Below are 143,802 nucleotides of genomic sequence, written 5' to 3'. Positions count from 1 at the left end.
GGGGTCTTCAGGATTTTGCTGCATCTTGTAAATTATCAGTTTTCATTGTAAAGTCTTCATTTTCTCTAATGCCAAGAGATAGCTATCGCAGTGGGACCAGACATGCTGCCAACATGTTACACATGGCGCTAATCCTGCTCTGGGACTATATGGGCCAAGGGTTCTCAATGCAGGATTAGGGCCTTAGTCATACAGGAGAATGTGTCCAGTCAAATAATGACCTAATCCAAGAGTTCCAATGAGTTAACCTTGAAGTCAATGGGGCTACGCACATGAACAAGACTTATCCAAGTGACTATGGATTTCAGGATCAAGCCCAGTAGAGCCACAGTTTCCTTGTCCTTATCGACTTTGATGCAGTGCTCTGAGATCTGCAGACAAAACTTTTCATATATGCTAAGTATCATGGTGATGGTATTATCATTCCAGGGTTTTTTTCCAGGCTGCGCAGTTCCCTGCCTACCCCATGTTATTACCAGCATGTCAGATTCAGGGCCGCCCAGGGGGGCGGTGGGCGCAAGTGGGGCAATTTGCCCCAGGCCCCGGGCCCCACAGGGGCCCCCATGAGAGTTTTTCGGGGGCCCTGGAGCGGGGTCCTTCACTCGCTGCGGGGGCCCTAGAAAACTCTCGCAGGGCCTGAGAGTCCGGAGCTTCTTCCTCTCCGGGTCTTTGGCGGCAGTTCAGCGGTGGGGGGTCCTTCCGCTCCGGGACCCGCCACCGAAGTGCCGGGTCTTCGGCGGCAATTCGGCAGCAGGGGCCCCCCCACCACGAAAGACCCCAGGCCCCCTGAATCCTCCAGGCGGCCCTGGTCAGATTGCTTAGGCAGGCCACCGTCTGAGCTTTGCTTAGTCTTAGAAGTCTATGAACAGTCTAATTGCCCATGGTGCTAAGTTACCACTCAGCTCTTTCTAAACAAGCATGTTTATTCCTAAGCATTAGAGAAAACATATTAAAAACACTAAAAGAACCTACAGGCATGCTAATAAACTGACCAGGATTCAGCTTATTCCTTGATACAGCTTGGGCCTTTGATCTCCGGAGCCTTCCGGAACACATAATGAGTAGACAATGGTTCTCTCCTCAGGGCTTAGCTTCAAACGGTAAGGTTTTTGCATAACTACAGGGGGGTAACTTTTCATTTACCTCCTCGGAGAGATTCCCACTTTACTCTTTGTCCCAGAAGTTCATTCTTGTCTGGCCCATTGTTAAAGAGTGTTCTTTGACTCTCCTAACATTTCCCAAGGTTTACACTGTCTACGTGTCCCCCCCACCCTCCTGAGAAGTTACATACAATCCCACAATAATATCTGAACGTTGTGTTTTTAATACAATGGACTCCAAAGGGACTTCTACTCGATTCAATAAAGCTTTCCAAGGATACTGTGGGAAATTGCCACATCTGTCTCACTGACACTAAGGGAGACCATCAGTGCAAATTTCACACTTCTGTCCTCATGTTTTAAAATGACCATCATTCCAAATGATGCCCCAGATTGCTGTAACAGACAGAAATGTGCTTTCCTCTTTCCCTTTTTTCAGTTTACAATGTGTAGCTGACAGCACTGTGTATTAAGATTTACTGTTTCCTCTGATCTGGCAAATACTGGTAAGTTGTGCTCTGCTGAATAGGGATGGATTTCAGCAAAGCATTTAAGCGCGTGATTTTAAATCCATTCAACAAAGCATCTGTTTGCATGCTGAAGTCCCACTGAAGTCAACAGGACTTAACCAAATCTTAACCAAACCTGAAGCAAATACTCACCAGCAACTACACACCACACCACAGAAACACCAACCCAGGAACCTATCCCTGTAGCAAACCTCGTTGCCTACTCTGTCCCCATATCTACTCTGGCGACACCATCAGAGGACCCAACCACATCAGCCACATCATCAAAGGCGCATTCACCTGCACATCCACTAATGTCATATATGCCATCATGTGCCAGCAATGCCCCTCTGCCATGTACATTGGCCAAACCGGACAGTCCCTCCGCAAAAGAATAAATGGACACAAATCGGACATCAGGAATGGTAACATACATAAGCCAGTAAGTGAACACTTCAATCTGCCTGATCATTCTATTACAGATTTAAAAGTCACTATCATTGAACAAAAAAACTTCAGAAACAGACTTCAAAGAGAAACAGCAGAACTAAAATTCATTTGCAAATTTAACACCATTAATCTGGGCTTGAATAGGGACTGGGAGTGGCTGGCTCATTGCAGAAGCAGCTTTTCCTCTCCTGGAATTGACACCTCCTCATCTATTATTGGGAGTGGACTACATCCACCCTGATTGAATTGGCCCTGTCAGCACTGGTTCTCCACTTGTGAAGTAACTCCCTGCTCTCCATGTGTCAGTATATAATGCCTGCATCTGTAACTTTCACTCTATGCATCTGAAGAAGTGAGGTTTTTACCCGCGAAAGCTTATGCCCAAATAAATCTGTTAGTCTTTAAGGTGCCACCAGACTCCTTGAGGACTTAACCTTGTGCCTAAAGTTAGGCGCATGTTTAGGGGCTATGCTGAATAAATATGGACGGCTGAACTGAGGCATGACTAATCCTTGTGCCTGTGCAAGTGTCTGCAGCAGGGGGCCCTTTAGTCCATTTCCTTTGTTGTGTGAGTCTTTGACAACGCTTTAGGCCAGAAAAAAAACAGCTGGAAAGACCGGAAAAAGCAGTTGTAAGCCCACAAACTGGCACAGGGGTCCAGGGTGGGGGGTAGCACCGGCAAGGAATTGCATTTCATGTTATAAACAGCAGCCTGTAGATCAGCTTGGGCGAGTCCTTTTGAACACAAATAAATGTCTCTCTTCTTCCTTTCCAAAAAAAAAAAAAAAGAAAAGAAAAGTGTAAAAATCTCAGTGCAACGTTAAAGGCTATATGGTGGTTTGCACTGCACACTCAGATGGGTACTTAAGAGCATCTGCAGAAACAGAGAGCTGGACCCACCCTGGGTTCTTCTCCCTCAGCTCTGCAGTGGGTGGAGAGGTGATCTCTGCTCCACCCCACAATGAAGGCACCAGACAGCATAGCCGAGACAGCATAGTAGAAGGCCGTAATTTGCTGTAGGTATGGCTCAGTGTTAAGGATGGAGCTAGGGTGACCAGATGTCCCGATTTTATACGGACAGTCCCGATTTGTGGGTCTTTTACTTATATAGGCTCCCATTACCCTCCTCCCCCGTCCCAATTTTTCACATTTGCTGTCTGGTCACTCTAGATGGAGCAAAGCACCTAAGCAGATGCCCTCTGGCAATGCATACAAGCATACAATTCTGCTCATGCTTTGCTGACTCGGAGCCTAAATTACTATCCAAAGTGGGGAGGCTCGTGGGTCGGTAGCTGTGTGCAATCCTTTGTCCTCGTGGAACTATCTAGCCCTAAGACTGCACAGTTAAAGGTTGCACACAGCCATGAAAGTCTACAGTAGAGGTATAACGTATGGGAATTGGGTAGCATCCCTTATATAGCTTGTGAGCCCGCCAGTGGCCCTCACTGTCGGCCGCTTCAGAAATCAGCAGAACGGCAGCGAGTATATGTAACAACTAGGCCTTGCATATTGTATGTGGTTAAGTTATTTGGACCCCCACCCTGGCCACATGGTAGCTACATATGCCATATGTTGCGTACGGTTCCAAAAGCTGCACTGCATTCCTACAGCGCTCATTTTCTACTCCCACTTTACATAACCAGTGTGTGTCTTAATAAAAAGGCTGGTGTGAAATGTGTACCATAAAACATATACACTGTGCAACACAGCCCAGCTCATCTTTGTACTTTCCAGCTTTTGAAACAAGCATCCTTATTGTAATGTTTTGCATTTATGTTATGGCGGTGCTAGCACACATGCTTATAACAATCTGGGGAATATTGAGCATGTGTTAAGAGTGATTCCAAGATGTTCTATAGCTAAGCTTGCAGCCAAGTTGATTTTAAATCTCACGTTGGAGTCCGCTCAATAATCCACAAGAAAAGTATCAGCTCAGCCTGAAAATTGATCATTTGAGTCAGAAGCTGGGGGAGGCTTTGGGCAAAATTTGAGGTCAGCCGACCAAGCAGTTCTTGAGACACAGTACCCTTCAAAATGAGCTGTATTCAAAGTTCCAGTCTATCTAAGAGTTGTCAAGCAGGCAGATGGCTGCGTTAGGATAATTGCATACTAGGGTCACTCACAAGGTGCAAGGCCAAATGGTTTCAGTGCCCAGTAAGTGCAGTTAAGTACTGCCCAACGGTGATTCTTGCATAGGAAGAAGTGTATCGCTTCTCCGGGTAGTTTTGCCTTTAGTGACCTTTCCTGGAAGCTCATGGCTAAAATTTGGTAACCCTTTCTGGTTTCTCCCATTAACCAGGAATAGAACCCAGAAGTCCTGAGTCCCCGTCCAATGCACTAGATTCTAGGCTAGTTTGCCTCCCTAATACACTGATCCTTGCTTATGCTAAAGCTCTTCATTGCTGAATGATGTGCCTGAGTCCTTGGGCACATGTTAATTCATCTTACAAAATAGTTCACATGCAGGGAGAAATTGGATTTGCTGAAAAAAAGTCCTCCTGGTGCAGGTATCTCTGCATATGGAGAATGAAAGAGATTGTAGGAGAGGTAGAGATAAAGTAAAACAGCATTCAAGTACCCTTGATGATGAGAGGTCAGAGAAGCAGACAGCCGGGCCTCTCCGTGATAGGAGGGGTGAATTATTAACATGGAGATAATACACACACACACACACACAAATTACATGCATTCTTTTCCTGGGTGTCTTCATAAAGAAGGATGAGAGAGAGAGACCAGAAACAGACATTTCACAGAGGAGGAGAAAATATGGAGCTTCATGCCAGAACAGGTCATCAAGGAGTTGAAATGTTTGAAGGCTGAAAATCTTTAGGGCTGAATAAATGGAATTTGTTTAAAAAAAATAAGCTTAGCTCATTGTGGTAATGCATCATTGTAGCTATATGTAAGCGGGGGAATGGTCCCGCTATTGTGGGGAACTTTCCTGGCTTCTGCACTACCCCGGTGAAGTGGGCTAGCGAAAGGATCCGAGTCCTCGCTCCCACTTCCTTTACCCAGAGGCCTCCCTGCCCTTGAGGACTCCCCTTCCACTCTCCTGTCTGGCAGTGTCCTCGTAAACCCCGACAAGGCTGGGCCCAGGATTCCTGGGGGGCTCGACCCCCAACCCTGCTGTGGTCACCCAGGACAGGGGCTAGGGTGTCCCCACTCCGGGGTACTCTCTCTGCACTGGGCACCTCCCTGACCCACTGATCATTTCATACAATTTAAAGCAAATACAAGTTGTTTAATTAACAATTAATTTTAAAAAAGAATAAGGAAAAATGGGAAAGGTTAAAGGAAAACACATCACCCTGCTCTGTGGCAGGGAACATCACAACCAGTGTCTCTGGAACGTCAGGGCAGGTCACAGGCTGTTCCTTGTAGGTCCCAGGCCTGCTTCTCAGGCCCTGGCTGTGCTGCAGGGATGCTGTGAGTTGGACACTTGCTCTGGTGGTGGCCACACGCTCTCAGGCTCTAGGTGGCAGGACCCTTCTTCCCAGTGTCACCCCGCCCGGTCGGGGTTATGATCCCCCTGCAAGTCTGGCCTGCAAGGCCTCTTGGCTGAGGTGTCTCCCTGTGCTGGGCCCACTGCCCAGGGTCCCCCTCCTCTCCCCAGCTGCTCACCGCACTCGGACTGCACACGGCTCCGGACTGCTCCAGCCCCGGCTCCAGCTCCACTCGGCCTCAGCACGGCTGCTGCTGCTGCTCTGCCTTCAGCTCCCTGGGCTGCTTCTCTGGCCTCTCTGGCTCTGGTTACTGCAGCTCTGCCCCCAGCACAGGTCAGCTCTGCAGGCTGCTTCTGTGACTCTGCTCCCAGCTCTGACCTGCTTCCTGGCTGCTTGTCTGGCCCCTCTGGCTCTGGTTACTGCAGCTCTGCTCCCAGGGCAGCTCTGCTCTCTCTGGGCTGTGCTCTGGCTTTGGGGCTGCAGCTCTGCTTCCAGCAGCTTAGCTCGGGCCCCTGCTCTCTCCTTAGCTCGGCCCCCCTCTGTCTGACCCAGGCCATTCCAGTTCACACGGAGGACGGGACCCCCCTGGCCTCCTGACTCCCTGATTAGCCTGCCCGCCCTGTCAATCAGGCTGATCTGGAGCATTGACCTCTCCCCTTTTAGTGCTGGGAGCTAGTCACCAAAACACCCCCACTGAATGTTAGTAAGGGGGCAACAGTCCCCTTACGTATGCATGAAGGAGTCTTCTCCCTCCACTGCAAGCATCCTATTCCTACAGCCTATCCCAGTGTACCAGCTCCTTCAACATTTTGTGTGGTGTTTTTTTTTAAAGCCTCAGCTTCTGGAATCATGTCATTACATGAAAATCTCAGCTTTCCTTTGAAAAAAGGGAAATTTCTAGCCCTCCTGGTTGCAGAGAGAGCCTTGAAAATGTGACCCCTGAAGGCTCAACTAGTAAAAGGCAAATCAAAGCATAAAATGTATGCCAATCTCACACCTTTTGGGGCCAACTCATGGATGGTGAGTGGTTGGGGCTAGCAGCATGGCAAATCCAAGCAGCAATGTTTAACATGGCACTAGTAGGTAGAAATATCTCCATTTCCATTATTGCATGCAACCTGTATTAACATAGCAGCATTTGCCTGGGGTGCAACTTTGCTGTTTTCACAGAGAGCTGTTTTTGGTGGTGAAATTTGTTTTCTTCCTACCAAAATTGCTTTTTGTTTACATGACTATTTGGAGATGCAGATGAAAACTGTCTTGGCTTAGCAAGATCCTGAGCTTTGAGACATGTGGTGACCTTTAAAAACACCCCCATTCTTCAACACTGCTGTTAGGGATCGCATGTAGTGAGCTCCCATCACTAATCACTTACTATGTGGCTCTGAGTCTTGTCTGCCGCTCACACCATTCTTGTATTTCATGTGCCGATTTTGATTCATATTGCTGTAATGTGGACCAAAAGTCATGCATGCCTGGTGTCGCTTGTTTCTCAAACAGGTGAGACTCACTGAAGTTATAAGACAAACTTCCCCGGTTAAATACATACAGTAGATCTGAGCGGGAAACAGAGGTGGATCCTGGTTGGGAGGGATTTGGGAATGCTGGAATCCGGGAATGCTGTGTGAGAATATCTGGAACAAGCCCTAGGGTATTGGCAAGCAAGACAGCATAGGAAGTAACCGCAGAGAAAAGTGAACTAATGTGGAAGTTTTGTTAGATAGAAACTCATGGTTGAAAGCTGTGGTGGAGGGAAGGCTTGAGTGCCCCTATGCATCCTATGTACCTCTTGAAGGGGCAAAGCTGATGCCCCATGACTAAGGGGCAAAGGATTGCTGTAAGCTCCTGTTTGAAGGAGAGCAGACTGATCCTATGGGGAGAGTGGCTAGGAAAGGCAGAGAGTCCCCTGTAGTGAGGGGAGATGACCCATGCTTTCCTTTACTGTGGAAGAGAAGAACTTTGTCTTAAATCCAAATCCCTCCACCAACCCTGGGGAATCTTTTTTTTTTTAAGGCTGAAAACAGACATAGACACATGCAGCTGATGACAAAGTAAGCTGCACCTTGCAGTGCCGATAACCTCTTTGTATTTTGTCATTTAACCGTCTTCTGCTTCTCCTCTTGCCTTTGTACTTCCCTTTGTTCAGAAGTTTGTCTGCGTATCTCCTGCCGCTGCTATGCTTCATTGGATTAGTTCCCTTTCTGAGTAGAAAGAGCTTAGCTTCCTCATAACTAATGTAAGGTTTTTAGAAACTTCCCCCTTTTAGAAATTCCCCTAAGTTAGTAATTCCATAATTTTTTTTAGTAAACTCTTTGGGGCAGAGGCTGTCTATTACCCTGGGCTTGTGCAGCACCTGGCACAATGGGGAACCAATCTGTGATTGGTCCCTCGGCACGACCGTAACAAACAGGGTTAATAAATGACAGAAATGTAGGTCTGGAAGGGACCTTGAGAGGTTGTCTAGTCCAGCCTCCTGTGCTGAGGCAGGACTGAGTAAACCTAGATCATCTCTGACCATCCAACCGGTTCTTAAAAACCTCCAGTGATGTGGTATCCAAAACCTCCCTTGGAAGCCTATTCCAGACCTTAACTCTCCTTATATTTAGAAACTTTTTCCTAATATCTAACCTAAATCTCCTTTGCTGCAAATTATGCTGATTACTTCTAGTCCTACCTTCGGTGAACATGGAGAACAATTGATCACTGTCCTCTTTGTAAAAGCCCTTAACATATTTGAAGACTGGTACCAGGTTCCCCTTTTCTCTAGAATAATCACGCCCAATTTTTAACCTTCCTTTATAGCTCAGATTCTCTAAACCTTTTATCACTTTTCTCTGCCCATCTCCAGTCCTCTGGGACCTTACCTATGCTTCATGAGTTCTCAAATATAGTTGCTAACATTTCCAAGATTGCTTCAGCTAATTCCTTAAGTACCCTAGGGTGAATTTCATCTGGCCCTCCTGACTTGAATCCATCTAACTTATGTCAATATTCTTTAACCTGTTCTTTCCGTGTTTTGGCTTGTGTTCTTTCCCCCTTGTTGTTAATATTAGTTGTGTTAAGTTCTGGTCACAATTTACCTTTTTAGTGAAGCCTGAAGCGAAATAGCCATTAAACACCTCAGCCTTCTTGATATCACACATCATTAGCTCGCCTTCCCTGCTAAGTTGAGGGCCTACACTTTTCTTCATCTTTCTCTTGCTTCTAATGTGTTCACAGAACCTCTTTGACTTTTATGTCTCTTTCTAGGAGTAACGCATTTTGTGCCTGAGCATTTCTGATTTTGTCCCTACATTTTTGTAATTGAGGGATGTTGGGGGTGGGGAGGGAGCAGTAACTGGAATTGATGGGGTGTGGGGGGAGGACTAACTTGAATTGATGGGGCATGCTGAGGGTGGGGACACTAACTGGCAGAAAGGGGGTGCTGGAGTTGGGGGACCACTAAATGGCTGTAGTGGGGAGAGGCAGTGAGGGAAGACGAGTTCTGTGTGTGTGGGGAGAGGCAATAATGGGGTGTCACTCCATGGAGCGGGGAAATCAGGGCACAGCGGGGTGGAGGGGATGGAGACAGGATCCACCCTAGGTGGCAGCAGCGGTACCTTCCTCTCCATCAGCCAGTTCTCTCCATCAGCAGCAGCAGCTAAGTAGCTGCTGCTTTTCCTGCCCTCTCGGTGGGGAGGTTGATCGCGATTACTCCAGTAACCGGACTTTTAGTGTCCAGTCAGCAGTGCTGAGTGGACACTGCCAGGTCCCCTTTATGACCGGACACCTGGCAACCCTAAAATACAAAAGCTGCTGTCCCTGCAATGAGTTCCCTGAAAGGTAGCAGGATGGAGGACTGGACAACCTGGGTGAGAGGGGGTTGGATTCAGGGCCTGCTAAATTCAAATGGGACTGAACAGAATCCAAGACAGTAGGTGGGAGTCTCCCCTAGCATGGAGCTGCAGCAGTGCTGAGTTGCTCCAGTCCGTGCGTCCGTGGTGCCGGGTCTGCAAGGTGGACGCGTGCCAGCTTTTCAAGCTTGAGTCACAGAAAGGCCAGTGCTACCAACGTGTTTGCTGTATGAGGATTATTTTCAACCAGATACTGGCATGGCAAGGCTGGAGAGCTGAAACCCCGGAGCAGCTCCGAGCAGCAGCCACATATCCCTGTGTGGACTCTCAGCAGGGCCCGAGGCAGAGAAATACAGACAGACTGAGCCTGAATGAAAAGTTGATCGTCTTATCCTCTCATGTTTCCTCTTCGTCTGATACCCCTTTTTAGAGACCTCAGGGTGAGAACCTCACCTCCACAGGGGTTCCTTCATGCAAGGTAAAAGGGCCAGCGTTGCACAAAGCCCCATAGGTTACTGGGGGAGGATTCCCCCAGTGCAGACACTAAAGAGAAAGCCATAAAACTTTTCCAAGGACCCCCTTGAAAGCCCAGGCCTAGGGGGCATGCCAGGGGCAGGGGCTGAGGGGTTGGACCATACCATGCTGCAGAGGTTCCAGAAGATGCGTGGCCCAAAGGGAGGCTGCCATAACTTAGAGGGTTCCCTGGGGCTGGGTCAATTATTCTGGTGGCCATAGAGTAACCCAAGATGGGGAGAGTGCAAGCCTCAGCATTGCCCTCGATGCCCATGCACCTAGGGTTACCATTCGTCCGGATTCCCCCGGACATGTCTGGCTTTTTGAGCTAAAAATAGCGTCCGGGGGGAATTTGTAAATGTCCGGACTTCCCCGCCGCCCATGCAGAGCGCGCGCGGCTAACAGGGCAGCCGGCCGGATGGTGCCACTTACATGGGGCTCCGACAGCCAGAGAGAGCCCCTCCTCCCCCCTGCAGCAGAGATCACTCCCTCCCTCCCTGCATGCGCAGATCGCCTCCGGCAGTCGGGAGCTCCTTCCCCGCTCCTCTTCCACTGCTGCCCAGCGTGCTGGGACGAACGGCTCAGACCGTTCCTGAGCAAGTTCACAGAGACATTAGGCAGAGGCCAACAACAAGGGGGCCAGGGGGTCGGAGAAGGGGCAGGGAGGTTTTGGAGGGGGCAGTCAAGAGACGGGGGGGGGTCGGGAGTTCGGGGGGGGCTTTTTGGGGGGGGGTGGATAAGGTTTTGGGCAGTCAGGGTACAGGTAGGGGGTAGGGTCCTGGGGGGCAGTTAGGATGGGGGGAGGATCTCGGGAGGGGGCAGTCAGGGGACAAGAGGCAGGGAGGCTTAGGTAGGGGGTGGGGTTCTGGAGGGCAGTTAGGGGCAGGGGTCCCAGGAGGGGGAAGTCAGGGGACAAGGAGCTGGGGGAGGGTTGGAGGTTCTGAGGGGGGCGGGGTTAGGGCAGGACAGGGGCAGGGCTCCTCCCGTCCTCTTTTTTGCTTGATGAAATATGGTAACCCTACATCCACCTGAATTCTGTGCTACACTTCTTAGGGGCACAGCAGAGAATCTCAACCTTGAAAGGCTGCCAATTGTCACAGGAGCAGCAAAACCACATCCCTGCTCTGCAGCCCCCTCCAACATGGCTGCCTGGGGCAGCTTCCTCCCACAGTTACTGACAAGTGTGTCACAGGCCTGTCAGCATGGACTTCCTTCGTTCTCCATGTTCCCTGCAAGGGTGTTTGGTTTCCTTGCTGTTCTCACTATGCTGAGCTCACGCCTAAGCTGGGAGCGAAAAGCCTGAACCAGCAAGCTGAGATCTCAGGGTTGCCATCTTACTGTATTTGGAGAGTTTCCAAAAGTGCCAGGAGCTGGAAGTAAGTGGCTAGGCAAGGATCTCCGCTTTCAGTTTGAAAAAATACATGTCTAGTCCTCATGGTTGGAGAGAAGTGCTTTAAAACAACCTCAGTGCATGCTGGGAGCTCAGAACCCAGTAAATCTCATGATTTTGGGGGGCAGAGTAATAAATAAATAATTATAATACCTAGCTGTTATGTAGCATTTTTCATCAGCAGATCTCACAGCGCTTCACAATCTTCAATGCAGTTATTCTCACAACGCCCTTGTGAGAAAGATATTATGCCCATTTTACAGATGGGGAAATTGAGGTACAGGCAAACTAAGTAACTTCCTCAAGATCACACAGAAGTGACTCACCTGTGTGACTTGCTCATTATTTTTAAACCCTTGGGGTTTGCAATCCAGAACTGGATCCGAAAGGGAACATCCACCAAGACGGGGCTTGCATTTGTTGTTCCACCTTTTTAGAGAGGCAAGACTGAGGTGCAGATTTCTGCTTTGGGAACTGAAACCTGGCAGAAATAAGAATCCCCAGGTTTCTTTTGGATGGGGCTTAAAACAGAGGTTCCAACCAAATGTGGTCAGTGAAAACCCCATGGCACTCTAGTATAGGGACGTTAATGCTGGGTTCTGGCCAAATTCCTACATAAGTGAGTAGACTGTCTACATTCCTCCCTGCCCCTAGTAGTTTAAACTGGAGCTGGTGCTTAAGAGGAGGTGTAGAGGTGCCAGCTGGTGTCTGATAAATCAAGGGTTAGATTGGTTCCCTAAGCAAGAAGTTCCCAGACATCTGCCGGCTGAGCGGGAAGGCTGTCTCCAGCTGGAGATGGCTCCACAAAAGGATGTGAGTAGTTGGGTGTTCCCCGTGTGCTGGAGCAGTCAGATCAGGCAGAGTACGGCGAGTGCTGTGAAGGCTGACGGACTGGCTGGCTGCTTGCCCATCAGGGTGTGGCTACGCTGCAGCTAGGAGGGAGCCTCCCAGCCCAGCTAAACAGACTCATGCTAACAGGGCTCAAGCTAGCTGCTGAGAAGAGTGCGGAGGCTCAACCTAGCCAGCACAGCTCAGACCCAGGGGCCGGGGGGGCGCCCACGTTCAGCTGCAGCGTTGACATACTCTCAGAGACCTGGAGGGCTTGGGCCAGGTTTTCCATTGCCCTGAACCTCAGGGATGCATTTGTAGCAGTTCAAATGCAGCATAAAAGGTTACTGGGGCACTTTGTGGAGCAATAGAATCCGGCCCCTTATGCTTCCCTTGCTCAAAGGGCCTTTCTGCATCCCTGGCGCACAGGAAGTGGACGGATAGTGTTTGGTGAAGCAAAGTTGCCCTTCCTATGTAACAGGTGAGACCAGCAAGCCCCTGAAATCCAGATGCAGTGATAATCCCCCCTTAGGGAGTATTCTGACATTCCTGTTCTACAATCAGATGGGCAAGGGTGCCGGGGCTCATTTAAACGCTGTCTAGTTCTACATCTACCTGAGCCTCACAGCTGAGTTACAGCTCAGCCAGCTGATGCCTGCAAAGCCCTTCAGTGCCTGCAGTGAAAGGCACTACAGCAGTGAAGTGGATAGCACCCAAATACTCCCTCATGGACTAACGCGTCGCACTAGAGCTCCATTACCCAGAAACGGGATAGCCAAGCTTCTAGAATGCGTGTGGAAGATATACCGAGACATCTTCCAATTTAGCACAGCACTGGTTTCAACAGAGGGAAAAGGTGCCCCCTCACTTCGCCTGGTATGGCTGTTGTACTGGGAATCCCAGTCCAAATTTCCACCGGGATAACCTAGGTAGGCACAAGCACATGTAGCCAATCCAGTCACTGGAGGAGAGAGACTGCTAATCAGTTAAATCTGCAGCCTGCTCTGGGTAAGAGCTGGTAGAAAACAGTATGCTCACCAGCACTGTATACGTCCATGGGCGTCTAACCCCCACCCAGGGCCGGCTTTAGGCCAATTCCACCAATTCCCCCGAATCGGGCCCCGCGCTTAAGAGGGCCCCGTGCCCAGTGGCAGGGCTGCCCAGAGTGTGGGGGGGGGGCAAGTGGCAGAGAATCCCTTCCCTGGATAGAGGCACCTTTTTAATTTTTACTCACCCGGCGGCGCTCCAGGTCTTTGGCAGCAGGTCCTTCACTTGCTCCAGATCTTTGGGGGCACTTTGGCGGCGGGTCCTTCAGTGCCGCCAAAGACCTGCAGTGAGTGAAGGACCCGCCACCAAAGACTAGGAGCGCGGCCTGGTGAGTACAAGCCCCACGTGGTTTTTTTAAGTGGTTTTTTTTTTTTTTTTTAGTCATCCCTGTCGGGGCCCCGTCGAAACTGTTCGAATCGGGCCCCGCACTTCCTAAAGCCGGCCCCTGCCCCCACCCCCCATGTTTAGAGCTGCATAGTACCTTTCATCCCCAAAGGAATGTGACCTACCAACTTTGGGCCACATCCTCAGTTGGCATCAAGCAGCATGGTTCTGTTGACCCCAATACACCTAAGCTGATGATCTAGACTACATCTACACTGCAAAAAAACCCCACAGCAGTGAGTCTCAGAGCCTGGGTCAACTGACTCGGGCTCATGCTACAGGGCTAAAAATAACAGTGTAGATGTTCCCACTCAGAGCCTGGGCTCCAGCCTGAGCAGAAACATCTATCTTACTATCTTTAGCCCTATAGAACGTGCCTGAGTCAGTTAACTCAGGCTTCTTGACCGTGTAGACTTACCCCTAGCCTATAGACAGGAACACTCTAGCCAAGAATGAAGATAGCTGGGTAGGGAAGATTACCCATTAGTGTTTCTGGATTGTGTGTTGTAAGCTAGGCACCCCATAGAGACCCTTCTGTATGTATAAATGAAGGGGGACCAATGTGGAAATGACTCGTGATAAAATAAGAAACACAAGGGAAACAGATAAAAGACTTAAGACTGATATTTTCAACCCTGCCTAAGGGAATAGGATGCTCAATTCATAGCCATTACAATGCTCTAGTCTCAGCCCAAATCGTTTAATATTTGTCAAGGACTTTGCAGATGTAAAGCTCTTACATGGTAATGACTGATTTAATCATAGGAATGTGGGGCTAGAAGGGACCTCAAATGTCATCAGTCTAGTCTATCCCTCTGTGCTGAGGCAGGATTAAGTATACATATGTTACCAAGTTTCTTGGGACTTTATGTAGGACCTACAATAAGACACCATAAAGAGCAGCTATTAAGTTTTTCTAGCCCAGGCTGTATTGCTCTTCAGCCATCATGGGCCATAAGGATCAAGTCTGTATTTTAGATATGCTAGCATGAAAGGCCCCAAATGAAGCTAAGTACACCAAAACCACAGCTGAGGATGACTGGTTACCCCGGCATTCATCAACAGCACTATCAGCTGCTACATTTTCGCCATCTATATGCTTTTTGTCTTTCTGATTGCCAGCCGCCTACATGCTCCAAAAGATGTACTGTATAATAATGGCAGTCTCTAAAGGGTTAACCATGGCAGGAGCAGAGGCAGGAAAGAAACAGCAAGCAGACGTGCTCTCTCCCTTCTCCCATCTCTGCAATGTCTGGTTTGGGCCTTTAACAGCAACAGACAGCTCCATCGAGTCATGCTAATTTACACCAGCTGAGGGTCTGGCCCATAGCATTAAAAGAGACCCAGGATAGTTAGCAATTCCGTAGCAGCGCTGGGCACAGAATCCACAAGTCCTGATTCAGTCCCTTGCTCTAAACCACTGGACCACACAGATCATGAGAATTTCCCCCCAGACGTCTGAGCTGCAAGGCTAGATTTTAACCGATCCCCAGGGTTCATACTTTTAGGGATGGGTCAAATCCAAAGAGTTTGCATCTAGAGGAGAATTCCCTGAAGTTCAGGTTTTTGGATTTGGGCCCATCTATAATCATTATAGCCGCCAATGGCCATGTGTCTACATCACAAAATCCACCAAATAGTTTGAGCTGAAGGTCCATATTCCCAGTGGGGATAACAGTGAAAGTTTTCTGCACCATTTCAGATTTAAATGGGCTAAGTGCCAGCAATCTAAAGGGTCATTGGTGAGAAGGACATTTGCTTGGTTCCCAGTTCTGAAAGGACAAACCTAGGAAGAGAAGTGCAGGAGACCTAATGGATGAAACAAAGAAGACAGGGAGCTTTAGTTACTAACGAAACAACACCAGACTTTGTAGGGATGAGTCAATGGCATTTAAGAACCAAGCAAGCGATGCCCAAGAATGAGCTACATTTGGTTAAGAAGAAAAGATGCATGTTTCCAGTGAAGAGCACTCAGGCAAAGGTGCAGACAAGCAGAGCTGAGTAACACCTCATCTGCAACAGAAGCAGGAGGGCCCAGGAGCAGGGGAACTCAGCTACAATTCAGTAAATCCCAGTGACATTTGCACAGGCTTGGACTGCCATAAATGTGTGCAGTACACAATGAAACAGCTGCCAGAGTCGAGAGATGCATGTGAAAGCGACAGACTGGGAGGCACATGGACAGTTACAATCCAAGGCAGTGGTGTTGAACAGCAGTTCTTCAGCCAATGCCACGCTGGGTTTGGATGGAGGATTATACAGGGAGTGTTCATCGTGTGTTCAGCCAATGCATTTGACTAGGCAGCTTTCAGGCTCAATACTGGGTTCTGGGTAAATGAAGTTCACATGTTCATGATGCTGTGGGAATTTAGCAACAATTAGCAGAAAAAGTATTGGCTTGAAGCCTGCTGAATTTTTCTTCCTTTAAAGCTTTCATTGTCCTTAGAGAGCTCTGACAACTCCCCTTCTGACCTTGGACACCATCTCACATGATCTCCCCCCACCCGTGCCATTAATCATTTCCCTATTCCCTCTGGTTTGGGGATTTCTGTTATCTACTTGGCTACAGTCTGCATTTACACTGATAACCAGCCAGAGGTCAAAGGCTGCATTTCACCATTGTTCATCAGCGCTCTGTGAAGCCACACTGATCACCAAGCGGAGTCATAATGGGGGACGTCGTTCAGTTTCAAAGTGAAATATTTTGCTTATCAGGGGGATGCTGTAATAATACTGAGGCGTAGACTCTAGGAGGGCAGATTAGATGGCGGAGGAGTGCTATGCTGAAAAAGATGCCCTGGAAACTCATGAAATAATTTGGAAGGGAGATGAGGATGCCAAAGACCAGCGGGGTTGTACTACCAGCCTCTAGATCAGGAGGATGGCGTTGAGAGCCCAACGCTGAACGGGGGCAGTTTGTCAGCCTAGGACCAGGAGAATTCCCAAAAGCTACACAATACCTTTTGCATGTTCTTTTTTATTTCAATTGATAAATGTGTACGGATTTAAGGACAAATGGTGATTTGATTTACATGTCACAACTCACTCGAGCAGCAAAATGCAATACCAGGGGAATTTCAAGGATGGAACCCTTGCTTGATACTCAAATCTTGGCATAGCTAATAGTGCATTAAGGAGCTACCTTTCCAATTTACCACACCCAGCAGTCACTTTATAAGGGTGTTGCTATGGTAATCACTGCTTGGTAAGGCCAGGGCAGGATTGGAGCAATTAAGCATTGGCTGCAGAGGTTTGCAGGGGGTGAGGATGGGGCCTGTGCCCTGTACCTCCCTGGCCCCCTCTCCCACAGGGCAGGACCTATGGGATGGGCCCAGCTAGCAACCGCGATAGAGATGGCTCCAGCTCCCAGGTCCACCTGCATCTTCACTATAAATAAAGTAAGCTTTTAATAGCTATTAAATTATATATTGGGCAGAAGTAGAAATAATTATGCTGGGATTTATCATAGAATCATAGAATATCAGGGTTGGAAGAGAGGTCATCAAGTCCAACCCCCTGCTCAAAGCCGGACCAATTCCCAACTAAATCATCCCAGCCAAGGCTTTGTCAAGCCGGGCCTTAAAAACCTCTAAGGAAGGAGACTCCACCACCTCCCTAGGTAACCTATTCCAGTGCTTCACCACCCTCCTAGTGAAATAGTTTTTCCTAATATCCAACCTTGACCTCCCCCCCTGCAACTTGAGACCATTACTCCTTGTTCTGTCATCTGGTATCAGTGAGAACAGCTGAGCTCCATCCTCTTTGGAACCCCCCTTCAGATAGTTGAAGGCTGCTATCAAATCCTCCCTCACTCTTCTCTTCTGCAGACTAAATAACCCCAGTTCCCTCAGCCTCTCCTCATAAGTCATGTTCCCCAGACCCCTAATCATTTGTGCCTCATCGGTCAAAAAAGTCACAAGCCACCACCTATGCTGAGTTCAGAGAGAGACAGTCTTAGAAAGCAGTACTCTAGGGAGACATAGGCCTAGCCAGGTTCAGCTACACCTGTATAGCTATACCAGCAAACCTACCTCCTGGAGACCCAGCATATTGTGACACGCTTTTGACAGTATCGCCTACACCACTTCCCCAAATGAGATAAGCTATACTCGCAAAAGCAGCTTTTTGCCAGTGTAACTGCATCCACACTAGGGCTTTTTCCGGTATAAAAGTGTTGTAAAGAAAATCACTCCCCTAACTGACATTATTATAGCAGCAAAAATGTTAAGTGCAGCCCCACCCTTCAACTCCCCCCACCCTATAATTTGGTCAAGTGTCAGATTGGGACAAGATGTCGAGAAACAACCTTAAATGATGGCTCGGGAGCTAGCAGGCAAGAGAAGCTGCTGGAACTGACCCAGGTACTGTAACTACAGCGAGCTTTGCCAGCTCTGGTGATTTCGTAGTCTTTGGTGTTCTCCTTAAAGTTCCATCTCCTGGAACCACGTGATCACATGGGAACCTCAGGTCTCATTTACAAAGGAGTAAGTTTCCAGCCCTCAGAACTGCAGATAAGAGCTTGAAAATATGAACCCTAAAACCTCAAAGCTCAGAAGGAAAAAAAAGCCCAAATGTATTATTCCTTACAATTTCATGGGTTTTTTTAGGAGAAGGGGCAATTCATGATATTTGAATGCGTAGGGTTAACAATACTGGGGAGCCACTCACAAAATAGTTAAGCTTAACATTGTCAGGGGAAGGATGGTGCTGTTATTAAGCCAAATTATGACTTAACTGGCATCACAGCGACTTGGTGGGATCCATCTCCTGACTGAAGTATTGGTATAGAGGAGTATAGCTTGTTGAGGAAGGGTGGGCAGGGTAAAGAGGCATTATACATCAGGAATATATACATTTGTTCTGAAGTCCAGAAGGAGGTGAGGGGCAGACCAGTTTAAAGTCTCTGGGTGAAGATCAAAGGGGGAAAAACAGGGGTGATGTCATGGAACAGGTCTACCATAGACCACCAAATCATGAAGAGGTGGTGGATAGGGTTGCCACCTTTAAAATGCAAAAAACCCAGCACCCCTCATCCGCACAAGGCAAGCCCACCGTAACCCCAAACCCCAACCACAAGGCAACTCCGTACCCACCCCTTCAACGGCACTGATAGTCTCTAGAGAGATAACACATATAGATATGATCTATAACATCTCAAGTCTCCTCACTCTCGTGTGACTCAAACCCTCTCCCTCACACACCCACGTGGTGCACATGTGTGTTGGTGGGCAGACACAGCTGCGGTATTGTCAACGCTTTTGATCTGTTATCACTGAAACTGCAGAAGTGGGGAACACTGCAGCATCTTTAGCGGGACACAGAAACTTTTAACATTGGATATCCCAGTGTATTGTGATAATAATGTACATTTTTAGACCCACATAAAAAAAAAACCCCTGGCAGATTAAATTATTTTTCTGGCAACTGGCAAATCCATTAAAAAAGCAGCCAGGCCAGTCAAAAACCAACTAGGTGGTAACCCTAGTGCTGGATGAGACATTTGTAGAACAATTAAATACCCAAAACACAAGATCTGGTAGTAACGGGGACTAACTATCTAACTAAGTACATGCAACGTTCCCCCTCAATGCCAGTTAGTGCCCCTACACTCCCTGCCCGCCTCAATGCCAGTTACTGTCCTTCCCCCACATCTTTGGGAAGTAGGGCAAGGCAACTTTTTTTGTGAACTATCAAGAGTGCAGATTAATACATTTCTATTTAAACAATATTCTCAGATGCTTATTCTAGTGACAATTTTTAAAATAGGCTTGATTTAAAATACAATACTTTCTTAACCAGCCAAAAATCACTTGCCAGCTGTTCAAAGAATTGTTTAGACACCTAAAAAGATGTAATTTCTACAAAATAAATCTTACTGTGCACAATGTGCCAGAAGCCATAAAATTTGTACCAAATTTAGAGATTCTAAAACAGACACAAGATGATTAGGACTATGGAAAATGGGGCGGGTAGCTGGCTGCAGCCTGGCAAATGGGTTGCTGCATTTTATATGCTGCCCGGTTTGTTTGGCATTATCTCGGGCTATTATGTTTTAGCAAGGCATTCTTGTTTGGATAGCTGAAACGTTCTTTTTCTAAGTTTGTGGAACTTCCCATTCGCCCTCACCCCAAGAAAAACTCACATTCCTGTACCCTTTTGTATCTAATAACACATAGAAAAGAGGTGGGCTTTTAACCAAGTTACAGGAAGATTTTTAAGCTTTGTTTTTGGATATTAGTGGTGGTGGTACGTCTCACTGAATGTAGATGCACTTAAACCTGTTTAATCCTCAGTTAAATCAGTTTAGTTTAATTTAGTAATTTACTAGTCCATGTTAAACAAGGATTAAATGGGTTTAAGTGCATCTACATTTGGGGGTATCACCTATTTAACTACACAGACTTCAAATTAATTTAGTTAAGACTGTACAACTTTTCTAATATAGATAAGCCCTAAGTATTAGGACACAATTGCAAATAGATGCACATTGGTTAAATGTCAACATGCATTTGTACAATACCGCACTGAATCTGCTCATTAGGTTTGCTTCATTTGAGTGTGCAATCAGTTTTCTCTTTTAAAAATAAAAAAGTCCTTGAGAAGGTGTGTGGGGAATGTCTACCTACAGAACAAGTGAGACATTTCACAAATGCTCCTAAAGCTAGAGGTGTTTTATACATGATTTTTCTATGGAGAATTTTGTTGTAGAAAGGAATCAAGTATGAGAAAAGTTTTCCAAAAGGCAAAGAACAAACATTCTTTTAAATCTCTCATGCTTTCTAAGTCTCATGAATCAGCACCATCTTGCTCAATCATACCAGCTTCCTAGGATGGGGGAGTGACTGGGGGGGCAGGGCCTCAGGGGAAGAGCTGGGTTGGGGGCGGGGCCTTAGGGATGAGGCAGGGGCAGGAGTGTCCGGTTTTCAGCAATTAGAAAGTTGGCAACCCTAATCAGGGCTTAAATTCAGCAGAGCTCCGGTAAATATTTTCAACCCCCCTGGAATTTTTATGTTGAGGGCGGGAGGGGAGTGTGGAGGGCTGCGGGAAATTCTCTATATGAATTTAAGCCATGTTTAGTATCATTTTTATAAGACCTCCCCCATCCACTGGCACTCTGTACAGGGGTGAATGGGGGAGCTCTGTACAGACAATAGGAAAGCTACGCTGGCCTGAAGAGACAGTCAGTGGTGAAGCTTGTGAGAACCAGACCCTGTGGGTTCATATGCCCTGACAATCAAGAGAGCTTGGTTTGGAGCCAATCAGCCTTTTCCCAGAATCCAATCCAATGAAGAGCTGAGAGGCAGTGGTTGGGTTTGGCAAGGCTCATGCATATTCATGGGGGTTTGAGCAAAGTTCTTGCAGCATGAGGCCATCCTGCTTTCCCCAGCAGAATGTGGCTTGAGCGTGAAGACTTGGATTTTCTGGAGGTGGGGTTAGATAATGTATCCTCTCTTAGGATACATCTACACCCCCTTGCTGGAGTGCAGAGCCCCAGTGCCAGCCTATGTGGTAACCTCTACACTGCTATTTTTAGCCCAGTAGGGTGAGACTCGTTGCTGCAGGGTTTTTCTTTCTTTCATAGAATATCAGGGTTGGAAGGGACCTCAGGAGGTCATCTAGTCCAACCCCCTGCTCAGAGCAGGACCAATCCCCAGACAGATTTTTGCCCTAGATCCCTAAATGGCCCCCTCGAGGATTGAACTCACAACCCTGGGCAGAGCCGGCTTTAGGCACCACGGGGCCCTATTCGAAGGAGCTGCCGCTGAAGTCCCACCGCTGTCTTCGGCGGCAGCTCAATCGCTGCCGTGGAGGAATGACCCTCTGCGGAAATGCCGCCGAAGACAGCAGCAATGATTGAGCTGCTGCCGCCAACAGTGCCGGGACTTCTGCGGCAGCTCAATCGGCTGCCGGTGCCTTCGGCGGCACTACAGCGGAGGGACCTTCCTCCCCGGCAGAGACTGAGCTGCCGCCGAAGACAGCGCCGGGACTTCAGCAGCAGCTCCTTTGGGATGGCGCAGGGCCCCCCGATTCCGGGGAATTGGTGGAATCACCCTAGGGCCGGCCCTGACCCTGGGTTTAGCAGGCCAATGCTCAAACCACTGAGCTATCCCTCCCCTCTTTCTTTCTTTGCTGTGTACATGTACCCTTAGTGTCCTTCGCAGTGCATTTCAGCTGGGCTTGTCAAACAGCCTAGCAACTGCTGATGAAGGCTGGAATTGATGACTGCTATATTTCAGCTAGGGGTTGTACTGCTACACCAGGGAACTTTGCTAAAGCCAAGACTTACAGTTATCTGACCCCTGACCTCTGGAAGGAGACTGTATCCACGAAGTCGCCGTATCAGGAATTCACTGATCATCTGCTAAGACCCACACCAGAGTCTCAGTGCAGAGAACCCAGGCAGCTGCTGTGGCAACTACTTAAATGTTTTTGTACGAAATAAAGTGATAAGTGAAAAAAAATGGCGGCACCAGCAAAGACATGCAAATGCTCCTCCCAGCCAGCCGTTGCTGCACTCACCAAGGTGTTCCGGGCACAACGCTGCACTGCTTGTGCTCCTCGAATGCCCACCTGCCTGTGTTGCCATGGCTATGGAGCCCAAGAGGGGATTAACGGCTACAGTCAACTAAACAAACTGAAGGCAGGAGCCAGGCATTCTCAGCCAAGACAGCGTCAAGAGGGAAAAGCAGGGCTGAGCCCAAAATTAGCATGCAGTGAAGAGTAGGGCAATCAGAGATTTTCACCAGACGCTGACTCTCTGAGGGGTGAGCTCTCAGCACAGCGCTCAATGTGCAAATCCTCGTTAACCCTAAATATTGGTGCAGAGGGTCTGATTCTTGGATCAAGCATCTCGTAACCACGCTAGGGAACTTCGGGAGTCCGTTAAACCTCAGCGCGGGAGAGCCGAGCTCCCCGTACCTGGGGGAGGTGGGTCAACCAGTCTGCACAGGTAACCCAGGTAAAAAGGCGCGAATCTATTGTCTGCCGTTGCTGTGACGGGGGGGAGGGGCCTGACGACATGTACCCAGAACCGCCCGTGACACTGTTTTGCATCATCCGGGCATTGGGATCTCAACCCAGAATTCCAAGGGGCGGCGGAGACTGCGGGAACTGTGGGATAGCTGTGGGATAGCTACCCATAGTGCAATGCTCCGGAAGTCGACGCTAGCCTCGTACTGTGGACGCGGTCCGCCGACTAGAGCACCTAGAGCATTTTATGTGTGGACACACACAATCAGCTGTATACAACTGATTTCAATAAAACCGGCTTCTATAAATTCGACCTAATTTCGTAGTGTAGACATACCCTCAGTGTGGGGCAGAATCCTGCAAACTAAACTAAACAGATGTGCACACAGAGAGAGAGAGTTCGTGGGGCCTCCAGCTTCCCTAGACCCGTTGTACTGAGAACACCATTTAACAGTGTCTGATCTGTTCTATCTTGAAAAGAAATGTAACCAACTGGCCATGAATGTTACATGATTCTGAGCCACAAAAATGTGTCTTACAGGCTAGTCTAGATGGACTAGATGGACCTAAAGAGTCAAAGGTGCCCACCAGGAAACAAGGTTCAGGGTTTAGGAAACAGAGACCTCAGCCTGCTGAGTGCCAGGGCAAACCTAGCATTAAAAATCCTTTTAGCCTTTTATTAAAGATACAGAACAGCAGGAGAAAAAGTTAAAGCATCGAAGTATAAAGTGTTAAGTAAGGCTTTCATTTTAACAACATGCCTTGTTCCTATTCGCTGGAGAGAGTTTTTAGAAGGACTCCCACTGGCCCTTGGTTGATAGTCTTTTAGATGACATTAAAGATGGTAATAACTGTCCTATTGGGGGTCAAACTTGGACCAGCCTCAGGCTGTTCAGGGCATTGCTTTAGTTGCCTCTTTCTGGTCACAGGCTCACAGCGGTGTGGCAAAATCTGCAGTCTTGTCTGGCTAAGCCAGACTCCTATTAGATAGAGGGCAAAATGAGAAGCATAGAACAGAAAATAGGGTAGAGAAGGAAAAGGACACACTGGGGCTTGGGGGGAGGGCAGATGACAAAGTCTCACACCCCAAGTGGTGGCTGGGACTCGGCTAGAGCCAGTGGAGATGGTGATATCATCTGGGTCCCTCTGTCTGGCCCGGTCTGGTCAGGACGTCTCTCAGGATCAAGATGAAGAAGGTCTTGGATCCCAGAAGACGGTGGCAGCCGTGATGACGAAGCTCACTCTGGTCGCCAGTCTTTCTCCCCAAAGTTTTTCTTTGAGGACTCCAACAGAGAGTGATGGTGGAATAGCCTTCCCCTCATTATCTTGTCCTGATAGCCAACACCAATTTGGATTCATTGATTTCCAGTTCCGTAGTCTGATATTTTCCTCAGCCATGATTTGAACACAGTCCTCGAGGAAGCCTTTTTGTTTGGACTCATCCAGTCCTGTCTCGCTTTTTCACCTTTTCCCATCACCGTTGCTTGATCTAGGTTATTCAGACATTTGTATGGACTTTCACTCACTTTTTACCATTGAGCTCACAGGGGAAATGTGTAGGGCCAACTATCACAACAGGTCCACAGCTGTGCGGGGGGGGGGGCGGGCTTTTTAGCTCAAGCTTTAGCAGTTCAGGCAAGACCCTAGTTCAAAGCCTAATGTTCTCGCCAGGCTAGCGGCCTTCTCAGAAAAATCAGCTGGCCTCGAGCACTTTGTAATGATGCATTTCACAGGCAGGATCCTTCAGGAGCTCGCGCTGCGTTCTCTTTCATCTTATTTTTCTGCTCACATGCATTTTCCACGGGCACAATAGACCATATTGTTTGGGGTGGTTGGTTTTTTTTTTTAAAGACTGGATGAGTTTGCTTCTTTCCACACAACTGAAACTCTGGATCCAAAGGGATTTGGGAGTTTTCCAAACAAAGCTGGGATAATGCAGTTAGTGACGGTCCCTGCCCAAAAATGCCCTGCGGCTCTTTACCAGACCTGGAAGTTCAAAGGAAAAAATCCTGAACATATTCCCTCCTTCAGCACAGCCCTGTTATTAGGAATCTGTCATACAATATCCTACATGGCCCTTCGGGCAGAAATAGCCGGTGGGAGCCCTATGGCTACACTTGCCAATTTTCCTCCTTCTCATAATAAGAGAGAGCCACTACCCTGTGATGTGCAGGCATATAATTAGCACTTGCAACCCTCAGAAAATCACTACTCTTCTCCTGCAGCTTTTTGCCAGGAATAGCCATTCAAAATCTACATTATACCCTCCTATTGTGGTCTAATGTAGGACACACAACCAACTTAAGCTCCTTAGAAACCCAAACACGGTAGCCAAATCCCAACTCTCTAGTGTGCTTGATGGACTGTCACAGGGCTTGGGTTAAAAACACCTTTAGTTTGATCTGTGCAAGTGTGTATAGACAACTTAGAGCTGTGTTAATAACAATACCTAGCTCTTATGCAGTGCTTTTCATCAGCAGATTGTAAAGCGCTTGACCAAGGAGATCAGTGGCATTATCCTCATTTTACAGATGGGGAAACTGAGGTACAGAGCAGGGCTGTGACTTGTCCAAGGTCACCCAGTAGGCCAGTGGCAGAGTTAAGAGTAACACCTAGGTCTCCTGAATCCCAAACAGTACTCTATCCACTAAGCCACGCTGCCTGTCCTAATAAAGGCCTTAATTCAGGAAAGCATTTAAGCATATGCTTACTGTCCCATTGAATTCAACAGGACTTAAACATATGCTTCAGTGCCTTCTTGTGCAGGAAGAATTGCATACTATACTAAAAAGAAACAATCCAAAGTACCACACAGAACATAAAATCCCTGCAAGCCGCAGGGAAACTTTTTAAAGACACCATAATAGAGGCTCAACTTATACCCCAAATTAGTAAAAGAACCAAAAAAGAGTCACCCTGGCTAAACAACAAAGTAAAAGAAGCAGTGAGAGGAAAAAAGGCATTCTTTAAAATGTGGAAGTTTAAATCCTAATGCGGAGAATAGAAAGGAGCAGACACTCTAGCAAATGAAGTGTAAAAATATAATGAGGAAGGCCAAAAAAGAATTTGAAAAACAGCTGCCCAAAGACTCAAAAAGTAATAGCAATTTTTTTTTTTAACATACATCAGAAGCTTGCTAAACAACCAGTAGGGCCACTGGATGATCGAGATGCTAAAGGAGCACTTAAGGACAATAAGGCCATTGCAAAGAAACTAAATGAATTCTTTGCATCAGTCTTCACGGCTAAGAATATGAGGGAGATTCCCAAACCTGAGCCATTCTTTTTAGGTGACAAATCTGAGGAACTGTCCCAAATTGAGGTGTCATTAGAGGAGGTTTTGGAACAAATTGATAAACTAAACAGTAATAAGTCACCAGGACCAGATGGGATTCACCCAAGAGTTCTGAAGGAACTCAAATGTGAAATTGCAGGACTACTAACTGTAGTCTGTAATCTATCATTTAAATCAGCTTCTGTACCAAATGACTGGAGGACAGCTAATGTGATGCCAATTTTTAAAAAAGGGCTCCAGAGGTGACCCTGGCAATTACAGGCCAATAAACCTGACTTCAGTACCAGGCAAACTGGTTGAAACTATAGTAAAGAACAAAATTGTAAGACACATAGATTAACATAATTTGATGGGGAATAGTCAACATGGTTTTTGTAAAGGGAAATCATGTCTCACCAATCTACTAGAATTCTTTGAGCGGGTCAACAAACATGTGGACAAGGGGGATCCAGTGGATATAAGAAGTGGAAGATTGGACAAATGACCAGGGAGGAGTATAAAAATATTGCTCAGGCGTGCAGGAGTGAAATCAGGAAGGCCAAATCACACTTGGAGTTGCAGTTAGCAAGAGATGTTAAGAGTAACAAGAAGGGTTTCTTCAGGTATGTTAGCAACAAGAAGAAAATCAAGGAAAGTGTGGGCCCCTTACTGAATGAGGGAGGCAACCTAGTGACCGAGGATGTGGAAAAAGCTAATGTACTCAATGATTTTTTTTGCCTCTGTCTTCACGCACAAGGTCAGCTCCCAGATTGCTGCACTGGGCAGTACAGCATGGGGAGAAGGTGACCAGCCCTCTGTGGAGAAAGAAGTGGTTCGGGACTATTTAGAAAAACTGGACGTGCACAAGTCCATGGGGCCGGATGCGCTGCATCCGAGGGTGCTAAAGGAGTTGGCGGGTGAGATTGCAGAGCCATTAGCCATTATTTTTGAAAACTCATGGCGATCGGGGGAGGTCCCAGATGACTGGAAAAAGGCTAATGTAGTGCCCATCTTTAAAAAAGGGAAGAAGGAGGATCCGGGGAACTACAGGCCAGTCAGCCTCACTTCAGTCCCTGGAAAAATTATGGAGCAGGTCCTCAAGGAATCAATTATGAAACATTTAGAGGAAAGGAAAGTGATCAGGAACAGTCAGCATGGATTCACGAAGGGGAAGTCGTGCCTGACTAACCTAATTGCCTTCTATGATGAGATAACTGGCTCTGTGGATGAGGGGAAAGCAGTGGATGTGTTATTTCTTGACTTTAGCAAAGCTTTTGATACTGTCTCCCACAGTATTCTTGCCACCAAGTTAAAGAAGTATGGGCTGGATGAATGGACTGTAAGGTGGATAGAAAGCTGGCTAGATCGTCGGGCTCAACGGGTAGTGATCAATGGCTCCATGTCTAGTTGGCAGCCGGTTTCAAGTGGAGTGCCCCAAGGGTCGGTCCTGGGGCCGGTTTTGTTTAATATCTTTATTAATGATCTGGAGGATGGTGTGGACTGCACTCTCAGCAAGTTTGCAGATGACACTAAACTAGGAGGCGTGGTAGATACACTAGAGGGTAGGGATCGGATACAGAGGGACCTAGACAAATTAGAGGATTGGGCAGAAAAAAACCTGATGAGGTTCAACAAGGACAAGTGCAGAGTCCTGCACTTAGGACGGAAGAATCCCATGCACTGCTACAGACTAGGGACCGAATGGCTAGGTAGCAGTTCTGCTGAAAAGGACCTAGGGGTCACAGTGGACGAGAAGCTGGATATGAGTCAACAGTGTGCTCTTGTTGCCAAGAAGGCTAACGGCATTTTGGGCTGTATAAGTAGGGGCATTGCCAGCAGATCAAGGAACGTGATCGTTCCCCTTTATTCGACATTGGTGAGGCCTCATCTGGAATACTGTGTCCAGTTTTGGGCCCCACACTACAAGAAGGATGTGGAAAAATTGGAAAGAGTCCAGCGGAGGGCAACAAAAATGATTAGGGGTCTGGAGCACATGACTTATGAGGAGAGGCTGAGAGAACTGGGATTGTTTAGTCTCCAGAAGAGAAGAATGAGGGGGGATTTGATAGCAGCCTTCAACTACCTGAAGGGGGGTTCCAAAGAGGATGGAGCTCGGCTGTTCTCAGTGGTGGCAGATGACAGAACAAGGAGCAATGGTCTCAAGTTGCGGTGGGGGAAGTCCAGGTTGGATATCAGGAAAAACTATTTCACTAGGAGGGTGGTGAAACACTGGAATGTGTTACCTAGGGAGGTGGTGGAGTCTCCTTCCTTGGAGGTTTTTAAGGTCCGGCTTGACAAAGCCCTGGCTGGGATGATTTAGCTGGGAATTGGTCCTGCTTTGAGCAGGGGGTTGGACTAGATGACCTCTTGAGGTCCCTTCCAACTCTGATATTCTATGATTCTATGATATAGTGTATTTAGATTTTCAGAAAGCCTTTGACAAGTTCCTTCACAAAAGGCTCTTAAACAAAGTAAGCAGTCATTTGATAAGAGGGAAGGTTCTCTCATGGATTGGTAACTGATTAAAAGATAGGAAACAAAGGGTAGGAATAAATGGTCAATTTTCAGAATGGAAAGAGGTAAATAGTCGTGTCCCCCAGGGGTCTGTACTGGGCCCAGTGCTGTTCAACATATTCATAAATGATCTGGAAAAAGTGGTAAACAGTGAGGTGGCAAAATTTGCAGATGATACAAAACTACTCAAGTTAAATCCCAGACAGACTGCGAAGAGCTACAAAAGGACCTCTCAAAACTGGGTAACTGGGCAACAAAATGGCAGATGAAATTCAATGTTGATAAATGCAAAGTAATGCACAGTGGAAAACATAATCCCAACTATACATATAAAATGATGGGGTCTAGATTAGCTGTTACCACTCAAGAAAGAGATCTTGGAGTGATTGTGGATAGTTCTCTGAAACATCCACTCAACCTGCAGCAGCAGTCAAAAAAGCGAACAGAATGTTGGGAATGATTAAGAAAGGGATAGATAATAAGACAGGAAAATATCATATTGCCTCTATATAAATCCATGGTGCGCCCACATCTTGAATACAATGTGCAGATGTGGTTACCCCATCTCAAAAAGGATATATTGGACTTGGAAAAGATTCAGAAAAGGGCAACAAAAATGATGAGTATCAGAGGGGTAGCCTTGTTAGTCTGAATCTGTAAAAAGCAACAGAGGGTCCTGTGGCACCTTTAAGACTAACAGAAGTATTGGGAGCATAAGCTTCAGAAGATCTGAAGAAGTGAGGTTCTTACCCACGAAAGCTTATTCTCCCAAAAATGATTAGGGGTATGGAACGGCTGCTGTATGAGGAGAGATTGATAAGACTGGGACTTTTCAGCTTGGAAAAGAGACAGCTAAGGGGAGATATGATTGAGGTCTATAAAATCATGACTGGTGTGGAAAAAGTAAATAAGGAAGTCTTATTTACTCCTTCACATAACACAAGAACTAGGGGCCAGCAAATGAAATTAATAGGCAGTAGATTTAAAACAAATAAAAGGAAGTATTTTTTTCACACAGCACACAGTCAACTCCTTGCTATTGGATGTTGTGAATGCCAAGACAATAACAGGGTTCAAAAAAGAACTAGATAAGTCCATGGAGGATAGGTCCATCAATGGCTATTAGCCAGGATGGGCAGGAATGGTGTCCCTAGCTTCTGTTTGCCAGAAGCTGGGAATGAGCAACACGGGATAGATCACTTGATGATTATCTGTTCTGTTCATTCCCTCTGGGACATCTGGCACTGGCCACCGTTGGAAAACAGGATACTGGGCTAGATGGACCTTTGGTCTGACCCAGCATGGCCATTCTTACGTTTTTACAATCTGAGTTTATCCAATTTTAATCTCTTTGTCAAGTAAATGTTTAGTAAAGGTGTTTGCTGTACTAGGTAGCCTTTTATAGTTTGATGTCTCTTTGCTGGATATATGCTGAGACCTGAAATCAATACAGTAATATTAGCAGATATCTATCTTTTTAAAAATAGCATTTGGTTTACAAAGCAGAATTCCTTACATTCCAACCCTCTTTCATGGTAAAAATGCAATGCCCTTGGCTTACTAAAACCCTGGCAATCTCACCTTTGGGCTGTCCACCCCTGGAGTCTGCTGCATTATGGTTGTGTGAGCTGTCAGGGTATAGCTGCGGCCTCTGGAGTGCTGTCGTCTGCAGTGGAAGTCACCCAGGAAATGTCTTATCATGCAAATACCCTGAGTTGCTAAGACAATGACTCTCTTTTCTGGAGATTAAGAGAAGATTAAAAAAACCCTGAATGGCTGAAGCCTCATTGTGGGGTGCCCTGGATTTACAACTGGTTCAGGTAATGAGAGTTCACTTCAAATCCTAATCAGTGTCTTCAAATAGCTGGTCGTGTCATTGGGCTAAATGGCGAATCCCACAGCTAACTTCACAAGGGGATCCTCAGCGAAGGAAGCTCTGGGACAATTCACAAACACCTCGGAAGCGTTATGACCTGTGAGTGGGTAGAAAGGGACAGAAATGATTGGAAATCCACTTGGAGCGGTGAATTAGGATGGGGTGAAGAAAGTTAACAGGAATTCCTGAAGGAGTTTTATTGGTGAGTGGTGACTTAATTGGTACCCATTCAGTTAGGGTGTGTCTTCACTGCAGAGTTAGCCCAGGTGCAAGCAGGCATGCTTCAAAGCCCTGCCCAAGTTACTGTGCCTCACTGGTGCTGCATGCTCCATGTGTGTTGTAGGATTTCGGGGGGACGGGACATGTCTCATGGTTCTTTGTGCTGCCGTAAGTTGAGCCATTCTTGGATTCTTTCCCAGTGAATAGGGAGAGAACTTGTCTGTCTTTCTGGGAACATAGGGAGGAATTGTGGGACTTTGGAGGACCATCTGCACCTTGAGTGACTTAGTTTGATTCCTTGCTGCAAAGTGGGTGAGTTACCAGCACTCATGAAAGCAGCAGCTGTACCTCCAGCCGGGCCAACTTGCTCAAGTGGATGAGAGGGTTTTGCGTGTGGACAGGAGCAGAGGAGGGTTAACGGCAATGCCAGAGTTACTTCTATGGTGAAGCCTTTGGCAGGTTTAAAGAAGCTCTTTTCTAAGAGCTGAGACTTCAGGCCTTGTCTACAATTGCTGGCTATTGCAGTAGCGCTGTACCCCTGTGTAAGGAGGGTGAAACACTATAGACTGATTTGAACCATGCAAACAAGGGTAAGTTCTACCAGTGCCCGCTGAGGCTTTGTCTGTCCGCTATAGCGGTTTGCACTTGTGTAGATGCAGTTGGGCAAAGTCTCATTGTAGACAGGGCTTTGATGTTGCAGGAGTAAGCTAGACTCCTACCTATGCACTTTTCTCTTCCCATTACAGCTGGTCTGAGTGTAAATTGCTAATGGGCCTGGTGCTTATCTGGATGCTTCATAATGCACCCACCAATGCCGTGGGCTCTCTTCATTTCTCAGCAAATTAGCCAGTAGTAGTAGCAGAGCTACCGTGTGTTACTGAGACTTCCCAAAATACACTGGTTTGCACTGACTGAATTATAATGTCTCATCATGTACTAGATCTCGTTGCTCTAATGACCTGCCAATGCTACAAATACAGCTGTCTCAAGCAATCTTGTTTCAACTTGTGGTGTATCTGGGACCTTGGGCATGTTTTCTAACTAAGCTAAAGCCCTAGATAATGAGGTATCAATACCTTGAGTTTATTCCACAATGCTCAGCAATGGAACACCTTGCTGATCCCCCATCTTCGGAGGACATCTGAGGACATCTCTCAGACAAAAAATCACAAGGCACCAGGCCCAGCTGAGGTTTTTAAAGCTGGTAGAACAATGCTCTAGCACAAACTTTGCCATCTCCTCGATGGAATCTGGACCTGTGAAGAAATTCCACCTGACTTTAAGAATGTTAACATTGTTACAATATTCAAAAAAGGGGGACAAATCTTTGTGCGGGAACTACAGAGGTATTGCTCTCCTCTCCATCGCAGGGAAGATTCTTGCCTGGATCCTACTATACCGCCTCCTCCCTCTTGCCGAGGAACTCCTCCCCGAATCATGGTATGGCTTCAGGCCATCCCAAGGCACAATCGACATGATCTTCGTGGCACGACAGATTTAGGAGAAGTGCAGAGAGCAACACCAGGAACTGTTCGTGGCATTCATTGACCTAAGCAAGGCCTTTGACTCTATCAACCATAATGCCCTATGGAAGGTGCTGTGTAGATTTGGCTGTCCACAGAAATTCATTTCCGTCATCAGACTACTCCATGATGGGATGACTGCCATGGTGTTGGCAAGCAATCTGAGGAAGGGACAGTCTTGGTTCTGTTTGTACAGCGCCTAGCATAACAGAATCCTGGTGTATGACTGGCTCTTAGGTGTTATTGCAATATAAGTAATTAATGTTAACAACAGATGGGGTCTCTTCAGAAAGAATCTTAGTGCATGAAAGGCTGTAATGGGCACAAAATGTTCTTAAATATCCTTCCTAGCAAAGCTATTATGTCGCTTCCAAATCTGGTTATAACTGGATGTTATAACTGGTTATAACAATAACTTTCCACCCCACACAGGACAGGAAGGGGTTAAGGTGGCCAGATAGGCCTTTTAACTCCACAAACTGCATATGAAGGGGGAGCCAGGGAGCAGGGAAGTGATTGGAAGTGGGCTCAGCTGAGCAGGAAAAGGCAGGGCCTATAAAGCCAGGTATCTGGCAACAGAAGTAGGCTGCAGGGAAGTAGGGCTACGTCCTCACTACGGGGGCGGGGGAATCGATTTAAGATACGCAAATTCAGCTACGCGAATAGCGTAGCTGAATTCGACGTATCGGAGCTGACTTACCCCACTGTGAGGACGGCGGCAAATCGACCTCCGCAGCTCCCCCATCGACGGCACTTACTCCTACCTGCCCTGGTGGAGTACAAGCGCCGATTCGGGGATCGAATGTCGCGTTCCGACAAGACGCAATAATTCGATCCCCGAGAGATCGATTTCTACCCGCCGATTCAGGCGGGTAGTGTAGAGGTAGCCTCAGCTGCAATCACTCCCTGAGAAGAGGGAGTTGATTGGTGAGCCCTGAGACGGGGGAAGCCAGGAAAGTAGAAGGCTCAGGGAAAAGCAGCAAGGTAGGACAGTGCAGGCCTTGGCTACTTACCGGAGGCCCTCTGAGCTGAAACCCAGAGTAGAGGATGGGACTGTATTCCCCTACCAGCCACGGGGGACATGGTACAGGCCAGGCAGAGAACAGCAGACTCCCTGGGAGTCCCGGAAAGACTTTGTTACTCCTACCCTAGCCAGAGGGCTGGGTCACGAAGAGGAGACTGCAGTTTCTAGAGCGAGAAAGGTCCACAGGGAGAAAGGATGACGGGAGGGACACCAGTAGAGGAGGATGCAATGCCTGGTCAGAGCTAATCCCCAGAGCGACCAGGAGGAGGCACCGTCAGCAGTGAGTGAACCTGATGACATTGGGTTTTAAGTAGAGCTAGTCAAGATTTTTTCCTTGGTGTGTTTCAGAGAAAACAGGAATATTTCTTAAAAAATTTCCTTTGAAACTTTTTAGGTTTTCATAGAAAAAACAAATATTTTGGTTTTAAGCTGAAAATGCAAATTTTGGAGGAAAACCTCACCCCAAAAAGCCCATTTGTCAAAATTTTCATGGGGAATCATTTCCTGACATGATCTAGTTGTAAGACATTTGAGCATAATGCAAATGGGCTTGTATAGTACAGGGGACACAGAAGCCTTTGTCCATGACCAGGGTAGAGTTGCCAACTCTGACTGAAGCTATTCCGGGAGATATTCCCCCCTCCCCCCCAACATGACATAATGTCATTTTCTTAAAATATCCTATTAAAATCTCCTGGATTGCTTTTAATAGTCACCAGGAGTTTGATGCCGATTCCAGGAGACTCCAGGCCAATCCTGGAGGGTTGGCAACCCTAGACCAGGGTTCCTAGGTGCTGCCATAATACAACTAACAAACTGTCTGAAAAAGGCTTCAAACCTGGTTCGAAGTACTAGTGTGGACATGGGTTGAAGGTGTAGGTAAGAGATGACAAGGGCCCAATTCTGCCCTCAGGAGTGCAAATCCCACTGACTGTAGATGTGTCTGCAGGCAGAGTTGAGCTCTGGGACTTCCAATCGTGATGAGTAGAGATTGGGTAAACTGACCATTTTAACGAATTGAAACAGAAGTGCAGACAGCTACGTAGCAGTTCAGAGGCAGATGTGCCAGTCCTCTTGGTTAGCAGTTGCGTCGCAGTGTTGAGACCCTGGTTGATCTACTGAAACTGGAGATCCCAGTGAGCACAGAGCAACATTCATGGCAAAATCACTGAAGCCTGCTTCCAAAACCACAGCTGTCAGCTGCTGGAGATCAACTAAATCAATCCCCACCAACTTGTGGATCACTGTCTGATGTGGATGAAAAATTTCAGATTACCTCTAGGCTGTTGGCTCAAAGCCAATGCAGTAATGGAAAGCTGCTCTATCTGATGTCTTCCAGACACACATTTTCAACGAACAAGAGCACTGTTTGCCTTCTTGCAGGCATAGTTTGGGCCTACAAAACTTGCTCCCGTATTTTGCCCCCACAGCAGTGAGCTGTGTGTAGATAGGCATACTTGCACCGCCAGTTGCCTAAGTGGTACCCATACTCGGGTAGCTAGAGGCGCAAAACATGTAGATTTCCTTCCATTCTTCAATGACATGCAAGCCGTGTTGAATCATGCAAAATGGAAGCTGCCTTTAAAAAAGAAAATTGACCTTGATTGTCTTGTACTGAAATCAGGTGGTGGCCTCACTTCAGTTCCTGGTGGACAATTGTGAAGGCCACAAAAATACTTTTGTGACTGGAAGTTATTTTAGAATTACCTTCTCACACCCTAGCTCTGTGAGGCATCTTAGTTGGTAAGAATGGTCTTGTGGTTGGCCTGGTACTTGGGACATCTGGGTGCAATTCCTGGCTGTGCTACAAACTTCCTGTGTGAAGTCTCTTACACCGTGTGTCCCATTTTCTGCTTGTATGTTATACCTCCTCTCTCTACCTCTTTCATGTCTGTCTAGTAAGAGACAGTCCCTTTCCCAATGAGTTTACAATCTACGTACAGCTCCTAGCACAATAGGGCCCTGTAATACAAATTAGTAACAGAAAAGTCTGCACTGCGACAATTTAGGCTGGGGTTTTGTGGAGACAAGAGAACTGTGCTTTCCATTACTTTCAATCTGTACCTATCATGATCTCAATAGAAAAATCCATGTGTAGATTGATAAAACATAATTGCATGAAGCACAAGAACGATCACAACAACAAATCTCATGATTTCACCAGAATTTTACTTAATGGGTCAAAATGGGATCACCACATCATTTCATGGTAAATCCCATGTGACAATCATAGTTTTCTGTAAATCTATAAGACCAGCCTTCAGCTGGACACTGGAGTCACTTATGTAGCTTACAACAAGCCCAGGTGGTGCAAAATAGTCTAGAGAAGACTATATGTTACTTAAAAGTCACTGTCTCCAATATGTTGACTTTAGCACCTTTCTGTCTGCCACAGTTTGCTGCTGCAAGCAAGGCAGGATGAGTACGAAAGCGCTGAGTGATCCCAGCAGAGTGACCTGCACTGACCCCTTTTTGGTTTATGGCGGAGGTGATAGCGTTTTGTCAGTGTCTTGGAAGAGCAATCCATTAGCAGGAATGCAGGAGAGCTTGAACTCTGCTGTCAGGATGAGAGGCTTTCATTCCTGAAATACTTAACCCTTCTGACCTCCACTCCCTCCTCCCTAGGCCATTTCAGTTCCACAGATTGAGAGGCAAAAAGCAGGGCATAAAGGGCTGTGTGTGTGTGTGTGTGTGTGTGTGTGAAATAGCCACTCATATTAACCTAGTCAGTGATGGAAGGTAACCTGCTGCCACTGTGCCATTTTTATGCTAGAAAAATAAGTACTGTAGGTACTTATATATATATAAACATAGTGATTCAGATAAGTTCTCCACACCACTGGTTCTCAACTGGGAGTCCACGGCCCCTGGGGGTCTGCGAGCAGGTTTCAGGGGGTCCACCAAGGACTGGGCTTCAGCCCCAGGCGGTGTGGCTTGGGCTCAGGGAGGGAATGCCACCTCCACCCCCTGACTCACCTCAGCAGGCCACCCAGCCTGTTTGGGTTGGGGTAAGGGTGGGGTGCGCATCCAAAAATTGCAGGGTCACTGCAGAAGAGAGGTCTCCCCCTACCATCAGAAGGTGCTGTCTCATAGCCATTGTCTCCTTGGCTGGCTGCTGCCTGCTCCTGGTACATCAGCACTTCAGGGAGCAGGGCCAAATGGAAGACAGAAATCTGGAGGGAAGCAGATGACCCTGCGTGCCCCCCACCCCCATGCATTGCCTCTGGTTGGGAGTCCACAGGTTGGTCTATTTAAGTTTAGGGGTCCTGTTTTACATGCCGGGTATTAGAAGCATATTTACAGACATTTTTCAAAGGAAGTCTCAAACTGGAGACTCCCAAACCTTGCACGCAAGTCCTCTAGTCTAGTCAAAATTGGAACTTTCTTGTCACTCTAATTCAAAGCTGATCACTGCAGAGCTAGTGACCCAACTTGCATATTCCAAATGCGGAATATGAGTGTGATGGGTTGGACCCCCGTTCTGGGATGCGACCTGATGTACTGGGATTTCACTGAGCCCCTCCTGCTCCACCAGCCTGGGTTCCCTCTCCCTGCTTTGCTGAATTAGGCTCTCCGGCCTTTTGCAGCACACACACAGGTAGGCCACACCCCGCTGTGGACACAGACTGAAGTCAGCTCTGTGTGAGAGGGCTCCCTCAGCACTCACGTGCACACCCCTTTTGGGAGATAAACCCAAACAAATGCTGTCTTGCGCCGCATAGAGAAATCTGCACAGCGCAAGCTCATAAAAATCCACCCTCTTCCTCAATGTGAAGAGACATGTGCACACTTCTTCCCTCCCCCCAGTTAGAAATTGCATAAACTGGGTTTTATTATAAACAAGAAATAAGTTTATTAACTAGCAAAGGTGGATTTGAAGTGAATATAAGAGATAACAGACAGAACAAAGCAGCTTACTAAGCAAATGAAACCAAACACACAATCTAAGCTAGTTTCACTAAAGAAATTGGTTACAAACAGTATTTCTCACCCTAGGTATTGTTGCAGGCAGATTACCGAAAGTCTTGAAAGGCAGCTGCACTGGTCTCCCTCTTGAGACCTCAGTTATTATTACTCACGAGCTAGACGCCCTCCCAGCTTGGGTTCAAACCTCTGCTTCCAGGTGTTTTTTTCAGTGTCTCTTTGGGTGGGAGGCAGAGGAGAACCCCTGTGATGTCACTCCCCTGCCTTATATAGCTCTTGTGTAAGACAGGAACCCTTTGTCTTCTAGTGGAAAACCACTGACATTCCAAAGGGGGAGGAGAGGTGTCCCATACCAGGTGATTCGGACCCATGTCTCTGCAGGGCTGTGGCAGCCATTGCTCGTAAGCGGTCTCCAGCGTCCACAGGAAGACTAAGCTCTTGCACAGTCCATTGTCTCTGCTAATGGCCCATTAGCCCTGTCTGGCTTTTCCATTGTTGTACCTGAAGCTCTGGTTGGGGGTGACACCCAAAGTAACACAGATACTTTGAAATACAGAAACATAGTTAATATTCCTAACTTCCGATGCAGAAATGATACAGGCATACAAATTGGCTAATCACATTCGGTAAATCATAACCTTTCCAATGGTATCTCACATGAGCCATCTTGCATAAAGTATATCTCAGTTATGTCAGATTCATATCGTAAGTATATTTTCATAAAGAATATGGAGTGAAACGTCACAGTAAGTACACATGTTGCGCTCCCAGATGCGAGCTTTGCACATGCAAAATATGTTGGCAAATCTCAGAAGAACTGGTAGTTTTTATTTAGGATAAGTACCCCAACGTTTTACATGCTTATGGATACTTTGAACTATGTAACCACTGTGAACTTGTAAAAATAGTCTGGAAATCTTGTGAGCAGTCACTTAGCATTATTGTTCATCCTTTGTATTGCTGTAATGCCCTAGGGACTCAGTTGGGATTGGGGCCCTGTGGTCATCTTTGCCAACATGTTTATGTTCATGGTCTATCAGCATTTCTCCTCTGTAGTCAAGGCATGTAAAAATAAATAGGGGGAAGCACAAATTATTTGTAGAGGCTGTTAAAAAAAAGTCAAGTTTCAATGACATTTCTTCTCATTGAAATGCCAGCTGAAAAATCATCCCATTTTGGTGAAAATGTCATTCTTCACTGTTTAATCAGATACACAGCTGTTTCATTTCCTTGATATTTTGATGAAATTCAAAATAAAGTTGTTTTTGGTGAAACTGTCACTTAGGGAAAGATTTTAACGGTACTCAGGTATTTAACTCATGGGAGGTAGGCACCAAAACACTTTAAAAATCTGTTCCTTAGAGTTTTGACCAGTTCTTCTAGTTATCCAAACTAGACGAGCCAGATCCAGTTACTTGTCACTATGAATTTTAGGCAGTGGTTTGGGTTCGTTCTTATTTGATTCACACAAGTTCAGCCATACATAGTCCTGATAAGTACTTGGCACAAATGCATAATTCCACGTGCATTCTGGGTAACTGCATGACACATTCATTTACTTTCAGTTTATAAAGCTAAATGTATATGCATAAATAAGAAACAAACAGATCTTTAATATTAACAAAATTAACTCTCTTCCCAAAATAACTGCATATCCCCCCGGCATTAATCTTTTATACACACACCACTGCTCCCACCCATCAGCTCTTTGGACTATGATCTAGTCTGACCTCACGCATAGCGAAAGCTGTGGGATTTCATCCAGTAACTCTCGTATCTCGCTCACAAGCTACGGCTGAGCTAGATCGTATAGCTTTTTGAAAGGCCTCTAGTCATGATTTAAAGACTCCCAAGTGATGAAGAATTCACCACATCCCTTAGTAAGCTGCTGTAACGTTGAATTACAGTCACTGGTTGCAAAATTCTAACTGGAAACAAATGCAAATTATTTCTACTTGAATTCCCAGCCATCAAATCTTTCTAATTTGCCAGCTAAATTAAAGATCCCTCTGTGGTATGATATCTTCTCTCTGGGCAGGTACTTCTAGACTAATAAAATCACCTCTTAACCTTACATATTCCAGTTTTGTTTGCTGCTATTTAAAAAAAGTCTCCACCCCTCGAAAAGTGAAAAGGATATAGGACGGGGAATAAGCTATACTGGTATCAGGCACCTTTGTACCTGTATAATTGTGGTCACACTAGGAGATGTACCAGTATAACTATCCATAAACAAACTAAAAAAAACCCTCTCACAGCTAACTAACAGAGGGTATGTCTACCCAGCCTGGCGCTGAAGGTGTAATCTCCAGCTCCAGTAGACCTCCCCTGTAGCTGGTCTGCTAAAAATAGCAGCGTAGCCATGGAGACTCGGGAGGTGGGATGGGCTAGCCGCTCTTGTACTGGAGTCTTGGATGGGATCATAGTCAGGGCAGCTAGTTCTGCCACTCGTAGGACAGGCCCAAAGAGTCTTGGGTTTTCTTTCTTTTCTCCCCTTCCTTTTTGCCCCTGGAAAAGAAGAGAGGGGGGTGGGGCAGAGGAGAAATGACAAACAGAGAAGGGAAAAGTCTAAACTCTTTGTTTTCTGGTTTCATTGAAAGAGCGGATTTGGGAGAACAACTTTTTGGTGACTATTTTCAATTTTGCAAAAAACCATTGGCTGGTGGAAAGAAAAAAATCATTTGCAAAATATCCCCTGGCACCAGTTCCATCCCATATAGAGGCCCCCAAGTATTTATATTTAACTGCACCCCAAATTTGCCAAGTTGTCACCCCAAAGGCTTGTCTACATGGAGAAAATCACTACCCTAGCTATAGCAGAATGATTACACTGGCATAGCTACTTTAGGATAACACCCTGTGTGGAATAAAAGTGTCTTTAGTGGTATAATTATTCCACTATAGCTGTGCTGGTCAGTTCCCCCATGTAGACAAGTTTAACTCATGGATCGCTTTGGGTAAACATCATTTGAGCCCAGCCTCTCTTTTCTTGGGAAGGGGTGAAGAAAAGCAGCGCTCTGGTGTGTTAAGGAGCTGTGCATGTGTTTGTCACTCCTGTGCACAGCTTTTAACATACACCCCGAAATGGCAACCATTCTACTCCTTGGGACTTCCGAAATCTGGCACGGTGCACACAGCCTGCCCCAACCCAGCCAACATGAGGTTCCCCAGTGCTCATTCCAAAATCCAACACTGACCTGGGAGTGTGCATATACTAGGGTTACCATACGTCCGGATTTTCCCGGACATGTCCGGCTTTTGGGGGCTCAAATCCCCGTCCGGGGGGAAATCCCCCAAAGCCGGGCATGTCCGGGAAAATCGGGAGGCTCGGCGGGGGCCTCTTTGTCCGGGGTCGGGGGCATGGTGCCGGGCCGGGAGCGCGGGGCCGGTCCGGGCCCGCGGGGCCGGCAGCCGGGGCCGGGGTCGGTGCGCCGGGCCCGCGGGGCCGGCAGCCGGGGCCGGGGTCGGTGCGCCGGGCCCGGGTCGGGGCCGGCAGCCGGGGCCGGGGTCGGTGCGCCGGGCCCGGGTCGGGGCCGGTGCGCCGGGCCCGGGTCGGGGCCGGCAGCCAGGGCCGGGGTCGGTGCGCCGGGCCCGGGTCGGGGCCGGCAGCCGGGGCCGGGGTCGGTGCGCCGGGCCCGGGTCGGGGCCGGCAGCCGGGGCCGGGGTCGGTGCGCCGGGCCCGGGTCGGGGGGCCGGGAGCCGGGCCGGGGTCGGGAGCCGGGCCCGGGCCGGGGGGCCGGGAGCCGGGCCGGGGGGCCGGGAGCCGGGTCGGGGGGCCGGGAGCCGGGCCGGGGTCGGGGGGCCGGGAGCCGGGGTCGGTGCGCCGGGCCCGCGGGGCCGGGAGCCGGGGTCGGGGTCGGTGCGCCGGGCCCGCGGGGCCGGGAGCTGGGGTCGGGGTCGGTGCGCCGGGGTCGGTGCGCCGGGCCCGCGGGGCCGGGAGCCGGGGTCGGGGTCGGTGCGCCGGGCCCGCGGGGCCGGGAGCCGGGGTCGGGGTCGGTGCGCCGGGCCCGCGGAGCCGGGGTCGGGGTCGGTGCGCCGGGCCAGCGGGGCCGGGAGCCGGGGTCGGTGCGCCGGGCCCGGGTCGGGGCCGGCAGCCAGGGCCGGGGTCGGTGCGCCGGGCCCGGGTCGGGGCCGGCAGCCGGGGCCGGGGTCGGTGCGCCGGGCCCGGGTCGGGGCCGGCAGCCGGGGCCGGGGTCGGTGCGCCGGGCCCGGGTCGGGGCCGGCAGCCGGGCCGGGGTCGGGAGCCGGGCCCGGGTCGGGGGGCCGGGAGCCGGGTCGGGGGGCCGGGAGCCGGGCCGGGGTCGGGGGGCCGGGAGCCGGGCCGGGGGGCCGGGAGCCGGGTTGGGGGGCCGGGAGCCGGGCCGGGGGGCCGGGAGCCGGGCCGGGGTCGGGGTCGGTGCGCCGGGCCCGCGGGGCCGGGAGCCGGGGTCGGGGTCGGTGCGCCGGGCCCGCGGGGCCGGGAGCCGGGGTCGGGGTCGGTGCGCCGGGCCCGCGGGGCCGGGAGCCGGGGTCGGGGTCGGTGCGCCGGGCCCGCGGAGCCGGGGTCGGGGTCGGTGCGCCGGGCCAGCGGGGCCGGGAGCCGGGGTCGGTGCGCCGGGCCAGCGGGGCCGGGAGCCGGGGCCGGGGTCGGTGCGCCGGGCCAGCGGGGCCGGGGGCCGGGGTCGGTGCGCCGGGCCCGCGGGGCCGGGGGCCGGGGTCGGGGTCGGTGCGCCGGGCCCGCGGGGCCGGGGCTGGGAGCCGGGGGGTCACTAGCATATACGAGTGACTTTCTTTAGTACAACAATAGGTTTATTACGGGGGAGGGGGGAAAATATTGGCTTTCAAATAATCTGCTCTGCATTGGAAGGAGAAGTATAATGGCAGGACTTCAGCATTTTCCCCTAGAGTCCCCCTCCCGCCCACCTGCAATGAGGTATGTGTCGCTGGCAAGTGAAGGAGCCGGTTAAGCCCATTGACATATTTATGAGGGCCTGTTTACTAGAATCCTGATGGGCAAGCACTTGCTAATGGCTCTGTAAAACAAGATCTCCCCAATTAAACTAGCCCAGCTTTGGCCAGGAAGCTATGAAAGGAATTCTAGTTTCCACCACAGCACAGAGAGATGATGATCTATTCTTCCTTTCTATCCCACAGTGTCTCCTCGACACGCAGGCAGCCCATACTTTATTCAGTGCAAACACTGTAGCATAAATCTCTTCTTCAATCGGGGTTGTTAACCCAATCAAATATTCATTTGCAGCAAGCTTCAGCACACAAAAGAGCTGACAGAAAGTAATTCCACCCCAGTGTGTTCCATTCAACAGGATTATTCCTTGTAGTAATCACCAGGCTGCTCCCAAATTGCGTTTCCCATGGAGTTTTCTATGCAGACTCATGCACACCTATAGCTGCTATTGCTTTACCGTGGGAATTTGTAAAGTGGGGAACACAGGAGGCTGGATCCTGAGCTGGTGTACAACAGTAGAGCTCCAGCGAAGCCAGTGGAGTTGTGCAGATTACACCATCTGAGGATCTGGTCGAGGAAATGTATCCTTTTATTAGATTTATGCTACAGTTACTCATTAAGAAGGAGACCGATTTAAGCTACTTCACGTCATTCAGCCACACCATATAAGGAGCCATCTTCCTCGACGGAACCTCTGCGGCCTCTATTTTATATTCCTTTAGTACATAGATTCATAGATTCTAGGACTGGAAGGGACCTTGAGAGGTCATTGAGTCCAGTCCCCTGCCCTCATGGCAGGACCAAATACTGTCTAGACCGTCCCTGATAGACATTTATCTAACCTACTCTTAAATATCTCCAGAGATGGAGATTCCACAACCTCCCTAGGCAATTTATTCCAGTGTTTAACCACCATGACAGTTAGGAACTTTTTCCTAATGTCCAACCTAAACCTCCCTTGCTGCAGTTTAAGCCTGTTGCTTCTTGTTCTGTCCTTAGAGGCTAAGGTGAACAAGTTTTCTCCCTCCTCCTTATGACACCCTTTTAGATACCTGAAAACTGCTATCATGTCCCCTCTCAGTCTTCTCTTTTCCAAACTAAACAAACCCAATTCTTTCAGCCTTCCTTCATAGGTCATGTTCTCAAGACCTTTAATCATCCTTGTTGCTCTTCTCTGGACCCTCTCCAATTTCTCCACATCTTTCTTGAAATGCGGTGCCCAGAACTGGACACAGTACTCCAGTTGAGGCCTAACCAGCGCAGAGTAGAGCGGAAGAATGACTTCTCGTGTCTTGCTCACAACACACCTGTTAATACATCCCAGAATCATGTTTGCTTTTTTTGTAACAGCATCACATTGTTGATTCATATTTAGCTTGTGGTCCACTATAACCCCTAGATCCCAGAAAGGACCCAATTGAGGCTGGGACCCATTGTGTTAGCAACTCTTTTTCTCACTACTGTATGTGTTTGTACAGCGCCTGCCCTGAAGTCTAGGGGGATGGCTACATGAGAAACTCTACAGTGGCACAACTGTAAAGAAGACACTCGTCTGTTGCTGTGGTATATCCACCACTCCAAGAGGTGGTAGTTAGGTCAACAGAAGAATTCTTCCGTCGACCTAATGTTGTCTACACCAGGGCGTAGAGCAGGTTAACACGTCTCTTGGGGTATTCATTTTTCACAGCCCTGACCGGCGTAGCTAGGTCAGCCTAAGTTTTAGGTGTAGACCAGGCCTCAATAGACAAGACAGACACAGGGGTAGTGAAATTAAAGATTATGAATCACATTTTCTAATAGGAGACTTGCTACACAGACAGGAGTCAGGCCTTGTCCCCACACAAAGTTGTACCGCATTAACTAGACCCGGATAGCTAACACAGTACAAGAACCCACCCAGTATGAACTCAGTAATACTGGCATAAAGGTGTTTGTTTCTGCAGGAATTTATTCCTGTGTGGGACAGCGAATAAACTGTACGAGTATAAGGCACCTTGGTAATGGTAGAACTGTGTTTGGAGTAGGGGTTGTACTGCATAGCAGCAGAAAAGCATACCTCTAATCAAACTAGTTGCACCAGTAAAAAAAACCTGAGGGCATGGCTTCACTTGCAGATGTAGAGCGCTTTGAGTTAAACCAGCCTTCGTAGAGCGCAGTAGGGGAAGCGCTGCAGTCTGTGCACAATGCCAGCTGCAAGGGCAATGGCATGGCCACATTAGCAACTCTTGCAATGGCCACAGAGAGCAGTGCATTGCGGTAGCTATCCCAGCATGCAAGTGACTGCAGCGTGCTTTTCAAATGGGGGGGATGGGTGGAGTGTGACAGGGAGTGTGTTGTGTGTATGTGGGGGGAGAGAGAGTGGGTTTTTGGGGGGCTGAGAGCATGTCAGCATGCCGTCTTGTAAGTTCAGACAGCAACAGATCCCCCTCCCCCCCACCTCTCTCTCTCACACACAGCATTCCACAGTAATGGTTGCTTTGTCTCGGAGCAGATAAGCAGCTGGCTGTCAGAAACGGAGCTTTCAAAGGGCACATCGGCATGCCTGCAGTGATTCCAAAACAATGACAAGAGTGGCCACTTGAGTTAAGGGGATTTTGTTAGTCTCTAAGGTGCCACAAGTATCAGAGGGGTAGCCGTGTTAGTCTGAATCTGTAAAAAGCAACAGAGGGTCCTGTGGCACCTTTGAGACTAACTTTCTGTTAGTCTCAAAGGTGCCACAGGACCCTAAGGTGCCACAAGTACTCCTGTTCTTCTTTTTGCGGATACAGACTAACACGGCTGTTACTCTGAAAGGGGATTATGGGACGTTTCCGGAGGCTGATCAGAGTGCAGTAATGCAACACCTCGTTCACACTGACGCCCGGGTGTTTCAGCCAATGCGTACCAAGTGTTAATCTTGTCGCCGAGGTGGAGTACCAGGAGCCCTCTAGCCCTGGAGTCAGAGCGCTCTACGTGCCTTGCCAGTGTGGACGGGGCGTGAGCTACTGCACCCGGGACTGCTTTAATGCGCTCTAACTCGCAAATGTAGCCAGGCCCCCAGTACACTAGGCTTCAGGGACTTGCCTATGGCCCTACAGGAAGTCTGTGGCACAACTGAGAATTGGATCCAGACCTTCTGTTTCCTAATCTAATGCCTTATTCATGAAACCATCCTTCTAACCCTGATGACTAGCGACCCCCGTTATTTAAGGCTAGGGTGACCAGATGAGATGAAGAAAATATCGGGACACCCGGGGGGTAAAAAAAAAGAAAAAAAGCGGAGTGCTGCTGGCCAAGCAAAATATCTGGACAAATTGCGTCTCGACCAGAGATCGGTCGGGACGCGGGACAAACAGCTAAAAATCGGGACGGTCCCGATTTTATCAGGACGTCTGGTCACCCTATTTAAGGCACGCCATAGTAAGCCCCTCTCTTCAATCATTCTTATAAGTTATCTCTGTCATTGTCCTTGGCAGCTGAAAGTTGGGCTTGGGTGGTTGGTTTTTAACTCTTTGAATGTGTGAACAAGTCCTGCTGGGGTTATTTTTCTAGTTCAGTCGGAGAGAAGAAGTATACGTTTCCCCGCTGTACAATAAAGCAGCCTCCCTTTTATGTGCCAGCAGCTGACTCAAAATCTGCTCACCCAGCAATAGGTCAAAGCGGACATCCTTGCAGCTTCCAGGACACCGGGCATGCTGGCAGTGCTAGGAGAATGCCTAGGCTGGATGGAAACATGCAGTATGTTTGAATGTTATTTAACAGGGCAGAAGTGTGAATTTTTAAACCAATTGTTCGTATCCTGCAAAAATACCTCCTGTGGAGGCAGAGTATGTAATGAACATCAGTACCAGTAGGAGTACTGTGACCCACAGAAGGATTACTGGGCTAGGAGAACTCCTATCTGCCCCCCACTCCCTGACACCATCCCTTCTAGCCCCCTGGAGAGAGGTGGGGTCAGTTACCCTCCAAACCTGAATCTCCAAGGGAAAAATAAATCACCTCGCCCAGTATATTCTTCTGTACAACTCCACCCGCCCTGAGCTGTCCCTCTTCCTACAGCTTCCTACAGCTTCTCTTCAGACCTCAGCTTCTGGGGCTGCAGAAATCTGATGTCTGTAGTTAGAAGGACTGCTCTGCCCTGGGACCAGATGACTGCTCTCCTATCTTGCAGAGTCGGGGGATCCTCTGGGGTGAAAGATGCCACGTAATGAAAGTGATAAAAAGTTTACATTCTATACGGGGAAGATACTCAACACTGGAATGTCCTTCCCTCCTCTTCCCCTGATAATAGGAACTCAAAGATTGCAGAGAGGCAATACTGAGATCCATGGAATGTAATTAATGTTAACCAGGGGACAATCAACTGAAAGGCAGGAAATACAAAATTAACAAATACTTGCTCACAGTTGGCCTGTGGAATTCATTGCCACCAGATGTCATTGAGGCTAAGGACTCAATTCAGACCCAGATTCAAAAAGAGAATGGACACTTATTTGGTTAACAAGAACACCCAGAGTTGATTCTGCTTGTTCCTTACTGCTTTAAGAGTTTTGGACCGGATATCAACCCTCTGCTTCCGAGCAGGAGCCAATTTCTAACTCATATTGGTTAGGAATAAACTTCCTTGTATCTTCCTTTGAAGCAGATGGGACAGGCCTCTGTCAGAGACATGATACTAGACTTGATGGACCATTGATCTGATCCAGTCTGGAGATTCCATTATTCCTCTATATATCTGTGCTATCAGGAAGTAAAGGGAACATAGTTCATTTTGGGTTGGCCCAGGGAGTGCATGGTGTGGGACCTGGGCAGAGTTGCTAATTCTCATGATTTTATCAAGGTTCTCGCAAGAGCTGATGCTTTTCTTAAAGTTCCAGCTCCTGGAGTCATGTGATTAGAGGAGCCTCTCAACCAACATTTAAAAAAAAAATAATAATAACAGTTTCTAGCCCTCAAGCATGTGGAAGAAAGCTTGGAAGTGTGACCTGATTGCAACCCTAATGGCTCAGAAGCTAGGAGATCATCAAAAAGAACCCAAAGTTGATTGGCTTAAAACTCATGAGATTTTTGAAAAATGCTCTCATGCTTTGGGGGCCCTGACTCAGAACTTTTGAACGCTTGGGGCTGGCAGCACTGCAAACTAGTGCCATCGCATTCCTGTGCTGTCTAGAGGAGTCGGTGTTTCTTGGCTCGGCCCCTAAATGGCGGCGTGATTCCACATGGATGATGCGTAGGCTCCTGTGTCAGGAAGCAAGTCCTGGTGAGGGGGTACTACTTTCTGGCAGAGGAGAGAAGAAAACAGAAGCACTGTGTAAAGCAACACCAGGAGGAGAAGGGGAGTTGCCTTTCTGAGGCCTGCTGCTTTTTGAGCTCATGCCAATGTGATTATCTGGGGCTCTGGGCCTGGCTGTGCCAGCCCATCAAGAAGATGACCGTTATTCATAGGCACCAATTTTCTCCGGCACCGGTGGGTGCCCACACCCCCCCGCCCCTTTCCCTGCCCCTGGCCCTCCCCAACTCCACCCCATCCCTGCCTCTGGCCCCACTCCCATTCCAACCCCATCCCTAAAGTCCCCGCCCTAACTCCTCCCCCTCCCTGCCCCTATTGGATCCCTTCCCCAAATCCCCGCCTCGGCCCCGTCTCTTCCCCCAGTGCGCCGCGTCCCCTTTCCCATCCTGCCACGCGAATCAGCTGTTTCGCGGCGCAAAAACTGGGAGGGAGGGGGAGAAGCAGGACGCTGCGGTGTGCTCACAGAGGAGGCGGAAGCGAGCTGGAGCAGAGGAGCGGGGCGGGGCCACGGGGAGCTGCCGGTGAGTGCTCAGCACCCATTAATTTTTTTCCGTGGGTGCTCCAGCCCCGGAGCATTACATAACAATAGAGCTGATTACATAACAATAGAGCTGATTTCTTTTCAAGATCATTCCTACTCTTCTTTTTTATTGTGCAGCTTCATGTTGCCCTTCTCTAAACCATCAGGGCTCTCAGAGCACCTTTGCCAACATGCATTAGTCTCACCATGCCCTAAGGAAGGTATTATGCCCATGGAGAAATTTGGAACAAAGCATCTTGCCTAAGGTCAGACAGAGTCTGTGGCAGAGCTGGGATTAGAAACCAGACATTTGACACCCATGCATGAGCATTAGCTGCTAGCTAGACCATGCTTCCTCTTCAGCATGGTGACTAATGAATTACCAAGGACTGCATTACATTTCTAGCTCCAAGTCACAATCCTCCATGTGCCATCAAAACACGGGAGGGAGCAATACCTCTTGACTTTTCAGGAACTGGTAATGGGCTTCAGAGCCTTTTGTGTCTTCCCATTGTGACTGCAGATCAGGGCGGGAATTCTATAACATTGTTCTCACAGCTGCTTGGGGACCCATGTGATAGAAGCTCCTGTTTCCTTTATCCTGCTATTTTATTGCTAGTTGTTTGATTCCACCACCACAGAAATCATCATCACAGGCGATGTTTATTGGCAGGCTTAGTAACAGGACCCCAAGGATTTAATCCTCAGCTTTGGCTGCTCAGCGCAGGACCCAGGGGTGGAGTACAAGGAAAAATGGCTGTATGTCACCTTTATGTTGCCCTGTTTCCTGGGGCTGCTGGAGGCTGGTTTGGCTCCCAGGGTGAGTTAAATCAGCTTCAGGATGCTGAGTTCCTGAGCTTGCAGGCAGCTTCTGTGCCTCTGTTGCTGCTTACGGCTCTTTCACACAGAAATTAATAAGGGGAGGATGGAGGAGGGACTAGGTAATGAAATCCCACCAGGAGGCTCTGGTTAGGGGAGAAGATAAGTTTCTTATCACAGCTAGCAGCTAGAAGGGTGAAGCTTGAACTGTAAAGCCCAGTACTCAGGTAACAATCCCTGTCCTCCCTTGTTTTCTCAGCATCTGTGATGGAAAAGTCATGTTCCCTGTCTGCCACCAAAGTCTCTGCATGATAGATTTCCCTTCCTAGACCGCTCTTAGGGGAATTCTCTGTAAGCCATGCCTGCTCTGTGTGGCACTGTAGACATCCCAGGGAGGGGCTGGTCCCTCACAGGGGCGGCTGGGAGCCAGGCCGCCTCACTACACGAGGCGGGGAGCAGCTCAGTCTTGCGTGCCCAGGCCTAAGTCGGGTGGGCAGCCAACCGTAGTACAGGGCTCAGGCCCTCAGGCAGGGACTGAGCAAACAAACAGTAAGTTCAGGGGCTCAGGCCCTCAGGCAGGGACTGAGCAAACAAACAGTAAGTTCAGGGGCTCAGGCCCTCGGGCAGGGAGGAGGAGAGACTGCCACCTGGCGTGGGGTGGCAGGGGGGAACACAGGCCCACCCACTCCACTGTGTTCCAGCCCGCGCCCTATCCGCAGCAGTCTGTCTGCCGCGCAGTCAGTGGGGATCCTGACCGCAACATACCGACATAGGTTCGGGGTCGACTATGCCCGGGCCACTTCCCATCTCCTCCTCCATGGGTACCTGTACGTCCTGAGCTTCGTCTGCCGTGTCCCAGATCATGGGCTCCTCAGGGCAGCGAGCGCTGGGTAGGTCGGGCGGCTCCTCCGGACCCTCGGTGAGGGGAAGTTCAGTCCGCTCCTCAGGATACCGGGCTCGGGGCAGGCTCAGCCAGTCCTCCTCAGGATACCGGGCGCGGGATACCTTTGGCCAGGGCACTGCTGGGGAAAGACCTAGGCTGAAGCTCTTCAGCGAAGGAGAAAGGCAGAGTCGCTTTCGGGATAATATTGCTCTAGTAGAATTCCTTGGTGAGTGTAAGAACAGAGTGAATGTGATTCTTTACCATTGTCACACCCATTAATTTTTTTCCGTGGGTGCTCCAGCCCCGGAGCACCCACGGAGTCGGCACCGATGCCATGAGGTTACATAACAATAGAGCTGATTTCTTTTCAAGATCATTCCTACTCTTCTTTTTTATTGTGCAGCTTCATGTTGCCCTTCTCTAAACCATCAGGGCTCTCAGAGCACCTTTGCCAACATGCATTAGTCTCACCATGCCCTAAGGAAGGTATTATGCCCATGGAGAAATTTGGAACAAAGCATCTTGCCTAAGGTCAGACAGAGTCTGTGGCAGAGCTGGGATTAGAAACCAGACATTTGACACTCATGCGTGAGCATTAGCTGCTAGCTAGACCATGCTTCCTCTTCAGCATGGTGACTAATGAATTACCAAGGACTGCATTACATTTCTAGCTCCAAGTCACAATCCTCCATGTGCCGTCAAAACACGGAAGGGAGCAATACCTCTTGACTTTTCAGGAACTGGTAATGGGCTTCAGAGCCTTTTGTGTCTTCCCATTGTGACTGCAGATCAGGGCGGGAATTCTATAACATTGTTCTCACAGCTGCTTGGGGACCCATGTGATAGAAGCTCCTGTTTCCTTTATCCTGCTATTTTATTGCTAGTTGTTTGATTCCACCACCACAGAAATCATCATCACAGGCGATGTTTATTGGCAGGCTTAGTAACAGGACCCCAAGGGTTTAATCCTCAGCTTTGGCTGCTCAGCGCAGGACCCAGGGGTGGAGTACAAGGAAAAATGGCTGTATGTCACCTTTATGTTGCCCTGTTTCCTGGGGCTGCTGGAGGCTGGTTTGGCTCCCAGGGTGAGTTAAATCAGCTTCAGGATGCTGAGTTCCTGAGCTTGCAGGCAGCTTCTGTGCCTCTGTTGCTGCTTACAGCTCTTTCACACAGAAATTAATAAGGAGAGGATGGAGGAGGGACTAGGTAATGAAATCCCACCAGGAGGCTCTGGTTAGGGGAGAAGATAAGTTTCTTATCACAGCTAGCAGCTAGAAGGGTGAAGCTTGAACTGTAAAGCCCAGTACTCAGGTAACAATCCCTGTCCTCCCTTGTTTTCTCAGCATCTGTGATGGAAAAGTCATGCTCCCTGTCTGCCACCAAAGTCTCTGCATGATAGATTTCCCTTCCTAGACCGCTCTTAGGGGAATTCTCTGTAAGCCATGCCTGCTCTGTGTGGCACTGTAGACATCCCAGGGAGGGGCTGGTCCCTCACAGGGGCGGCTGGGAGCCAGGCCGCCTCACTACACGAGGCGGGGAGCAGCTCAGTCTTGCGTGCCCAGGCCTAGGTCGGGTGGGCAGCCAACCGTAGTACAGGGCTCAGGCCCTCAGGCAGGGACTGAGCAAACAAACAGTAAGTTCAGGGGCTCAGGCCCTCAGGCAGGGGCTGAGCAAACAAACAGTAAGTTCAGGGGCTCAGGCCCTCGGGCAGGGAGGAGGAGAGACTGCCACCTGGCGTGGGGTGGCAGGGGGGAACACAGGCCCACCCACTCCACTGTGTTCCAGCCCGCACCCTATCCGCAGCAGTCTGTCTGCCGCGCAGTCAGTGGGGATCCTGACCGCAACATACCGACATAGGTTCGGGGTCGACTATCCCCAGGCCACTTCCCATCTCCTCCTCCATGGGTACCTGTACGTCCTGAGCTTCGTCTGCCGTGTCCCAGATCATGGGCTCCTCAGGGCAGCGAGCGCTGGGTAGGTCGGGCGGCTCCTCCGGACCCTCGGTGAGGGGAAGTTCAGTCCGCTCCTCAGGATACCGGGCTCGGGGCAGGCTCAGCCAGTCCTCCTCAGGATACCGGGCGCGGGATACCTTTGGCCAGGGCACTGCTGGGGAAAGACCTAGGCTGAAGCTCTTCAGCGAAGGAGAAAGGCAGAGTCGCTTTCGGGATAATATTGCTCTAGTAGAATTCCTTGGTGAGTGTAAGAACAGAGTGAATGTGATTCTTTACCATTGTCACACCACGGTAGGTTGTCATGGAGATGCCAGAGAATGTGCTTACATCATGCACAAACAGAGTTAGTGATAGGAAAGGAGTGGAGGAGAGGGTGCTAGTGATTCATCCTCCTCATCATCATGGCAATGCCACCCAGAGCCATCGCTAGCTAGCTTAAGATGGTCTGGCTGGATATTTGGTTTATGTCCATCATTGGCAATCAGATCACGCCACCGAAGCTTTTGGTGACCATGTGCTCACCGGCTATGTTGTGGCGTTCCTTGGTAAACATGCGTTGGAATTTGTTGCTCTTCCATCCTGAGCCAGCCCCTGAAACTGAACCAATGAATGCTGATTCCTACAGCCTTCTTGAAAAGCCAGTTTTCTAAGCGAGCACCCCTCTTTCTCTCCTCTCCCCATCCAGGCTTTCACTCAGCTAAGCTGTGCTTGTCTCGGTTGAGTTCTTCCTTGCTAGGCTGATGCTGACAAAAGGTCCTAGATGACATGGTGTATTTAATGTGTTGTCAGCCAGGATGCTTGGTGACATCGTCTGCGCAGATGAAGAGCGCTCCCTCCCTTTCTCGCTCCCAGCAATCCATGTATAATGGTGACTTAATTGGCAGAAGACAGCAGTAACAAGTTCCTCCTCCAGGTGCTACAAGCTTTCTTTTGTTACAGTCACGGATGTGTCCCTATTAGTTCTTGCTAGCAGCAGGAGGCACTTTTCCTAGCAGGAGAGAAGCTGCTGTGAGCAAAAGGTCTCTGGAAAATATCTGTTAGCAGAGTGAGTTCAACAGGGAAAGGCAGAGGGTGCACTCTGAGAAGGGGAAGGGGGTGACTATCTCTAACCTACTGATTGGCTTCCCTGACACTACTATAAAGTCACTTTCTTGAACACTGAACAAGGAACTCCTTTTGGAACAGCAGTATTATCCCTAGTACAGAGTGTTGCCTGTCTGCAAATGTTACTTCAGCATGATAGATCCATCTCTAAAATCCCTAGAAAATGCTGTTTTGATGTAGATGTAATATAAGGGCCAAAACCCAGTTACTGTCTGACATTCAACAGCATTAAAAGGTCTGAGGTTTGATGCACAGAGATCCCAGCCTGCCTAATACCATGGCAAAAACACTATTAGACATACTTGTTAACCTTTTATTAAAGATACTAAAGCAAAGGAAGAACAGTTAAAGCATTTGAAATGTAAAGTATTAAGTAAGGCTTGTTAACGATAGCCCAGGTTCCCATTCCCTTTAGCTGGAGAGAGTCCAAAAATGTCCACAAAAACAAACAAAAAAAGTTCATGTAAAACAAAACGTTATATGTCCATTTCCAGCATTTTTAATTTTCTAAACATAACATTAAAAGAAATTTTGAAACCAAGTTGTTTTGAATCAAAACATTTTGTTTTTCAAAAATGTCAAAATGAAACTGATTTTTTTTCTTCCTTTTTCCAGCTGAAACAACTTTTGGTGACTTTGTATTGAGGGGCCTGGATCAGCGTTCACGTCGCACTCCACGTCGGTACCCAGGTTGGGCTGGGGAAACTAATGATCCAACCAGTGGACCAAATTTGGTGATGAATCCTGGCCATGTAGCATCTGAGGCACATTGTACATATGCTAAGAAGACGACTTTGTTGTGCTGAGTCCACCAATGTTTTGTCATCGGCTAATCTGAATTTGTCAGTCCTCCCCCAAAAGTCTAGGTTGAAAAGCTTTGCTCAACTTTAGTTGCAGCATTGAGCGAAATGAGTTAAGAAATAAATTGCTAGTCTCCAATACATTACTGTCCCAAATAAAAATAACCCAACTGAAATTTGCTATTGAAGTCTTCAAAATAGAAAACTTTCATCACCAGCATGAATTAGGGTTTCTTTCTCCTACTGAAGTTTACTTCCATGGTATCTTCTAGCAGTGAGTTTCACAGGCAAATTATGCATTGTATAAAGTATCTCCTCTTAATGGTTTTAGATTTAAATTTTAAGTTTAATTACGGTGGTTGCCTTCTTGCATTTGCATTATGAGAAAGTAAACAGGAGCAACTAACTGACCACTATTGTCTGTATCAGAGTAGTGCCTAGAGGCCCCACCCAATATTGTGGAGCCTAATTGTCCTTATATATATACACACACACCTTCTGAGGCATGGTCCCCATCTCAAAGAGCTTACAAATCAAAATAGACAAGATAGGCTTAGGGTGGGAAGGGCTACAGAGACCTACCCACAGTCATACTGCAAGTCAGCAGCAGAGCTGGAATAGAACCCAGGTGTCCTGATTCACAGTCCAGTGCCTTAGCTATTGGGCCATGTTGTTTCCCTGTCCCCTTTAATGTATACAGCTCTACCATGTTACTATTTGTGGTCTCATCTCTAAATGAAATGGTGCTCATATTTTTATTCTCTCCTCATAGGCAAGATTTTTCCAAACCTCCTCTTTTTTTTGTTGCCCTTCTCTGGTGCTTTTCTACCACTTCCAGGTCTCTTTAATAGGGAGCTACACAATTCAACATGGTACCATTGATTTATGCAATGCCATGAGAATGTTTTTTGTATTAGTCTGCCACCCCTTTTGACCTGAGCGACTAGCCAAAGTTCAGGATCCTGTGGATTGTTTCTGTTACAAAGAAGAATTGATGGTGGAATCAAGTATCTTTGGTGTATTCCTGTTTATTTAGAAAGAATGTCCACCCAGTCCGGTTTCCCTTATCGCAGCAGGACTCAAACAGTGGGAGATGGTTTCTTTGCTTTGGAGAGAGTTCCAAGCCTCTCTCCAGCCAGCACTCAGCCCAAAAAGTGATTGTTCGGGCTGTGTCTGAAAATTCCTTCTTGCCATTCTCTGTTCTCCTGTGTTTCCTCCTGCTCTCTCTCTCTCTCTCTCTCACACACACACACACACACACACACACACACACACCTCTCCACCAAACAATACCCAGCAAAAACCCTTTCTCCAAGTCGTTCTAGTTCCTGTACACACTTGCATGCACCGTCTGTTTCAGGCAGTGACATATACCTGGGTTTTGGTGCTCCGATACTACAACAATGAGTGTGGCTGTCCCCGATTGCTTTATATTTACCCCCAAAGGAGGGCGGCTGTCACCCCTACCTGTTTCAATGACATTTTGTCCTATTCGCAACAAGATTATCTCTTTCCTGATCCAGCCTAATGGGCTGTTTGTCCATTGCTGCTGCTATTCACTGGACAGAGGTTTTCATTGACCTCCTGCACTGAGTTCCGAGTCTCTTTCTGGAGCCGTGACAGTTCATTTAGAACTCAGCAATGTATCCGAGCAGTACAAATTGGTCCTTCCCATATTCATTATCGGGCTTTCTCTCTGATGAATTTCATCTGCCATAAGGGCCCACCGTGGCAATACTGCCAGTGGGCTTTGGAAAGTGCATCGTATCGGCCCCCAGAAACTCCTCCTGTTGCAATGGGGGGGATCCAGACACAGGGAAAATTCCACCAGGATCTTCCCATGGAGTTTCCCAAATCCAAGTGAATGGCAGCCACGTCATTTGTCCTGTAGTCCACAGAACAACAGGGAATTGCAGTCAAAACAGAACACTTACCCATAGGGTGACCCGACAGCAAATGTGAAAAATCGGGACAGGGGGTGGAGGGTAATAGGAGCCTATATAAAAAAAAGACCCAAAAATCGGGACTGTCCCCATAAAATCGGGACATCTGGTCACCCTACTTACCCAGTGTGTCCTTTCCCTTCCCTCTTCATTTCTTCTCTTTCCTGGCTCTGTCCTTTTGCCTTCTGTCTAATAAGAGTCTGGCTTAGCCAGAACACCGCTGTGAGCCTGTGACCAGAAAGGCAGGTAAAAGCAAAGCCCTAAACGGCCTGATGCTGGTCCAAGTTTGCCAGGCCCTGGCACTAAGCAGGCTGAGGGCTCTGGATATCAAACTCCGAACTTTGGTTAATATTGGACAGGCTCAGGGTCACGTTAACCCCTTTGACTCTTTGAGCCCTTCATTCCCTCTAAGGGGATGCGACAGTAGGGTGCTGCAGCGGCACCGTAGTGCTTGCGTGTCGGAAAGGGGTTTTCCATTGATGTAGGTAATGCACTCCCCTGAGCAGTGGTACCTAAGTCAACAGAACAGGCTTAGATCAGCTTACCTCACTTTTGTCACACCCCTGAGCGACGCAGATGTGTCAATGGAGCGACGTCGGCCTAAATCACTACAGCAGGGCTCTGCCCACTGGCACGGGTTAGCAAGGGGGATTCTTCATCACTAGGATCTTTACATCAAGGTGAGATGTCTTTCGAAAAGAGCTGCTTTAGCTCAGCTAGGCGGGCCTGAGTGGAAGTCTCTGGCCTGGGATGCTGGTTTTGATGTTCAGCCAAGTCTCTCCTGGCCTTCAAGTCTACGCATTTCGTTCTCGAACTGGGGCAGCATGAGTCCTCCTAGCTCTTCCTCCAGGCTGCCACCGGCTTCCCCAGAAAGCCTGCAGTTTGACCCTTGCTGTAAATTAGTTCTGTGCCCGTCACTGGTCTAATGTGTCGTATGCACCAGGCCCTTTGGCTCTCCTATCGCGCTGTAGATTGATGCGTGGCACACTGTCAGCATTTGTGGTTTCCCAGCACTGAAGAGGACTTCCCCCAGCACCTGCTTTTTGAGAAAGGTTCATCCAGCCAAACAAGAGGCGAGATAGTAAATGACACAATGTTCCTGCGAACTAACCGCTGCGGTCACTGAACAGGGTGGAAACCAACAGGGGCCAGGTCTGTGCTGGGAAAAGGTAGCCCATGAGAAAGGATGTTAACGAGCCCTGTGTTTAACACAGCTTTGCACCTGGTGGAGACGGGGAAATCCTGTCCACAAGTGAGCTCACTGGTTGGGGTTACTCCTAGGGTCCCTGCCACTGAAGGCAGTGGGGATACGCCCCGCAGAGCAGTGCATGAAGCAATGATGTGAAGGTGCTTTGGGTTCCCACTTCTAGGCAGGCTGTGGAAGTATCCTTGATGGAGACCTTTAAATCTCCAGCTACAGCTTGACTCTCCTAGCCCCCATCCTTCCACCAGAGGCCAGAAGTCCCTCTGGAACTCAGTAATGCGGCTCCCCCCCGGCAAACTCGGGGAACCCCAACACCGAGTCTCCCACACGCAGGCTTGGAGGCTTTCCACCTCCCTCCCTCCTTCTTCATTGTTATCTTTCTCCATATGCAGTCTCAGTGGCAAAGGAGCCAACGTCAGTAACTTCTCGTTTTTGGAAATCACCGGGTAGCGAAGCTAAGAAATGCGGCTTCACGGTGCCGCAAAAGTGCTGCTTTCTGAACCACCAGAGACAAATTACAGACAAGCTAAGCTTGCTCTAAAAGCTACAGTGGAAAGCTGAATGTTACTAGAACCTGCCTGATGCCACCAGAAAGCCCGTTACCCACATCCTGTGCTGTGTGTGTTCGTCACATCCCTTTGAAAGATGCTAACTGGAACTTTTCAGCTGTTGAAGGATTGTCTCTGAGCCGCTGAAGAAGCTCGGCAGAGAGAGAGAGAGCGGGGCCACCGTGGCTTTTTCGCTATTCATTCATTTTACTACAGGAAAAGCAAAGTGAGTCATCTCCCTCTCTGCCGCTCAGTCCCTCTGCCAGGATTCTTATTGCTGATCATTGACCGAATGCTCTTGTTGATCCACAATCATGTTATTGGAGAATTGAGTCTGCCTTTTTAAATAGCCCACCGTTATCTATTTTTGGCTTTGCTCGAGGCAATGGAAAGGAATTGAGATGAGGAGGCAGACTCTCTCGCGCGTGTGTGTGCTAGTCCTGTAGCCCAGGACCTCTTTATCCCCTTTTGCATAAGAAAATCATCAGTGGCAAAATTGTGTGAAATGTGCACCAGAGGCACTTACAGTCGTCCTGCAGGCTGTGACAGGCAGCGTGTGGATGGCTGGAGGGGGTTGGGTAATTTCTACTGAAATGAGGGTACAGGATTCTTGGGACTCCACTGATGGTGCAGTCCATGGCCACCAATCACCGGGTGGAATCCACCCAGGCCAGGGGAGTGAACACAAGCAAGCAGCAGCGTCCTTCTGGACGGGGTCAGTGATAGAGGGTGGCAGAGGTCAGACACTGACTGCACCTTCCAGTACCCGTGGTTCGGAGGCTGTGCTGGCTACCAGGGCCAGGTGCCTCCAGGTAACTCCAAACACACTGGAGAGGGTGAGAATGAACTGGCCACTTGCACCAGCGTCTGCACACAGCACAGGAACTTGCTCCCGCAGAGAGTACGCGCCGACAGCAATGGCCAGGGTGTCTGGTGCTGGAGAAAGCAGGCCCGGACCCAGTACAAGCTGGTAATAAATAAGGCACCCATCAGCTGGCGTGTGAAAAACAGTATTAAGTGCAGGTATTAGGTATCTCATGTCTACTAGGGGGCAGGTAGCATGGCTTGGGGGATAGAGCACTGAACTAATACTCAGGTGACCTGGCTCTAGTCCCACCTCTGCCAGTGACTTTTGCTGGGTGACCTTGGGCAAGTTACATCCCCTCCCCGTGCCTCAGTTTCCCCCGTTGTGATAGTGATACTGACCACCTTATTACTATGCTCTACAACAGGATCCAATGATTTTCATCCATAGATCTCAAAGCACTTTACCGAGGTCTACAGCTAGCACAAGTGAAAAATAGGGGAAGTCCAGGCTCTGTCAACTCCATACAGCCCCGTCCTTCCCAAACCTCCCTTCCTCCTCCTAAACCCTGGCTCTGCCTCCTCAGACAAGTGCCACCCACCCACCCACAAAACCACAGTCCTGCCTTCATTGCAGTGCTTCACTCTGCCCACTGGCTCTTCCCCACACCCCGCACAGCCAAAAGCCCTGCTGCCACCCTCCCCTGCTGCGTTCCTATCAAGAACAGTGCCCCCGGATGACTTGTGTATTTGAAAGCCAGCAGGACTGTGGTGCAGCAGAGGTCAGCATGCAGGCTGTGGAGGGCAAAGCAGTTGGCACCAGGGTGTAGGATAAAGCACCCCCCTTTTCTTATTGTACGTCTTCTTACTCCAGTAGCAGCTTCTCCTTTCTGCCCACTGTGCCAGGGCCCCAGCTTCCACAGGCTGTGATGGGAGCAGCATCTGCGCTTTCATTTTTAAAAAGAGACGGTTCTGGTTATGTTTGCAGCAGAAGCTCACAAATGTGAAGCGAGTACAAGCCCACATGATGCCATCTGCCTGAGTCTGCAGGCAGCCACCAGTGGGGGAGGAGCAGCAGCCGGATAAGGAGCCACCAACCAAACAGTAGAGTGAAACTGCTCTTGCCTCCCCTGACTTGCAGCAGGTTGTCCTGTCGATGGGCGCCTCCACTTGCAGGTGGTCCTAGGTTGCCCAGCCCATCCAAATCTTGCCCTGTGCATTGTGTATATGTTACACCCCTCACTGCCAGTGGGAGGGAGTATAGTTTAGTGGAATGGGCACTGGGCTGGGAGTCAGGAGATGTGGGTGCTCATCCCAGCTCTGCCCTGGCCTGCTTGGGTGACCTTGGGCAAGTCTCTTCACCTCCCTGTGCCTCAGTTTCCTGCCTGCCAGCTGTGCAAAACAGCTGTGAAATGCTGCCTTTCAGACTTGGGAGCACTGGATGATCTATGGGTGTAAAGTGCTCGATAAGAGCTACAGCTGGTGGTGTTCACTGCCCTGCATCTTGTGTCATCATTCACCCCCCGCAACCTGGCTATAAAGTGCCCCCTGAATTTTCTCTGCCACGGGCCCATTTTACTCCACTTTTACATTACGCTCATTGCCTCTACTAGGGCAATGTCAGGTTTCCTCTGCTCTGATCCATCCTGGGCTGTTTCCCCAAGCCCTGTTCTGTGTGTAAGTGGACAAAACTCTCCATCCCATTTCATGGGATCATACAAGAGGAGGACCCATTGTTAATGGCTGTTGAATGGGGCTGATCCTAACCCCCATCTTCTGTTTTAAAACACCCCGGCCTCTAATTTAGTGCAGACCCCACACTGCTCCCCTCTCCTTCTGAAACACCACTTGGCTTCCAGGTTCCTTCCAGGGTGGGGCACCAGAGGAACGTCCTGGGTTTAGTTCTGGAGGGCTGGCGTTCATAACCAGACCCCTGGAAAGGTCACAGTTCCCCGCCCCCATATAATGTAGGCGTCTCCTGCTGCTGTTGCTCTGCTCCTGCGTTAAGCTGTTGGGTTCCTGAGTTACAGCTGGAGGTTGGTGCAAGTATATATGGCAAAGTCATGGTAATAAATACGGCTAAAGTCACAGCCTTTTTTACAGCCAGCATGCTCCTTTGGTGAACCCAGCCTGGCTGGTGGTGGAGAGGAGGACAGCCCTCTCAGGGCAATTAAAGCTCTCTCCTGTGCTGAGCCCTACTCTCTGTTGGCCTCCTGCGCTCTCCCGTCTGTGACTGATGTTTGTCCAGCTGTAATCAGTACAACCCCTGCCCTGATGACTCACCCCTATTCCCCACCCACAGCCCCTTTCCTCCCTCCCCAGCTGACTCACCTGAGCTCGGCCCCAAGGGGCAGTCATGCAGATGGCCGAGTCTGGCCTAGCCTCTGGTGTCTTGTGTCAGCGCCGCTGCACAAGAGAGAATTGCTGGGTGTGTTTATGCTTTTAACATTCCACGGCGCTGATCTGCCGTCATTCAATAAAACCAGCACCCGTCTGCTCAGCCTGTGACGCACTCTGGCTAAACAGCTGCCTCAGTCATTCTGGGACCTGCAAGGCGCAAGGTTCCCGACCCCAGGCTCCAGTCCGAGCCAGAACATCTACACAGCGAGATGTAGCCCCACAGCCAGAGCCCTGAGAACCTCCGTTAGCTGACCCGGGCCAGTCGTGGCCATACTACGGGTCTTTGTTCCCTGTGTAGACGTACTGCAAGATGTTCGCACTCAACTAATGGAAAACGACAAACCAGAGCCACCTGCCACCAGTTTTCAATACGGCAGCAGTAAATAAATGACCTCTGTCATAAACCGAATTGATGTTCCTCATTAGAATCACTTTGAAATTCTACCTGCTTGTGCTCCAGAAATGTCTTTGTTTTTACTGAGAATTTCTCCTTCCTTGCCCTTTGCTATTCCCCCGGGATGTCGGATCCTGTCAGGTCTCAGACTGCACGGTTTACCCTGGGGATAGTACCGGAAGGGAAGTTATCTAGCTAAGACACTTGTATGGGCTGCCCATATCCATCCTATCTGAGTATCTCATGAGCTGTACCGTATTTACCTTCCCAGGGCACTGCTATTATCCCTATTGTACAGGTGGAGAACTGAGACACAGAGAGACTAAGTGACTTGCCCGGGCTCCCGCTTCAAATCACAGCAGAGCAGGGATTCAAGCGTGGCTCTCGAGTCCTGGCTCATGTCCTATCCATTGAACCATTCTTCATTCAGCTGCTTGTCTCTCTTAAAGTGCATGAGGAACATGTGCCAAATTTAGCTGGGTCAGCACAGTAAGTGCTGAATTGTGTCCCCTTTCCTCTCCCCGTTGGTGGGATACTGCTGGTTTCACTGGGTTCCCTAGGTGGTGGAGAGGCTGCAAGGACACCATCCTGCCCCCTAGCAGCCCTTAGTGTGGGAAGGGGTAGCTACGTCCGCCATGCTGTGGCTATTTTTGACATCTGGCCCTTACAAACCAGCATTGTTCCATGTTGAGCTAGGGGCTGAGCAGGGACCGGAAGAGGCGGTACACAAGGGTGGATTAAAGCCCCCTGTGCCAAGCAGAGGAATGGCACAATGAAGAATCTGGCCCATGGGAGATTCAGAGACATCATAGAATCATAGAATATCAGGGTTGGAAGAGAGCTCAGGAGGTCATCTAGTCCCACCCCCTGCTCAAAGCAGGACCAATCCCCAACTACATCCCTTATGTACCGTGTGTTACATTAAGGACATCGTCTAGAGGCCTACACTGGTCAGAGACTGTTAATGAGGAATCAACGGGGACATTCTGAATGCAGGACAGTTGGGAACTTTATGAGCAATAAAGCATCCTATAGGATCGTGTGACAGCCAGTCCAAAGCAAACATGACCGTGTGGCTCAAGTTCGGCTCTGTCCCTTTAAGCCCTAAATTCTTCTGACGAGAGCTGATGAAAGCCACAGAGAGACCAGTGCCAGCAGCAGCTGTTGCAGAGAAGCAAGCCCCAGGCGAAGAGGCATGAGGCTGAGACAATGGTGCATTTCGAGTGGTATTTTTAGAAGTTCTCTGATCTGCTGACAAGTCTGGGACCAGAGGGCTGGAAAGTGGCAAATGTAACACCATTATCATTGGCAGCAGAGCTGCTCAGTGCGCTGGCCAAATCTAAAGCACGTTAAGAGGGGATCTGAATGAAAAACAGTTGGATTTCACTCAGTTCTGCCACTGATTAACCAATGACAGGAGGACAGTGCAATACAGAGAGCAGTACAACATGCAGCTGTGGGAAAGAACTTAGGGATTCAGAGAGAGAACTACATGGAAAGGACTGACTGAGCCAGGAGCAGCTGATTGGATTGGGGTGACGGTATCGCCTATGGTGTAGTAGCACCGAGAGGCTCTAATGGTGCCGGGCAATGCACAGACACTGTCTGCCCAGAAGACCTTAATCTACATGGACAGCGGGTGGGAGGAGAAAGCGACTCACCCAAGGGTCGTACCGCAGCAGAGCTGGGCCTGGAACACAGGTCTCCTGACTTCCATGCTAGGACCCTGCCTACCTGACGATGCTGCCTCTTAGGGGACAATGGGGATTTGCTTGATTAACTTCTCAGGGTGCCTTAGGCCTTGTCTCCATGGCAGATCACAGCCATTCAGCAGATATGTGTAAATAGGGGCAGTGCCCTTGACAGTGTGGAGGGCTTGGGAGAAGCAGCTCCACCGATGAGTTCCCAGAAGCAGAGCATGGAACTGGTGCAGCGGCTGCCTGCTTGAGACACACCCAGCCTGCGGAGCCTGGCACAGGAGCCTGATAGACATGCAGGGCAAGGAACAGCAGGCTAAGGGGAGCACGCTTGGACAGACCCCATGTTTGGGTGGCAGAGGAGGAGGTATCAGAGTTGGAGCTGGCCCCAGGGAGCCTGCACATGGCAGGAAATCCCAGGGAGGAGGGACAGCGCTGGTGGAGAGCGACCGGGCTGCAGGGAGTTGGGTTAAAGGGGGCTGCAGCTCCCGCATTGCTCCCAGACTTTATTTTCTCTCTCTTGGCCTCAGTGGACTAGCTCCCTTTCCCATGCTGGAAGCTGCAGTGCAAATAGGGTGGTACTCCCCAGTACGCAGTACCAGCAAGAGATTTTTACCAGGTATGGGGTACCGGAAAGCCTTTGGGCTAGCCCCCACACCCCTCCAGAGGGGGGCTGGGGCTACGCTCTTCTCCTTAAAGGAGCAGAACACGGCTAGGGAGGGCATTCATTCTTTATATGGCTTTAACAGCACAATGCAGATGCTAACAAACAAACAAAGGCTTTGTTTAAGTTTGTTAGCATATGTATTGTGCTGTTAAATTGGTCAGGAGTCCTCGGAGGGGAGGGGGGACGGAAGGTGTTTAAACAGTGTTTTTGATTCGGTTTCTCCCCATTGGTCTGAATTATCCATGACATTCATACTGCATCACATCGAGTCCAAATCAGTAGAGGAATGCCTTTGCTTGCACTGACCAGAGGATGTTTGGATTCTGATGTCAGCCCAGTTCTGCAGCCTGACAGGAATTAGGTGTTGTCCCCAGTGTACACAGAATTTTTCTTTGCAGTCAAACTAGTCTAACATGCATTTTGCTAACTGGAACTGGAGCAGCAAAACAAAGAAAACAAATGCCTCATTTTCCAGCTTTGTGGGTGAGAGAACTATAAATTAAGATTATAATGCCAGACACTGACGACCTGAAGACAGATGGCTCAGGAATCTGCCAAGAACTTTGCTTAAAATATGTTCCTCATCTTAGCAATGGAGCTAAGACTTATCACACATCTGCCAGCCTTTATTCGAATGATGCTCCTTCTGATCTGACAGCTCAGGCATTGCCAGTTTCATCCAGAACAATTTACAAACTTGAAACCTAATCCTGTAAACCCTTAATCGTTAGATCAATCCCATTGAAGACAATGGGACTATTTGCATGTCTATGGATCCCTTTTGTGGTAAGAGTTTCAGGAGTCTGTTCTGTTCCTAGAAAGGAAGTTGAATGTCCCATTGAAATGCAATGTTTGGGTACAATACCACAATGCAGTTTAGGATACAGTTCAACTTAAAATTTGTCTTTTAATAAGTCATACATATGCTGAAATGGCTCCTCACCCAACTCCCATATTCCATATAAACAGATTGAATACTATATATTTTGGGGGAAAGTGAGTAGTTAAGCATGTTGATGTTTGTATATACAAACACCTTTTTCATCACTGTACTGGAAAATATAGCAGAACTTAATTTTCTATAAAAAGAACAGGAGTACTTATGGCACCTTAGAGACTAACAAATGTATTTGAGCATAAGCTTAATTTTCTATGGAATTTGAAGAAAGTTTAACAGCCCCAATTGTTTTCTGTGTTAATCAGTGTGAACCTGAAAAAATTACATGCCTTCTAAGAGAAAAGAATCAGTCCACACTTACTGAAAAAAAAATCCTTCCAACTGGTGTTCAGAAGAGTGCTACAAGGCACATACATAATTTCATGAGCAGATGATGGAGAGGAGACCCTCCCATATTATGACCAGCAAATAATAATAATAATAATAATTAATAATAAAATCTCAAAGAAGCTCAAGATTTGCAAACCTAAAAACCGGTATTATGCTTTAAACGACCTCAGCACATACCAGGTTTATGAACATTAAAAAGTTAACTGCAAATGAACACTGAAGCCCGTTAACCTGAATGTGTGCCAGCCAGTACGCCCTCACTGACTAAAGGTGCAGTTACACCTGAACAGCAAAAAATTAACCTGGCCCTTTTAGGCTAAACAGGGTCATGTCACTGGCTCCATCTCTGTTGTTACATAACTGATGATAAAACTCCAGAGGGGCATGGTGCTGGCACAGAAGATCTCAGGTACGTGCTGTGATTTTTCAGAATCTCTTTTGGGAATAGTCATGTAGGTGAACTAGCTGGTACTTATGATTATGCTATTTCTATGCATGTATATTCATCTTGGTATCTGAAGTTATGAATATTCGATGTGTTAACTACACATTTGCTCCTGTGGTAACGCCCACAAGGTATTTAGCGAGCACATGAAGGGATAAGTCAAGTTGAATGGCCCATTAAGGAACACTTAGCTCACAGTGGACCCTGGAAAATGCCTGTCTACACTTAATGGACTTAGAATATGGGCGGGGGTGATGGACATGTAACTTGTCCATGTGACTCCAAACACCATCTTCACAGTGAGAACAGATTTCCCGGTAGCTGGCAGAAGCTAAAAGGCCCTGGCCTGGCAACATCTCCATTTTGCCTCTTTCCTGCTCCAGCCTCTGGGCTATGAACATCTACTAATGGGAGCATTCTAACCACAGGACTGAGGACTTTAAGGTAATCTGGAGCCTTCATATTTCCTTGATCCTTTGCAGATGGACTTATGAGTTGGATCTGGTACAGAGACAGTTCTAGCCTCATTGATTGCTGATTTCTCCCTTGCAATGGACAAAGATCAGATGTCTGCTGACTTTCTCACATGAGTCAGCAGCCTTTGATACCTGTGGTATAAGCAACACAGTCCTTGCTTGAGTGGTTTTGTTCTTTCCTCTCCAAATGTCAAAGCCTGTTCCCATTGAACTCAATAGCAAAACTCCTTTTGATCTCAATGGGAACGGGATTTGGCCCCAAGAGATCAGAGAATGTGATTTTGATCAATTGCTTATCTGCCCAGAGACAGTTCTCAGGCATGTTCTGCCAGGCTGGTTTTGATTGCCCCTTCTGTATGTCATGCTGAGGAAAATAAGAAAACAACGTGGGCTGTAGTTCTATCAAGATGTACAGGGCACACACAGTTCTATGCCTCTTTTCCATCAAACCAAGATGGTGCAGCATCTTTGCTTTCCTAGTGCCTGGCGGAGAGCAATACGTAGATAAAGGCAAGCTGGCAGAAGCTTAGTTTGGACATAAGGGAGGCACTGATAGTGTGATAAGGGAAAGTGGGGTGATTGTCCTTCCTAGCCTCCGTTCATTTAAGAAGTTTTCAATTTGGGGTGCTGCTGGATCCTCAATGACACCTGGAAGTACAGGTGGCACCAGGGACCCAAAGCATCATTTTACAACTGCATTTGCTTAACAGATGCAGTTGTAAAATTTTAGACAGGTAAGGGGGGTGGCAGAGGGGACGGGGAGAGCGTGGGGGCCCCGGGCTGGGGGCGGGGTGGGGAGGAGTCACATGCAGGGTCATGTGGGGAGGTCACATGCCCTCTCTTGTGTCCCTCCCATGAGAGCAGTACTGGCAAGAAATTATTTCTGCTTGCACCACTGGCTGAAAGCATGCTGCTCCACAAGGAGACCCTGAGAGATGGCCCAGGCTCGAGGCTGGCAGGAAGGAGAGCTCCCCACTTCCCAGTGAGGGACGCCAGCCCTTCACATTGACCTCCACCTCCACCAGCCAGGGAGGCTTTGGGGCGTTCTTGTTGTTACGGCTGAGTTGTGGGCTTTTGAGTAATTCAGGGTGGCAATGTGTAATTGTGGCTATGGGATCAGTTACCCCTTTAATTCATTACCACCGATTCTCTTGCTCCCTCAATTCTCTTTTGTCCCGGGTTTCTGCCTTTTTCCCTCTGTTGTTTGTTTATCCTTATCTGTTGGACCTTGATTTCCTGTACTTATCCAATGTAGTGGCGGAGAGGTCCTAGTGTTTGTGTGTTTGTGCTCCCAGCCACTAGGTGGAAACACTGAGCACTAAGAACCCAGGACCCATTGGTCGTAAGGTGGCGTGGGAAGTGCGGCTGTTCTGCAGTGCCCCCTTTGGGGCCACCTGTAGTACTGCAGGTGCTCTCCACCTTAGTCTACAAGGTTTGGCACCTGCAGGTCTGGATTAACCATTAGGCTAATAAGGCTATAGGCTTAGGCCCTCCTATTTTTTAGGTCAGGCAGGGGGCACGGCTGGGGCTGGCTGAGGTTTTCTTTAATAAAAGCTGGCTGCCTCCCAGGCTGCAGTCAGAGAGAGATGGGGTATGTGGTGTAGAGTCCATAGCTTGGGGAAAACACCTGCATGGCTTGGCTTTGCACTGTGCATGTGGAGAACTGACGGTAGAAGCACCAGGTTGAAAGAGTGAGCAGGATGGGGAATGTTGCAGTGTTCACCCTCATACAGATCAGCACTCCACTACCTAGGAGGAAGGCGGCCTACGAGAAGGACAGCGTAGCATCCCTTGTGCTGCCTCTTACTCAGAAGTATCTGTTTGAAGAACTGAGTGTCGTGAGAGTAGAAAAAGCTTGTTAATTTTACATAAATAAATAATACGTAAATATGTGTGTAGCGAAATGGTCGATGACTTCGTAATTTCTTTTGCAATATGTCATTCATACTTATGCCCTTCCCTCCCATTAGCCTGGCCCCTCATAACCTTAACCCTGCCCTGAGCACCTGCATGGCGCAGGGCTGTCTGTGCCACCAGTTTGGTTTCAGCGTCTGACTATCAAGTCCTATGGCCTCACCGTTTTGTTTGTATAAGTGTTTGCATTGAGAAACGCAACGGAAGTCCACTGATGATTAATTCTCGGTTCCCCGCAATTTGGGAATCTCACACTCATTTTTCAGTCCCAGCAGGTCTCCCCTGTTCATCTTTATGCTGTCTCGTGAGCTTTCCTTGCTCTCTTTTCGTTACAAGTCCCTGGGCTGCTCAGCGGGTTTTGCTAGTTAGACAGAGACCTGTGTCAGGGCCAGAGCAGATCTTCACAGGGTCAGCCAGGAACCCTGTTTAAAGATGTCCCGGTGGGCTGCTTCTGGCTGCACAAGCATTGCCGTGCTGCCAGGGGGTGTGCATGTGTATGGGGGGTGCATAGGGGTGCCAGGGACTCAGTCCTCTCCCTCACTTTATGGTGCAAAGATTGTATCCTCCTTTAGCTGCATGCCCTGAGCCCCAGTACGTGGGGTGATGAGTGCCCGTGCTCCCACGGGGATTGTGATAGGCCAGGTGTGGCGGGCTCCTTGCCCATCCCCCTGGGCAGTCCTGTAAAAGCCAGCCCCAGCCTGACCCTTCCTGCATGCTTTGCTCTCAGAACAGGGCCCAAGGCAGGCGCCTGGGGACCGTGATTAGTTGCGAGAAGCAGCAGTGGCAGGTTAGTTTGTTACTCACGGGTCATCCTGCGCCATGGGTGTGTATTGATATTTGCCCTTCTCATCCACCTACCTGAGCAGTGCCATCCGTTAGCTCTCCGGGGAAGGAAGGGACCGGTATTTACCATTGCCTCCCCTCTGACATGCGGAGGCTTCATTAGGGAATACCAGGCAGGCCCCCTGCTGCCTTTCGCACCATGTGAACCAGGAAAGCTCCATTAACCTCTCTGTGGGAAAGAGCCTTTCTAGTGCTGTTACATAGACGTGCCGGCTTCCCAGGCACAGATCAAGGGGCAGAATAAGCCATTAGTGCCCCAGAGTTGCTCAGGTGGGGGCTGCCCTGTGAAGGGAACCGTACAGTGGATAGACCATCTGTGTAAAGAAGACACCTCAGACGCCCCAACGCTTCAAACCCAGTGGGACGCTCCCTGTTAAAAGAACACCGACTTTTATTGCTGCTCGCCTGTGCGTTTCTCCAGCAATTGGCTCCTAGACAAAGGCAACGATCAACGAATGAGAGGAGCCTTGACGGTGCGGGCTCATCGGCCTGCCCCTGGTCGCCTACAAGTGTGTTTTCAGACCGGTCTAGTCCAATGAGGGGCAGGCCAACCTGTGGCCATATCTGTTCACACAGAGTCCCTATCGATTTACCAGAAACTGTCAGAAGCTGGTTGGACTCCAATATCAAACCAGGCCGACATACAGCGCCTGTGCTGGCGAAACGATGTCAGTTAGGGGTGTGATTCCCCCCCCATATCGTTAATCCAGCACAGCCCCTGAGGTTAGCCTGGACTCAGTGATACTGGTTTAAAGGATTGGTATAGCTGATTCCCTTTCCCCTACAGAATGAATGGGGCTGTGGAGCAGCTATGAATCGCAGCCCCTGGCTCCATGCTGCTCCTAGGCCAGACGTGGGCAAACTATGGCCCACGGGCCACATCCAGCCCGTGGGACCATCCTGTCCGGCCCCTGAGCTCCCAGCCCCTCCCCCGCAGTGCCCCCTCCCCCACAGCCACGCCACCACTCCCACTGGGCAGCGTGGGGAGCGCAGCTGCGAGCTTCTGCTGCTGGTAAGGGGGCGGGGAGGTTGCGTAAGGGAGCGGGGGGTTCTGAGGGGCAGTCAGGGAGGAGGGGGTGGTTGGAGGGGGCAGAAGTTCGGGGGGGGGGCGGTCAGGGGATGGAGAACAGGGAGGGTTGGGAGTGGGAGTCCCGGGTGGCCTGTCAGGGGGCGGGGATGTGGATAGGGGTTGAGAGGGCAGTCAGGGGACAGGAAACAGGGGGGTTGGATAAGGGGGTGGGACCCCCGGGGGTAGTTAGGGGCGGGGCTCCTGGGAAGGGGTGGTCAGGGGACGAGGAGCAGAGGGCCGTTGGATAGGGGGTGGGAGTCCCGGGGGGGCCGTCAGGGAGCGGGGGTGTGGATAGGGGTTGGGGCAGTCAGAGGCCAGGGAGCAGGGGGGTTGGATAGGGGGTAGGGGTCCCGGGAGGGGGAGGTCAGGGGACAAGGAGCAGGGAGGGTTGGATAGGGAGTGGTCAGGGGTTAAGGAGCAGGGGGGCGTTGGATGGGTCTGGAGTTCTGAGGGGGGCAGTCAGGGGGCGGGAAGTGGGAGGGGATTGATGGGGGGGCAGGCTGTTTGGGGAGGCACAGCCTTCCCTACCCAGCCCTCCATACAGTTGCGCAACCCCGATGTGGCCCTCGGGCCAAAAAGTTTCCCCACCCCGTCCTAGACCCTTATGCTCTTTCCTAAGCACTCTGCCTCGGGCCCAGGCTCCCGCTCTTGTCTAAATATTTGGAAAGGGGAGTGGTGCTGGTGGGAGCGAAGGGGGCTGCGCTGTAACTAATAATCCTCCCTCCAGCCGTGCCAGGGGCGATTCAAGCCGGCACTTGCTGCAAGGCCTGGAGGTGTGGGGGAAAGTCTGGCAAGATTATCGGATTCCTCTGCAGCTGACTCATCCCTGTGAGAAATTCCACCTTGCCTGGCAGCTAGGCAGGGGTAAGGTGGCTTAACTGGGCTCGGCTGCCCAGGCCAAGGAGGAGCTGCGATGCAGTGTGGAGGGGGACGGGCACAGCACCCTTTGTCACCAGGTGCTCGAGCCTGGGCAAGGAACAGGGGTGTCCTTTGGTTGAATCACCCATCCAGGGCCCTTCACGTGGGCCCCAGCAGGGAAACGAATAATGAGGCTCTGGGCCCTTTGGGCTCTGCTGCCCTTTCATTCAAAGGGCTAAATGCCCATCAGCCTCAAGAGGCGCAGGGCTGATCTCGGGGCTCCTACCTTCAAAGCCTGGGCGAGTTTCTCCCCAGTCCTGATCTAGGGCGATGTGAAACTGTCTCGTCAGTCGCTGCAGTTTATAATGACTATGGTGGGATAAAACTCAGGCACACCCATGACCCAGGAGCCCCATTCATTCTTGCACGGGAATTAAGCCAGGGGTGCCAGAGTGGGGGGGGGGGCAGGGGGCTACGGGCTCATCATTGGCGATAAGGGTGAGCGACGGGGGGTGGGAGGGAGCGGAGAGGAGAGAGCAGGGGCGGGGTCTCAGGGAAGAGGCAGTGCAGGGGCGGAGCCTCGGGGAGAATGGGCAGTGCAGGGGGCGGGGTCATGGTTCAGGCACCGATGGCCCCCCCGACTTTTAGGGAGCTTTCGCTGCTCCTGAAGTGAGCTCAGCATGGCTTGAGGGGAGGGGGGAAGGCGGCTTTAGACCACATTTGCCTCTCTCTCATCCTGGGCTGCCCAGGGTCTGCCTCAGTTAGAGCAGCACTGAGCTCTGTGGAGCTTTGCTAATTTACACCAGCTGAGGACCTGGCCCGTTCTCAATAGCTCTCCCAGCTGGCTGGCAGGCGTGGAGGAAAAGGTCACACACCGAGTCCTGGGCACAGGGGAGCGGGGCCTATTTAGTTTGAGTTCAGGAAGCTGTTGGAAAGCCAAGCGAGCCACATCACAACTACACACTGCTCAGAAGTCAGAGCCGCTCCCGGGACATCAGCTGAGGAGCCGGCAGTGGCAGCAGCAGCTTTCAGTGACGGGCGGTAGTTATGTGGTGCTGGACTATAGTTAGCACCTGGCAAGGTTTGGATTGAGAGATGTGGCCACGGGCAGCAACCTTCAGTTACATGGGAAGTTGATCCCAGCCCAGCTGCCCTGCTCCCCTCTCAGCACCATAGGGCAATGTGATCTAGTGGATAAGGCACTGGACTGGGACTCAGGAGACCTGGGGTCTCTTTCCAGTTCTGCTCATGCCAAGCTGGATGACCTTGGGCAAGTTGCTTGTGGAGCCATCGCTCCCCAGCTCAGCATCAGGGCTGGGAGAGCTGTCCCTGCCCTCAGCGCTCTGGCTAGCCAGGAGAAGCTGCCCTCTCCACTCTACAGTGCCTGAGATGGCAGGAAATCCCGCCCTTGCTCCCTGCTGCCAGCTCTCCTCTCTGATTGGAGGGACCTGCCTTTGGAGAAGGGATTGCATGGGCTGCTGCACGGCTCTGGCAGGTTGAGTCTGAGCTTGGGGGCCAGTTAGGGTGACCAGATGTCCTGATTTTATAGGGACAGTCCCAATTTTTGGGTCTTTTTCTTATATAGGCTCCTATTACCCCGCACCCCTGTCCCGATTTTTCACACTTGCTGTCTGGTCACCCTAGGGCCAGTGGCCAGAGACCCCTGGAGTGCATGGTCCGAGTATGCCTGCATTGCACCTATAAAGGGAAGTTGGTGCAGACATTGAAAAAAGTCCCTATTGTCGTTCCGTTTGATGATGCCGTTTCACTGGGGCTGTCACAGTGTCTGGAGTGGCTCATGCCCGAGAGTGCCCGCCTCAGGGCAGACTGGCAAAGAACTGGGAAGAAACCCCAAACTGGTGGGACGATCTCTAAGAAGATTTCAGCAGCCCAGTAACAAATGTGAATCTCCAAAGTACTACAGCTGTCTCCTAATGGCGTCACAGAGTCTCCTTGGGCACTCCCGTCTGTCCTGCCACCCAGGCAAGCTGGACTATGTGATAAATGGTCACTTACCCCCCAAAAATCACGAAAGATTCAGGTTGCTTCCAGTCCCAAGAGACCAGTCACTTACCCCAGGTAAATTTGTACCTTAGATCTCACGCCCAAGACAACCCTGGTAGCCAATCCTGCAATAAACTACCGTAGCTAAAGGTTTATTAACTAGGAAAAAACAATGAAGAGTTATAAAGCAGGCAGCAGATCCACATGTGCGTGGTTTCAAAAGGTGACCACGTTAAAGCAATGTCAGCACTGAATGTCTTTTCGGGGCTAACCCTGAAAGCAGGGGGATCTCTTGCTTATGTTTAGGAATCCTTGCCCCCTAGAGTCCAGACAGCACACAAGAGACTCAGTTTCTCCTTGGCATGGATTTGTATCCCCTCCCCTCCAGAGTCCAAACTGACGGGGTGAGTTCATGTGTAGGTCTCTCCTGGCCAGAGGGAGTTAGGAATGCAATCAACAGGGCCTCTGTCCTTTGATGCGTCCCAATATTTCATTTGCCTTCAGTGGGCCATGGACAAGCACTTTACCTTAATCAGTGCTTCTTTCCTGTTTGGTGAGTTACACAATACAGAGGTTTATGATGCAAACACTCAGTATGACTTTATACCACGGGCTATAGAGGTTGTAATCGCATTCCTATCAACTTAACATCTAATATTTGTTTTGATGATGCTAACCCGCAGGTGAGCAAGACTGGTTTCCACCTGTGCATTTGTAAGTGTTCAGTGAGGCCTGGGCATGAGCTGCCCAGTCTGCCAGCGTCACAGGAACAGCTGTTGCGAACAGCAAATGTTTCTCTCTGCTGTAATTTCTCTGAGTAGAATCGATTCTTGGGCTAATTGCTCCCTAGGGACTTGGGCTGAGGTTTCAGAAAGAGGGGTGACAGATATGAACGCAGACAGATCCTGAGATTGTCGTAGCCACTATATACATGTTCTGTATATCTCTGGTAGGGTTACCATACGTCCGGATTTTCCCGGACATGTCCGGCTTTTTGGGCTCCAAACATGCGGGGCCGGCGGTCGGCGGTGCCGAGCCGGGGGCCGGCGGTGCCGAGCCGGGGGCCGGGGGCTGGGGGCCGGCGGGGCCGGGCCGGCGGTGCCGAGCCGGTGGCCGGGCCGGGGGCTGGGCCGGCGGTGCGGTGCCAAGCCGGGGGCTGGGCCGGCGATGCCGGGCCGGGGACTGGGGGCCGGGGGCCGGGGACCGGCCGTGCTGGGCGGGCGGGGGTGCTCGGCCGGGCCCGGGGCCAGCACCCCAGGGCCCAAGCCGACCCAGGCTGGAGACGCCGGGGGGGCCAGACTGGGCCACGCCTCCTCCCCCCACACCCTGCTTACCTGCTTCAGGCTTCCCGCGAATCAAATGTTCGCGGGAAGCAGGGGAGGGGGCGGAGTTGGGGCGGGGACTTTGGGGAAGGGGCGGAGTTGGGGCGTGGGGGCGTGGGCGAGGCTGGGGGCGGGGCCGGGGCCCCGTGGAGTGTCCTCCTTTTGGAGGCTCAAAATATGGTAACCCTATCTCTGGGAGCCAGGGGTTGTCTGCTGGCTGGGTGGGGAGGGTCACTGAGCTCCAGCCAGCAACTAAAATCAGTGGAGGAAATGACTGCAGACCCTGGGGCAGGAAGACAACTCCAGAGAAATACCATGCCTGGAGGGAATTGCATAGACTGGTTCAGACCAGGTTCAAGAGACAAAAGAAGGCCTTTTGTTACAAAGCAGTGGTCCCCAAACTGTGGGGCGAGGAACGTCCGGGGTGGGGGTGTAGAGGAGGCACAGACACATTCCATTATTGATGGGGGGTTGTGAAAGGAAAAGTTTAGGCACTCTGGTATAAAGGATGAGGTTAACATGACTTGAGGCCCAAGGTCTGGAGCCCACAAACGGATATGAACTTTCTCCAAGAGGACAAACCCTGCTGAAAGGTTTGAGGGACCTGCCAAGGGCTCCATAGGAACAATGAGGGAGCGCTGGTAAGCTTAAGTATGTGTGTGTGATGGGGTGCCCCTCCCCATTCGCCAGTAGAGTTAATAAGGGCCAAGAAGGACGCTAATTAATCCAACTGGCCACAGCCGAGGAGAATCAGACGGGCAAGTAATCCTCTGAGTGGATAAGGGAGTCTAGCTCTGGAGGAATGAGCTGGGCAGGACATAGAAAGACAGGAAATTGGAAGCAGTGAAGGTTGCTGGGAACAGGTGGACACTCCGAGGGGAAGTGGAGCATTCCCTGCAAAGAGGGAGGAGGCTTTGGGAACTGGTGCACCTAGCGAGAGACGGGGAACCAGTGGTAGCAAGCAGCCTGGGAAGAAGCAGAGAGGGCAGAGAGAGAAATCCTGGACTGCTGAGCTGAGGTTCCCTGGACTGGAAGCCAGACTAGAGGGCAGGCCTGAGTTCTCCTACCAGCCACTGGGCAAGTGGCACGGAGGCAGTGAGTGGGAGCAACTGTACCCTGGAAGGAAGAACTTTGAGTGACCTGGCTGGAGGGCTGAGTCACAAGGAGGATGCCGCGGTTCCTGAGACAGAGAGAGGGGCTGAAGGCTGGACAGAGAGTTGGAGAGATGGTGCCAAACTGCGGACGAGGGTGTTGACTGAATGAGCTAATCCCCAGAGTGACCAGTAGGAGGTGCCGCGAGTGGTGTGTCCTGTGACACCGGGTAGACCTTTTATTTGATTGTTTTTTCTGTCATGCTTTTGTTCTCAAATTGATGTATTGTGTGCTGTGGAAGGCTGTCTGGTCTCTGGTGAACCACGCTCTAAGCCGCTAGCTCAGACCTGCTGGGATAAACACAGTGAATTGCAGGGGGTTGCAGCCTAAATCTGGAGGCAGAGGAACATGGATTCCTACTCAATGAGAGGTGCTAGCTAGTGGCCTGTGACCTAAAGGGCATGTTTGAGCAGATCATGGAGGGGGCCAGAGGCTCAGTTACCCTAAAACTGTGACAGAGGGGTTTGCCTCCATGCCATTTGTGACCACCTCTGTTCAAGGACTAGTGTAAATTGGGTGAAAAACCAAGTCACACTAAGAAAACACTCAGAGGCCGTTTCACTGATTTCTCCTCCTCTGCTACCCCTTGGCAACATGAATGTACAGCCCAGCCCTTAGGACAATGGGGCTCTGATCTCAATAGAGGCTTCTAAGTGCTCCTGTAATACAAAAAACTGTGAAAATCAGAGATGGGTTCCTTCAATGTTCATGTTTCCCTTAATAAAGATAAATGAGACTTTATCTATATTCCTAAACATTAGTCTAGAGCAGGATCCAGTCCTGGTTGTGTCAAATTAATTTGTGAGCTCTTTGGAGCAGAGACAATCTTCTTGTGCATTTGTCCTGGGCCTAGCGCAAAGGGAATTGAATTCTAACTGGCCTTTGGCCACAACGGCCGTACTGAATAATAACAAGATAATGATTCTAGTCACTTCATCTGCTCTTTGTAGCAACTTGGGATGGGGAGCAGATAAAACAACATGCTTTTGCAGACTTGGTCGTGGTGGGTAGACATGCTGGGCCACCTCCCCAGCTGGTGCAAACTCAGAGTTCCTCAGGAGCCCGGGGCACTCTGACCATTCACATCTGCTGAGGGTCTGGCCTGAGATGTGGCTGATCTCTTGACTTCTCCTATCGTTTTACCAACCAAATACAGTTCTTAAGGTTCGGTTTTCAAAACAAATGCTCCAGCATCATTGTGCCCCAGATCTCCCATCACCTCAGAAATAAATAAAGCCAGCAGACATGCTCAGGGCACGTGAATACCTCCTTCTCAGATGGAACCACAGAACCTTCAGATGGAAATTCCAGCTGTTTTTTGTCAGTCCGAGGCCTAACAGAGAATGTCTGGGAGGTGCTCATCACGGCAGGCCACCAGAGTTCAGGTCCCTGGCAAACACTGTCTCTGTGAGGAGACAGTTGAGTCTCGGAGGGGGAGTGGATTAAAGATATAACCTGAAATGGACTTTTTTGTGGGATTTCCGCTCTTTCGCTTTTGGAGAGAATTAGGAAGTGCAGAGGCATAGGACAGTGACACTATATGAGCTAACTGGAGATTCGTTTTTGAAGCTTTCAAAAAAAAAGCGGGGCAGGGGGGTTGATTTAGGTTTTGGGCTAAGCTTTCAGTTGAATCTGATTCTATTTCAACTGCTTACCCATTGGGTCAACTCCTGACCCTATTGAAGTCACTGGGAAGTTTTGCTATTGACGTCAGTGGGGCCAACGTCTCACCCATTCTGTGGCTACTAGCGCTAAGCTCCGGGTAACTGGATCCAAACAGCATTAGCGAATGACGGTTAGATACAATGTGATTTTTGTCACCGGGGCCTTGCACAGACATGGAGTGACTGGGCCTTAGGGTTGCCAACCCTCTAGGATTGGCCTGGAGTCTCCAGGCATTAATGATTAACCTTTAATTAAAGGTGAGGAAACCTCCAAGAATATGTTCAAGCAAAATTGGCAACCCTACTGGGCCTGATCCTCCAGTCCTCGCTCAGAGAGATCCTTAGTGAGCGGCTCTCCCCTCTCCTGGGTGGAATGAGGCAGCCTGCTTCAGGACAGTGTCCCTGTCTTCCTGCAGCCCCACAGAAGGCTCTCCCTGGTGTGCAAGTTAGATAGGCCCTCACAGGAGGCCCAACAGCTGCAGGCATCTCCATGTTAAGAAACACTCCTTTGAGGGGAGTCCTGGGGCAGCTGCAGTCCAGACCCCTGTAACACAGCTCCATTGGAGCTAGTGAGCAATAGGGGACCACCTGCACCCCAGGGCCTGCGCTGATGGATCCATCCAGTGCAGATGCCAATCTACAGCTTGTTCTATGGGGGGGGGAGAGCCCTGATACCCCCTGGTGGAGAAGTTCAGGAGGATTGCACAAGGGAATCCTGAATTCTCCTCCCAAGTCCCTGCCTCTGGGAAAGCTGAGGCTCTCCCGGACGTTGTCTGAGTGAGGACCTGGGGATTTGGCCTGTTGCCCATTCTGTGGGGCGGTGTGCTCAGGAAGTGAGGTCGGAGCAGCTTTTCTGTCACGATTACACTGAGCTCACCGAGTAGCCCAGAGTGATCCCCAAATACGTCCTGTCGATTCCCCAGTTTGGAAGGTGGGAGTGCTCTCCCCTTCCACATTGCACGCATGGGCCCGCTGCTGCTCACAAAGCATGGGCAAGCTTCCGTGTGACGTTCATTCAGCCACCTGGCCCGTTCCTCTCGCCGCTGACTCCCCACCGTGTGGAAGACACGTCCCCATCAGGATCTGATACTACTTTGGCCTTTTCCCCACCCTACAAGGAATTTACGGTGTGTTTCAAGCAGAAGGGAGAAAGCCCCTGGTTTTTAAATGAGCAGCCAGAATTGTAGCTGTTTGCCCTCTATGCACTCTGTTGAGACGCTGCCCTAGACTGCTGCTGCCCTGGCACTGTGGGGGGGACCCTAAGAGGGGAGCACCTCCTCTCTTCCCCAGGCAATGTCCCAGCTGCTGAAGGGAGCATCCAGGCTGGAACTGCACCAATGGCCCTGGTTGGAAGGGGGATGGCTGGTCTGCAGTGGGCACCAAGGAAGCAGCCTCAAAGGGGCAGACCCACCCTGCAATGTCCTGGCTGATGGCAAGAGGCGGGCAGCTGGACAGCAGCCACTCGTGCAACTTCAGAACCCAGCGCAACCAGCCACGTCCCCTACCCTAAGGCTGGCTCTGTCTAGACTGCGTGGCAATTTGGATTCCATGGGCCCATATGTGTGACATGGGAACCTATAATGAAGTGGGCTCTACAGTTCCATCACGCATTCAGCACTGGTTGGAGATGGAGGATGCCTGTCATAAGGCACTTTTCCAGTCCTATGATTTGGGGGAGTTTGCAACACACACACACACACTCTCTCTCTCTCTCTCTCTCTCTCAATCTCTCTCTCTCTCTCTCTCTCTCTCTCTCTCACACACACACACACACACACACACACACACAGGTCTCCAATGAGGGATGGAACTGAAGGCTCCTACCCACTCCAGATCTATCGAAAGTGTAACAGACTCCTGCTGCTGCAGCCTGCTCAGAAAATGTGACTGTCGCTCGGCAGTTCTACACAGCTCTAATTAAATTATGGGATTAGAGCCAGCTCTCGCCCCCCTCATCTGATGCCGGATGCATGTTCCCAGGGAGTGTCCCGGGTTGCACTTTGCCCCACTATCATGTGCTCTGTGTGCCACAAACTCATTCCTTTACTGTACTGCATTGCCGACCGCTCATGTTGGAGGGAGTGATGTCACAAAACTTCACTCCAGGTTAAGTCAACTAGGCTTCTGGGCTTTTAATTGCTTCCTTGTTTATGCAATGCAATATTTTGACCTCTCATTGTTCTTTCAAATGCAATTCCCTTTGCCTCTGGCAGGAAGGCAGTTGCTAGCAATAAGTAAATTGCTCCATATCTTCCCACAGCCGATTCTCAGTGCAATTCCCATCCACTCCCCATCTGTACCCTTTAGCAAGCCCTTGGGAGGCAGGCTTGCTGAGAGATGGTTCTTTATTAGCTGCACCATCATTCAGTTCAGGATGAGTCAGCTCAGGACTTTGGAAATACCCAGTTCTCACTAGCCATGCTCAGAGACTTAGTGCAGGCATTAGCAAAGTTACTGCATAGTGTGTTATTATGAATTCCTGCTACTCTGGTAGCACTCAACCAAGATCAGTGTTAGTTGCTGTGTAAACTACAGTGAAAGACAGTGCTTGCCCTAAAGAGTTTACAATCTAGATAGATAAAGGGACGGGAGGGGAAACAGAGGCACAGAGAAGGAAAAGGATTTGCCCAAGGTCAGAGGTGGAGCTGGGAATAAAACCTCAGGCGCCCGGCTCCTAGGCCAGTGCCTTATCAACCAGACCACACTGTCATCTTATTTGCATAGTACCGCCCATGTGTGTAATGTGATACCTGTCCTTGTGCCATCAGGTTACATTGTGCTGCACTCAAGAGATATGGGGCATCTGGGAGGCCAGCCCCTTGTGTGGCGCAATCTGCACCTCACAGCCCCTGGGGGTGGAATACAAATAGTGGGATCAGAGATGCTAGGGAGGGAAGGAAGAAAGGAAAGCATCCTCTATAGAAGAGCCTTATTCTTTGGTAGGTAACTGGATCAAAACAAAAGGTGTTGTATAAATTATACAATCAAGCAAGAAGGGGAAACTTTAGAAGTGGATATGGTAGCAGGTTCCCCTTGACAGCTGATTTGTAGGGAGGGGACGCCCGTTGTGTCAAACTGCGTAGTATGGAATTGAAATCAATTGACGCTGGCAACAGAGCAAGTGGTGAGAAACGAAGTACAGTTCACTGCCCTTTTACTTTAATTTGGTTCTGTTCTTATTAGCAGCTTCAGTTCCCTCTTCCAGGCAGAGCAATGGCAGTGGCACTCTCTCCGGGCCCAGGCTGCTGGCGGACAGAGATCTGGGTGACTGCTTGTTTGACAATTCCAGAGCCTCCTCCCGTTGCATTACAGCAAAGGCTCTGGAGCAATATACTGAAAACACAGTTTTAAAAAGAGCCAGCAATACAACAGAGCAGAGCTGACAAACAACCGCGCTCAGGAGCTGAACCCAGACTTGGGAGCTCATTGTCAGCTGAAACCAGAATGAGCAGCAGCGTTGCCCTCGTCCGAACAAAACACAAAACCCATCTCATGCACTCGGCCTGCCTGTGATAACCTCGCACGCTTCCTCTGTGCTTTAAAAATAATCCCAACAATAGATCTTTAAGTTTAGTATGGTCAGATTGACTCATGGAAAGCTCTACATCAGAGCAAAGTGGGGTCATAATTATTCCTGCCAGCATAGCCAGAAAAAAAGAGAGGTTTGTATTTACATTTCGTGGAAGCCATTCAGGTAAGAACGGCCATACTGGGTCAGTCCAATGGTCCATCTAGCCCAGTAGCTTGACTTCCAACAGTGCCCAGTGCCAGATGATTGAGAGGGAATGAACAGGGCATTTATTGAGTGATCCATCCCCTGTCATCCAGTCTCAGCTTCTGGCAGTCAGAGGCTGATGAGCGGACGTACAGGAATATAGCGGGGCGTGTATGGGGAGGGATGGAGGGATAGATAGCAAGGTGTGTATGGGGAGGGATAGATAGTACCGGTTTGGGAACTTTCTGCTGGAAACATTTCAATGTTGTTGGAATTTTTTCAATTCTTGTTGCTACTGTTGGGGAAAATTGAAATAAAATATTTTGCTTTAAGTCAGATTGACCTGAATTAAAATATTTTGGTTTGTCAAATGAAATCGAAATGTTTCATTTTGGGTTAGTTCAGAGTTAATTTGTGCATGCCTGAACTGCCACATAGCCTCAGATGAGTTGTAGTTCTGGTGTCCCAAGCCCCCTTTCTCCTCTATGCATCGGGCTCCCCAGCCGAACAACATCTCTCATGATGCATCATGGTCAAGTGACCCTCATGACTGGCTCAACAAAAGGGGAGGCCATGGTGCATCATGGGAAATGTAGTCCAGCTGGAGAATGGGGGCATGAGACATCATGAGAGTCAGGGGGACACAGATTAATGTCACACCAACTCAAAAAGAAATATTCGAACATTACCAAATTAAAAATGTTTGACTGTCCATTGTGGCAAAAAGATTTTCCTTACAAAAACAAAATTCAGACTACTGGAATTTCCTATGGGCTGGATGTTCTGATTTTTTTGACCAGCTCTAATAGAAAGGGGGTGGGGTAGCGTGGAGATGGATAGATAATGGTTTGTGTGTGTGAGAGAGAGAAATGGTGCAAAATCTGATCCTACAGAGGCCCCAGACTGAGGATAAAGGAAAGTATGATTGTCCTAAGAATGAGAAGCTTCTGTTCTATACACCATGGTGTTCCTGGTGAGGAATATGTCTCTTCAAATGTTATGTTACGGTCACTAATTCCTACTCCCTCGGGCTGCTCATTCCAGCTACCAGCCTGCCATGGGGGGTGGGCTGGGGGCACTGCTTCTGCTGCTTTGCACACACAACACAGCTGGAGGAAGGGCAGCCAGTGACTGAAGGCTCTTCCCCACTTTTAGCAATCGGCTCTCTAGCTGCAAAGCAGAGGACGAGTTAATTTACTGCTGGACGCACATCTTGAGCCTGCCCTGTGTCGGTGTCATTTTCTCCAGCCACACTGACGGAACTGCACGAGTTGGCCCTTCCGTCTGGATCTTGGAGTAGACTGAACCCATACCCACTTCTCCTAACCACTCAGCTTGGCCTCCAGCAAATCTGAATTGCAGCCCAGTCCCTAGTGGGTCCCCTGGATTTAACCTGAAGGCAAGTCAAGGAGTTCTACAGGGGAGAGAGGCAGACGAGCTCTGAGTCCAGTGGAGAGGGCAGGAGTCAGGAGCCCTGTGTTCCTGGTCAGGCCATTGGCCTGCTGCTTAGCATTGGGCAAGGCACTGCACCTCTGTTTCCTCACCTAGCCTTTGTCTCTCTTTGGGGGTAGTGGCTTTGAAATTGGTGCAACTTGCTTGTGTGGACAAGGCCTTAGTTGCTGGGTTTTAAAAATAGGAGTAAGCTCCATTGAAATAAAGCTCTCTGATACTCAAATGAGTGCGTCTACACACAAAAAGGCTCCACTTGAATTAAATAAGTTTTAACGGGTGCAACTTGTAACATAGACAAGCCCTGTGTCTCCAACGGTCCGGGCATCTGGAAGGTAGGAGAAAGGGGACACTGACCACAGGGCACTCCCAGTTTGAACGCTCAGATCCTTCATGGCTCCCCTTTCTCTCGGACACTCCAACCAAGTGGCAGGGCCAGGCTTTCCTGAGGGGTTAAGTTCACCTCTTGGTGCCAGCTGCAGAGGGAATGAAGTCCCTTGATTGGATTCAAGACCTTTCCGCTCCTGCTGGGAGTTAATCAATGCCCCTTGGCTGTTTGCCTTGCTAGGCTATTTCACACTGTGGTGTCTTGCTGTGCTAGGATTCCTTGGGCTAGTTCGCTCTTTCTACATGGAGCGTCTCTCACAAACCGGGACAGGGCCTGGCCTGTAGTAGAAATGCTGAGGCAGTGTCACAACAACAGTTTTACAGTGGAATCAATCCAGTTTTAAGGCAGTTGTGGAAAGCGGTTTGGGGGGCTGGGGGGAAGTAGGGCCCAGAATTCAGGAGGTGAAAAGGAGGCTGAGATACAGCTCAGCATTTGGCCTGTAACTCTGGCCTCCTTCCCTATTCTCCTCTTGGTTCCCCTGCTTCTTCTTGTCCCACTCTTGGCTTTACACTGTCTTCCGCGCCCCATCTGCCCAGAAATTGCCCATGCTCCTATCAGCTGTGTCCTCCCTTTCCTCTTTCACACCCAATTTAAAATCTATTCCCCTCCATGTAGCCTGCCAGTGCTGGAGCTAAATTTGGCCTGCCCTTGTACAGGAGCCGGGGCCAGGGCCGGCCTTCAGGGAGGGTGATCTGGGTTTCCTGCCCAGGGCACTGTAGTCAGGGGGCATTGTGATGCAGAGGCAAGGGGGCTCGGGTTCCCCCTCGCTGCCTGTGGGGTGCAGCCCTGCGTGGCAGGAGCAACTGCTTCCCTGCTCCAGAGTGAAACCCCCCTGCTTGCCGCCCCACCTGCTTTCCCAGCCTGGCTCCTAGTCCCGCCTCCACACTCTGGGAGCCGATGTGCCTCTCCGCCCTCTCTGGGACTGTCCCAGCCTGGGCAGTTCCTCCTTCCATGGGTGGCATCACTTTCAATGGAAGGCAAGAGTGGAATCCCAGCCAGCTAATGGGAGCTGGAAGTTGTCAGCCTCTTCCAGATTGGGAGGAGACAGGAGCTAAAACTGTAGGGCAAAGAGTAAGTCTGGAGGGGGGGGGCTCCATGTGCCCCCAGATCCCAGCCCCCCTCCATGCCCACTCAGCTCCCAGGGGGCCCCTCCCTCTGTCCCCCAGGTCCCAGTCTCCCAGTGCTCAGGGTGTCCCCCAGGTCGTCAAGGTCCCCCTCCCGCATGCACACTCTGAACCCACCCCCCCAGTTCTTCATCCTCCCCAGCTCTTAGGGCTCCCTCTTTTCCCTGTTCATCCCAAAGGAAGGTGTCAGTGCAGGGGGTTGGGGATATTTTGGGAGTGAACCTTCCACCATCACCACCAACCCTAGTTACCTTCAATGCGCTGGAGCATTTGCATTTTAACGTTCCCCCCGCCCCAATAATTAACCTTCCCTGGGACTGGGGAGGGGCACTGAAATATTGGGGATGCTCAGTATTGGGGTTTGGGGAAATCGGGCCTGCTGGAGCCCCCATGTCACTGCTCCCTACCCACATCCCCACACCAGTATCTGTATCTGTACCCCTCCGATTCCCTCCCCCACTTTCTGAGGCTCTCAGGTCACCCTGCTCCCCTGCTACCACCACCCTCTGGTCCCCTGGGGCTGCTGACCCTCTGGGGCTTTGGCAGAGGAGATAGATGCCGTGCAGAGAGGGAAAGGCAAGACTCTGTCCCAGTGCCTGCTCACCCGGTCAGAGTGCAGCCGACTGCCTGCTACATAGTCTTAGCTGCCCTGCTCAAGGACCAGCTGAGGGGGTCCCTGTAGCACCGGCTGGGGGAGTGAAAGTGACTGCTGTGGCGTTTCCCCTGATGCCCATCACTGTGGCATCCAGATGTGAATTACTGCAGGACAGGGCCAGCCCTATGGGTGGGTGATGTGGTTGGGGGTGGGGGCGTGCTGTGGTCAAGAGGCAAGGAGTGAGGGGGGGCTGGACTGTGAGGCCGCGGAAGGGAGCTTGGGGCAATGGGGGAGGGGGGGCAGCAGGGACCAGGATTATTGGAGATGAGTGGGGAGCCCAGGGAGGCTGTGGGGACAAGGGGTGCCAAACTACAAGTTCACCCAGGGTGCTCTTTTCCCTAAGGTTGGCCCTGGCAGGGAATAGGGGCTGACCTGCTTTCACCAATGCCTCATGTTGGAGCAGAACACAATGGTGATCCTTGCCACCAGCAGAGAGCAAATTGGTGCAAGCCTATTGAAGCTGGCCACCCCAAAGGGGGAGGAGCTAGAGGGATGGCCCCACCTCTCCCCCTGCACTGGCTGATGGAACTGTCTGGCCATGTTTCCCCCTGCACTCCAGAAGGATGTGTTGCTGTGCCTGCTGGTCTAAGGGACAATCCAGTGCTGGTTTCTGGAAGGGTATGACTTCCCTGCTGAGCTAACCTGGGTGACTGGCAAATGAGTTTGAGCTCCTGAGTTAGCCTAGTCTGGGGATGAGCAGCCATACTGCAAATCTCTATCTATCTGACCATGTTCTCGCTGTTTCTGCACTCAACTGGGTATATCTGGGGGCATGGCCCATAGTTCTTTGTGCTGAAACACTTTAGGGTTTGTGATGCAAAAATCTTAGTGTCAGCAGGCAAGGGAGGTACATAGGGGCTACAGGGATCTTCTGGGTCTGGTATGTACACTCTAATTCAGAGGTGGGCAAACTATGGCCCGAGGGCCACATCTGGCCCGCGGGACTGTCCTGCCCGGCCCCTGAGCTCCCGGCCGGGGAGGCTAGCCCCTGGCCCCTCTCCTGCTGTCCTCCCTCCCTCGCCGCCTCAGCGTGCTGCGCCGCCAGCACTTTGGCCTGTCGCTCCTGACGGACAGCGAGGGCGGCGTGGCTGGCTCCGGCCGGGCGGCAGGGCTGCAAGCTCCTGCTGCTCTAAGCAGCGTGGTAAGAGAGCAGGGAGTAGGAGGGGTTGGATAAAGGGCAGAGAGTCCCGGGAGGCAGTCAGGGGACAGGGAGCGGTTGGATGGGGTGGAGGTTCGGGGGGAGGGGGTGTACAAGGGACAGGGAACAAGGAGGGTTGGATAGGCGTGGGAGTCCCGGGGGGGGCAGTCGGGGTGGGGGTGTGGCTAGGGGTCGGGGCAGTCAGGGGACAGGGAGCAGGGGGAGGTTGGATGGGGGTGGGGTCCTGGGGGGCGGTTAGGGGTAGGGGGTCCCGGGAGGGGACAGTCGGGGGACAGGGAGCAGGGGGGGTTGAATGGATTGGGGGATCTGAGGGGGGCAGTCAGGAGCCGGGAAGTGGGAGGGGGTGGATAGGGGGCGGGGGCCAGGCTGTTTGGGGAGGCACAGCCTTCCCTACCCAGCCTTCCATACAGTTTCGCAACCCCGGTGTGGCCCTCAGGCCAATAAGTTTGCCCACCCCTGCTCTAGTTCACCAAAGAGTGTCATGTGAGATCTCAACTAAAAGCTAATGTCACACTGGTGATCAGTATCATTACAAAACTCACATATAGCTCTTGTGTAAGGAGATATGTATATCCATTGAAAATTGTTTTTCAAGTCTCTCTAGGGACTGGCCAGCAGCAAAAACAGGTTTTCTGTCAGACAAGAAGTGTCTGTCTGGCTGTTTGCATGCAAGTTCAAGTATTTACTCTTGGCGGAATTCTGCACCACTGTGCACATGTGCATAATTCATGTGCTGCGAATATTTTTTTTCCCTGCAGAACATAACTTCTGCTGGAAAGTTGCTGCAAAGCTGTGGCTCTAGAACAGAGCAGCTGCTCCTGCATGAGCCCCAGCTGCGATAGGTAGAGCCCTACCAAATTCAGGGTCCATTTTGGTCATTTCATGGTCATAGGATTTTAAAAATCCTTTAAAAAAGTTCTGAATTTATAGGCCCAGTAAGGAATCTATTTGACAAAAACAATTCCCTGAATCTTTTTCATTGTTTATATTGTTCCAGACATATTCGCTGACAGGTATTTTGAAATAGATCACCAAAATAATTGAAACGGATATGATTCTATTGTGTTATTTTGACAAATAAAATATGCAGAATGTTAAAATACTGTGTGCAGAATTTTTAATTTTTTGGTACAGAATTCCCCCAGGAGAAGTATTGTATGGTTCACCAGTCTGAACTAAATGCTAATGAAGGACCCTGAGAACTTCAAAGAGAAAAGTAACAGGAAGAAGTAAACAGCCAGGGGGCAGGGAGAGAAAAAGAAGACACCCTGTCTTTATCTAAGAAGTAAATGGGCAGCGAGTTTGTTTCATGAAAGAGGGGTCTCACCTAGGCTTGGTTGAAAGCCCCAGAGAAACCCTCCTGTTAAAGAAGCTTCTCACCCAAAGTTAACTTAAGTTTAGTCTCTAGAAAGTGTAATGATTTTGTATGTGACCATTTTTTCCCCTGGTATTCTTACTCACTGTTCTTTGATAAACGTATTCTTGTTTTCACTATAAATGCATCTAAGTGCTGTGATGTTAATCAAAATGGTGGTGTACCTTACAGCTGGTTTTACTGTTCCCGTGGCAACAGCATATTTAGTAATTCTGTGAGTGTACAGTGGAGAAGGGGCTGGACACTGGAGGAGATGTTCCAAGGACTCGGGGGCTATTACTACCTGTCCAGTCAGAGTGAGGCCTGGCAGGCAGTGCTTGTGTTGTCAGAGGCTGGTGGTTTCAGGGAGCTGATCCACTGCAAGCTCAGGCAAGACTTCCTTACACTAAGGGCAGGCGGTGGAGAGGTGCCTCACATGCTCGGTACCCCTGGCAGTGTCACGGGATTATTTCCCAGTCACTTGTGGGAGAATTTGCGTGGCCTGCAGAGGGAATTGTGGAAGGGGCATTAGAAGACTTGTGGGAGAACTTGCGTGGCCTGCAGAGGGAATTGTGGAAGGGGCATTAGAAGACTTGTGGGAGAACTTGCGTGGCCTGCAGAGGGAATTGTGGAAGGGGCATTAGAAGACTTGTGGGAGAACTTGCGTGGCCTGCAGAGGGAATTGTGGAAGGGGCATTAGAAGACTTGTGGGAGAACTTGCGTGGCCTGCAGAGGGAATTGTGGAAGGGGCATTAGAAGACTCAGTACTCCAGTGATTTGCCTGTGTCTTCATTGCAAAGTGGGCAGGTTCCAGCCCAAGTTAAAGCAGAGCCTGGACTCTAACCCTTCCCACCCACTGCTGGGTCAGCTAGCCTGGACTTACAGCACCTCCAAACCTGGGTCAGAGGTTCTGCCGTGTGGATACTGGGGGGCCAAGTTGGGCTAAAACCCAGGTAAGAGCCCAGATTAATGGTGCAGCGAACACATACCCTAAACTGGTGTTGTCTCCTCGGCATCTGTTTGCATGTCCATCCCATGTATTGTATTAGTCTGAATGAACAGGATCCTTGGTGCCTTGATCAGGGGCTGTTTCTTTGTGTGTGTTGTGAGGTGTCATGTCTTACTACGCTGCATCAATATGAAACACCACTGTTCCTACAAGAGCCCCTGCTTCTAATTCTCAGAGAGGCTGGTTACAGACTCTGGGCAGAGTCACGCCTCCTGTTCTGTCAAATGCACAAACCGACAACTGCGCACAGGGCGGGCGAGGGCAGCACTGAAGGATGTAATGTCGGTAACCAAATATTTATCCTGCGCTCTGCACGTCCAAGGCAATTAATGTAGCTCAGCCAAAAGTGGAGTGATGATAGAAGCTGTTGGCTTTCAAAACTGGTCGAGCAAGTGCATATTAAATTACCTGCGTGGACAATAATGTTTATCCATAAATCTTATTAACAGTGCACTGCAGTAATCCAGATGTGAGGGAATAAGAAGCCAAGGAGGCGGCAATCTCTGGATAATAAAGGAGGAAATCAGCAAATGCTATCCGAGAGCTCGGCTGGTAAAAAGGAGGTAACAATCAAAGAGTTTACATGTAAGGGCTTGTCTGTTTGGGGAAATTGACCAGAACAGTTATTGCAAAATAAACTATTCAGGAATAGCTATTGGGGGAATAACTCTTCATGTGGAAACTCTATTCCCGAATAAGTGATTTCATTCCAGAATAATTACTCAGCCTTAGAAGCACACAAATTAATCCATAATAAAGCAATTTCTATTATGGAATAGAGTCCACATGAGGAGTTGATCTGCAGTAGCTATTCCCGAAGCGTTTATTCTGCAATAGCTATTCTGGTCAATTTCCCCATGTCAACAAGCCTTGATTCAAAAGAGATTCTTTGAATTTGAGCACGCCACCCACGTCTGACAGGCACACCATCAAGGATTTGTAGCCTAAAATTTGATTCCAATTGAAGTTGTTGTGAATCATGTGTCAGATACTTTGGGGTCTAAGCAGCTAGCGTTTGACTTTATGGTTTGGGGTCAGCTCTCTGGCAGGTATAAGTGGGCATAGCTCTGTTGAAGGCAATGAGATAACAGCATAGCACTACTCAGAGTGGTTGTGAGGATAAATACCCAAATGCATGTGACGTGCTCAGATACCACACGGATGGGGGGGTCGGGGAGGGGGTAGATAAGTGCCTAGATGGGAAAGAAGGATCTAGCCCTTTATTTTCACACAGCCCCTGGTTTATAGACCGTGCGTGTGGCTAATGCAGTTCCACCAGGGACAGATTTGCTCCAATGCCTTGTACTCCTTCTGCTGGCTCTGTAACCCCCGGAGCAGTTAACGAGTCAATACAACGAGAACTGCAAGCCAGACCGGATCCAAGCTTCGCGGATGGACAGCCCCACCTGCCCAGGCATGCTGACGCCTTTGCATTTCCGGCCAGTGTTCTTCTTTGTGAGCTGGTACAGCATGCCGGGGCTGGCAGCCGCGTGACGTGGACACACGTACAAACCAAAGCAAAGCCAGCAGCTCTAGTTATGATGTCTGTGCGTGGCTTTAGGGGCTTTGCTTTTTACAGCTTGCCCATGCAGTGGCGGATTTAGAGTTAGTGGGGCCCTGTGAGCAGCTTCATTTTCAGGTTCCCCCCCGTGGGACCCAGCCAAGAAAAAGAACATTCTTATCTCCACCCCGTTTTTCATGCTTTTTTCTTCATCCTCCACCTATATTATAAGTAAAGGGAAGTAAATGAAAATAAAGTGAGGTACCTTGATTGGGGTGTAGGGGTCTGGCTCTGGGAGGGAGTTTGGGTGCTGGGTGCAGGCTCTGGGCTGGGGCAGACAGTTGGGAGGTGCAGGGGTTGGGGTTTGGGTGCTGAGTGCGGGCTTTGGGCTGGGGCAGGGGGTTGGGGTGTGGGAGGGAGTTTGGGTGCTGGGTGCAGGCTCTGGGCTGGAGCAGGGGGTTGGGGTGTAGGAGGGAGTTTGGGTGCTGGGTGCAGGCTCTGGGCTGAAGCAGGGGGTTGGGGTATGGGAGGGAGTTTGGGTATTGAGTGCAGGCTCTGGGCTGAGGCAGGGGGTTGGGATGTGGGAGGGAGTTTGGGTGCTTGGTGCAGGCTCTGGGCAGGGGGTTGGGGTGTGGGAGGGGATGAGGAGTGCGGGCTCTGGGAGGAAGTTTGGGTGCAGGTTCTGGGCAGGGGGTTGGGGTGTGGGAGGGGATGAGGAGTGTGGGCTCTGGGAGGAAGTTTGGATGCGGGCTCTGGGCTGGGGCAAGGGGTTGGGGTGTGGGAGGAAGTTTGGGTGTGGGTTCTGGGCTGGGGCAGGGGGTTGAGGTGTGGGAGGGGAAGAGGAGTGCGGGCTCTGGGAGGAAGTTTGGGTGCAGGCTCTGGGCTGGGGCAGGGGGATGGTGTGTGGGAAGGAGTTTGGGTGCTCGGTGAGGGTTCTGGGCTGGGACAGGGGGTTGGGGTGTGGGAGGGGAGCAGGGGGTGGCACTTACCTCGGGCGGCACGGCTCCCAAAGCGACCGGCACCCGCCTCCCCCCCTCCCCCGGCAGTGGCTCCTAGGTGGTGGGGGCCAGGGGGTCTATGCGCGCTGCTGCCCTCAGGTGCTGCCTCCGCAGCTCCCACAGATACACCTCACCCCTCAGGGGTTGCAGAGACATCCCGTCTGCTTCCGGGAACGGCGCGGCACGGAGGGAGGCAGAGCAGGCAGGGAGCCACCTTAGCATTGCTGGCACATCTCTGTGCGCCCCTTGAGGGGGTGGGTGGCAGTGGGTTGCTATGCACTGCCCAGGGCAGGGGCAGCGCATGAAGCTGCCCCCCCCGCCCCTGCCAGGGGCACACAGAGACATGCCAGCATCCGGCCACTTCCGGGAGCGGCGTGGGGCCACCGGCCATGGCATGCTGGCAGCCTGCCTGCCTGAGCCTGCTGTGCCGCCAGCCAGGACTCGGGGGCGGGTTGTCAGATGAGATTTGTCCTGCATTTTGGGGCCCCCCCTGTCGTTGGGAGCCCCGTGCCACCGCACGGTTTGTTTCATGGTAAATCGGCTCCTGTGCCCATGGGCCGTGGCTGAATCTGGATGGGAACCTCATTCCCCGTCACTGAGAGGGATCCATCTACAAAGGTTTTTCTGCTTGGAGACTGGCACCATTCCACAGATTCAACAGACTCTGTGCCAAGAGCAGCAAGTCCTAGCTCAGCGCTGGCATGAGGCCGTGCACAGAGCAAGCCACTGTCTTCCCCTCCTCAGGAGAAAGGCACCTACACAGCAACATTCCGCAGTCCCTCCTCACTAGGTCAGGCTTCTTATCATCTGTCATTCGCTTGCTGCCAGCGGCCTGGTGGAGTGAGAAATCAGGCCTCAGGCCCTCTATTTCCATGGGAGAGGATTTTACAGAGAGCAACCAAAGCAACACCCCGTGACATGTTTCCAGCTACCACCAGTTCATTTAACCAGATCCAAGAGAGGATCCGGAGACTAAAGAGGTGCTGTAGGTTGTCTCCTTCACCTCTCTGCCTGTCCAGCATTGTTCCCTGTTGCATCTTCTAGTCTATGATCTTCACTTGTGTCTCATCAGGCTGGGGTTGAAATATCCCCAGCAATGAGCCATCCTGGATCCACCACTCCCCTCACAAGTTTCTTCTTCAGATCAGTAACGCTCACTACCAAGGAATTTTCCTCTCCATTCACTTTAAATTTTCCTTTTATTAGGGCAACCCATTGCTCCTAGTTAGCCGCTTGCACTCTCCGAAATAATTTCTCTGCTCCTTGGGCACAACATGCTCTCCTGAAAGTCATTGTCTACCTTCCGCCCCTCAACTTCACAGGCCAGATCCAGGGTCTGGCTGAGCCAAACTTGGATGTGGAAAGGAACTAAGCTACCTCTCTGCTTCCCTGATCCTGGGACTGGCTCAGCCCACTAGTATAATTTAGAGCAGCCTAAGGGCTGCTCTAGGTTCTGCCAGAAGGAACAGTGACCTGGCCTGTGCTATTGGCCAGGCATTGCTGTAGCACAGCACACTCCAACCAGGCCCCCCAGCAATGGCCCTATACCAGGAGGAGCCAGGAGTGGGTGGTGTAGAGTTAGCACAAGGCAGCTTTCTAGCCCTGAGCAGTGCAAAGGCACTGGGACCTGGCCCTACATATTTCCTCCCTTTGGTATGTTCTCCCTACTCTGTCCCCTTCTGTAGGGATAGACTGGGAATCGGTCCTGTGCAGCCATGCTGAGGAGGAAGTGAGAGGTACTTCCCCTTGCCCCACCTCCCTGCACAGCCCTGTGGACTTAGCCAGATTGTAAGTTTGGGCCCCAGAGGGTGGGAGGAAGTAAGGGGAGCACACCCAGGTCCCACTCCTCCCCTGGAGATTAAGTGGCTGGAGAGGGAGAGAGGGGAAATGAGTCTGAATCATGGCTCCACCCCCTTGGCACACCAGCCAGCTGAGTCTGCTAGACACAAGGTGGGGAATGCATTGGGTCTGGTAATGGGCTGACGCAGCAGCATCTTCCTCCTTCCTCCTGGTTAAAACAGGCGCTCTTGAGATACTATATCTCAGAAGGGTCTTTAAATCACCATTCCAGGGCTGCTCTTAGGGAGGTGGAACTACGTGCCAGCAGAGGTATGCATCATCACAAACCTAGATAGAAAATGTCTCCATCTAGCCTTACTCTGCAAAGCACCTTGGGTAAAGTAATGTTGATTAAGTACTGATTATAGTAAAGTGTATGCAGAATGGGAAAGATCAAATGGTCCCTTTCCTCCGACTCCCTGCCAGAGAGTTTCTTAAGAGTGAAATATACACAGAGCCACACAGGCTAGTATGTGTCTTATCCTTGCCTTGCAGGAGGTAGAACTGTGCCTGGAAGGATAGCTAAGGAATTGCAAAGGCACCTACAGGTCCTGCTTAAGGTTACCTTTGCCCAGTTTTAAATAACAGATAAAAAGGAACTGATCACAAACAAAAAATTCGTGGTAACTTAGCTACACCTGAATGTGCCTTGATCACATTTCTGATATGCAACAGAATAAAATCCACATACTTGTGAAACTGGCCCTATTAAAGCACCAAACCTCAAATTGTGAGCCAAACCAGCTGTGAAGAAGAATTTAATCAGAAAAATATGAATGATGATTGGGAATCCTTTAAGAACACCTTACTAGATGCCCTCTCTCCTCCCCCCTCCAAAAAAAATCACAGTTCCACAACTAAGGAAGAAGGCTATGCTGGTTACAAAAAGATCTAATTTAAAAGTGCAGTGAAGGACGCTATAAATTTAAAAGATATATAACAAATGGAAGAAAGAGGCACTTGATAGTAATGAATATAAATCAGAAAGTTAGGAATTGTAGAAAATGGATAAGAGAAGCAAAGGCATACAAGGAGAAATCTATGGCCAGCAGAGTTAAGGACAATAAAAGAGAGTTTTAAGCATATTAGGAACAAAAAGAATCCTGACAATGGTATTGGTCCATTATTAGATAGAATTGGTAGAAATAATAATAATGCAGAAAAGACAGAAGTGTTTAGCAAATTTTTCTGTTCTGCACTGGCAGGGGAAAAAAGAGATGACATAGTTTCATCATGCGCTGAATAAAACTCTTTCCATTCCACTAATATCTCTGGAGGATATAAAACAGAAGCTACTAAAGTCAGACATTTTAAAATCATTCGGTCCAGATAACTTGCACTCAAGATTTTTAAAAGAACTAAAGAACTGGCAAGTAACTTGCTAGACTGTTGGGGTGTTTTTCTTTTCTTTTCTCTAATTGATGATTGAGCCTTGGGGAAGTTTCAGAAGACTGGAAGAAAGCTAATGTTGTGCCGTTTTTAAAAAGGGGAAATGGGATGCCTGTTACTCTGACATCAATCCCGGGCAGGATAAAGGAGCGGCTGATAAGGGACTCTTTTAGTAAAGTATTAAAAGAGCATAATGCAATTAGTGGAAATCAATATGGGTTTATGGAAAATAGTTAGTAACTTGATACTGTTTTTTGCTGAGATTACAAGTTTGGTTGATAAAGGTAACAGTGTTGACATACTTTACTTAGACATCTGTAAGGTGTTTGACTTGGTACTGCATGATATTTTGATTAAAAAGTTAGAAGGGTATAAAATTAATGTGGAACACATTAAATGGATTAAAAACTGGCTAAATGATAGATCTCAAAATGTGATGACAATTTCTCGTTTACAATCGGGTGTGTTTCCAGTGGTAGCCTACAAGGACCAGTTCTTGGCACTATGCCATTTAAGATTTTTATCACTGACCTGGAAGAAAAAATGAAATCATCCACTGATAAAGTGTGCCGATGACACACAAATTGGGGGAGTGGTAAATGATGAAGAGGACAGGTCGGTGATTCAGAGCATTATGGATCACTTGATGAACTGGATGCAGATAAACAGATGCGTTTTAATGCAGCTAAATGTAAATTTATATATCTAGGAACAAAGAACAAAGGCCATACTTAGACGATAGGAGCCTCTATCCTGGGAAACAGTGACTCTGAAAAAGATTTGGGGATCAAGGTGGATAATTAGCTGAACATGAGCTCCCATTGTGAGGCTGTGGCCAAGACAGCTAATGTGATCCTGGGCTGTATAAACTGCGGAACCTCGAGTAGTAGAGGGTATTTTACCTCTGTATTTGGCCCTGGTCTGACTGCTGGAATTTTGTGTCCAGTTCTGGTGCCCACAATTCAAGAAAGATGTTGATAAATTGGAGAGAGTTCATAGAAGATGCACAAGAACGATTAAAGGATTAGAAAAGCTGTCTTATAGCGATAGACTCAAAGAGCTTAACCTAGTCATCTTAACAAAGAGAAAGTTAAGGGGGGCGATTTGATTTACAGTCTGTAAGTACCGGCGTGTGGAACAAATATTAATAATGGGCTCTTCAATCAACCAGAGAAATGTATAACATAATCGAATGGCTGGAAGTTGAAGCTAGACAAAGTCAGACTGGAAAGCAGGTGTACATTTTTGACAGGCAGGGTAATTGATCATTCTCCATCGCTGACCAAGGTTGGAGGTTTTTCTAAACGATAGTCTCTAGGAATTATTTTGGAAGTTCTGTGGCCTGTGCTATACAGGGGCTCAGACAATGATTCCATCTGGCCGTGGAATCTATGAGATGGGGAGAGAACCCAGTTAACATCCTGCTGCACCCCTTAGTCTCTAACCTGCTCCTTGTATTTTGAAGCTACCCTCGTGGCTGGAGGTGCAGCTTGTGCAGAATTCGCTCCGCTGGGATTCTGCCCCTCAGATTTATCCCCCAGAGCGGATCTTTCCTAAGGACAGACTTGAGTCAGGGCTCAGAGGATCTGGGCTCAATGCTTCAACTTTAAAGCTAGACGGGACCATTATGCTCTAGTCTGATCTCCTGCATATCACAAACCAGAGACTCTCACCCTTTCAGCTGCATTTCAGACTTTCATCCCTTGCAGGGGTGCTGTGAGGATCAACTCCTTAATGCATGGAATAGAAAAGCCTTGAAATAAGCCTTTATTATTTTTGCCCCAGTCACAGGCCGGGATCCCATTGTGCTAGGCACACTGCTCAACACTCCACCTATTTACCTCCCAGGGTGGCTCACTGGGCAGAGACTCTGATACATCTCCACATTTCAGAACCTTGACTCCAAATCTTCCCTGTTGTGGTGCAAGGCAGGAGAGGGGGTTGGGTTTGAAGGCTGGGCTCTGAACCCAGCTCTGCTGCATTTGTTTCAGGTCAAGTACGAATTGGAAAGGGCTTGTTTTCTTATACTGGTAGAGAGGGGGCCAAAATCTGATCTGGGAAAGCTGGGGAGTGTGGAGATCACAAATATCCCTCCCAAGGAGAACTGAACAAAACAAAAAAGAGAAACTTTTCCTGTCCCGTCCCCCAACTATGGCAATGTCACTGAAATTTCCACCAGTCCTATTAGTTAGTAAGTGTGGGGAAAGGCTCTGAAAATCCTTTAACGAACATTAATGACTTCCAGGGCATTGCACCAGGTATGACTGACACCCAACAGCTACAATGACATTAATCAGAAGTGAGAGATACGTGTCCAGCCGGCCAGCACCAAACAGCTGCTCTGCTGAAATCAGCTGCCAATCCAGGAGGGGTGTCGTGTCTGGCATGGAAGCCAGCACCCTGAGAGCTGATGGACAGCTGTCATTCCAAACTGATCCCCTTTCCCTGCTAATGCATTTCAACCTGGGGCCGTCGCCGTCCAATGTCACTTGCATCACAGATTCCACAGCCTGATTCCACTGACATGCAAGTGTGAAATATTGGCAAGATAGTAAAATGCTATTGTAACACCAACAGACCCTGGTCATCAGCAGGGGGGACTGAACCTGGGACCTTTGGAGCTTAGTGCATGAGCCTCTACCACATGAGCTAAAAGCCAAGTGCCTGTTAGCTAAAGAGCAGATTCATTTTATCTTTCTCTTTAGAATATCAGGGTTGGAAGAGGCCTTAGGAGGTCATCTAGTCCAACCCCCCCCACTCAAAGCAGGACCAATCCCCAGACAAATTTTTGCCCCTATCCCTAAATGGCCCCCTCAAGGATTGAACTCACAACCCTGGGTTTAACAGGCCAATACTCAAACCACTGAGCTATCCCTTCTGAGTGGTCTCACTGACACTAGATGGGACAAAACAACACATCCAGAAGGTGTGTGGGTTACACTATGTGGTCTTGTATCAACATAGAATATTCCATGCCTCCACAGTGAATATGGCTGTTCCATTTGCTAGGCCTAAACTACTGTTGCAATCAGCCATTGATTGAATATTTTCCAATAACCATGACATTAACCCACTTTTCTTGTTGCTGTGTCTCTTTGATGTGCTGTGTTTTCTTTCCCAAATTTAATAGCTGCTGGTGAAACAGAGGTGAAGGTGGAAGGAAAAAGAGGTATGTATGCATCACACTTTCATTTTCACGGTGTGCTGTTCACAGTATGGAGGTCTCACATGCATCATCACTCGCTGGGTGACCTTGCCGAAGCAAAGCCATCTTGTTGGTGTACACCTCACAGCTTTTTACTGGCTCAGCATCCGCCTGCAGAGAATTGCGCTTCCAATGTGTTCTCTGAATGCTGGAAGGGAAATGGCTATGGGGAAAAGGTCTCTCATCTTCATTTGCAACTGATTCTTCACGTAGATCAGCTGCCTGACAAAGCCAGCAACACCTTATGTCTTTGTTTGGTTCAGATCAGGGCTGTAGCTAGAAATGTGACACTGGTACAGGGACTGACCCTCCCTCCCCCCTTTCATATATGGCCATAATTTACTGTGACAGATGGGCCATTGTACGTACAATATGATTACCGATGCCATGCTCGTACATCACCTGGGTGACATTGCATGCAATACAGACATCCTCATAGGTCAAGACATCTAGAAGTTTGTTAATAAGGTTGGGTAAGTGGACTGGACACCTGCTTACTTCAGGAATGGCTTCCAAGTTGCAGCTGCCCTGAACAGCCAAACACCTGGGTTTAACACAGTTATAGCTATGTGGATATTTATTTAGGGTGAGGTTTTCAAGAGCACCTCTGTGATTTAAATCAATGGATTTTCTATTCTACTCTTAAATCACTGGGCTGGGCCTGAGAGATTGAAAAGACATATCAGGGTGTGATGGGGCAGCTGCCCCTCACTGGCTGGCAAAGGGTTAATAGCAGCCCTTGGAGCGGCTGTGCAGAACCCAGCCAACCAGAGGAAGGCTTAGAAACAGCCAATCAGGGCCAATCTGGGTCCTATAAGAAGGGCTGCAGGGCAGAGAAGAGGGCAGTCCCTCTCTATAGCTTGAGGGAGAAGGACTGGCTGCCTGTAGAGAGCAGTACCTGGGACAGAGCAGTGTTGGGGGAGCAAGCAGAGCGCCAGCCTGGCTGGCTCCTAGACTGTGGCCTTGATACAGGGGCTGAGTAGGTGCTGGAGCTATGGGGAGTGGCTCAGTGAAAGCGGGTAGTAGCAGAGGGGAAGGAGAGGCAGTGAGCAGCTGCCAGCTATCCGGTCCCTGGATTTGGGCCCAGAGTAGTGGGTGGGCCTGCCCTCCCCCTTTGCCCCACTGGCTGCCAAGGGGAGCGGCCAGCCTAAGGACTGCAGTTTGCCCCTGAGCGAGGGGCTGGACTAGGGGCTGCAGTTGGCCACTGCAGCGAGAGGCTGGGTGAAAGAGTGTAGGTTCCCCTGGAAGGGGGGACACAATGGAGTTGGGGCACAGCCAGAGGGCCTTGCCCTGAAGAGAACGTGGGTCCCCGGAGACAGTGGAGAAGCAGCAACGGAGAGTGAGACACCACAGGAACAGGGTGTCTGCTGATGGACAGAGCTCATTCCTGGAGCAACCAGCAGGAGGTGCTGCGGTGGTGAGCACAACCCGTTACATAGAGGAACAATTCCTTTTCTTTAATTTTCTTTTCTTTTGGAAAGTGTCCCCTTCTAGCCCCAACTGTCACAAGCCATGACATGCAAGTCATAGTTGCTTGTTAACAAGGTCTATATTAAATAGAGATGGGCCCAAACCGAGCTCCTGGATAGACTGTATGGATCTGTGTCTGAACTCATGGACCATATTTTTCTCTCTGTTACATAGCTGTAAGTCTAAAGTAACTCCACTTACTTCACTGGAGTGGTGTGAGAGATGCATCAGAGTGACTGACCAGAATTTCCCCCTGGAACACTAAAGGGCACAACCAAAAGTCCAGATACTGAAACTTGGTGGGTTGACATCTGGATCTGAATGCAAACACTCACAAAAATCATGATGTTTGTATTTGTCCAAGTATTGAGCTGGATTTGAGCTGCAAACTTGGATCTAAGCCCTGAACAGGGCGCGCACGCACACACACACCACCCCCCCTGTCTGACTTAGGTCAGCAAGCACTCAGGACCTAAGTCCTAGGATTCACCCAGGGGATGAGAGGTGAATCTGAGCCTGAGTCTTGCTGAAATTCAGGTCCAAGCCCTGTTGCTTTTCAGGGTGGATGCAGCTGAAGCCACAGAGCTGAGTCAGGGGGTCTGTGTGGGGCCACAGGGCCACATTAGCATGGTTATGAGCGCTGGGCCCAGCGGTTGTAAGCCCAGGCTACAATACAGTGTGGAACTCAAGCATGGGCTTAGAAACACTGACTCCACAAGCACAGATCCGGGTTCACAATGCAGCGTGAACAAACCCGCAGGGTGTATCTTCACTGCAGTTGGGCTGGGGATCTGACCCGGAGCACCTGGGTTAGCCTAACCCAGGTGTGAGCACCTTCAGTGCAAAGGCCTACATGAGTTAGTAGGTCCTCACTGGCTCTGCACTCCTGTGTGTGTTGCTAGGGCTTCTGGGAGTGTATCCATGGTGCTCTGTGCTGCTGTGAACTAAGGCTACATCTACACTACAGGGGGAGTCGATTTAAGATACGCAAATTCAGCTACGTGAATAGCGTAGCTGAATTCGACGTATCGCAGCCGACTTACCCCGCTGTGAGGACGGCGGCAAAATCGACCTCTGCGCCTTCCCGTCGACGGCGCTTACTCCCACCTCCCCTGGTGGAGTAAGAGCATCGATTCGGGGATCGATTGTCGCGTCCCGACGGGACGCGATAAATCGATCGCCGAGAGGTCGATTTCTACCCGCCGATTCAGGCGGGTAGTGTAGACCCAGCCTAAGACTCTATGGTTCCTCCCCAGCAACTTGTCAGAATCTGTCTGTAACTGTACTGTCTGCCCTCGGTCAGGGCTGGGCCGCACTGCACCAGCTCAGGAGCAGAGAACAGATATGATGCTCCCCTCTGCATCCAGCCTGTCCATGCACTAGCAGGGGAGTGTCCCCATCACAGTCAGGATTAGAGCTGTTGGAAAATTTGCAATGGAATCGTTGGAAAATGCAGTTTTGTCAAAATTGAACCATTTTGCAGGAACAGCCGGAATTCAATGACCTTTTCGATGAGGCGAATGTTGAAATTAATCACTTTGTTTTGGTTCGTTTCCTTTTACATTATAGGAAAATTGGTCATTCAGTGTTCTGTTTGATCATGTTTTGGCACGATCAAAACAAAATGTTTGGATGGTTTTTGAATGAAAACCAAACCTGAATGTTTGTTTCATGGGAAATTTTGAAATTTCACCTTTTTTGTGCCTGGTTCAGAATGAAGCCATATTGCCATTGGTCAGAATTTCCCTAGAGCTGGACATTCTGGTTTCTGAGCAGCTCTCATCAAGATTCAAAGAGATCTTGAACCTGGGCGAGGGGTCCTCCCCCCGCTATACTCCCCTGCATGGCCACGCAAGGGATGTGACCATGTAACTCTAAAATAAGGGATAGATACAGCTGGAGTAGGGCAGGGCTTGATATTGCTAAATGGAGACAGAATGGCCAGTTTCATGATGGTCTGAAAAATAGATGTTTGGCTTCACTGTAAACATTTCCCAAGAGCAAAAATTGGAAGCTTTGACCTGAAGCCCTCATTCATTCTTGGGATTATTTCTGTTCCTCTGTCCAAACCCATCTGATGGGTCTCTGACCTCCTTCCTCAGGCTAATTTCCTAACACCAAGCGGGGCTCAAGGAATCCTCGCCCTTTCTTCTTTCCTTCCTCTTGCTTTCAGCCTTATCAGTTTTGACATCTCTGCTTTTTGCCTAGTTTTCATTGCAGTTCTTTCCTCTTCCCAGGATCGCTGCAACTGCTGTTGCTTGCATAAAGACTTGCTTGTGCTTCTGTAACGCTGGCAGGCCCCGGTTGTCGTCAGGCAGGATCGAACCGGGGACCTCTGGAGCTTAGTGCATGAACCTCTACTGCATGAGCTAAAAGCCAACAAGCTTTTAGCTAAGACTGTAGAGCAGACTCATTTTCTCTCTCTCCAAGTGGTCTTGGTGCCACTAGATGGGACAGAACACCACACCCAGAAGGTCTATGGGTTACACTTCCATGGTGGTTTGCTCCTAATTGCACCTAATCCTGCCAGGAGCTCTGACATGCTGATTTTATCAGGCACTGGAAGTTCCTTGTATGCTCGATGATAGCCAAATGGACTAGCTTAATAGGTTGAGAATTAATTGTATGGAAGCAGGAGGCTGCTATCTTAAATAGCTAGTACCTGATGAGGGCTGCACCTCATGGTAGACCCTCCCTCCTAGGTTAGCCAGCAGCTTCATAGAAGGGCTCAAATTGAGTTTGAATAAAAAAAACTGCATTAGCAAGTATTGTGTTAAGACTGGAGGGCCAGATCCTCTGCTGGAGTAAATGGGCACAGCTGTACTGACCCCTGGTCATGTTGCACCCATTTACCCAAGCTGAGGAGCTGACCTAGGCTGCCTGACACTAGGAGGAACTAGGGTAGCATAAGGCAGAGTCCATGGCTTAAAAGCGCTCCTGTTACTGAGATCGTCCGTCTCCTGAAAGTACGCTCCTTGCTGTCCTGGGTTCCAGTGCGATCACTTTATATTGGGGTGAACAAATATCAAGCAAGCGCAGGGCACTTGGCAGCTGATTTTATGTGGGATGCATTATGGAGTAGCAGGGAATCTTTAATACAAGACATAATGAAAGGACAAGGAGACAGACTAGGCCCTCTTTGAGCTGGTGGGCAGGCATCAACCACACTCCCAGTCCTGGTGGAGGGGACTCTGCATGGTCTGGGGCCCACACACGGGAAGGATGTGATCAGGATTTGGAGAGTTGGGGATAAGGGGCGGGGGCCTCTGGCACCCAGGGAAATTAGCTAGAAATGTTAACACACCCACAAATTGTATTAACTTTTCTGCATCTCACTGTCTCCCCAAATTCTGCCCTGGGGCAGCTGCTGCTGCTAGGCAATGTCTCTGCCACCAGGTTCAGAGACACTTCACCCCTTGGGTGTGGAGTATACAGTAATGAACACCTCAGATATCCTTATAGCCCTGGTACCTCCTGTTTCCCTTCCCTCCCACCCCGAACCACCTGGATTGGGTGGCTGGGACTCTTCCATGGGGGACGAAACCTCACCCCCTCTGACAGGATGATTTGGGGTCAATTTCCCCATGATCTCTCACCAAAATTGCGAAGTGAGGAGCCCCCTCGAGAAGACAATCTGCCCCAAGGCTACTCTTGTCTTCTAAGCCATTGGGCAGGTGACATGGTGATTTATTGCTGGACTTAACAAAGGGCTTGTCTACACTGAAAATGCTGTAGTTGCAGAGCTGTAACACATCCGTGTAGACGCTCCCTATGCCGATGGGAGGGGTTCTCCCACTGGAGTTAGTATTCCACCTCCCTGAGAGGCAGTAGCCGACGGATGGAAAAATTCATCCGTTAACCTAGCATTGTCTACGTGGGGATATTGCTGAGGGTGTGGATTTTTCACACTCCCAGATCTGCCCAGCCACATCGCTTAATGTTCTAGTGTAGACCAGTCTGTAGTGTGCAGGAATGTACAATTACCACTGACCGCGGCAGGTCAGAAACATTTTCTTCAAAACCATTTTTGGATGAAAAATGGCTTTTCTGCTCCCTCTAGTTTTAAACCACTCTCCAATGCTCTTTTTCCAACAAGTAATATTTGCTAGACAATTTTTTGTTTTGATATTGGGGGAGGGAAGGAAAGGATGAAAAATAAAAAACTGAGAAATTCTAGGTTTTTCTGGAAATAGAAATGGAGAAGGAGGTGGGGGACTCCAAAACATTTGGGGGGGTTTCCGTGAGAAACCAGAGAAATTTCTGTGGGAAAACATGAAGCAACATGAACATTTGTAATTTCTTTCTAAATGAGTCATGGAAAATACTTACTGTCTTTTATCCTGTTCTACTGGTTTTGTTCAGTATGTAAAAGCTAAAATATACAGTTACTATAGACATACAGAAACTCTTATTTGTCCATTGTGACTTAGGTCCTGATCTAAAATCAATGGAAGTCTTTCCATTCATTTTAATGCGCTTTGGATCAGCCCCATAGTTCCCTTTAAAAATGTTCCTTCGTGCTGGTGTCTACATTTTTGTGTGTCTGTCAACAGGCAAAAAGAAATGTAGTTTTTCATCCTCAACATTATCGGTTCAAACAACATGTCAGCATCTGGATCTAACCGTTTAAGCCCAACCGATCAGTAATTAAACCTAAATTACAGGGAAATGCACAGTCTCACCCTACATCAAATTAGATATCTGAAGTTCAGAAGGGGGAGAGCATTTCTGGTGTGTGAATAAATGAGCAAAGCCTGGCAACGTGCAAAGTCAATAGCATGGCTGGGCAGAGTACATTGATGGGGAAGCAAGAGTCAAAGGATGCATGAAGGCCAGGTGGCAGCAGAAGATGCAACTACATAGTCAAGAATACAAAGCCAGGCTCTGTTGCAGCAAGCCCCAGGTGTGGCCAGGATAGGAGTTGCAGGAGGAGCAGAGGTGAGTGCAGAGACAAGTAGATGCAATGGTGCTTTTCCCTTCTACAGAAAAGTATAGACCCCTCCTTGTTTTCCTTCCAGCACTGCCTGAAGGACTGTCCCACAACAGGCTAGCAGCCCAGAACAACTCTCAATGTCATTAAGAGACAGATGAGCAGCCACCCGCTGGTAGCTGTAGCTAATGGTCTGCCATCACCCTGTGGTCAGCACATCCAAGAAGTTGGATCATCCATCTACTGTGTTCTTCCAAAGCTACAGTACGCTTGAGCTTAGTTGGTATTTGCATCCACACTAGAAAAGGGAGTTAGGGCCTGGTGACTGCTGTCAGTGGCTGCAGCACCCTTCAATATAATTCTACCTCACTTTCCCAGCCTTTGAGAGCTACTGTTCAAACCAGGGGTGCCAGAAGGGGGGGACCAGGGCCCCATCACTTTTTACTGACCTTACGGGCAAATGATTGTGGGGGGGTGAAGAGGCGCAAGTGGGGGGTAGTCAGGGGGAAGGGGTTGCATGGGGAATGGGGCCTGGGTTTGGGTGCTGGTGGCCCCCCACTTTTAGGGAGCTTCCATTACCCCCGGTTCAAACAGTGGATCCCTGCAAAAGCATCAATGTGAAGCCAAGCTAGCAAAACCAGACTAAATGGTAAGCCCCAACCATCCAATAAGCATAAAAGAAACACAGCCGGCCCACCTGGTCAGCTCAAAGACAAACACAGCCAGCAACGGTTTCATGGAGTGTAAAGAGATCAGGTGCGTGAGGTAATATATTTTATTGGACCAACTTCTCTCTGAGAGAGAGACAACATAGAGTGTAGGCAGCTTAGTAGCCAGCCAGCATCTCCTAACACAATTAGTGCCTCCATGTACCCTCCAAGCAGTGAGAGGCATCTGCTTGCTTCCTTAATTAATGGAGATATCCCATCTCCTAGAACTGGAAGGGACCTCGAAAGGTCATCAAGTCCAGCCCCCTGCCTTCACTAGCAGGACCAAGTACTGACTTTGCCCCAAATCCCTAAGTGGCCCCTCAGGATTGAACTCACAAACCTGGGTTTAGCAGGCCAATGCTCAAACCACTAAGCTATGACAACATGACACTTGTCAAAAGCAGAAGTGAATCCATTGCAATACCGAACCAGCCCTTCCAAGCCTGGCATGTGAGAGCTGAGAAGTAAAGGCCCGACTCCCTTAAAGCCAGCGAGGCTCTTTGGAGGGCTCGGAGCCACTCACTGTGAGGAAGGAAATGGTTTTCCACCTCTTGAGAGAAGTTTTGAGCTTTCAAAAATGTTTCCTGTCCTCAATTGGGACAAAGTTGAAACCTCAAATTTTTGCAAACCAAAAATCCAAATGAAATGAAGAGCGGGTCAATCAAAACCATTCATGTCAATGATTTTGAACATTTGGGTTTATTTTGACCTTTTCAAAAACCTTTTTTACTACCAATTAAATTTCAAAACCCAAGTCATATTTCCTCCCCACCCCCCCAAAAAAAATTGGAAGTTTTTCGTTTTGAATGAGTCAAATGTCCCTCTTTGATCATTTTTTAAACCTTTTTTTCAAAACAGGAAGTTGGTCGCAACCAACCCTTTCCTGCGCACAGTTCTGGTTTTGATGAATTGTCCTTTTCATGATGTAAAAAGCCTCTTGTCAAAATTCCCAACCAGCTCTTCTAAAAGGTGCAGGACTCTTGCTGCTGTTGATCAGCTGATTTAGCACCGGCTGTGCATTCACCGTTATCCAGTTAGATGGTTTAGGACAAGGAAACAGATCATGTCCTCTTAGATCTCCCGTCTGCTGCCAGGTGCTTGGGCACCAGCTGCTCTCCCTGGACCTGGTGGACTGGAACTGGGGTCTGCACGCAGGGAGGGCTGAAGTTGGGACTAGGAGCAGGTCGGGGACCTCATGGAAACGAGTCAGAAAATGTAAAACACCCTCTACTTGCACTCAGTTACAATTGGGGAATTGCCAACTCTCTCTATAGTAACGTAAGTCATGGGAGATTTGGTGGTTGGCTTCACTTTTTTTATTTTATTTTATTTTTTTTTTGAAAATGAAAGGAGGTTTTTAGCCCTGATGTTTGTGAAGAAAAGCTTTTAAACATCACCCCTAAAGGCTGGGAAAAAGCCAAATATTTATTGTTTTTCAAAATGCCATGATTTTGAAGCCAATTTCATTACTTCTTTTGGTCCTTCATTTTTGAACACTTAGGACTGGCATTGCTGCACCCGAAACCAGAAAGAAACTACCTGTTTCCACGCTTTCTGCCTGTTGTTCCTAGCTCCACCTGCTGAATTTTGAGCGAGAGGGTGAGCATCGCTGGGGTGAATACGTAGCGGAAGAAAACATTCCTAACAATGACACTGTCTAAGTAAACTGCCTCATTTCCCCCTCAGCTCCCTGGATAATGAAGTGGATGGAGGTTTTCAAAGCAGGAGATGCTGATCCTGTGATAACGATCGGCACCAATGACTGTATTCCTATTCCATCAATTGAGTGATGGAATCACTTTGTCAGAAGCAGGCTGCTACAGAACAGACCGGTACTCAGTGCGCCAGTATTGATTGGCTGCATTCTGATGGGCGTAGAGCAGCATTTCCCAAATTTGGGGGTGCACTCTCCTCCATGGGACATGCTGCAGGAGATGTGTATAAAGCAGAATTTGAAGGCTTCTGACAACACATGGAACGGCTGAAGCAGGGCGGAAACGGATTAATTTTCCTGAAGCAGGTGGGGATCAGCTTTCTAACATTTGGGAAGCACGGCCTTAGAGAACAGCAATAGCAGGCCGGATCCTTCAGGAATTGCTCGATCCGAGCCAGTTCATGATTCAGCCAATCAGGCGCTTGTTTATCTCTAACTGTTAGGGATTGGCTGATCCTGGAGATGCTTGACTTCTGTTGCTGGCTGCAATTGGTTTTGGCTTTTCTCCCTCTCTTTTAGCCCCCCCCCCTCAAAAAAACTTCAGAATTGTAGACTCCAAATCCTATATTTTCAGGCCCAAATCCTGGTTCTATTGTCCTCAATAACTGCCATCAATTTGCTAGGACTTCACTGGCTCCTCAATTTGGCCTTCTATTAAAAAATGACGACAACAACCAAACCCATCACAGCGACTAACCACACAATGGACAAAGCTTCCCTGAGTGTCCCAAAAATATGTAGACATGGCCACGTGTGCAATATCACACAGGGCTTGAGCTTGAGACCTCGCGGCTTTTTTCTTTAAATCAATGGTCTTTGGCTCAAGCACTAAATGGGGGCTAGCAATGAACATAAGTCAAAGGTGCAAAATGCCTCTTATGCTCTCAGGATGCCAGAGAAGCCCATTTCTCGTGACCTGATTTTCAGAGGTTGCAGCTGCAGGGAGTCCGCACCCCTGAGAACCAAGTCCTGAGGAATCAAGGTCTCTGCTCCTTCTAAAGCTGCCAACTGGCAGGACTGAGCAATGTTTCCATGAGCTGGGAGGGTGGAAGGCCTGGTGTCCGTCCTATTGCATTCTTGCTCCTTACTCGCTTCCTGAGCGCTGGTACAGATTCCAGCAAAAGTATAAGCACAACTTTCCCCATGCCCTCCTCCTGATGTCTGCCATCTTTTTGATGACCGTATTCCATTTGTCGCCTTGTTTTACTATAATGTGCCTGGGGCCTACCTGGTGCAGTGGTTAGCCCTACATCTCTGGTAACTTCCATTCCTCCTCAAGTGAAATGGGCACAACTGTCTCAAGTCCCAAAGGGACATTTTGCATATATCACAATCAAAGCACAGGACAATGTGATTGGCAGCCTTTGCTCAGAAGGACAGTTAATGGATTTATAAAGGTTAAGGTTAAAAGGACCCATCCTGATCATCCAATCTGACCTCCTACATTAATTTGCAGCAAGGTAGATTCAAGTAAGATATTAGGAAAATCTTTCCAACTATAAGGATAGTTGAGCACTAGAAGAGGTGACTAAGGGAGGTTATGGAATCCCTGTCACTAGAGGTTTTGAAGAACATCTGTGATGGAGACTCTACCAGGTCCCTGGGTAAGTTGTTTCAATAGTTAATCACTGTCCCTGTTAAAGATTTGCACCTAAGGGGTGTGGTTTGTTTTTGTTTTGTTTTTTTAAATATCTGAGTCGGCCATCTCAATTTTGAATATATCTCTGAGTCAAGGGCATCTCAGTTAGATTGTAACACAGATAACTTGGCTGCAGTGAAGTTGTTTTCATTTGGTCTAAATGTATCTGGAAGGGTTTCTTTCTAAGATGAAAGATCTTACTGGGCTTCGGACATCAAGTGTGAAAAGCGTTTCCAAAGATTCTGTGGCTCTAGGTGTAAAAATAGCAAAATAAAGGACTGGTTCTATTTAAGTACCAATATTTCCCAATATTTAGATTGTATGTGTAAAGCAAATGAAGCCTGAAGCAGGAAATGGGAGGAATCCCTACACAAAAGAAGGAAATTTGAGAAGAATGACTAATCTAGGAGAGGAAACCAGGAGCTGTAATGTGTCATTAGCGAGGCTAAGAAAGAACCCATCTTTTGTTGCCTCAGGACAATAGTGAATGTTTGTGCAGCCCTTTTGAGAGGGGTCAGAAATATCTGCTGCAGCTCAGCTGGTGCATGTGAGACTTCAGCACAAACCAGTCTTCCAGCTAGAGCAGGACTATTAGAATCTCCCAGTTACCTTGGTCTTATACCTGCACCTGCTGTCTGAGTAGAGACAATGAGCCCAGATCTGCTGCGCCCCAGTCCAGTGGTGGCACACCAGGACATCTTTTCTCCTGGAAAAGACACTGGGGGCGAAGTTCTCAAAAGTGCCTAAGTCTCATCTCCTAAAGAGTCTGATAGTAAGATGAACTTGTGGCAGTGTTGGATTTGAATTGTGGGGTGTGTTAGCAGTGATATAATCGTATCCACAATCTCCCTCGCCTACCCCTCCAAAAATGGACCATGCAAGAACCTCTGTCTAAGGGGGAGGAAGATGCAGCAATATAACTTTTCTCCCAGTCAGTGCTATTTATAGACTCTTTGGGCACTGTAGTCATTTGGCTGGGGCATATGAATACAGTGACTGAAAAATGGTTTTTTTTCCCCCAGGGACTTTTAATGGAAAAAGGACACACTTTTACCCAAAATTGAGAATTTTTGGTTAAGAATTGGGGGGGGGTGGGACTTACAGTTGTGAAAAAGTATCCTGTTTTTGGACCAGCTCTATGTAGGAATTTAAGCGTTGCCTTGCATGCACAGGAAATATACAGGGGGAGATTGTATTCACTTAGAGCTGTTGGACAAGGGCTCAGGAAAAATAAGTAAAAGGAAGGGTAAACAGTGGGTAGTGGTTGGGTTAGTGCTTGGGTTCTAAGCAAATAAGAATTCCTGCTACTTCAGGAGGTGACTTGGTCCAATACTCACAGGCATTTGGAGAAGGGAGACACAGCATTTTTGGAAAAATAGAAATGTAAGGTAGGAGAAACTCATGACTGTATATTCAAAAAGCAGCCCTCCCAAATATACTGTACATGGACATCTGTCCCTGAGTCAGACCTAGATAAGAGTGGAAAGGGAGCATAAACTTCTGTGATCTACACGTACATTTTACCTCACTGACTTTGGGATGAGCTCAACGTGTAGAGCAAATAAAGAATATGCCCCTGGTGTTTGACTTGGTCATTACAAAAACACCTTCCTGTGGTGAAATGCAAGTGGAAAAAGAGAATACAAACCACAGCCCACCTTCTCTGGCCCCCCATTGCACCCGCTCTGCCAACCTTGCCACAGCCCCTATGCTTCATGCCAGCCTGAGAATACACATCACCCACTTTATGGCACTGTTTAATGTCCTGTTGAGTTTCTCTGGCCATGCAAAGAATCTGGCCCAGAATTTTAAAATCTTCTCAGTGATCTAGCCATGGTTCAGTTCTGACAGCAGCTAATTTCTTAACCCCCCCAATTACCTGGAAAACTCTTTGAAGAAGGCATAAGCCCTCTCCCCAACCTTAAAGAAGAAATACCCAGAAGGAAATCTAGATTGAACTGCTGGAGAAGAAAAGCATCTGACTGATTCTGTGTGCACCTGAGGAAATTAGTCTGAGGCTCAGGGTTACACATGGATCAACATATTGAACTGGGCATCAGCCTGCCAGCACCAGGAAAGAGGCAGGGCCCTGCAGAAAAAGACTCTGCGATGTAATTAAAGACTGTATCATAATGCATAAGCACAAAGGGGCTGAACTAAGATATACGGGGGGCATTTCAGTCTGACATTTACTGACTTTTTTTTTTTTTTTTTAGCACTTCACTTGGAATCTTAACTTTCTTTAAAGGTACGTCCAGTTTCATCTGTCCATTATCCACCAATTTTCCATCCGTGTGGCTCCCTGCATTTCCCTGTACTCATGCTGACATAAAACTAGGGTGACAGAGGGGTGCATTTGGCCTGTGGTTTTTTTAATAGAATTTTTTATACGGTGTTTTTATTTAAATGATCAAACAAAAAGTGAGAGGCGGTGTTGTCCAATGGGGAGGGTAGTGCACTGAAATCAGAACTGGGTTTTATATTCCCAGCTCTGTCCCAGCCTGCTGTGTGACCTCTGCAAAGTCACTTCCCTGCTCTGTGCCTGGGTTTCCCTGTCTGTCTTTGGGGCAGGGACTGTTTCTCCCGGTGTGTGTGCAGTGCCTAGCGCAACAGGGCTCTGATTGTGTTTGTAGTTTCTGGACAATGCTATATTACAAATAATTATAGTAAGTTTCCCTCTGCAGTCTGTGCCAACCACCCTGGATCATTAAAAGAGGGATACAAGAATCCCCCTGGGATTGGAAGGAAGGGGAGAGGGGGTGGCGCCAATGCAAGGAGAGAGCATGACAGGGTGCTGTTATAAATGGAGCCCTTTGGAAGCCAGCGCCCCGGTTCCTGAGAACACCCAGGGCCCTGGGTGTGCTTAGAGTAGTTTGCATTTGGAAGGGATCTCTTGCACCAGTAGGGAGCCTGATGCACTCATGGGGTGGGTAGCTCTGAGCAGGAAGCAAGCAGTTGAAAAGACTGAGCCAGAGAGGGGGCTCCAGGTAGCTGCTGCTATGCGTTGATGGACCCGGAGCAATAAAGACACTTGTTGAAGGCACCCTGGACTGGGGGTGCTGCTTTAATCCACCAAGAATGCCTCTCAGTCAGGAGCTGAAGGGGGAGAGCCTGGTCACAAGTGGGAGCTTGTCTGGGGTTCACTTGCCAGCCAGAGCCAGGAAGGGTGAAAGGTGGCCTGTGGGAGCACAGGCCAAGCTGGGGAGAAGATGGAAGAGCAGAAGAGATGGCTTGCAGGGCACCAGCTGGTGGTGCAGAAGGTGCCGCATTCATTCCAGCAGGCAGTGACGAGGCCTGCTGGGACAGCAGGTGGAGCAACAGGTGTTCCAGGTGTGCATGAAGGGACAGGCCCAGGTACAGAAGCAGCTACTAGAAAATGGGACCCAGTCCTGCTGTGGAGAATGGACATCAGGGAGTGGGGGTGGAGACTGTAAAATGGAACCAGGGACGCGTTCTTACTTCTTGAAAGAATTGAAACATTTGAAAGAATTGCTACTGATGCGGGCTCGGATAAAGGGTCATGGGCTATACGGTTAGCCCTTGCGTGGCAGGAGAAGTCCAAGCCACTTACGTGGCACTAGGCGAGAAGCAGGCCAAGCGCTCTGATGTGTTGGACCATGCAGGCTTGTCAGCCAAAAGGTACCGATAGAAATATAGGGCAGGCAGGGGGACTTCTGGGGAAAGTCCCAGAGCCTATGGGCAGAATTGGACTGACAGGGCTGACTGACGGCTGAGCCAAAGGGAGCGAGATGTCCAAGCGGGCATGGATGCCATGCTCATAGAACAGTTTATGTAGTGTCTCCTGGGTACTCACTTCTGGGTGAGGGGACACCAACCAGAGGTTCTGAAGGCAGCAGTAAAATTGAGCAGAGTGTGTGTAGCAGCTGACTCTTCCAAAGAAAGCAACTCCTCCTCCCTAGAGGGTGAGGGGAGGGCAAGGGTGTAAGGGCTTCCTGAGACAGGAAGAAAAGGAGGCCACTTCAACCAGCCAGGCTATAGCCTGCCACCGGGCAGGTGGGGAGGAGCGGGACAAGGTCACCTTAATGGGGGTTTAGTTAGAGTAGGAGGGACTGAGGTCCCTTGGGTTTGGAAGGGTAGAAGGCATCACTTGCCCCTGTAGGGAGCCTGATGAGTTCATGAGGTAATTAGGTTATCAGCTGGGTAGCTGTGAGAAGAAAGCAAGTGGTACAAAGGCTGAGCCAGAGAGCAGGAAGGGGACTCCACATAACTGCTGCTATCTGGAGCAGAAACAGCACTGAAGACACTTGGTGGAGGTACGCTGCAGCACTCACTAAGAAGGCTTTCCAGCCAGGGCTTCTCTCTCTCTGAATACTAGGGCTGTGATTTCTGTGTTCAGCCCATGTCCTACCATTTTCTCCTCTAGAAAGGGGAGATCTTATCTTCCCCTCTGGAAACCTTAGGATGAATCCATCAACTTTGTGGAGTTTTTTTAACATGTTCGTTTCTCGGGGAAACGAACACAGCTAATCACTACTCTGCCATATCAGTGAGCCAAAGGCTTACTGGTTCTGTTTGAGCCTTATCCACCCTGATTGAATTGGCCTCGTTAGCACTGACCCCCCACTTAGTAAGGCAACTCCCATCTTTTCATGTGCTGTATATTTATATCTGCCTACTGTATTTTTCACTCCATGCATCTGATGAAGCTTATGCCCAAATAAATGGGTTAGTCTCTAAGGTGCCACAAGGACTCCTTGTTGTTTTTGCTGATACAGACTAACACGGCTACCCCTCTGATGTTTCCAGAGAATGAAACCAAAGCAAAACACCCTCCCAAGATTTAAGAACTGATGTGTCCAACTTCTAGATAAGAGGAGCTGCTTACAGGAGGGGCATGGGTTAAAACAACACTGTCAGTGAAGATCAAAGGCCTTGTCTACATGAGGATTTCTGCCTGAAAATTTCCCACTGCCAGTGCTAGCAATAGTGCCTACCCTGCTTGCCGTAGATACAATCTTTGGGATAAGCATGTACCATGCTTCGCAGCAAACAAGCCAAGCTTGGAGTTGTGGTGGCAAGGCCTCTCAGTCTTAGGTGAGGTATGGCATTCAAAAATCATGAGATTGGCCACCAAAAACATGAGATTTAAAAACTGTTGGGTTCTTTTTATCTCCCTTCTGGTGCCTGAGCCTTTAGGGGTCACACTTTGAGGTATTTCTCCACAGGTGTGAAGGCTAGGAGCTTGCTTGTTACTTTTGATGAAAGCTATGATTCTCATCTAATCACTTGCCTCCAGGAGCTGGGGCTTGAGCAGAAACACTAAGTATCGTGAGAGTTGGCAATAACCAGCTCTACTGGATGCAGAACATGGAGGACATTTTTTTTTTTTCTGCAAAAAGAGCGAGAACTAAAAAACCAAAACTGCCTTTTTTGATTCTTCTTTTCTGTTATTGGCTTTTTCTTTTCTCATCCTTTTTCAGTGGAATGAGTGAAAGTACCTTTACACCACTTGTAACCTGAGGCCTACCCACCCCAGTGTACAATAGAGCAACCCCAGGGCTGCTGTAATCTATGTTCAGAATTCCACATGCACAAAGGGCTGTTCTGGCTTCTGAGAATAGTTAGAATACGGGGTGTGCCAGGAATGCCTCCCCACCCCCCTAACACATGCCTTAAAGTGGAGGATTCAAGGAGGGGAGGTATAGGGCCATTACACCAGCTTTGCTCGTCCAGAATATCTATCCTGCTACATCAGGGTTATAAAATGGCACCCAGAGCCACCATCTGTATAGAGCCTTTAATTATTGTTATTTATCATGTTTATTAGGGCAGTGCCTAAGGGCCAGCCTAGAGTGGGGCCCCATTGTGCTAAGTAGTGTACAAACACAGATGCCCTTTTAATGCTACTGGAGATTCAGGCCCAATATTTTTTCTTCTGTATAGAGCGGGCCAAAAAAAGATATTTCTATTTCACCAACAATTTAACTTGTGATGTTTTTCTCTACACTTTTTTCAAGAAAACCATAGGCATGTTCTGATTTTGTGATTGAAAAAAGTGGGCACCAAACAACTGAACACTTTCATTTTTTGCGACCAATACCTGAACATTTGGGGGGGGGGGGTTCCCCCCACCTCTTTTCTTTTTCCTCATTTTTATGCCTTTCTCCATTTTGCCCCTGAAAAAGGATGAGAAAAGAGATCCAATAATTCAAAAAACAAGAATCCAAAAAAAGTCAGTTCAGGGTGGTGATGGGAGATTATTTGTTTGTCAGAATATTTCAGTATTTTCCAATAACAAATGTTCCTCAGAAGAAAAAAAAATAAAAGCCCCTTTTTGCAGGAAAAAACTATGCATGAAAACATTGACCTTCATAACAGCTGTGGCCAAGCTCTTCAACTGTTTCTTAGCGAGAAGATGGCAACAGAAACGTTCAAGAACAGTGAAACCAGATCTACATTTTTAAAAAAGAAAAAGCAATTTCAGTAGTTCCCCATCAGTGGCTGGATTTTGCCAGCGTAGAGCCGGTGGAACTCAATGGATTTGGAGTCCAGAATGTTCTAGTCTCTCTTCAGGGGGAGATTCCCTTCCCCGTACCAGCCCCTTTGTGCCGAGGAAAAAGGCCAGGGCAGCAGAAAGAGGCTCTAAAATCCCTGCATGCAAACAGCATAAGGCTGCCCTCTTCCTAAATCTTGGTGTAGGGCATGTCGAGGGCAGAGCTTCTGTCCTCAGCTCCGTACAGATTCTGGGCAGTGCTGCTACTCCGAGGGCAGCCCCAGGAGGCTACCCTAACTTCGCTATCTAATTTCTGCCAAGGGCCCCTCCAACCATTGGAACAGCCCAGGATCAGACAGGTTCAAAGGTGTCTAAAGCCACCATGCACACACACCCCCCATCTGCCTGGGCTGCAGGTTCTGTCTGCATCTCTTGGAGGTGCAGAATTACACCCTTACTTTGTTGGCTCCTAGCACAGAGTGGTGAGTGGGGAATCCAAGGAGCTCTCTTCTGTTCTACTTTATTCTACTTTTCACACACAAGTTTCCAACTGTCACAACCATCTAGCTATTTAATAGTGAAAAACAAAGCAGCCGCATTGTACGAGCCCCTAGAATGTTTCTTCCATGTATTTCTGTTGTCAGTGCAGCTTTAATGCTGTCAAGACACCAGTGATTGCAGAACTATTAATGATGACAACGTAATGGCTTGAATCCCTTAACCTTGTTCATTGCCAATACACAACTGACATGATTACAGCGTTCCTGTTGAGGATCTCAAACAGGGCCTCACGTAAAGACTTTTTTTTTTGTGCCACTAACCTAGGAGGAAAGATTTGCTCCATGCCAAGCACCAGCCATTCTAAAATGTGGGAATAGATACCAGTTCTTAGCTTTTTAATCACTTGGCTTCTATGGAAATACATCTTTAAAAAATACCTAAGCAGCTTTTCCCACTCACATAACAATAACCCCAACTATCTATGGTCAGTGTAGACATTAGCCAGAATGAACATTGAGGTCCGGATGCTGCACAGCCTTACCTCCAAGCAGGCCACCTGATCTCTCTGGCACTACTCACATGAGTAAAGATAGTACATGTGCACAAGTTTTCAGGTTCCGGGCCTTGGGTACTGCAGCCAGGATCATAGAATGACAAGCTGCAATAGATTTCTTGTTTATAGTCTCTTCAGAGCAAGTCTTCAGCAGGTGTAAATTGGCAGCGCTCCACTGACCTCAGTTCACATGTATACCAGCTGAAGCTCTGGCTCTATTTCGATCTGAAATAGTGCTGTGCGTTTTATATTTGATTGAAAGTGAACTCTGCTGTATGTGTAATTTCCCCCCCGCCCTCCTCCCCCACACACAATTCTTTCTCCTTATCTACTACAAACATACCGTTACGCAACTTGTGATCTTTCTCCTTAATGTCGGATGGGTTCTCCTGTTCTTTCAGCTAATCCGTTTGAAAGCAGTCGGTGTTCATTTCAAATCGCATCTCAACCCTTCTCTGTCTAATCTGGCGATCTACCCAGGCAGTTACTACGCAGCCAACACTGAGTGCTACCAGTATTATAAGAACAGTAAACATAGGCTAAAGATGGAGGTTTCATTCTTTGGGGTCACTTTCCCATCTTTTCTCTCTCTCCGGGGTCGATGCAGGGCTGCTGGCACAATTTGTATAGTGTGGGGGCTGAGAGCCATTGAACCCTGTATATGATGGAAACCACTCCAAAGGCAGGGGTGTGGTAGCGCCCCTGGTTCCAGCACCCATGCGTCAATGGAACAGACAAAAACTCGCTGGCTTTCCCGAAGCCTGCAGTGTAAACGTGGGTACTGTGTTCCCACTGTTCTTAGTGCAGGTTGCCAACCCTCCAGGATCGGCCTGGAGTCTCCAGGCCTGAAAGATTAATCTTTAATTAAAGATTGTCACATGAGGAAACCTCCAGAAATACATCCAACCACAATAGGCAACCCTACCTGCCCTGCTCAGGCTCCGCACTGCATCACCCATCCGAGTTCAGTCTGACTTAACTGTGCTTTTGTTGCACTCTCCAGTAAAAGCCACCTTCTTCAGGCTATTGCAGAGGGAGACCATCCACCGACAGCGCTGGTTTTGGTTGCCCTGGCTCCTTGCCTCTTTTCCTTGCCCCTGGACCTTTATTTTCTGGGCTTATCTTTCTCTTCTACAGCAGCCCCTCACTGCGACTGCCCCCTGTGACCTCTGGTGAGGACTGTTCTGCACATTCCACCTTTCCCCTTGCTTCTCCACATAGCTCGCATTCTTCCTGAGGGCGCTGCGCTCCCAGAGGAAGGAACCACTCCAAACAAGCTCAGCCTGTTCCTCCTAATTCCTCTGACATGTCTGATAGCTCAACACTCGCCCCCCACCCACAATTTAAACATTCCCACTAGCAGCAGCGTCTCTGCCTAGCTAGGGGGTTGTGAAAGGTAACGACTGATAGCAGCTGAGCATGGGCAAGGGGTTAGAGTGGCAGTCATTGGCTCTCAGATGTATGAGGCACTGTACGGGATGGTGGTGGACCCTAAATTAGAGACACTGGTGAAGATGGAGTTTGGATGTTTGAAATGATGGGGAAATAATCTCTCATGTGTAGTTTGTGGGTGAATTTAGTGCTGGACTGGAAGAACTCAACTCAAGCCAACTAGTATGGGCTGTATGGACATCCCTGCACTGCTGGGCCTGTGCCCCGCTACCCTGACCTATCAACTCCCCCTGCTATCCAACACCTGGGTCGCATGGGAGCAGAGACTGGGCCATGGTGTTGGATGACCCCCATAAATGGGGAGTAGGATGAGGCCACCCTCTTCAAGCCAGGATTTGATCTTCGCCAGGTCTCTAAAGATGAACGGCTGGTTCACTAACCCGCTGCACCGCCCAGCTCCCCTAAACAACTGCAATGGTGCCACGATTCAATTCCTGTAATCTAAATGTTAAGTAGTCGATGGCCCCAGGTATACATGGGATGGAGTTATATTTAGACTTAGCATGGGGTTGGGAGTTATAGTTATGGGCCAGGTCTCCAAGGACTGAGAAACTCAAAGATGTTTTCCTTTCAGCGTCCTACAGTGGCTCATGGATCTGGGTCCTGTGCTGCCTGTTGGCCATGCTATTCACTCAGACAACTGAGGGCTAGACCTTGCCTTTAGGCTGAGTCCTAGCTAACCCACAGCTGTCCTGGAACAACCATCTGGGGAGTGTCGAGACTGGCATTTACAATCACGTTGCTAGTTAACTCCAGTTGACAGCCAATTCACTTGTATTAAGAGCAAAATTTCTAGTCTGGGCTCGGGCAGTCCCAGTGCTAAAACATGGGTCTGTGAATTGGGTGGCACAGTTGTCTGAAACAAGGTTAATGTGGGCTGCTGAATGGTGATGTTGCACCAGAAGGAAAAGAAGTCAGCTTGAGTCTCCAATCCCAGGGAGAGTTTGCGGGGCTGGCAGTCGGGCAGGAATATCTTGTGACTAAGTTTGAGTGATAGTCAGACCCAGAATTAAGGTACTTTGCAAAACAGAACCTCCCTTGAAGAACATCCATTTCCTTCCAAAGTATTTAAAAAGGACGAGTCGACTCATTCCATTGTACAACTTTCCTGTTGAACAGCTTCAGGGCACAGGTTTTAATGGATACTACGGAGCCGTAACCATCTGTGTTGTTTGCTACCTCATCATGCACAAGGAATATAAAACAGTGAGACGTCTGGCCGTTCTTATGCAAGTGATTTAAAACATGGCCCTGTCTCCTTCATTCCCTGCACCATGTGCATTTCTGATATTATTTATCACACTGCTGCCACAAACCAGTGGGAAAGTGGTTCTCCATTTAAATACCTGATAGCAGCATTCCTAATATACTCTACTTAGATCCCTCTCCCCAAATATTTGGCTTTCACAGCCAACCATACTAACATATGCTGCATATGCCATGGAAACATTTATAGCCCCATCCTTGATAATGGGGCAGTGTGGTCCAGTGGGTAAAGCAGGACCTTGGCAGTTAGGATAGCTAGGTTTTATTCCTGTCTCTGACACTGACCTGCTTTATCCCCTTGGACTTGAAAAAACACAAGTGTTTTGGAGGGGGTATAAACCCTCTGGCTTCAGGGCTGGAGACAGCCCCTGACTAACAAGGGTTAGGAAGACATAGCTCAGTGGTTTGAGCATTGGCCTGCTAAACCCAGGGTTGTGAGTTCAATCCTTGAGGGGGGCCAATTAGGCATCTGGGGCAAAATCAGTACTTGGTCCTCCTAGTGAAGGCAGGGGGCTGGACTCAATGATCTTTCAAGGTCCCTTCCAGTTCTAGGAGATGGGACATCTCCATTAATTAATTATTAAAAAAATTAAATTTCCCCCAGAGGTAGGTTTTCCCATAACTTCCTACTGCAAGGCTTCCTCAGAGGCAGCCGGCGCTGTGTGGAGGCTGGGGACTGGGCTAGATACTCAGATGCTTATAGCAATTCTTGGGTCGCCAATTTCCTTGCAATTCTCTGCAAGCCTGACTGATGCCTCAGTCTGGGCAGTCTCCAAAGCCTTATGGTCCTTCTTTGTGATCTCAAATCCTCCCCCAGAGACGGAGGGATGCAGGTTTGGAGCCAAGGATGGGTCAGCCCCATACCCCTCCTCAGAGTGAGGGCAGTACACACTAGAGACAGCAGGAGCTGCATCAAAGGTCAAAGGCCATGACTGATGTGCATGAAAGTAAGCAGGGAGTGAAAGGTAATCCCTTTGGTATTGTCTCCAGGAATTGGAGGAATTCAATCTTCCCGATGAAAGAAACAGCTGGGAGAGAGTAATGGTCATTGATGGTTTAATTAATACTGTACATTGAGCCTCATTCAAATGGAAGACTGCCCACAATTTCATAACAATACAGTGTAACTAACAAATGGCATTCAGAGGCTGCTGCCCCAGATATAGATGGCCTGGGGCTTTTTGCTTTTCTGTTGCATGATTTCACTTAGGCTGCAGAAGATGATATCCGCTGATTGAAACAATTATAGAGCTTCCAGGCCAGTGCAATTTATAGTGATCTGCTGCCATTCGCTAGGAGATGGAATCCCGTTGGTTTCAAGGGGACGGGGGACGTGAGCGTGATGGAAATGCTGGGCCTGTCTGCACACAAGTAGTAGGGGTCCAGAGAAATAGAAATAGCCATGTTAGAGCTGGCAATGACTCACTCCCCAGGTAGTTTTATTGGTCTTTTCCACCAGGTGTGAGAAAAACAGTTCAAAAGCAGTTTACAGCCTGTGTGCCCACATGAACTCATTTTACAAGGGAGTTGGAGAAAGGCCTTTGAAGCCTCCCAGGCTTCATCTGCTATAGCCTCCTATGTGATAGCCTTATATGGGAACCCATCCCCCCAGTGCAATCAACATCCGGAGAGCTAGTGTGACTTGCCTGCTGGTATGTTTACCACTGCATGTTCCTCCCCCCCCGCCTTGAGGCTGACACAGTGGTAGAAATACAGTGTAGTTGTAGAGGAGGACTTGTGGCACCTTAGAGACTAACAAATTTATTAGAGCATAAGCTTTCGTGGACTACAGCCCACTTCTTCGGATGCATATAGAATGGAACATATATTGAGGAGATATATATACACACATACAGAGAGCATAAACAGGTGGGAGTTGTCTTACCACCTCTGAGAGGCCAATTAATTAAGAGAAAACAAACTTTTGAAGTGATAATCAAGCTAGCTCAGTACAGACAGTTAGATAACAAGTGTGAGAATACTTACAAGGGGAGATGGATTCAATGTTTGTAATGGCTCAGCCATTCCCAGTCCTTATTTAAACCGGAGTTGATTGTGTCTAGTTTGCATATCAATTCTAGCTCAGCAGTTTCTCGTTGGAGTCTGTTTTTGAAGTTTTTCTGTTGTAATATAGCCACCCGCAGGTCTGTCACTGAATGACCAGACAGGTTAAAGTGTTCTCCCACTGGTTTTTGAGTATTTTGATTCCTGATGTAGTTGTAGAAAAACAACAAGGAGTCTGGTGACACCTTAAAGACTAACAGATTTATTTGGGCATAAGCTTTCATGGGTAAAAACCTCACTTCTTCGGATGCATTTATGCCCAAATAAATCTGTTAGTCTTTAAGGTGCCACCAGACTCCTTGTTGGTTTTGTAGATACAGACTAACACAGCTACCCCCTGATGCTTGACACAGTGTAGTTGTAGCTGTCAGCCCCAGGATATTCAAGAGGGGCTGGGAAAGCGTTCTACCTTGCATTTAGTGGTGACACCAGGAGAACCTTTCCACAGAGGCTAGTGATGGGAGCCATAGATAAACCTAGAGTGATCAGACTGTTCTTCCAACTCTCATATCTACAGGGGGCCGGTTACTGGGGCAGACCATTGGCTGGGCGTTCATTTTTCAAAACACAAACCAGTGTAGCAAGAGGTGACTGGTGTAATTCCATTGCTAACACTGACTGCTCCTGCTTAGTTGGTAGTTCGATGTGCCTTGCCTACAGAGCGTAGGCCTCATGGGGCTTTCACAGTACAGGAGGCATTAGGCTTTCTGTATTCCTACATGACAAAGCTTTGTCTTTTCTGGCAGAGCCTTGTTTGTTTATTACCCTATTCCTCAGAGAGCTTTAATTGAAGAGCTGTGAGCATGTGGCCTTAAAAGAAGCACTGCTCAAACAATCCCAGGAACAGCGCTGTTAGACAGAGCAGAAGGGTTCTGGCTGGTGGAATCCACTCCTGAGCAGTGACCCTCTAACAGTGGTTCTCAAACTAGGGCCACTGCTTGTGCAGGGAAAGCCCCTGGCGGGCCAGGCCGGTTTGTTTACCTGCCGCGTCTGCAGGTTCGGCCAATTGCGGCTCCCACTGGCTGCAGTTCACCGCTCCAGGCCAATGGGGGCTGCAGAAAGGGCAGCCAGCGTGTCCCTCGGCCCGCGCCGCTTCCTGCAGCCCCCATTGGCCTGGAGTGGTGAACCACAGCCAGTGGGAGCCGCGATCAGTCGAACCTGTGGACGCGGCAGGTAAACAAATTGGCACAGCCCGCCAGGAGCTTTCCCTGAACAAGCGATGGCCCTAGTTTGAGAACCACTGCTCTAGGAAACCTGTGCAGAGGAATTCCCTCCAGTCCTCAGACGCTGATGTTGGCTCCCAGAGCTTGTGCCTATTAAAGTGCCTTCAGCGATGAGTGAGAGAGAGAGAGAGAGAGAGAGAGAGAGAGAGAGAGAGAGGGAGAAATGACAGACCCAGCAACTGGCATCTCACAGGCATCTCTGCATTTCCACATTAGATGGAACCTTGCATGCAGCTGTGTCAAACCTGCATGTCAAACAACATTATTTCCCCCTCCAAACCTGAATGTGGGGAGCAAGGCTGCTCAGAGTTGGTGGCAATAACTGTCTGCCTGGATCCTTCTCTCTAGATCCAAGAGGAGTTTTTAGAAATTGCCCTACCTGGTCCCTGTGGTATGTTATTTTACAGGGTGAGGTGGAACAGATCCAGAACCTTTTATTTGACCCAACTTCCCCTCCTGCCTTAGTTTCTAGTTTGGAAGAAGTGGAATGTGGATCCCAACCACCTTTGAACTGGGGCTTGGTTTTGCAAAATCGCAAGGTGACCAATGCAGTTTTTCCACAACTAAAACACCGGATTTCTTCTTTCTTTTGAAAAGCAAGGCAGCCGAATGTATCTCCACAAAAACACTTCTGTCCCTTTCAAGTAGAGACATGGTACTCTGCACATCTTCACTTGGCATGTCCTGGGTTTCATACTTCCTTTCACATCAGTCTGTTGTACTGAGTGCTTACCCATCCTTCATCAACCACCCTGGGAGGTGGGGAAGTACTACCAGCTCCATTTACAGCAGGGGAAACTGAGGCACGCTGCTGACACTTGCCCGTGGTCAATCAGCAGGCCCGTGGCTGAGCCAAAAATAGAACCCAGGTCCCCTGAGTCCCCTTCCAATGCACTAGCCATTACAGTAGGCAAACTGCTGGACCATTCTGCCTCCTCTTTCCTAAGCCCTGATTTGGAAACACGTCTCTACTGCTTGAGCTAAGGGATCAGGTTGATTGGCTTGGCACTAGTACCAGCCTCTCTATATGACCCAGTGACTAGAGATAGCGTGATGCAACAGGCAGGGCACTGACCTGGCACTTGGGAGACGTCAGTTCCGTTCCCACCTCCACTGCTGTGACATGGGGTAAGTCACTGCCCCTCTGTGTGCTACAGTGGCTCAGGCAGTATGGATCTGCTCAGCATCAGAGGGGCTCTGAATCTGGCCTGTTGCTATTGGTTTGGGACTTTCTTGTGGGGAGATTGTGGCTGCTTTGGGTGTGGCATGAATTCCAGAATTGTGATTTTATTACTGAGGCACATGCACCTGCTTCTGAAGACTGGGCAAGATTCGCCTGCCGAATACGTAGAGGCATGAACAGCTTTGCTGCTGTGGAGCAGAGTTTTCGCCACCTTCCGAGTCTGCTTCGTGACAAAACCCTGGGGAAAACATGAGCCTGCCAATCCCTCCCACCAGCCTTGGCATGTTGGTTTCTTGGCTTATCTGTGCACATCACCTGACACGAGGGAGAATGACATGGTGACCACATCAGGCACAGATAAACCAGGTTAAAGTCTCCGTGTCGGCCTGGAGAGAATCAGAATCCTCTCTGTCAAATCTGTGCTGCCTGCAGACACAAACTGTGATGTGGCCCAGAAGTGAATCCGTCAGGTCTGACAAAGAGAGAGTTTTCCTGCATGCTGGACACTCAGCAGAGACACAGAAATCCCTCATAATGAAAGGTTTCAGAGTAGCAGCCATGTTAGTCTGTATCCGCAAAAAGAAGAACAGGAGTACTTGTGGCACCTTAGAGACTAACAAATTTATTAGAGCATAAGCTTTCGTGGACTACAGCCCACTTCTTCGGATGCATCCGAAGAAGTGGGCCGTAGTCCACGAAAGCTTATGCTCTAATAAATTTGTTAGTCTCTAAGGTGCCACAAGTCCTCCTGTTCTTCTTTTTGAGAAATCCCTCAGTGTTTGGGTCTTGGAATGAGAGCAGCGGCGCACATTTCAGTAAATCTCGGAGTACAGTTCTTAATAAGTCTGTGGCAAGATCCTTTTATCTGAGGCCAGGGGCAGAGTGGGAAGATTCTAGTTAATATACCACATCCAGTATTGCCAACACCATCTTTTCAGAAATCATGAGACTGGCTTAAAAAACCAGGAGGGTTTGTTTGTTTTGTTCAGTTTTGGCTTTGTTTTTGAGGCTTTAGGTCACACTCAGGTCATGTTTTCAAGCTTTTCTCTGCAGCCACAAGGGCTAGACATTGCTTGAGAAGAAGAAGAAGCTGAGATTCTCAATCACGTGCCTCCGGGAGCTGGGACTTTAAGAAAACTACCAAATATCATATGACTTGCCATTAAATTGTCAGTTGGCAACACGGCAGATAAACTGGTGTTTGATCAAACTGGGAAGGGGAAGGTTGTGTTGAAAGCAGTAGCATCAAGGTAGCATGCCTGACCATATTGCTTCAGAGCCATGCTAGAGTATAGTGGGGTGGCCAGATAGAAAGTATGAAAAGTTGGGACAGGGGGTTGGGGATAATAGGCACCTATATAAGAAAAAGCCCCAAATATCAGGACTGTCCCTATAAAATCGGGTCATCTGGTCACCCTAGAGTATAGCAATTTGCTACCGCTAAAGATATCAGTGTTATGACACATCTCTTACTTTCCTGTGTAGATTGAAAATCATGTTTTATCACTGTTCTTAGGAGCCATCTATTGCTGGGGTTAAGTGGCCTAAAACACAGAGGCTTGACCTTAGAAATCCTTACTTGTGATCAATCTTTACTCATATGACCAATCAATTAGTCAAGTCAGGTCAGTGAAGATTAGGTGTGATTTGCATGATTTCTTGTCGCAGGCAGGAAAAAGAAGGTTATCACCCAGGTGCTGGGAACCCTGGCAGACACCTGTGTGCGTGAAGGCACTAGGTCATCAAAGCACTTCAAGCACATGCTTCAGTCCCACTGATGGAACTTAGAGCTTGTCTGCAATGTACAGGTGTTCACATGCACCATTAAATCGGTTCAACATTGCCCCTTTAACTAAACCAGTGCAACTTTGTGTGTAGACCAGGCTGTGCTTAAAGTTAAGCATGATTAAGCCATTGACATCAATGAAAGCTGGATCAGGCCATCTCATTAGCCTTTGGAATTCACTCCTCTTCATCTTGGTTCATAATAGCCCGACTTAGTTAACTTTAGGTGCACCGTACGACCCTTCGATTCTCCCGAGCTTGTCGGGAGACAAATTAGGGCTAGAGGTAGGTAGAAGGTGGAAGTCAGTTGGGAGTCGAATTGCAGAAGGGTTCGCACACCATGGTGTCACATCTGTGGTGTTGCTGGGATATCTGATCTGAAGGTAATTGATGATGCTGTGTATTTTTACAAGTTCATCCAGAGTGCGCAGAACTGTTTGACTGAAGAACAGTAAAGATCGGCATAAATAAATAACCCGGCCCACTTGTTAAAAAGTATCGTTTTTCTTGTGAAAATGTTTATAGCCGGAGGACTGAACAGAACTATCATCACAAACTGAAAGGGCAGAAATCAAACCGGAGGATTTATAGTTTTATTTTATTTTTAACATCAGCCTTTCCTATGACTGGCAGCCAGTTTATTAGATGCCCCAAACCCATTATAAGGGACTGATCTAGAGAGATGATTGATAGCAAATTGTATTATCAGACCTTTCACTGAACATAATTATTTATCAGCAGATATCCTGAAGTGATTAACGACAGCCGAGCATGCCTTTAAATGTGAGGCACACTGAGGAAAAACAATCATTTAGAATTTTCTTTTTCTATTAAGCCCTTTTATTTCCCCTGCTCTGTTTGCAGCTGGTGTATTTTTAGCCAATTCTGAGAGAGTGCCGGCTTCCTACCGGTCAAGTTGTGACTAGCGAGCTGGTCTGACCTGGCTTTTCACACGTGCCCTCTCATGCCGGGATCAAACCCCACTGCCGGACCTTATAATGGGATCTCCTCTGTCAGCATGGAGTCTTAGCAACCGTTGATGCAACGAGAAAAGGCTTTCATGAAACAGGATGATTAGAAAACGCTCATGTTTCACAGATCCCATTGCACTTTTTCAAAATTAATTCCAATTTCTTGGCCAAAAGAACTGTCCAGTCGATTCAGACCATCTAAACCAGAATCTCTTCGATATCTGATATGATCGCTCTATCCTCACAATGCCCCTGTGAGGTAGGGAAGTGCTAGTATTCCCATTTTGCAGATGGGCACCAGACACACAGAAAGAATTCGACCTTGTCTACACTCCAAAGCTTTGCCACGTTAACTGTAGCAATAGATAAAGCAGCCACCCCTCCTCCCCGAGTGCAGACGCAGTTGTACCGGTATCAGTGGTTTATCCCATATAGCGCATTCCGGTTTGGCAGAATGAAACAAGCTGTACTGGTATAAAGCACCTTATCCTGGTACAACTGTGTCTACACTAGGGCTTTTGCCGGCACAGCTGTGTCAGTAAAAATCTGTCGCTCTTGACTGATACCGTTATTCCAGTAAAGCATTTTAAGTGTCGACCAAACCGGAGTGCCTCACCCAAGGTCACACAGGAGGCCTGTAGCGGAGCAGGGAATTTGAACCTAGTCTCCTAATGCTGACGCTAACACTGACCCACCCTTCCTGGCCTCTCTCTCTGAGAGCCGGTCCCAGCTACTTCAGAGGAAGAAATAGGAAACGTAGCAATAGGCAGTTATGTGAGAATCTCCCCCACCCCTCTCCCGGGGGGGAAAGTTTGTTCCTAACCCCCAGTGTCGTGAGTTGGCTTTTGCCCTGAAGCATGTGGTTTATATCTCTTCCAACGTTCTTCGGGGTTTGTATTGATTGATTGACTTACTCCTTGCTATTGGAATGCTGGGCATTCTCATTTCTAAAATCCTACTGAGCTAAGATCACGTCTCAAAGCCCTGCATTGTTCAGGCCTTGGCTCCCTTGGAAATCACTGTCACCCCCTGGCCTTGCTGTGATCAGCTGAGGCACTGGAGTTAACAGCAAACAGAAGGGTCTATCAGTGATGAGTCCATTGATGTTGTTACTGGCTTGGGCTGAGGGAGCCAGAGTTTGACAGGCCTTCCTGCATGACTGGGAGGTTCTGTTTTAATCGAGGGAAGGGAGCTGGGTGGTAGGTTTTTGTTTTCCTTTGTACTGTGGGGGACATCAAAATCTCCAGAGTTTGTACGCACGTTTGTGATCCAGTAGAGAATATGTGTGTTCACACTGATTTCAGTTGTGCCTGGTTTTCAGACAGGAGTTCCCATGAATCTATAAACAAAGGGCACCTGTTTGGCGGAAGCAGAATTTCAGGGGGAAATCTGCCTGAGTAAGGACTGAGTAAACACCGAGTAATGATCTCAGGACTTGGCCCAGCAATTGCTTCTAACAATGAGGACTCACTGAAACAATTCATACAGAGCAAACATACCTGCTGATTGTACTGTAGTTTGCATATGTGTCCAGTGTTTGTTCTGGGTGAGCAATGTGATTGTCCTAAGCAGAGCTATGGAGAGTGCAGTGAAGTAATGAAGGACAAGTTATACACGAGTGTGAATAGTGGCTCAGATCCTCAGCGGTATTTAGACCCCCTATTCATTCATTTCAATGGGAGTTAGGTGTTCTGATCATGCAGGCTCTTGGCTGCATGAGTAGTTGCCCTAAGGTCAATGGGTCACACGAAGAAGGGCTGCAGGAGGGGGTCCAATAGGACCACTTGTATGAAAAAAGATAAGTTATAAACCATTCATCGCTCTCTTTGGGCTTTTTTTTTCTTCCTGAGCCGAAGTGGTTGGGCTTGATTCTCCACTCCTTTGCCCTGGTTGCACGCCCAGGTAACTGCACTGACGTCTCTGCAGCTGCCTCCAACCTCCTGTTGACCGTGAGGGACTGAACAATTTACCATTGTGGGAGTGATTCTCCATAGCGGGGACAGGCTACTGCAGGCAGACAGCGTGGCTCCGAGTTTGCTTCCTGCGCCAAGGAAGAAGAAAAACAAATGTAGCCTTGCAGGAGGACAAGGGAAGACACAGCCCAGGTCAGAAAGAACCAACTCCCCAGTGCCACTCAAGCAATAACCCTGAGCAAGAATCTGCCGTCTTACTTTTTTATCTGGCTTTGCTCAACAATATAGCTGGCCCCAAAGCACCTGGGGAAAACTTTTGACAGTTCTGTCCGTGTCGTTTCCTTTTTTTCATCAAAACTGGAATTTTGTTGATAGATTTCCATCAACATTCAAAAAAATGCCAACTGGCTCTAGTCACTTAATTTGAAAACACACACACACACACTAGTGATTTTAGTATTGAGGCCCCATTATGCTAGGCACACAGTGCAAACACTTCAGACTTGTCTAGACAGGGTTGAGAGTGTGAAAGTAGGGTTACCATATTTCAACAATCAAAAAAGAGGACGGGAGGAGCCCTGCCCTAGCCCCGCCCCCGTCCTAGCCCCGCCCCCGTCCTGTCCTAGCCCCGCCCCTGCCCCTTCCACTCCCTCCCACTTCCTGCCCCCTCAGAACCCCCAACCCTCCCCCCCACTCCTTGTCCCCTGACTGCCCCCCAGGACTCCACCCCCTCCCTAAGCCTCCCTGCCTCTTGTCCCCTGACTGCCTCCTCCTGAGACCTTCCCCACATCCTAACTGGCCCCCTAGGACCCTACCCCCCTACCTGTCCCCTGACTGCCCCAACCCTTATCCACACCCCCACCCCCTGACAGCCCCCCCCCCCAGAACTCCTGACCCATCTAAACCCCTCTGCTCCCTGTCCCCTGACTGCCCCCTCCTGGGACCCCTGCTCCTAACTGCCCTCCAGAACCCCACCCCCTACCTAAGCCTCCCTGTTCCTTATCCCCTAACTGCCCCCTCCTGAGACCCCCCCCACCTGTACCCTGACTGCCCAAAACCTTACACCCCCAACCCCCAGACAGCCCCCCCAGAACTCCCAAACACCCCCCCCGCTCCTTGTCCCCTGACTGCCCCCTCCTGAGACCCCCCCACCTGTACCCTGACTACCCAAAACCTTACACCCCCAACCCCCAGACAGCCCCCCCCGAACTCCCTGACCCATTCAACCCTCCCCCCTGCTCCCTGTCTCTTGACTACCCCCCCCCCGAACCTCCCTGCCGCTTCTCTGGCCCCCGGCCCCCTTACTGTGCTGCAGAGCAGCGCGCTCGACAGCGGGGGAGGGGAGCAGGCTCGGAGCTCCAGACGAACAGCTGGCGATCTGTGAGTGCAGGGAGGGCGGGGGAGGGAGGGGGAGGAGGGGAGTGGTGTCAAGTTTCAGGAGGGAGGAGGGGGAAGTGCAAGCAGGGCTCTGGCTCTGGCTTTTGGAGCACCGGCTGCTTTGTAAGCGCGCGCACGCTCTGCATGGGAGGGGGGAGGAGGGGAAGTCCGGACATTATTTTTAATGTCCGGATTCCCCCGGACGCTATTTTTAACCCGAAAAAGCCGGACATGTCCGGGGGAATCCGGACGAATGGTAACCCTAGTGAAAGTGTGGTAGAGTGTGTTAGCTAACCCATTGTGACCACCCTGTTGGGAAAAGTCTAGTGTAGACATGCTATGCTGGTCAAGGTCCAGCGCTTTATTCTGGCCATTTTAGCATATGTTAAAGGCAGCCTGCCTTGTCAACACTAGATTATTTTCAACTGTATTAGATAGCGCATTCTAACAACACACCTCTTATCCTAGCCTAGGCAAGGTCACAGTAAGAGACAGTGCCTGCCATGCGGAACTTACAACCTAAGGCCTTGTCTACTAAGGATAGGTTTTTCGGTATGATCTAAAGTGTGAATGTAAACAGACCTATAGTTCTACTGGTCTATCAGCATACTTATACTGGTATAATCCCCTCTGTAAATGAGTGTGATGTTGCACTCCATATTCTTTATGGAAATATGCTTATGAATATGACATAACTGGAATATGCTTTACACTAAATACCCCTTGTATGGTGTTATTAGAAAGCTTGTAATCTACTAAGTGTGTTCATCCTATTTGTTTACATATATTATTTCTATATCTGGAGTTAGGAGAATAAGATATAAACTTGTATCACTGATGTAAACATATTAAGCGGAGGCCATTAAGGGTGCTCTAGAAACGATCAGTTTTAAATGGCCTTAGTTACTTGAAAGCCTTCCTGTGTACGTGTGGGCCAGCCCATGGGGAATGGAGACTAGTGGTCTTACAGTGACATGTGACCATGTCACCTGATAATGAAATCCATCTGAAATCTGGTGCTTTTCCATTTTGAAGGAGGGGTGGGCACCCAGAGAGACAAAAGATTCCTGCCTTGTGCCAAAGCTATAAAAGGGGGTAGAGCAGGACAAAGGGGGAGGGCAGTCCTGAGAAAACCCCTGCTTACCACCTGAGATGTCTGCTGGAACTAACAAGGACTGTACCAGGGGAAAGAATTGGGCCCAGACTAGGATAGAGTCTAGTCTGTGAAAGAAGCTTATTGGAACATCTCAGAGGGTGAGATATTACCTGTAATCAGTTTTTTAAATGTATTAGGCTTAGATTTGCGTGTGTGGTGGGTTTTTTTTGTTTTGTTTTGTTTTTTTGCTTGGTGACTTACTTTGTTCTGTCTGTTATTATTTGAAACCACTTAAATCCTACTTTTTATACTTACTAAAATCACTTTTGTTTATTAATTAACCCAGAGTAAGTGATTAATACCTGGGGGAGCAAACAACTGTGCATATCTCTCTATCAGTGATACAGAGGGTGAACAATTTACAAATTTACCTTGTATAAGCTTTATACAGAGTAAAACTGATTTATTTGAGGGTTTGAATCTCATTGGTACCTGGGTGTCTGGGTGTTGGAGACAGGATAACCTGCTGAGCTGTTTGAATTAGTCTGCAGATTTGGGAGCGTGGCCCAGACCCTGGATCTGTGTTGCAGCAGGCTAGCGTGTCTGGCTCAACAAGGCAGGGTTCTGGAGTCCCAAGCTGGCAGGGAAAATGGTCTCAGAGGTAATTTCAGTCATGTGACAGTCCCAAGGGGATCTCTGTGACCGAACCTGTCACAATGAGCTCAGCTGAAAAAGGCACTCTTATACCAGAATGAGAGGGTCCACGTGGGTGATTATATTGGGGTAATTCTAGTGTCTTAAATTAGCACTTTGAGTGTTATCAAAGAAGACAAGGCCTACACAGAGAAGAAAGGAAGTGCATGCCCTAGGTCACTGACAGAGCTAGGACCAGAACTCAGGACTCCCGCTGCCCAGTGCCTTCTCCACAAGTCTATGCGGTGACAGAGGGTTTTCCTGGTCAGCTTGACAGCATTCTTTGGCCCAACCGGACTTACCATGGAAGAAGATAGAGATGCTTTGTTTGTATGTGAGCCACGAACAGAAGCCAGGTGTGCTGGTCTAACACACGGACCACAACGCTCCTCTGGAATGTGTTTCTAGATGTGAGCTGTTCTGGTGCAGGTACCTATTTGCTTTTTCATAACAATGGACTTGAGTCCCAAAGTGGTGCTGTGCTTTGCCTTTCACATCTAAACAGAAACGTTCGGCGACGTTCTCTCTGCGCATCTCTCGAGTGTGTAGTGGGCTGTCATTGGCGTTTTTATGGGAGCACACTGGGATGTGATGGATTCTCCACCCCAGACTGCTACCCACCTCTCCCCTCCTATTTAAACTGTATTTCTCCCCTGGCTACAATGTGAAGTTGAGTTGTACCTCTTCAATCACCTATACACCCCCTACCCCATGCTATTCAAGCACGGCAGAGCATCCCACCGGATTGAGAACGCAATCTGTCCATCAAAGCCACGACCTGCAGCTCAAAGCTCCCAGAGATTTTTCTGTCATTGAAAGTTTCCTGCCATTCCTTACTTTAGATATGTTTATTGGAGCTATTCTTCAATCCTGACACTCTTTCATGTGCTATATATTTGCCTGTGCTATCCCTTATAGAAAGATGTGTCAGGCCGTCAGATTTATGCAGCCACAACCAGGTTTCTTGAGAGTGAGATGCAATAGCCTTTACATGAATCAAGTTGGCTTTTGAGACTGGGTTTCTGTACTGTTAAAAAAGAACAGGAAGGGGGAAAGTAAGACAAGTTTTTATCATTATACCTGTACACAAGTCATTAACATTCTTTGCAAGTACCCTCTTGTCCTAACTGAACAATTTAAGTTCTTTGGAAACCAACAATTTCTGCATATTTCCTGGTGAAACTACAGTGAGACAGAAAGGGGGGGAATTTGGATTTACTTCAGGTGTCATTTCAGTTCCAGCAGCCTGGTAATGGCTGGGGGTTTCTGAGCTAATGACACCAGGGTGTTCTGGTTACCATAGGGGAAGATGGCCCATCAAGGAGGGGAAGGGATGATATATGGGTATTTGATACTTCCTGCTGTGCATTTACAAATTACTTAAACACAAAAGACAGAGTGGGGAAATGGTCTTGTGTTTAAGGATTGAGCTGGGTTCAGTTAGGGGCTTACCCAAGATCACATCTGAAGGTTTTGGTAAAGTCATTCAATTTCTCTGCTGGTGTGTCGATTTGATTCTAGGTAGGATCATAGACCTCCCTCATCAGTGTAGTAGTATCCAAGCACTTTCCAGTAGTGCATTAAATGACCCGTCTCACATCTGTCACGTGTGGGGGAGAGAATGGTGGGTACAATGCCAAGAAAGCCGGTTGGAGCAGTGCCCCTAGAATAGAAGGTGGTGAGGTTTGGGATGGTCTTTAGTTCCTGGGGGAGTTTGTTCGACAGTCTGGTACCAGCCCCTGAGAAGACTCTCTCTCCTGCACAGGCGAGCTTTACCCTTATTGCAGGGGGTTCCATGGTGCCAGAGGAGCAGAGCTGTCGCCCACAGTCACGTCCCCTCCTTGCTTGTTAGAGCCTTGGCGTGCCCCCAACACCATAGTGCAGCTGCTGCTAGGAGAACTCTTACTGATTCCCCCCACGCTTCTCTGGATGTGCACAGAGGGGACCGCACATCGTCCCCTAAGGCCTGCCTAGCCCTCTCTGGGGAATCTGTACAATTCATGAATCAAGTGTGAGATGATGAATGCTCTGTCTATAGCTCTACAGACTCCATTTTCTGTGTGTAACCCTGTCTTCTCTAGGGTCTCTGGGCCTCTGTTTTGGACTGCAATTCCAAAGGCATTGACATAAAGTGCTCTCCCATTGAAAGGGGATCACTCTAAACAAGATACTGACTCCCAACCAGGAGCACTGGTTGGTCAGGGGAGAAGTCACCTGGAAATGAAGTCACCTGGTAGCCGGTAGGAGTTGCTAGTCACCTGAGGATGCTGACCAGGAGATCTCTTGAGAGAGAGGCTAGAGGGTGATCTCTTTGGTCCTCTCTTCGTGAGCCATTTTTCACCAGCTTGACTGAGAGATGCTGCATGTAGGAGCCTCGTGAGGCAGGGGAACCTCTAGGAATGCCAAGAGAAGGGTGAGCTAGTGAAAGGCAGTGGGGTTAGCTCAGTGTCTTCTAACTGCTCTGTACTCTCTTGTGCTTCATTTGGAAGGTAGAAGAGCAACAGTGTTAGAACCCTCTGCAGAGTGTCTGTGTGTGGCAGATGCTGCACCTACCACGTGCCCCCGGAGAGAGGTACACCATGACCCAGAAGGCTCACAGCTGCAGTGGGACTCTGGAAGAGGGTGTGTTTAAGCTGAAGGGGTATCCTGGAGGTCAGCACTGGTCCTGGGGGCTAGGGCCAGATAGGCTTGAGGAGATCCATTTCCATGAAGGGGCAGCAGAGAAATGTGCCAAGGAGGAGACCCAGGGGAGCTTAAAACACCCAGGGATCCAGAGATGGGATTTGGCTCCATAGCAATCTGGTGGGCAGCCAATGGGGAGAGCCCCACCAGACCTGTGACATCCTTTCCGTGCTAACAGTGCAGCAAGAGGGGAGGAGAGGGAGCTAGGCTATGAGGTGGGAGATTTGTATTCAATGCAACTTGCTGCTGCCTCCCTTCCCAGCCCCAGCCTAGCCTCTGAAGAGCTTGTTCTTGGAAGCAGGGTGCCCTTTTCTCCCACCAACCAGCCAGGGGCCACTCGCTGCCTCCCGAACCCCTAGTTTGGATTCCCAACATTGCCTGAGTCAAGCCCGGTATTTAACAGGGCTCAGAAAGCAAAGCTCTTAGCCAGCTAGCACTGATTCCCATACAGGCTTCTCCCAGATGGCTTCACATCCAGCGCACGATGTCACGGCTCGGACACTACGCAGTGTTTGGCTAACCCCGCCTGGGCAGGGTCTCGCAGGAGTTATTGAACACACCATTCTGGTGCTCTTTCAGAGAATTCCTACTGCGTATCCTGTAGGGAATGTGCACTGAGCTGGGACCCAGGAGACCATGAGTTCACATCTCACCGTCACTGACTGCTCTTTAAATTTCCATGCACTTCATAGCGCTTACTACGGACCAGGCATCATACCCCACCCCTGGAAGGTAGGCAAGCGTTGGACCCTCTCTTGCCATTGTACACATAAGTTCAGTAGGAGGTTGCACAAGGCTGCCTCGGGCACAGCTGGGTGTAAAACTCTCAGCGGGCAGTCACAAATCCTATCGCTCAGCTGTACTGCCTTCCTGACGAAATGTGCTCAATATATGTGCTTTGGTATCCTACCCCACCCTCCTCTCACCGAGTCAGGGAGAGAAGCCAGGCTTCTTGACTGCCATGGGCAAATGACATGCTCCCCGACGGCACGGGGGATCAATTGGCCGGTGGAGGGTGGCGCGGGGGGAAATGGGTCAATGGTAAGGAGCCAACAGACTATCAGACACAAGCCAGTGCAATGTGCTGCTCCTGGGGGGGATCGAAGGGAGGCCAGCTGTACTCATTCTGCCCAATTTCAAACCCACTGGAGCACTTGCTGATCCCAATGTTCCATTTGAACATAACCATGATTGGGTTTCACATTCCGCTGGAGAGTGGGGGCGGGAGGAGAGGGGGAAGAGAGCGGAAAGGAAACATAGCAGAGAGGGGGCCCAGTGAGAACCAAGTCCAGAGAGAGTTATGATGGAGAAGGCAGAGAGAAAAACAGGAAAAGACCCAAGGCCCAGTTCTCTGTTGTCCTGCCCTGCCTGATCACTGACACCAGTGCAGAATGGGTGTCCGACACTGCATGCTGAGCGGGGGGGGGGGGGGGGGGGGAAGGGGGGGAGAGGAGGTTACAGCTGCTTGGACTACACAAGGAGAACCAGCCACACTGGCTCTGGACTGGGGGCAGACTGCTGCCCAGGCTGGCTGGCCTTCTAGCCCTGCTACAAAACACAGGCTTTGTGACGGCTAGAAAACACTTTTATGAGTGGAAAAGCAAACACACGGACAAAGCATGCCCAAGGAGTAGTTTCTGTAGCGTGCAAAGCCTCGAACTCATTCTGATTCTTCCTCCAGGTCCTCTGGTCCCGCAGCACCCCAGGAAGTCAGCCCTGGCTAGCGATTCCCTTCCCGGCTCCCCAGCGTATGCTGTTTTCTCCATCTCCGTGTTGTTTGAGTTGTCAGCTCTTAGGAGTGGGTGCTGCTTTTAAAACCCGAGTCAGCTGATATGACTAGAAACAGCCTCAACCTCTAGTGTAGACACAGTGTAGCACCTCTGCAATCACAGGAGCTGGCTGTGTCGTAACTTAGCTACAGGGTGTTCGCTCGCCTCGACCACTTTTCGTCGGCTAGGTGTACTTCAGGCCAGGGCTACCTTTGTCAGCGGCGCTATCCCAGCAAGCCCTCCTGGTGCAGACACAGCTTACAGCAGCGCAAGAGGGCTTCTGTGTCCGCTCTCAGTGCCAAATAAGCTATTGTGGACACAAGCACATTGTTGCAAGTGTACCTGTATCTACACTAGGGCTTTGGCCAGCACAGCTACCTCAACCCAAAAATCACACCCCTAACCAGCATAGTGTAGACTAGACGTAGGGGTAATTTTCACCCATGTTACATTAACGTGACGTGTTAGTGAAGATGAGTCTGTTGTAGTTTTAACTTGTGTTAGCTGGTCAAGCTAAACCCTAGCTGGCGAGACCAGAGTTTCATTAATGGCTGTTAAAGCTACACCCACTTGGGCTTGACTAGGATTTTAACACAGGCTAGGTAACAGGTTCAAAATACACCATTTTTTCCTGATGAAGACACGGTCTCAGTATCTTTTTTCCTGATGAAGATATGGTCTCAGTGTCTCAAGAGGCTTATGAATAACGCTGCAAGTGGAGCAGACCTGCTCCATCCAGTCCCCTCTCTAATATCCCCTATGCCGTTGAAAGCAAGCATCTATAGAGAACGTCCAGGCTGTAAAAAAATTCATTGATGGGATGGCATGTGAGGGGCACATATACAGCTGCCAGAATGTCTCTGGCCTCAGGTTGTCAGTCAGAAGGACACTACGTTCCAGGGAGATTAAATCTGACCTTCTGTCCTTCCTGGCCAAACGTTCTGCTTGCAAGCTTGGTGTGATATTTTATATATGGGGGGACCATGCTGATTTAATCCACAATCCCCCCTACTCCCCATACACATCAACGAATTGCATTGTTTATTAACTGTCAATAAATTAGTGCTAGAAGCCCAGCTCTCATCATGCGCAAACCCTACACTCAACAACAAGCTAGCGAAAGGGGAGGAAAGGGTACATGGACAAAGGTCTAGGTTGGACATTAGGAAAAAGTTCTTAACTGTCAGGGTGGTTAAACACTGAAATAAATTGCCTAGGGAGGTTGTGGAATCTCCATCTCTGGAGATATTTAAGAGTAGGTTAGATAAATGTCTATCAGGGATGGTCTAGACAGTATTTGGTCCTGCCATGCGGGCAGGGGACTGGACTCGATGACCTCTCGAGGTCCCTTCCAGTCCTAGAATCTATGAATCTATGACACTGCAGCTGGAGGTGTGGTTTCCACTGTGGGGAGATGTGCTATCTTTGAAAGCTAGCGTGCTAAAAATAGCAGGGTAGTCTAGGCCCGCTGCACGGAGGGAGCAGAGGCAGGCTGCCTACATGCTGAGGGTCCCTGGCAGGCTTGTACTAGGCAAGCTCGCCCGTGCAGCCACGGCTACCTTATGTGTCGCTCGCTAGCGCGTGCCCGTCTATCCGAGCTGGACATTGCACCCCCAGCTGCAGCATAGACAGCCTACGAGCCAGCCTGTGACACTTGCTGCATGCCTATGATTCTATGGCAGCAACCGTGTAACAAGTCCCCTAACTTCCTCGTTCTTGTAGCTAGTATTGGAGCGGGAAGTAAGCTATGCAGGGCCCAGGTTGATGATGTTCCTCGCCGGAGCATGGCAGGGAGTGGGGACCAGATTGTAGCTCTCGGAGTCACGCTCTGGTTGGTCCCGTGCTCCTGGGGCGCATTTCTGGGCTGCCCCTTATGCGGGACTTGTGGCAAACAAAGCCACAATTTAGCCCTTACGTTAAATACTGTGACGGTGCCGCCATTAGCGGTGCAGCTCAGCTTCATAAAGGCTCCGGCCCCAGAGCTAACATCCCAGAAGGGTTTGCATTTTGCAAGACAGCTGTCCAGCAATTTCGCAGAGGGCTCCCCCCAAAGCAGCAGCAGCACGGCCTCCCGCGGGCTTCAGGTTGTCATGTTAAGATCCCGTGATTGCAATCGAGGCAAACCTTTCTCCCAGGCAGTTAGCACAGACACAAAACAGGCGGGCAAAAAGCTGACATTAAGAATGAATACACACTTTTACTTCCCTAACTGCTTTGCTATAATTAGCCTTCACAGAAGGTTGCCAAGGGGCAAGGATGGACGTTTATCCCTCCACGAGGCTGGGGAGCGCATGAGTTATGAATCACCCTGTAACTGATTTGTCCCACTGCAACCTAAACAAATTCTTTCCATCTTAGCCTGGGGATTGCAAAAGGAAGCTGGGCAGCAAAGGGAGCTGTGGGGTTGGATCCTCAGCTGACTCCAATGGGGGGATGCTAATTTACCCCAGAGGCCCAAAGTCAGGAGAAAACTGTAAGCAGAGATTCTGCGTTGCCCGTCCAGGAGGCAGTCTGAGGGAGACATGCAGCTTAAAACCACCTTTGACCTTTCTCCAGCCTGCACACTGAGTTCACTCACTCTGGGAAAGGCACAGCAACTCAAGCATGCTTTCTTGCCGGCGCTGAGATAGGCACAGGCACCACCCCAAGGCCAGTGCTTGCCAGCCAGACAAACGTCCTGTTAGCCAAAGACACCACGCCAAATGGGACATGTCCAGTGGGAAGACAGTCATCTGGTTCATCGCCAGGAATTGAGCAAGAGCTAAAAGCGTGAGTCCCCTGGTAGCTGAGTGAGTCCTGCAGCTCTGAGCGGTAATGGACTCGGATCCTTTCGATTGGACACGGGGTGCGGACACAACATATAGACGTGCTGGATGGTGGGACAGATGCACGTGATCCTGAAGGGGAACAGTCTATGCAGCCACTGTCTGGGCATGTAGAGGCAGGGTGCCAGGAGCTGGCCTGCAGCCCCATGAGGAGGGCAGTCCCTGCTCCTAGGGACCCAGTGGGTATTCGATGCCTGGCAGGGGTCGGGTAAATGATGGAGCTGCAGTTCTCCCTCCCTCCCCTCTCCACGGACCAGCAGAGCTGGCTGGGCACAGAGTGGGGGTGTATACAGCACCCTCTTCCAGGTTGGTGCAGCAGGTGTGCCAACCCCCACTGACCGGAAGCCTTCCCCCCCCCCTCCGCTCCCCATGATTCAGAGGGGGCCTGTGACACTGTCTAGCTCTGAAGAGCGTAATCGATGTGGAGCAGAGCTGTGGCATTTGCATTAGAAGTGTGGATGACAGCCAAGGCACTTCCTTTCCTACCCCATCTGCCTTTCCCTTCCCACCCCATCCAGGGGCACCTGCCTCCTCTTAGCATCAGTGCTAGGGCTTGCCGTTGCTGCCTGTTCCTATGCTGTCGGGCTATGGATAGCCTGAGTTATATTGGGTGGAGGTGCCCAGCATGCCTAGGGAATGCCTTGGAGAGCTCAGCGTCTCTTATGCAGCTGACTCACCAGGCGGTTACTGGCTCAGCAAAATGAGGGGATGATCCGGGACAAGAACTGCGCCGGTGAAATATGCATGCTTCAGAATGGATATATGGAGTGACGGAACAGGAAGAGTGTCAGCAAAGTCTCTGAGGAAGGGGCAGGAAGAGGAGGGATGAGAAGAATGAGGATGGGGAAAGAGGAACCAGAAGTAAGGGGAGAAAGTTGGTGGAGACAGGACTCCAGGTGGGTCACAATTTGCCAAGGTAAGTAGTGCCAGAGGCTCTTTCCTTTGCACGTGGATTTCTGCTGTGCACGATGCTACCCAGAGATCCCCTTGCTAGTAAACTCAGTCTTGAGTGGAAAGCGCCATGCAGAGACCATTGTGGGTAACAGCCAGGAGCGGCGCCAGGGTTTTTGCCGCCCTAGGCGGCAGCGCTCCTCCACAGTAATTGGCGGCAGCTCCTCCTCTGAAGCTGCATTCTCGGTGGCGGGGGTCCTTCCGCTCCAGGTCTTCAGGGCACTTCGGCGGCGGGTCCCAGAGCAAGTGAAGGACCCGCCGCCGAATTTCCGCCGAAGACCCAGAGCGGAAGAAGCCTCTCACCGCCGAAATTCCGCAGAGGGTGGCGAAATGCCGCCCCCCACATCCTGCCGCCCTAGGGTCGCCTAGTGGAAGTGCCGGCCCTAGTAACAGCGTTGTCTCCTCCGCAACCCACCCTAGCTGGCTGTGTTCAGCAAGATGGACACAAGTGACCCTACTGCAAGCTGAGAACAAGCATTGCCATGAATGATGTGCAAGACCCACATCGTGCCAGACTCCTTTTGTTCCTCAGGTGCAGAACTCTTTGTGACAACTTTCCTGCATCTATAAGCCCATAAACAAGCCACCAATCAGTCAGTTTCCAGCCTCTCCTCTGCTAGTCTGGCCATTGGCCTGTGTTTTCTCTACAGGTGGGAGGATTTCCACGGCCTTACAAATTGCTCATTGCTCCTGGGTGGGGTTCTCTGTTTGGCAGAGTGCTCTTCAGTCGCACCCCGTGTGGTTTGAGGGAGCCACAAATGTTTGAGCAGCGCCCTCTGTGCTGGGCGAAAACTCCCCCGGCTTGGAGAGACGGCAGTGCCTGGGGCCCACCTGGACAGCCACACACTGTTGGTCATGCCATGAGGGCAAGATTGCGTCTTGCTCCTGTTGAAGTGTGTGAGAGAGGAGAAGGCACCTCTAGTGGGAGCCAGGAGCATTGGCAGCCCTTTGCTCCTGTTGGCTAATTCATTCTCCAAGACCCGTTCAGTCCTTGGCCCCTCAGCTGAGTGTCAAGGTTTTGGAGATTAATTTATAGGCATTCTTCAGACCCCTTTCTTATGAATGGTGCAGGAAAGCATCCAACCCTCCAACATGTCCCCCCTCTCTTCCAGTGGTCTAACCTGTCGTGCAAAACAATTTCCCTGCCAGAAGCATCAGGACGGTGCATTGCTCCAAGGTTCCTTTGGCCCAACACTGGGATATAATCCAATCTCAATCAAGTCATGTCTAACAAGGCTGGTCAGAAACTCAGTGACAGAATAGAGCTCGTGAGCCGCCAATAAACAAAGACTGCTGCTCAAACTGAGACTTTCACCGACAGCCCAGGGGTGACTCAGGCAGGAAGCAATTTCTGTCTGATTCTGGTCAATTTTTTTTTCTCTCTTTTGAAATGTATTACTGCAGTCTTCGGATAGCAACATGGTCCAGGGTCGCAAAATATTCAGTTGCAAAGCCTGGCATCCATTTGTTGTATTGGTATGTGCTGGAGTCACTCCTGCCAGCTTCTAGATCAACTGCAACACAGGCCTGTTTCCCAGAGTGGAGGGTCTTCTCCAGATCTTCAAAGGCACCAGTCGGGGTTAAGGGCCTAACTACCTTTGAAGATCCGAGCCTCCGTTTCCTGAATGAGCTTATCATACAACACTGACAAAGTGTCAGTAACGTTCCTGGTAAGTAAAAGAACAGTGGTGATTGCACCTAGACTTATTCAACTCCTCTTCACTCCAACCACTGTTCATCACACCAAACCCTTGCTCCTCTGCATAGCTGGAGCTATGAAACAGAAGCCGAGATCCCCAGGGTCAACCTGGGTTAGCCCTAAAAGACATTTGGAGCTGAAAGATTACTGGAAACCATAGACAGTAACTCATTTGTGTATATATATTTGTTTGCTTTAACCTTGTAATAACACTCTCATTTCTTTTTCCTAGTTAATAAATCTTTAGTGAGTTTATTCCAGGATTGGCTAGAAGAGTTGTCTTTGCTGTGAGATCTGAGGTACAAATTGACCTAGGGTAAGTGACTGGTCTCTTGGGACAGGGAGCAACCGGAATATTTTCTGAGCTTTGGTGTATGACAACCCAATTATCACTAAGTCCACCTTGCCTGTGTGACAAGACAGACTGGGGACTGTCTGTGATTGCTATAGTGCTTTAGGAGTTCACATTTGTTACTGGGCTGGTGAAATCTAATTGCAGAACACACAACCAGTTTGGGGTCTCTGCCCTGCTTCTTGACGGTCTGCCTTGAGGTTGGCACGGTCATGACCCACTCCAGCAGCACGACAGTGGGAAAAACCAGGACCTGTGGTTACTTTAGCCAAATCGTGTGCAAGGCCCTCAGTGGGAAGCAGGGCCGGCTCCAGGGTTTTGGCCGCCCCAAGCAGCCAAAACAACAAAAACAAACAAACAAACAAACAAAAAGCTGCGATCGCGATCTGCGGCGGCAATTCGGCGGGAGGTCCTTCACTCCCAGGCGGAGTGAGGGACCGTCCGCCGAATTGCCGCCGAATACCTGGACCTGCCGCCCCTCTCTGGAGCGGCCGCCCCAAGCACCTGCTTGAGAAGCTGGTGCCTGGAGCCGGCCCTGGTGGGAAGGAAAGCCAGATGCTTCCCTTCCTTGTTACACAAAATAGCAGTCCCAAAGCAAGGGCTGCTTAATCTGTCACCCCCCTCCCAGCAGGCTTCCAAAGATAGAATGGATGAATGTGCACTGGGAGACTTTGTACCTGCCTATTGAACCATCTGCCCTTTACTATTGTGGAGTTGGGGCAGCTCCACATTCTCCTCTGCTCAGGGTGTGGTGTCAGTAACACGATCACCCCCACGCTATGTCCTAGTGTAAAACATAACCACAGGAAACATACTGCACAGGAAATACGTGAGCAGCACCCTGGCAAACCAAAGCCATGAGGTGAGCTTCTGCGGCGTCTAACAGAAACTTGCAGCAGATTGGGCACAATGGCTTCCGTGACTTTCGCATTTTAGCAGGTGCCAGGCTGTTTCTGCCACCACCCGTCGTAGCTGACTGCCCACTCGGTGCCAGACTAGGGGTAGGTCTATACTTACCTCCGGGTCCGGCGGTAAGCAATCGATCTTCTGGGATCGATTTATCGCGTCTTGTCTAGATGCGATAAATCGATCCCGGAAGTGCTCGCCGTCGACGCTGGTACTCCTGCTCCGCGAGAGGAGTACGCGGAGTCGACGGGGGAGCCTGCCTGCCGCGTCTGGACCCGCGGTAAGTTCGAACTAAGGTACTTCGACTTCAGCTACGTTATTCACGTAGCTGAAGTTGCGTATCTTAGTTCGAAGTGGGGGGTTAGTGTGGACCAGGCCTAGGAGAGCAAAGTTATTTCCCTGATCCTGTGTAACAGAGGCTCCCACACTGACAGAGGAGTAAAAAACTAGCAACTGCGTCTTGCTTCGAAGTAAGTAACCCCGGGCTTCAGAGCTTTGCTGGTGAAGATAATGCTCTGTGCCAGGGTTCAATGAAATTCTGATTTCCTGGAGCCAATTCAATACCCAGAACATGCCACTAAACTTCAGTGGTTGCACCTTTAAATGCAGCTGCCACCGCCTTTGGTACATATTAGCCAGCTTGTTAACAAAACTAAAAGGATGGGAAGATTGCCAACTCTTTCAAACAATCAAAAGAGGCCCCTTGTTGTAAAGTGGCAGAGTCAGCAAAGGAGAGAACTTACAGAGGTTATTTAAACATTAACTAGTGCAACAGGCCCTTGGCATTAAGGATTTCCATTAACATTTTGGTCATTCACTTTCCCCGAGCCTTGAAGCTGTGGCTGGTAGCCTGTGCATGGAGTATGGAGTTGCTTTGTGTGTGGTATAACATACAACATAGTAGGTACTACATCTTCCCCCCGCCCCCAAATCATTAAAGGAATGTTAAGGTTGCAAAGTCAAACACTGAAAAGTTAGAAAATGCCAGAAGAAAAGTCATTGTCAAACACGGATACTCTACTAAGGACTGTGGTGCCATCCAGAGTGCCCACGTTGATGGCATCCCACCAGGCACGTGGAGTGAAGTTCCCAGAGCTGACTCAGTCCTACAAACCCATGAATCTCTGGGAGGCCCCACAGATGAAGCTAGGTAAGGTCAGGGTGTGCTGGACCCAGGCTAAAAGGAGATTAGTCTGTAAAAGGGAGCATTCTGGAACTGGTGAGGATCTTATCTGTATTCAGTTTGATTAGACGTAGATTTGCGCATTTTATTTTATTTTACTTGGTGACTTACTTTTTTCTGTCTGTTACTACTTGGAACCACTTAAATCCTACTTTCTCTATTTAATAAAATCACTTTTTACTTATTAGTTAACTCAGAGTATGTATTAATACCTGGGTGGGCAAATAACTGTGCATATCTCTCTCTCAGTGTTATAGTGGGCGAACAATTTATGAGTTTACCCTGTATAAGTACCCTGTATAAAGCTTATACAGGGTAAAACAGGGTAAAAGCTTATACAGGGTAAAACAGATTTATTTGGGTTTAGACCCCATTGGGAGTTGGGCATCTGAGTGTTAAAGACAGGAACACTTCTGTTAGCTGCTTTCAGGTAAACCTGCAGCTTTGGGGTAAGTAATTCAGACCCTGGGTCTTTGTTGAAGCAGATGGGTGTGTCTGGCTTAGCAAGACAGGGTGCTGGAGTCCTGAGCTGGCAGGGAAAGCAGGGGTAGAAGTAGTCTTGGCACATCGGGTGGCAGCTCCCAAGAGGGTTTCTGTGATCCAACCCGTCACACCAGGTTTCTGACCCATGTAGCGATACAGGTTGCAAACAGGTCTGATGGATCCTGAACTTGGTCTCAGTGCAAAGATGTTTTTGCATCCATAAGTGAGACGTGGACTTCATGCAGGAGGCTGCAAGGCCTGTTCGCCGAAGAACATCCGATTTGCTTTGGCCCTTTGAACTCTGCTTGCCGCGTAGGTGGATGAACTTGTCAGTGCTTACGGAACTCAACCCCACCTGCAGTGAGGTTTCCGATGCCCCGCTCCAAGGTTCTGGACTGTGGTCTTCTGCCATGAGACTTCAACCCCATAGTGCAGGTGGTGTCTTGGAGATCTTGAAGGGAGGGGCTGAAATTCTCTGACCAGGGAAGAACAGGAAAGAGCTGATGCTTCTTTTCGTTTCTGATTAGATTTATACTGCTGGCTTCAAAACAACTGCCCATTGATTCGATTCAGACACCTGGCAGGGCTTCCTGCATGCCCTGGCTGCTTAGGAACAACTCCTTGTGTCTTGGTGGGCACAAACCCTTCTGGCACATCAGCCCTACCGCTATTACGGACTGGAGATGCAGGCTGCAGCTATGCCCCAGCCACTCCCCGCTCACTGCGCACTGTTAACACTCAGCCGCGCCCCTGGCTGTGGTTCTGAGCCTGCACTGGGTGAGACATCACGGTTTAGTGGTGGGATTCTCTCTGGATCCTTTTCACCTCCGACAATAAGAGGCACCATGGAAGAGCAAGCTCTTACTGTAGTAGCTACCTGCTGTGAGGAGCACACCCAGCATTCAGCTCAGTGCTGGGTACTATGCCAGGACACATTAGCAGCACGGGAGAGTCATGTTTATGAACTCCGGAGGGGACACACTTTGGTTTCGCCTGCCTTAGGTTTTGAGAAAGGCGGAGCAGTTGTTTCCTCTTTGGGAGATGGGGAGGGGGGCTTGGTTCTGAAGACCAGGAGACAGAGTCATCTCCGAGCCGGAACTTCCCCATGGGTTCAGCAGGGTTCCTGATCCTGGCTTTTGTCTTGGCACACAGTAGAGGTGATGACTAGCTTATCTGTATTGCGGTCACACCATTGTTCTAGGGCTGTACTTACACAGAGACGGTCCCTGTCCCAGAGTTTACAGGAGATCACAGGTGGGAGAGCACTAGGAAACAATGCTGGTCAGCACGATAGGCTGTGTCTCAGCACACCGGCTGCCGAGTTGTTGTCAAGATTTGTGTAGGTACTGTGGCAGCAATAGGATTTTAACCAGAGATTTGGAAGGACAATGAGGTATCTTTGAATATGTTCATGGGGGCCCCTCCCACGCGGTCGGGCATCCAGCCCTAATTTCCATAGTGGTGTTTCCCTTTGACCCCAGCGGTGAGCCAATATCTGGGGCCTTGTCGAGTTGTTTCCGTTACGAGGAGAAATTGATGATGGAGTTAGATGTTTCTTTGGTGCGAGCCTGTTTATTGACAGACCGTTCCTCCTGAGTTCAGGGAAACAGGACTATGTGTACAAACAGCAAGCAGGTTCCTTGTTCAAAAATCCAAGCTTTCTTCTCAGCAGATCCTCTGCCCTAAAGCATTTGTCTCTTGGCTTCCTTCCAGGGCCCTATTCACACTGCTTCTCCTATGTCTGCTCGCTTTCTCCCTGATTTCTGGTTCTTTTCACTTGTCTTTCGGCGCTGACACACAGAGTTACACATGCACAGCTGTAACCAATCCATGCCCCGCCCCTGTGGTTGCATCCAATCCCCAGGGAAACCCCTCAGCCTTCATGGCCTAGCCTCTTTCCAGGCATAGCAATATGGCTTAATGCCTTGGGTATTGGCTTCCATTGTCTTCCGCTTTCTTACTCCATAACGGAGCTTAATTGCTTCTTCCATTTAGTCTGAATGAAGGGTGGCTAGCACACCCAACAGGTTTAATGAGGTCTGAGACTGTTCAATGGCGGTCAATAACACCGTCCACAATAGCACTGTACTAGTCACAGTAACATGGGTCTCCCATGAAATCCAGCCATCCAGGTTTATCTGAGCAGTGGAGTTCTCATTGACTCACTGATAACATTCTGCTTGTTAAAAAGACTGTGATTCTCTCATGCAAAAGCGGATGGTTGAGCATCTCCGTCAGATTTATAATTAACCACGTGTCAGGATGGTGTCTCTCAGAAACGGAAACTGGCAGATTTAGTTTTGAGATGGACAAACCAGATAAGATAAGAGCCACTCACGCATCTTTGCACAGGGCTGGACTTAAAACTG

General features: G+C 49.3%; 2 long non-coding RNA genes across 2 annotated transcripts; one reads left to right on the top strand and one right to left on the bottom strand.

The window, feature by feature from the left end:
* Window positions 1-29,836: 29,836 nt before the first annotated feature.
* Window positions 29,837-54,157, top strand: LOC135974407 (uncharacterized). The gene is made up of 3 exons (XR_010591659.1): window positions 29,837-30,074; window positions 51,894-52,121; window positions 52,928-54,157. It is a non-coding gene; the product is annotated as an uncharacterized LOC135974407 (long non-coding RNA).
* Window positions 36,428-116,549, bottom strand: LOC135974408 (uncharacterized). Its single transcript, XR_010591660.1, has 3 exons — window positions 114,486-116,549; window positions 49,199-52,196; window positions 36,428-39,328 (listed from the first exon to the last, which is right to left on the bottom strand). It is a non-coding gene; the product is annotated as an uncharacterized LOC135974408 (long non-coding RNA).
* Window positions 116,550-143,802: the final 27,253 nt, after the last annotated feature.

Source organism: Chrysemys picta, chromosome 11 (genome assembly GCF_011386835.1).
Source record: "Chrysemys picta bellii isolate R12L10 chromosome 11, ASM1138683v2, whole genome shotgun sequence".
Lineage (NCBI taxonomy): Eukaryota > Metazoa > Chordata > Testudines > Emydidae > Chrysemys > Chrysemys picta.
Note: the sequence above shows the minus strand (reverse complement) of the source record. Positions and strands in the feature narration are given on the sequence as shown.